Source organism: Microtus pennsylvanicus, chromosome X (assembly GCF_037038515.1).
Source record: "Microtus pennsylvanicus isolate mMicPen1 chromosome X, mMicPen1.hap1, whole genome shotgun sequence".
Lineage (NCBI taxonomy): Eukaryota > Metazoa > Chordata > Mammalia > Rodentia > Cricetidae > Microtus > Microtus pennsylvanicus.
The window spans coordinates 122,872,583-122,998,126 of NC_134601.1; the positions used below are offsets into that span (position 1 = coordinate 122,872,583).

Genomic DNA, 125,544 nt, shown 5'->3' on the forward strand with positions numbered 1-125,544 from the left:
TTCGTCTCTACATACTTTGAAGTGGGCTCTACCAACACCATTTTGCCCTTGCGCTGGAATTTCCCTTTTCATTCAGTCCTGGCACAACCTGCCCGAAGCAGAAGCAGGGAGCCTAAATCAGCCGGCAGGGTTTTGTATATAGTTCTCAGCAAATATAATAGAAAGTGTAAACGGAGCTCTGTAAACAGCCGCCCAAGATGGGCACTCACAAACCATGCAAAACAGATCAGGGGAAACAGTGCTTCATCCATAATTGTGTGTATCTCTGAAGAGGACCTAAGGGGGCTCCAGAAAAGCTGCGGCTTGGAAATATTTCGTTCTTCTAGTCAAGAACATGCCATTGTTTCAGAATTGTCTTGGGCAATTGTATTCATTTTTCTATCGCCGCAAGAACAATCACAAGAACAATCACCACATACCAGTTGGCTTAAAGCAACACAATTTTGTTTGTTTCATTTGAGAGAAAGAGAGAAAGTGTGTGTGTGTATGTGTGTGTGTGTGTGTGTGTGTGTGTGTGTGTGTGTTCAGGCATGTGGCATGGTATATGTGAAGAGGTCAGTAAACAGCTTTCAGAAGTGTGTTCTCTGCTTTCACTAAGACCATCAGAGATCCACCCCGGGTCACCCCCAGGCTTGTTCAACAAACACTCTTAACTACCGAGCCACCTTGATGGCTCATAACATACACTTTCTGTCTTGTAATTTGGCAGATCAGAAGACAGACAAGAATCTGAGTGGGGTGAAAGCAAAACACCCTAAGGAGTGCATTCCTTCTGCAGGCTCTTGATAAGAATCTCTTCCTTGTCTCTCCCAGCTTCACCTTCCCTTGTCTAGTGCTGCCAGCCTTCTGCTTCTTCTTTTCGTAGTCACATCTTCCTTTAGAACGCGGGTCAAGCCCTAGTATGCATCCATCTTGATGCTCTTGACCCAATGGGATGAGCTAGCTGTCTTGCATCCTTGTCACGGTGTCTTCCCTTCTGCAATAGACAGTATCTCTTAAAGCCATGAGCCAAAGTAAACTCTTAACATGTTTTTGTTTGGCCTTTTGTCACAGCAATGAGAAAAACAATAGAGCATCAAACATAACCAAGCTCATAGATTCTGGAGTATAGGATGTGGCTAGGTCTTATGTTACAAAGTCATTATTCTGTCTACCATATTTTCCCAGTAATTCTTTAGTATACTAAGATCCCAATATTGTAGGCTCAGGTGGATCAAGGTCTCCTCAGCCATGAACTTCACAGTGTCTCCTATCTCCAGTACCTTCTTAGCTCCAGTGCTCAGCCATAGAGAGAGGCACCCAGGACTCTCACCGTCCTCTCTCCAGTGAGCCTGGAGTCACCTCACCTTTCTTTAGTCAGATTTGCCTGCCCTCAGTAGCAGCCCATGCTCACCGGTACCTCTGTTTCCACAGTCCGAGTTCGCTGGTGAGTTTAGACACAGCAGAGTTTGGTGGAAGCTCAAAGGAGAAGAGCGTTGATACTGTATCTAGGCGAACTTGGCATCTGCTCAGGTCAGAAAACTGAAGCACAAGTGTGAATGCGGAAACCAAAACTGAAGAACATTCTAGATAGACACTACCTGAAATCCTACAAGTCAGGATTGCCATTTTTCTGACCTTAACAGTCATCTACTCTTGGTGTACACTGTTTTCAACTATGTTGTCTTTCTCTTTAGTGTGTTCCATGTTCTTCTGGCACTGCATTGTGCCTTAATGGAAGTCACCCTGCCCTTCCTCCCCCATGGCTCCTTGGTTTTAACTAGGGAAATGAATATTGGTCTATAGCTGCAACATCTTCTACAATAAAAGCCTGCAGGGCTAGCTCAGGTGGAGAAAGAACAGAGATGCCCAACACCAGCAAAATTATAAAGCAATAAATTAACTTAAAGATTTTCTCCCTGGGATCTGTCATAGGACGTGGTTTGATTTGATTTTGGTTTTGGAGTTCTTGACTGTAAAATGGGACAGTTCAACTATCTGCCACATAGGCAAAGAAAGAAGGGTCTCCTCCTAGTGATCTCCAATTGAATCCCCAAATCATCCCCAACTGAAGTACCAGTTGTTTAAGCTTTTCCTGGGGACATAAACCAACACCTATTCACTCCAGACGGAACACAAAGAGAGAACAAAGGAACAAGTCCAGCCAAGTGAGCTTGGTGAACTGATAAGATTATTATCAGCACAGGTGATAGAATACTTATAGGCTATTTACCTGTAAATGTGCAATTTACAAGTACGTGAAGGCTGTACTATACCACTGGGAAAAGATGTCTTTCTCAGCTACCTTAGCTTCCTACACATCCTTAGTGAGGAGGGGGAGGATTTATGAGCGTCCTCTTCTTCACAGTAAATCTGTCTAAGCTATCAACTAGATTAGCCCAAGTGGAGTTAGAATAAAGTACACTCCTCAATGCAATATAGTACCCTGGATTGGCACATGAATGGAAAAAAGTAGTGGTAAAATTAGGAAAAAGTCTAGAGTTTGGAGTAGTATACCAACAACTGTTTTGACAAATGAGGGTAAAGAGTTTATGGCAAAGCACTGTACTGTCCTGGCAACTTTTCCGAAAAGTAAAAATTTTTTTAGCTCTGCCTGTCTCTGCTTCTCTTCTAGCCTGGGGTTAGCTCATTCCAGAAAGCCACAGATGATCCCATATATCTACTATATCTTATTGTAGATACCATCATAGAGTATCTACTTGTAACACATCTGGAAGTGTGGACTTTTGTGAGATCCAGTGTTGCAGGCTGAGGAAATGGCTCAGTGGGTAAAAGTGATTGCTATGCAAGCGTGAGGGTCCGAGTTTGAATCCCCACCACCATCATAAAAACAAACCAGGCCTAATCGCCCCTGAGCTATAATCCCAGCACAGTGGGAACAGGAGTCTGGGGCTTAATTGCTGGCAGTTGAGCTCCAGGTTCAGCGAGAGGACTTGTTTCATAAGGCGAACACTGATAGACACACTTTTTCGGCCTCTAAACAAGCACTCTTGGGTGCACCCACATACCACACAAGCTCACATACACACATACATGGACAAAAGCAGCCAAAGTGGCATTTGAAAATGTACTGATGTCCTAGTTGCATCTAAAGTGGCAATGAAAGGGACTGTAGGGATTAAAAATGAAAACTTGTTTTTAAACTTTGTTTCTACTGAATTTATTTTCAATGGTGTTTGTCATGCAAAGATCACAAGAATCTTGGACCAGTTCCCCTGGCACTACCCAGGCCTCAACCCTGCTGAAGTCACACCCAAATTACCAGAAGCACTATATTAATGGAAAGCTTCTTAAAGCACTCCAGCAGGAGACTTGGGTTGGGCAGAGAAGGGAAGGTCTCCCTCCCCCTTTCCCTTCCCCAAGGCTATGCAGCTATTATCAGCCCGTGCTGATATTAAGGGAGGGAACTAATCTTTGTTTTCCTCTCCAGGCTTATTTGGGTTATGGGAAATGTTTCTAGTAACTGATTAAAGAGTTCCTTCCACCTCTGTTTGCCATTTCTCTGGTTCAACTTTGAACAAAAGAAACCAGCAGAAACTCCCTGAGTGAAAAACAACCTTCTGGGTCATTGATGGGTGGTCCAGAGCATCTCATTTGTCCTCCCTGAGGGTTATTCCAAGGTGAAAAAGTGTTTTGTGAACACTAAAGAAAGAATACCTCAAAAGCCAAAGATTTCCCTGGATCCATCTCTTAGCTGGTCAAACTGAATCCCTACCTATGGTACAAAGTCTCAGATTGCAATGAAACTCCTTGTAGCTCCAGTCCCCGATCCTGACAGCGCTGCTGTGACCTCCACAAAAGTTAGGAGAACTAGAAAGGCCTTCATGCACTGAGAGGTGAGGTTTTAAGGTTTTTGATTTTGTTGTTGTTGTTGTTATTATTACTTCTTTCCTCGGAGAAGAAGCTGAGTTTGCTAAAAAGACCTGGGGTATCCAATGACCTCAAGATCAGTCAGATCACCATGCGAGGACTTTACTTTTGCCTCCTGAGCTGTTCTCTGCATTTCCAGGACAAGCATCCATAAAGCTCCATGGCAGCCAAAGGTGTTTGTCACCAGCCAAAAGTTGCATGGAGACACCTACCAAGTATGCAGATTGCAACGGCACTAGAAGGGAGGCTTGCATGGGACAGCTAAGTGGGTCTACTTTCTACAAATGGGTTTTCTAAGCTGGCCTCCTCTTCTCAGGCGCTTCTTCCCTTAGGGTGACACGGGGGGCAGTGGCTGTCCGTACCCAGGAAAAGTCCTGACACGGCACCCATTATTTACTATTTTTATTGCACAGCCAAGGGTGAAGCCTTTCATTTGCAGACACGGGCTGAGTCACTCTTGCAGCTAAGATTAGCAAGCCAGAGACTCAGTTTGCAATCTGGTGGGGAAGGAAAAGCTTTCAAAAGTATTTGTACAGTAGCAAGTAGGCCTTGTCCACTTCTCTTCTCACCTCCCCAAGTTTCAGCCACAAGCGCCCAGTTTTTGCTCTAGCATATTCCATGTGGTCTTCAGTCTAGGAAATTGATTGTTCCAGCACTGGGCTTGGCTAAACTAACCCCAGCCTTCGGTCTGAGACAACTGCTTTGGCCAGGTGCCTAGCGTTGTAATTCGGGTTTGGTGCTCCATAACAAGTCTTTTATTTCTGTTGAATTCTTCCAAGGGAGGGGAAGAAGGCAATAGGGAAATGAAGAAAGAAAAGGCAAGCGTTGACACTGAGGTTTCTTTCTCCATTGGACCAAGAAGACCTGAGCAGAAGCAGTCTGCATTACAAGGGTAGTCTGCGAACCAGGAGACTCAAAAGTGCAGAAAACCCGTCCCCACCCAGACATCATGGGTGAGAATCTGCATTTTGACAGGACTCCCAGGTTTTCCATGGTGTATGTTTGTGTTGATGGGGGGGGGGGGCTCACACATTTAATCCCAGCACTCTGGAAGCAGAGGCAGGTGGATCTCTGTGAGTTCAAGACCAGTCTGGTCTACAGAACTAGTTCCAGGACAACCAGGGCTATTACACAGAGAAACCCTGTCTCGAAAAACAAAATGACAAAACAAAAATAAAAACAAAAATCAAAAAAGAAAAAGAAAAAGAAAGAAAGAGAGAGAGAAAGAAAGAAAGAAAGAAAGAAAGAAAGAAAGAAAGAAAGAAAAGAAAAGAAAAGAAAAGAAACTGGAGCCTTTTGTTCCTGAATTGGTCATCACTCAGAGCACTGAGGGCAGTGGGAACGCTTGTGGCTGATTTCTGACTACACCGTTGACTGAGTCAACTCTACACAACTCCTCTTACATCACCAGCAGACAAATGAACCCTTTCTGAAAACTCGGTTTTCCTGATGGCCTCTAGAGGCTGCTCAGAACTGCTGATGGACCATTCATTTTTCATTTATCAGAGAACCATAAAACCTTGATTGAGAAGGGAAGAAATGATAGACTTTGAAATCCAGCTGCTACAATCCTTTCCCAGGGTGGGCATGCCCAGAGCTGAGGCAAGAAGAAAGAGTACTAATCGTCAGTCAAGAGAGCTGGTTTTTATTCCTGGTGGACAGTTAGGTAGCTGAAGGATTTGAGGCTAGTCAGTTTATTGCTTTCTCTCTTGGGTACTCCATCTGTAAAAACGAAGACGAACTAGCCATAATGATGCTTAGAACCACAACCTATAAGCCAGGCATGGTGGTTTACTCAGGAGAGGGAGGCAGAAAGATCACTGCCTGGGCTATATAGTAAGACCATTTCTCTAAAAAAAAATCATAACCAAGTAAAATTTCATAACTTTCCACTCACCCATGACCCATATTTTCTCTGTATCCTATACCACTTTTACATTTCTCCAAAGTATTTATCAACATCTCTAGCATATTACATATAACACACACACACACACACACATACACACACAATGTAAAAAGAAGTTCCATGTGCACAAAGACTCTGGGTTTTAGTCTTTGTGTATCTCTAAAACTTGAAATAGTTTCGTCTGTGACAGGGGAATCAACCTTGTCCATCTCTAAAATTCCATTTGAGGACCACTGACCTTTTTTTTTATGTTCTAAATGTTCCAGAATGTTCTAAAGCCAATATTACTTTAGATTCATATTCCTTTTCTGATTCTCTAGCTGTATACAGTTCAGTTCCCCCACTTCCTCCATGAAGTCTGTCTTCCCCTGAGTGCATCCACAAAAGTGTGTATGATGCCTTTTCTTTAGATCCATTCACACTGTTGATGACAGTTCCAGTTTTTCTATAGGCATAATACTCCCTTTCCTTATCTATCATTCTCTGGGAAATAAATACTTTATCATGGGTCCAATATTTATTTTTTTAAAATATTTATTTATTTATATTATTTATTATGTATACAATATTCTGTCTGTGTGTATGTCTGCAGGCCAGAAGAGGGCACCAGACCTCATTCCAGATGGTTGTGAGCCACCATGTGGTTGCCGGGAATTGAACTCAGGACCTTTGGAAGAGCAGGCAATGCTCTTAACCACTGAGCCATCTCTCCAGCCCCTGGGTCCAATATTTAAACTGAACTTTTCTTCTACCCCCCCCTAAAATCCAAGGAAAGTATCATTCAAACAAGACATTCACAGCAGATAAGTAAAAAGTAAAAAGACAAAAAAAACTGTAGGCCTACACCATGTTGACCTTTGTAGATTCTTTATTTTTATATAATGTAAGAAAAAACTCAGAAAAATAACTTGAGTTAAATGGTTACAACTGTGGAAATTTGGGAATGTCCAAAAAAGGGAAAATTCCAGTATAATGGTGTCATGTTTTCCTCCTCAGTTCCTCCTCCTGTCTAAGTCCTTGGCACGTCCCTGGATTGTCTCTTTACACCCCCGAGCTACTTTTCTGACTTCCCTGAATCCCTGACGGATTTTTTTTCTCTTTCATTTAAAGAAATAACAAAGCCTTATCCAAACTCATCCAGATGACCCCTTGCCTGGAATGCATCTGCTAGTCAGGATTCACGGGGAAGTGACAGTAGCAACCATGCGCAATGTAGGCAGCTTGGACTCCCTTAACGTTGTAGGAGGCCCTGTGAAGCAACAGGGCTGTACCTTGCTTACTCCTGGCCTTATGCTGTCTAGCATTCCAATTCACCCAGCCCGGGAGGCTGCTTCCTAGGTGCTGTCACTGCTACAACTAGCTGGCTTTGAAAGCCTTTGGGTGATTGACAGTGCTGGGGATCAAACCTAGGATCTTGCACTTGCTAAACGTGCACTCTACCACTGAACTTCACACCCAGCCCAGTTTGTGAAAGTCTTTAAGACCCGGAGCCAATCTCTCTGCTTCCAAGGACTCAGTACCTTTAAGTAAACTGATGCATGCAGATGCAGCAACACTGGAGCTAGACGAGTTGGCCAAGGGCTTATATGTACTTACATGCCACTGCCTTCTTCCCCTCTCTCTTTCTCCCTCCACTGCCCAACCTCTCTCTTTGAGACTGGCTTTCAGATTGCTCTTGGTGACCTTGAACCCAGCCTTGAGATGGCGAGATTGCAGGCCCGTACCACCAGGCCTTGTGCTTGCTAGGCAAGTATTGTACCAACAGAGCTACATCCTCAGCCTCCCCCACACCCCACTCTGTTTTCTCCTTTGTCTTAGGTTTTTTTTTCCTGGCAGGGGAGTTTTGAGCAGCATTTTGTTCAGAATAAATGTTGCCAACAAAAAGGGAGTGCCCGCTGCTCATCCAACCTGGGGCTTTCTTTTTGTAGGCTGCTTCTACCCACTCACTGTTTCATATGAAAAGACATTTAAATTCAATCCTCACGAAGTCAGACCCGAAACGATGTGTGTTTCACTTCTCTCTATCCATTTGCTCTTCTCAAAAAATGAGGCAGGGAGTCCTATTTGCCACTATTGTGAGCATGACGAGCATGGGGAAAGCGTCTCTGGGGTGTCGGGATGAAACCACACTGACACAGCTGGCCTTTTCAGTAAAGACCTTCGGAGACGGAAAAGACCGGGAGAGGCCTGGGAAGAACCTAACCCAACTATGCCAAAAAACAAATGAGAAAAATCGAAGCCAGACAGAGTGACCTGGCCAAAGTTAACATGGGTTACTAGAAGCCAAGGGTATCTATGTACTTTGGGTGTATTTGGGCAAAGTGACAATTGTATTCCTAAACTTCAACCTAGAACTTTCTAGAAAAGTCAGAGAGTCATGAAATAAAAATGTCAGGAACTGGTAGTGGAAACCCTCCACACCATCACCGATTCTTTTTTGAGACTAGACCTCCTACGGCCCAGACTGACCATGTATTTTCTATGTAGTCAAGGATGACCTGGAACTTCTGATCCTCCTGCCTCCATCGTTCAGGTACAGCTGTTCCCCACCATGCCTAATTTGTAGAGTACATGCTATTAACCCGGTGTTTTGTGCATGCTTGTCATGCATTCTACCAACTGAGCCGCGTCCATAGCACAACTACGCTTTCTTTTCAAAGAGGATATTCCAGACGCAAGCTAGAGTTCTTGACAGTCCTTTTAAGAGGAAAATAAGATGTGATTCCCCAAACAAGTCTACAAACTACACTCAAGGGTACCTGCAATCAACATCTGGCGACCTCTTCAACTGAAGCAGTCATTCAGTTTTGGAGGTGAACTACTTGAGAAATTTTCACCATGAAAGTGAGCTTCTGGGGTCATTTATCATTTAGATGAAACTGCTTCTACAAAGGCAGGAAGAACACATAATGTCATTGGATAAAGGAGTCAGGATATTCAAAGTGAGTTTACACTCCCTACATGTGAGAACCACAGAGCAATTTGTGTGCTGAGCACAATAGATTCTTTTCCACAATGTTTAGAGTTGACTTGTTGACAAGATGACTGTAAAAACAGGATGAAATGACATTTGGAAAGAAAAACTATTGGCGAGCAAGATGGAAGTAGAAGTCTTAAAGGGGGTAAACAAGTTCAGTTTCCCTCCCCAAACACACCCTTCTGATACTGGGATATTGGGTGTCTTTGAGAAGAACAGAGTCTTTCTCTGGGAGCTACTGTCCTGGAAACCCAGTCATTTCCAAAGCCACCCTAAGCCAGTGGCTTTCAGGCTTTATCTTAAGAATTCAAAAAATGAGATTTATTGACTGCAGAGGGTGAGTTTTAAAGGAAAAAGTTTTATTCATTAGTATGTGGGAGCTTAAGAGAAAGAGAAAGCCATGCCATTTGAGTTAGTCATCGGGGTTAGCCTTATAGCAGACAAGCAACCACATGGCAGAAAAAGAGGTAGGGCTTCAGAGAAAGAGTAAGGAAGCCCGCAGTACCAGAAAAAAAAAATATACTTGGGCTCTGTGTAGTACCTAAAAGAAAGAAATAAAAGAGAAGAAAAAGGGGAAATTGGGACAGACCCAATAGAACCTCTCCAGCACCACGTCCGCCCATACACACCTCCCTATCATGATGATAATAGACTGTCAGGTCTATTATCCCTCTAAAGGTGCGTGCCTTTAATCCCAGCACTTGGGAGCAGAGGCAGGTAGATCAATCTCTACGTTTGAGGCCAGTCTGGTCTACAGAGTGAGTTCCGGAACAGCCAGCAATTCATACAGGAAAGCCTGGCCCAAAAATCAAGAATTAAAAACAAATAAATAAACAATGATAATAGACTAAACCTCTGAACTATAAGCAGCTATCCCAATTAAATGTTTTCCTTTATAAGAGTTTCCACCGTAGTCATGGTGTCTCTTCACAGCAACAGAAACCCTCATTCAGACATGGACCCGTGAGCTTTCAGCGATTTAGTCTCCCATCTTCACTTCTCATCTCGCCATACTTGCCTGGGGATAGCAGACATATGCTACCACATTCCAGCTTTACTCAAGTCTTCATTCGAGCACAGCAAACCTTGAGCCATCTAGCGCCTTGCCTCCTAGAGTGTCTTGTGGGAAGACACAAGAACTTTAGGATACCAAGAATGATCGCTCTAAAGCGAGGAGCCATAGATATGAGCAATATAAGCGCAAACTCCATAATAAGGATATATGAAAGGAAAGACTATGAAAACCGGGCTTTTCATTATTTCCTTATGGTCTTCTCTCACCACAAGTATTCAGTTAGTTACACAGTGGAGGCTTAATTAGGACAGCAAGTTTATAAAACCAAGGTCCAAAGGAAGTGAGAATCATCAAAGCCTATACAGAGAGTTCTTGCCAGTTGAAGTGAAAAGAAAATCTGAAATTTTTCTATTGCAGTATATGAATAATTCAGAGAGCGAAGCACTGCCACAGCTCTGGGGCCTCCATTTTCTAGTTCTGAAATGAGTACAGTGATGGCAGTCTTCCCCAAAGCAGAAGGACAACTTAATTGAATTAATTCTCAGATGTGGGGCAGGTTCGTTGGCCTTCTTAGTTGTGAAGGATTATAGAAATCCAAATGGTTACGAAATAGGAAGGGAGCTATGGCTGCCTGACCACCATGGGTAAAGGAAGATTTTTCGCAGCACATTGCCAGAAGGAAGGCCTTTGAAATACACAATCTTTACTGCTTCTGCCTTTATCCAGGTAGTATCAGTGGTAGCATGAAATCAGGTCACACAGGAATTTAAGCCTAACTTTCTCCTAAACAGAAGACACACGAATTCAGAACCCCAGCACTGCCAACTGTGGTAATTTGGACACAGAGAGGAATAAAAGTCACCCTCAGTGCTCAAGCTCGGCTTAAATTTAACCATCTTTAAAGTAGTGAGCTGAGGAGGGGAGTGAGCCCTTCAAAACTAGGAAGAGGAAACCCCGGAGCATGTGTACTTTATTTGGGGGAGCAAGGTCTCACTGTGTAGCCCTGTCTGGCCTGAAACTTGCTATATAGACTGAGCTGGTCTTGAACTCAGATATTCACCTCTCTCTGCTTCCGAGTGGTAGGATTAAAAGTGTGGTCTGCCATGCCTGGTTTATAAATTTCTCTTAAACGGCAGAGTCTCATGTGCCCCAGGCTGTCCTCAGACTCACTGTGCAGTCAAGGAGGATGGCCCGTCCCCTTGCTCACACCTCCTGAGTGATGCCTTTACAGGCAGGCGCCACAGTGCATGGAACCCAGAGCTTTGTGCAAGCCAGGCAAGCACTCTACTCAGTTAAAGGCCCAGCCCGTTAGGTGACATTTTTCATTCATTCCAGTTTGTCTGTAAAAAACAAACCCCTTGCAGTATGTCTATAAAGAGCCCTGCAAATGGCAGCGTGTGCATTCTTTTAAAGAACCAAATAAGTTCATTTAAATCGGTGGCATTTGAACTAAAGCCGGAAACCTCGTTGTTGGTCTGGGCATGGTTGTCTTGTTCTCTGGAGATCTTGGTTTTTATTTGCATGTGTTTCTGTCTAGCTTGTCACCGTCTCTGCTACTGCTGGTCGTGGCAGGAAGAGAAAACAACCAGATCTCTCCGTAGTTGAGAAATGGCTGAGCTGGCTCTCAGGACGGGTTCATGCTTCTAGACTACAGCGGGCTAGCCAAGCCTGTGATCACAGGAGCCACAGGGCAGCTCTTTCGATTGCCAAGTTAAAAGTTGCTTTTTCTGTTTTCATTTCTTAGCCAAAGAAGTCAAACAGGTACACCTCTTGCCCACGTAATCCTTAGGGAGGTACAAATGGGCAGGCACTTTTGATTTGTCTGGGGTAAAATACCAACAAATCCCACCAGAAGAGCACACAAGAGTAGGGAAGGTTTCACTTCCTTTCTGACCTTTAATGAGCAGAAAAAGCACAATTTGAAAATGCTATCTCTGGGGGTGTAGAGTCACTTCCTGGCTGCCTTTGTCAAGAGAGCCCCTGCTGTCTGACATGTCTTCAAATAGAATCAAGAAGCACAGTTTATTACACCTTTCATGTGAACATTTAAATAATGTGGGATTTTTATTTAAAAACCCTTTCTCCAACATTTCAGGGACTCTTGTAGCCAAAAGGATGATGTAGCCTTAGCTAAAATGTGCTTTTTCTATGATGTAGTCAAATTGCTTAAGTGATCATAGCATTCAGAAATCAAAAACTTAGCCAAAAACTGTGGTGCAAAAAAAACTGTCATCCCAGTACTTGGAGGTGGCATGAAGAAAATCAGGAGTTCAAGGCCATCTTTGGCTATATAATGAGTTTGAGGCCAGCCTGGGTTACATGAGACTCTGTCTCAAAAAACCAGTAACAAAAACAAAGAAATAGAAAACTAAATTTTCATCAGGTTCTATATGGAGTATTCTTAGCAGTAATACCATAGTTGGTACAAATGTATTACATTGGTTCTTCCTTTGAGGAGAGCTGGAGAGAGCCTTTGCCGTGGGTTCTTTGAATTGTCATAATGTCTGAGGCTAAGTAGGACAAACAGACACAGGCAGCTTCCTCCATGGGGAGGCTGCTTAGCTTGCCATTTCCACAACCACAGATTCACTTCCTAGTTATTTTCCTGACATGAGCTAAGCAACCCTTTGGTGTTCAGCCTAGAGGTTTGATCAGCAGATATTATCTTTGGACCAGATTGAACCATAATTCCAGAAAATGAATAGGTGAGCCAGTCCTTGCCTAGTGTGAACACAATGGATCCCAGGAACCTGCACAAAATCATTACTTTTGGACAGCCCAGTCTACAAAATCTAGTGCAAGTGTTCTCTTGAACCTGGCACTGTGGCACAAAGAACACTATGAACAATGAGCTAAGAGCATAAAACCACTTCAGGAGTTCTTGAGGCTTCATGGGCGAATACTCCCCAGCATCCTGCTGAAGACACGACAATTGTAACATTATAAAGCTACCCCAGTCTCTTCTATTGCCATTGATAAAAATAAGCATTTCTAAATCTCTTCATTCAGTTCTTCTATGCCCTCATGGATGGTGGTTTTCATTGTTCTACAAATAGCACTCTGCAGAATTATTTCAATATAGAAATTATTGGGAGGCATCTTATGGCAGAAATATTTTACACACATAAAATAAAGTGAACCAAAAGATAAATGCTACAAATGGAGCTGCAAAGACAGGTTAGCTGGTAGATGTACAAACACAAGGACAAGCTCAACGCCCCTACAAATGAACAGCAAAGCGAAACCCTGTGCAGGACTCTATGGTTGCAACCCCAATGCTGACAAGACAGAAACAGGTCTCCAGTGCTCTTAGGCCAGTCAGCAGAGGAAAGTGAGAGATAATTATCTCACCAAAAAAGAGGTAGCTGCTTTTAAGCAAAGGTGACTTGAGTGGTAAAGCCACCTCTCACTAAGCCTGACAACAAAAGTTGGATCCCCAGACCAGAACCTGCTTCTGGAAAGCTGTCCTCTGACCTCCAGACACGCGCATGTGCACACTCATATGAACAAACAAGCAAATAAATACATACATGTTAATGCTTTTTGGAAGGTTAATGGTGCCTGAGTAATGATACGTAACATTAATTCTTGGCCTACGCACACACACATACACTCACGTGCACTTGCTTCTACACATGCATACACACACACACACACACACACACACAGAGAGAGAGAGAGAGAGAGAGAGAGAGAGAGAGAGAGAGAGAGAGAGACCAAAGATGCAACAAACATAGCGAAGGTGGAAAAAAGAAGCCCATAGAATTCTACTCAACAAATTTGAGAAAAGTGGATAACACAAGTTATTGGTGCCCAGCTCTTCTAAGCAGAATCTACAATATGCGCTGTCAAAAATGAACCCCTGCTTACATCCATCACGTCTTGCTCTCTGATAAATTTACTGAACTGACCTCCTAGATTTTTTTAAAGACACACCTTGACTGCACTGCTGAGCTTCAACTAATAAGACATTTGTTAAATCCTGTTTTCTCACTGATGGTTAGGAACGAAGTGAGATTAATCAAAGGGAGAAAAACACAGCAGCCTAACATCAGATGGGCTGAGCACCACCGCGCAGGAAGTGTGTAGGTGAAACCAAAAGTTTGGTTCAGAGAAGCAACTGCTGTGGCTGGCTGCTGTCAATGCTGCCTTTCTGAGAACAGTTGGGCCATTTGTTGTCTCCTTGTATGTAGCAGGCACAGAAATGAGACACACTGAGAACTCACTTGATCCCAAGAAGCCATTGGTGACTCTGGTGAACTAAACAATGATTTAGCCACACTTGTGGATGGATCAAACAGTGGAATTGCATTCTTGTTCTTTTCTAGAACTAGTCAACCCACTTAGTATATTGGATTCGTTTTTCTGAAACATGAGAGAGGGTTATAGCTGTCGGTGCAACTCTGAGCAATGTATGCTTCAAGATGTTTGGGTTTTGTGGTAGAACCAATAGCCTCCTACTAAGGCCAGGGCTGCTCTGTGATTCATCTGTGTGTCTTTCATGGTGTCATAGTCCCTGCTTCAGGAGTGTGTTTTGAATGAATGAAGGTAACCTATGGTATGCCCATCTTCCCTTGAATAACTACATATAAATGAATGGCTAAACAATTAAAACTAAGGATACAAAATGAGCCCATGTAAAACCCACCCAGTTTCTGTCTCTCTATATATGTATTTCTACATGGAGAACATTTAGATGTTTAGAAGTTTCTGGATAATTGTTTCTTTCATACTACTTTCTGTCATTATCAATGATAAGGCATAAGAATATGAAAACATTATTGATAAGGATTGCAAGGTTAGGTAAGGCATGATCTACCAGCCCAGAGTCTCTTGCTTCCCACCACCCTCCAAGAACTTTGAAATTTTCAAATAAAATTTAGCAAGATCTGGATGTCACTGTCATTTTGGACAACTTGGTAATGCTGTATGTGATAGAGGAACCCAAAATGCTGTTGTCTGTTGATGCCATTACCTTGCTTCAATGAGCCCCCCCACCTCTCTCTCTCTCTCTCTCTCTCTCTCTCTCTCTCTCTCTCTCCCTCTCTCTCTCCCTCTCTCCCTCCCTCTCTCCCTCTCTCTCTCTCCCTCCCTCCCTCCCTTCCTCCCTCCCTTTCTTCCCTCCCCATCCAATGTCTCACTTCCCTTTCATAAAGCCTTAGAATTGTTATCATTTGGAATCAATATGACAGAAACTCCCCAAATCCCTTTTTAGGAATTCTGGGGAGATTTAGTCACCAGAGCTCAAGGACAGTCCCGGCTCCACAGAATTTTCCTCTCCCAGGTGCCCCAGACACCACCAACAAGCAGGAGTCACTCAGAACAGGCTTTCTCAGCAGTCAGGCGCTCTGCCCATCACCCAGCAAGAAGCCATTCTAAGGAACTAAAAAGACAATAGACAGAAGACAAATCCTTCTCTGTACCAGCATTTCTGTCAGCCCCATTGTTTTGAGAACAAGGCAACTTGGAGCTATGCATTCTCTGCATAGCAGCAAGTCTGCAACTAGGGTTCTGGAATTGTTTCTTTTATTTTCCAAAGACACAAACAAATTTAGGGTGATTTTTTTTTCTTTTGGTGGGGAGGGAGGCTTCTTGTTTGGGGTTTTTCTTGTTTCTTTTCCCCTGCGTAGAAGAAGAGCTACGGCAAGCTTTCCCCCTAGAAACTAGGTGGCTGTGAACAATCCTTCAGCGCAGAAACTGCAGGTCCTGGATCTGATATTTGTATTTCTCCACTTAACACCTCATCAAGATCTTTGCCAGGTGTTTTTACATGTCGACTTTATGGGTTTCATATTAACAGACCTTATCGGGGAGCAGGGAACAAGGGAAGGGCTGCTTGGGCAAACTGAATGTTTGTCATGGTGAAACAGTTCTGTGGGCAGCTCTAAAGGGAAAGATCTCTTGGTTAAAGAAATGGTTTGCCTTTAAGAGGAAGATAATCAAGTAACTGAGTAATGACTCAAGGACTCTTTTCCAGATCTAAATTGGACTAGTGCTTACTAATGGACTAATGCAGTATCTCATACAGTCTCTCATCTTGTGTTAAATCACTATTTGGTGAACTAACTTGAGTAAAGAATTCCCTAGACTTACTTACATTCTAAATTCCCACTCTGTTCTGGCCACTCTTGTGTGTGTATGAGAGAGAGAGAGAGAGGGAGAGAGAGAGAGAGAGAGAGAGAGAGAGAGAGAGAGAGAGAGAGAGAGAGAGAGAGAGAAAGAGGGAGGAGAGGTGGGGGGAGGGAGAGAGAGATATGGAGATGTTTTATATTATTTTTCTATTGAGGAAATAAGATACTTGTGTACATACAGATGGAAATCTAATAAATAGAAACTGACATATATTTGACATTTGCTAGTTACTAACGTTATACCTTTTACAAGCATATAGCCTTGTTTAAGGTGTCAAGGATAGATGAGTAGAAAAACGCTAGAATGACTTTCTAAGCAACAGTTTTGGAGGTCTTGTGGCATGTAAAAGTGAAGTTACTTGTATTGTTACACAGAACATGCGAGAGCTAGGACCAGCATTAACTGCATTTGCGTTTTTTTTCTTGTACAGTATAGTATCCCAAATCCCAAAGTGGTGCCCGTGACAGCTAATTTTCTGGTCAACTCGAATGGATTTGGAATCACCTAGGAGACACACCTCTGGGTGCGCTTGGGAGGGTGTATTGAGAGAGGCTTAACTGAAGAGGGAAAGGACGTATCATTCCTTGTAATGGGGTCCTGGACTGAATAGGAAAGAGAGCTAGCCTAAGCATCAGCACTCATCTCTCTGACTGTCACAATGTGACCAGTCACCTAGAGCTATTGCTACTGTACTTTCTCCACTGTGATAGACTGTACCCTCAGGCCTTGAGAAAAAAAAAAACTAATCCACCTTCAAGTTGCTTCTTGTCAAGAATTTTATCACAGCAATGAGAAAAGTAAGTAAAGCGATGCCCAAGATCTCAGTATCCTGCTGTTGTGGCATGCTTAGGTTATGATTTCAGTAGGGTGTATCTCAGAGCAAGGGTGAAGAGATTCTTGTGAACGCAATTGAGGTCCTAAATTAGCTGACTCTGAGTAATCAAATGTGGATAGCCTTTAAAAGAGGGCTTAGGTTTGTTACCTGGGCATAATGGCCTATGCCTGTTATTTCAGTACTCGGAAGGCTGAGGCAGGAGGATCATGAGTTTGAGGCCAGCATGGATTGCATTACATTAGAAGAGGACTGACCTCAAACTTGCAGATTAGAATGTAGTCTCAGATGGCCGTCTTCCTGCAGTCTTGTGGAGCTCTGAAGCAAAGATTTAGCTAAAACGTTTCTGAAACCATAATGGTTGAAAACTTTGAGATCGTATACATGCTGTTTCAGTCACTTAATCTGTGATCATTGTTATGAAGTAATATATAATTTTATATAATTGAGACTAAAAAGAACCTCAACAGATAGTTTATGAAGGAATATCTACAAAAGGGGGAAAGGAAAGACAGACATGGCCGACACCATTAGTTTCCAGGGACAATACTATTCTGCTCCCTGATCGGTCTGCCAGAAGAACTGACATGAAAAGGCCTGACAACAAGAAGCAGTTTTTTTAAAACTTACACCATCAACCATCTCATAATACAGCAATGCCAATCCTAGGATAAAAGGAAAAGAAATAAAAATATGCACCACAAAAAAATTTCAGAATTACACAAAGGAGGGTACACATGACAAAATGTTTCCTATAGGAAAAGAATGAGGTGGTATAGATGGCGATGGCTTCCCTGTTGTTGTTTTCTTCGTTGTTTGAGTCTGCAGCCCAGGCTGGCTTACCATCCCCCACTCACCGGGATCCTGCTGCCTCATCCTCTTAAGTGCTAGGATTACAGTTATAAGCCACTACACCCAGATTTTATCATATCATTTCTACGCATTCACTGAATGAAGGATTCAGGCTGGAGAGATGGCTCAGTAGTTAGGAGCACTCGGGGCTTTGGCAGAGGACTCAGGTTTGGCTCTCTGACCCCACCGGATAGCTCACAGGCATCTGTAACTCTAGAGCTGAGGTTCCAATGCACTCTTCTGACTCTGTGAGCACCAGACACACACACACACACACACAGTTCATATACTCACATGCTGGGCGAGCACAGATACACGCAAACTAAAACAGATACCTTTCAAATTAAAAGAGAGAGAAAGATGCCGGCTGGTGAGATGCATTAGGTGAAGGCACTTGCCACAAATCCTTTCTATCCCTGGGACTCACAAAGTGGAAAGAGGGAACAAATTCTCCCAAGCTGTCCTGCAACCACCACACACACACACACACACACACACACACTGAATAAATATAATTTTAAAAAAGAGAAAAGGCTGTACCCTTAAGTCAGTGGTTCTCAACCTTCCTAACGCCTTTTAATGAACTTCCTCATGTTGTGGTGACTTGCAAACATGAAAGTATTTTGTCGCTACTTCATAACTGTAATTTTCTTACTGTTACGAATTGTGATATAAATGTCTGATATGAAGAATAGCTAGCATGCAACTCCCAAAGGGGTCCTAAGCCACAGGTTGCAAGCCACTGCCTTAAGCCTTTTTACGGGACCTCCAAAATCTGTTTATTTTGATAGACTAGATATTCAAAGTTCATCATCATTGTTTTTCTTCTGATTAGAATCAAAGCTAGATGTCTGTTCCCTGGCAGGGAGTCGGCAAGGGTTCAGTGATCAAATGCTGGCCACCACTCTGCTTTCACAAAGAGATTCATGCTAATCTGCACAGGGCATATTCTGGCCGTTCAGAAAAGCAGGTTTTCAAACTTCATGTTCTGTTCTTCAAACTCCACCGACACTCAGACTTTTGACCTTTTCGTTCTTGTTGTTTGCTTGTTTTGCTTTGTTTTTAAATTTCCCTCCAAACCTTTCTTTACCCCACTCAAGTAACATGCTCTGTTAAAAATTGTGTCATGCACAAACTAAGCATATTTAGTTCCGTATTAGCTCGCTGTGGTGATTTCCGCCTATCTACTTGTTCATGTTATGCCTCTGTCTTCCTGAAAGTAGATTTGTCTAGTTCAGAAAGCAGCAACCACTGTCTGGAAATGACCAGACAGTGAATATGTTTTTGTTGTTTTGTTTTGTTGTTTGTTTTTTTCAAGACGGGATTTCTCTGTGTAGCTCTGGCTGTTCTGGAATTCACTCTGTAGACCAGGCTGACCTTGTACTCAGAGATCTGCCTGTCTCTGCCTCTGCCTCCCAATGCGCAGCTCTGACCCAATAAATACATTTTTAAAAATGCAAATAGCACTCTTACAAGAGACATTCTCTGTATCATCAAATTAATCATACACTGTTTTTCTCTTTAGAATGAAAAGTTTTGGTGGAAAAAAGTAGAAGCAAGAATGTAGTTATACATTAAATTAACAAAAAGTATTCTTATAGCAATCCAATTAAAAGATCAGGTCATATTTTCAAAGAAAAGATTAACCTGAATTTCGCTTGTGAAACTGGTTCTGTGTGCATTTTTCATTTAATACAATAAATCCAAAAATCTACAATGTACCTCATGGTACTTTTTTTCCAAAAATGTTATGTTCATTGGTACTTTACTGGCATGTATATTCTGTGTGAGGGTTTCAGAAACCCTGGAACAATAAATATAGACAGTCGTGAGCTGCCATGTGGGTGATGGGAATTGAATCTGGGACCTCTGGAAGAGCAACCAGTGTTCTTAACCACTAAGTCATCTCTCCAGCCCCACTGTAGTGATGTTTTGTTTGTATTTTAACAAATAAAGCTTGCCTGAAGATCAGAGTGCAGAGTTAAGCCACGAGAGGCCAGGCAGTGGTGACATCATTATGTTAAAAAGTGATTAAATACAGTTTCAAATGATATTAAAGATGGTAATGTTTGCATATTCTTAGACCAAAAAAAAATCTCTTTGGCAAATAGGAAATGGTAAGTAGCAACCTCATCTATAGAAAGTGGGCACTAAACATAGTAATTTAGTATAGTAGTCATACATATAGTAATGTGGGATTTTATCATTTCTAAAAGACCAACATCAAAGGAAAGATTTTCATGAGTGTTCTAGAACAAGATAGAAAAATGTTCTCATTATCGTGTGTTGTCCTAAGGGGCTGTCAGAGGGTTAATTGGGGCTTATTTCCAGCATTTTTCTGTCATTGTATCTATCATAGTGAAATATGTCGATGACTATGAAGAATTAGGGTATCCACTTGGGCGGTCTGGCAAGAATTCAGTTTAAAATAAATACGAGTTCTCTCAAGATATCTGCCATGAGGAATGTTCTTTTTAAAGCTCGTTGTTTGTTTAATTTAATAAGGAACAGATAAAAACTGAGGAGTGGGGTCTATAAAGAGAAAGCACAAATATTAAGACTGGGCAAATGGCAAAAGAAAGACAGGGAATGGACTGAGAAGCTAAGTTCAGTATTTCAAGTCTCTTGACAAAAGTCTCACTAAAAAAGGATGAACGCTCACCTGCCTACAATACCATAGTTTAACTACGACTCAAGTAGAAATCAAATCAGTTAGTATACATCCTTCATTATCTTTCAAACACAATTTTTCTATTTTTCAATGTTCTTCTATTCTTCTTTATACTAAAGTGCTATTTGATTGTGTGTTTGTGTGTGTGTGTCTGTGTGTGATTTGTACAAGTGTACGTAGATCATATATGCATTCAGTTTGAAGTGTAAAGTACTAAAAGGAATATATAAATAGGGCTGGGAAGATGGTTCTGTGCTTTGTTGGTAAACAGTTTGGTGCACAAATAGGAGGGCGTGAGTTTGATCTGCCACGCCCACATAAAGAGAAGCAGGGCAGTGGGCTGAGTGACTGGAATGCTGGTACTGGAGAGATGGCTAAGGAAGGATTCCTGGGACTTGAGAGGCAACCGACCTTGCCTAGTAGCAAGCTCCTAATTCAATGAAAGACCTTATCGCAAAACTAATGTGAAGAGCAGCTGACGAGAACAAAAGACACCGTTCTCTAGACCCCATATGTACCTGCATAAATGCACACACACAGTGGCACACACATGTGCGCGCACACAAACATATATATACATATATACACACTATTAGTGGTAACCACTGACTTCTGCTTTAAAGAAGTCTTATTAAAGAGTATTGCTTTCATTATTAAAAACTCCAATCTTTTCTATTGGAATACGCAAGTGAGTTTAATAACTCCACTATCTGTCAAGATTTGGATATTCTTGTCTAGAAAAGTCATGGAAGGACCCAGATCACCCAGAGTCTCCCATTTGCAATCAGTCTAAGAATTCAGACTTCTAGCTCCTAGTACGGTTCACAAAGAGTAAATGAGTTCAGGTGACAGCCATTAAGAAGAAACAGTATTTGCCACTGGCCCTAAAGGAGCTGCCACTTTAAGAACATCAGCTTCCTTGAATACGGAGACTTCAACAGTGAAAAGCTCACACACATGAAATTCTGTACCAGTCTAATTACTGAAAGCAATTCCAGAACTTATCCCCCAGAGGTCCTGGCATCACTACCTTAATTTACAGCAGTTCTTTACTTTTGCTCATCAAATGAAAGTTTTAATTAGAGTCAAGTTGCTCTTCATCCCAAATGCTAGTACTGCTGACGGACCTTCAACAGGACAAGTGCTTTCAATTGTTTTCCGGGACACAGTGAGTGTTTACTCACACCGATTCAGTCATTTGTTATACACAAATGCAAAGTTTCTCTAGACAAAGATGAGGCTGAGACTCTGTCTATGGAATCAAACAGAATTCACAAACTGGTGTCAAACACATAATCTTGCCTTTAGCTGCACTCAAAAGCCTGCCACATCATATTCCAAGTGGAATATAGATATTTGACTCTACGAAAAGTAGGTCTGTACCATAAAAGGATATGAAAGCTATTGAATTAGGAGACCAAATCTATGCTGTATGTACTTGGTATCTGGTTAAAGAGAGTATCTTTTGCTGTTGTTTCATTTCTTTAAATAAATTTTATTTTAGAATTCTTCTATATTTACAGTAAAGTTGCAAATATTGATTGGTTCTTCATCCATCTCTTACCCAAGCTTCCTGAATTGTTACCATCCTACAACAGTGTGGTGGGCTTGCCACGACTGAGAAACTCGCAGTGATATATGGCTATTAACAAACCTCAAGAATTTATTCCAGCTTCATCCCTGTTTCTGTGAGATTTTCCTCCTCTGCTGCAGAATTGTTATGGTACCACTCTGCCTGTCTTCTTAGTCTCCTCTGGTCTGTGGCAGGTTTTTGGTGTTGTATTTCTCTCTTTGCTCATGACCTGGTTTGTCTTCAGAAACAGCCTCTCAGTTTAGACTTGTCTAACCCTTGCCACCTCCTCCTCCATCTTCTCCTCCTTGGTATATATGTGTTCACATGAGAATGTGTGTGTGTGTGCGCGCGTACGCGCGCATTTGGGGACCAGTGATCGACATGACTGACATCAGAATGTCTTCTTCAATTGCTTTTCACTTTATTTTTTTGAGACAGCACCTCTCACTGAATCTGGAGATCACCAATTTGACTGAGCTGTCTGGCCAGCGAGTCCTAGGTGTCTCCATCTCTCCAGTGCTGAGATTCTTCTAGCTGTATGCCAGTGTGCCTGGTTCTTTGCCTGGGTGCTAGGAATTCAAACTCAGGGCTTATGCTTCCATATCATGCACCTTACCAGCTGAGCCATCTCCCATTTCTTCACTAGACTGAGGAGATAGGTGTTTGGAAGACAGGACCAGGCTTTTCCGCCCAAACATACCAAAAAGTACCTAACTTCTCCATGCTATCCCCAGTAATGGTACTTTTCATCATGCAGTTAAGGAGGTGTATCCTAAGTTTCTCTACAGTAATTGTATTATTTCCCCATTTAGTTTCCATAGTTAATTCTTTGGAGGTGAAATACTAAATCCAATACACGGAGGATGTATCAAGGGAGTGAATCACATTTTCATATGATTATTGACTAATTATATGAATATTGACAAATTTTTTATCTAGGCAATGCATTTATTAGAAAAATTGTACTGGTATTTTGTTTGCTTTTTTGCATATCTACTTCCATTTGGGGGATGACATTTTATATTGTGTCAATAGAAATGTGAAGTCCTCAGAAGGGGCGAACGGCAGTCACCATTTGATAGCACAGTATTTCATACAGAAATCAAACAGGTGCCAAACCAACCCCAATGGCACAGAAAAAGTAAAATGCAGGGAAATGATTTAGGCTGTGAAGTGTTTTGAGTGTTTATTACCTTCATTTTCCATGTAACATATCCGAGTTTTGCTTGGTTTGGGTTCTCTGTTTATTTTAAGATAAGGTCTCGCTTAGCCCAGGCTGGTCTCAACCCTCTATTGAATCTGAGAATGACCTTGAATTTCTGATCCTCCTGTCTTCAGTGTGCATAGCTTATGCACCAGGGACCGATCGTAAGGCTTTGGGTATGCTAAGCAAGCATTCTACCACCCGAGTGCCACCCCTAGCCACCATATAATGCACTTCATTGTAAGCTTATATAACTTAAGTTTTAACAATGATTTACCTTTAATTTCTTGTATTTCTAAAAGACCTTCTCAATGGTTCTTGACTCTAATGTGCTTCTTAGAAAACATCTTGCTTCACATAAAACAGTTCACAGTAGCTGTGACTAAACAATGTTTTGGAGGTTAGAAGCCCCCTTTTCCTGTAGTCTATTCTATACTGGTAGATTTATTTGAAATAAAAACACAAGAATTATTCTTATCACGAAAATTTTGAGATTTAAAAATGGCTTATAATATCAATTGTGTGAGAAGAAGAGATAGTAATATATATGAATATATATATATATATATATATGAATATATATTTGTTTCTGCATTTCTTAGACGCTAAACAAGAGTCTAATAATAATTATTTCCCAGGGAAATCAAAGGATGCCAATAAAATGAGACTTTCAGTGCTTCGCTTTTCGAGATGTTACTAAGCAAAATGCATTCTGCTCACCTCCAAGTGTCTCAATCACAGGAACAGGAGGTTTTGCACAAGAGAAAGAACGGATGCATGAAGACTTGCTTCATAAGAGTTGATCCTGAAGGCAGGGTTTAGAGGTGTTTATGGTATACGGAAATAGGGAGGTCTGAGATATAGTGGTGGTGATGCGGGGCTAGGGAAAGTGCAGTCATTGGTGATCTGCTTATATGTGGACGGAAGACGAATGTGCAGGAAATGAGACTGTGGTATGACAACAGGAGGGTATAGTTTTCAGTTCTCTGCCCACAAAAGGTTGTTTGTCAGACACTTGCCAGGGGAAATGAAACATTGGTGTTAACTGATTTGAGATATACACAAAGTAACCTCCAAGTTCTTGAAAAATAACATCAACCCTTGGTACTGTAGAGAACATACATCAGCAGTGTTAGCCAAGGCAAAGCTAGTGGGTGTACATGGCTTAACTACATGACCCCTAAACTGGGTGAAAGGAAGCGTGGAACAAAAATGGGGTAAGGCTGAAACATTCGCTGGAGTCCCCGTTGCTCTCAGAGCCATCCATCCACATGCAGTATGGGCCAATATTGTTTACGAAAGTCGAAACACTTTCAAAAGTTCAGGGCTGGGGCCTAGCCCTGAAGAGTAGAGCATATGTACCCATCCTAAAGCTTCACGATCAGGTCTCCAGCACCTGCGAGAACCAAACAAGGGCTATTTCTGGAACAGGGAGCAGAGAAGAAGGCTTCTGCTCTAGCTTGGAAAATCAATTGTGCACTCCATTTTCTGCATTATTTATTATTGCATATTGGAAACTTCCAGAACAAGTCTCATCGAAATAGTTGTTTTTTTCCTGGTTTCCATAATAAAACCATAATCAAAATGTTTTCAGACTGAGTTGGAGGGTGACGCATTGTCAAGATACGTAGCTGTGTTAGCCCAGGCCCCCGGATGTAGATAACCTAAGGAACAATTGTTGTAAGCAAACACCAGCACTTGGGCGAAGACATTTTTTTCCAGGGGAGAAAATGGAACAGGGCCAGACATCCTTGAGGCTCTCAACCTTTTTTCTTCCCTTCCTGCCCTCGGGCTGGGAAAGTGTGCTTGACCAGGAGAACAGGTGGTGTTTGCTTAAGGCTTACTGAAATGTTTGCACTTGAAGGAAGCCACGCTCACAGCTCTGAAGGAAGTTCTCGATTCTCCCAAGCAAGAGCCTTCTTCCTGTGTTTCAGTGGCAGGAACAGCCTCACTGCAGGCCGCATCTAACTGTTCTACTTCTGTTTAGAATTTTCTCACAGTGCAAAAACCCTTATCTAGCAGGAACCTGAGAGGCTCTGCTTCTCTCTACCCTTTTCACTTCAGGCCCTTGCTGTAGTCGTGTCATGCAAATTTTCTGCCAGATCACTAGCTGAATAGTATTTGTGGTTATGGAAATAAATGTTAAAGATCTAGTGTAAGCTGAATGGGATTACATATACACGTTTGCATTTTGTTTTTCATTTTGGTTCCTCTCTCCTCTCTTCTTCTTCTTCTTCTTCTTCTTCTTCTTCTTCTTCTTCTTCTTCTTCTTCTTCTTCTTCTTCTTCTTCTTCTTCTTCTTCTTCTTCTCCTTCTCCTTCTCCTTCTCCTTCTCCTTCTCCTTCTCCTTCTCCTTCTCCTTCTCCTTCTCCTTCTCTCTCTCTCTCTCTCTCTCTCTCTCTCTCTCTCTCTCTCTCTCTCTCTCCCCCCATGACAAGATCTAGCTAACTAGAATAAACTAGTCTTGAATTCACTATTTTAATTCAAGCTGGCCATAAATTTGGCAGTCATCTTCCTGCTGCCCAAGTTCTGGGATTATCAGCTTGTGCCACACTCCAAACAAAACCATGGTCTTAATCTCTGCCTAGACTGAACATCCCATTCTGCAGGGAAGCTTGTTAAACCAGAAGGCAACCAATTCCAAATAGTTTCAGGAAGTCCCCAAAACGGAGGAGATTCACTAGGTCCCTCCCTCTCAAGAGTAAACTATTGACTGAGTAAGCAGTAAGACTGCTGAGACTATCCCACCACAAAGGAGACTCCAAGCAGACCGACTGCCTGGAAGACAGACCAACTGAGTCACGTGGAACCAGCACTCTCCAGACTATTGAGCTCCCTGGAGGCTGCCCAGATTCCCAGCTCTTGTGAGCTGCTGGTGGTGGCTGTGGGCTTTGATGACAATAAAACTCATTCGTTCACCAAGTTGGACTGAGGCTAGATCTGTGCTTTTGTCTCTTGTGTGTTCTCTAACTGGGATGAGGAGATACATTTATAGCATCTCCCCAGGAAAAGTCTTGTTGCACAAAACATAAAAATCCACCTTTTAGCAGACCATCACAGAGATACTTGATTCTCACAAGAATCTTCAATAAATGCAGAATCGTCTGTTAAATTTAAAAAGAGGAACAGCCTTGAATCTCAAATCTGCTTATGGGGTTATAAATGGGGGAAATGGCAGGCTTATAATGAAGAGCTCTTGTGGCAACCACTTAAAGTGAGCAAATTAATCACCAGCAAATAGAACAATCTGATATTGCATGCCTCCTGGTGTGCCCCTTACTGTGCTTCCTACCCACAATTACCTCACTCTGGTTATATGAACACATTGGCGAGTCTAAAGTAATAGAACAACCATCAACCATTTGATTCACATTCAAAAAGCCATCAATGTATTGAAAAGCAAACAACAACTAAGGGATTATTTCAGATTAAGGAGACATAATAACTAAATTCCATACACGAATCCACACTGGATCCCAGACGAGGAGGAAGAAAAGTGTTATGAACCACAACAGAAGTGGCAAAGCTTCGTGCTGATGTCACAAGTTCCTGCTTGGATCATTGTACTGTTGTATGTGAGAGAATGTCCTGACTTAGGACACAGACTCTGATGCTGTAAAAGAATTCAAGGGAAAAAAGAGGAGAGAAAAAAAAGTGATAAAATGCTTTAGAATGCTTGTCATCAGTGATTGGGGTTGAAGGGTTTAGTGCATTCTTTTGAGTATTCTTGGAAATTTTCAATTATTTTTTAAATTTGTATGTGTATGCATGTTTTGCATGCATATATTTATATGCGCTGAGTTGTCCAGTTCCCTCAGAGGTCAGAAGAAGGGTCTAAATCCTTTGGATTGGAAGTTACAGACAGTTGTGAGTCATCATTGGGGTGTTGGGAAATAAACTCCATTCCCTGCAAGAGCAGCAAACTCTTAACCACTGAGCCATCTCTCCAGCCCCTGCAATCCTTGTGAAAGTGAATGGCACCAATTCTGGATGAAGGGAGTAAGATGAGGTTCTAAAGTCAAGACTGTAGGCCATGTAAGTAAGAATGCATATCGTGGAAAGTGAGCGCCTCTCTAGGGTTCCTGCATTTCAGAGACAAGAGCTCAGGAGTCAAAAAGTATTCGGAAATGAAAGGACTGTCTTCCATTTTCTAAGGTGAAGTCCAGCACCAAAACAATAATCTTCAGGGGTTCAGAGAGAAAAGGCAGCCAGAGAAGCTGATGGAACAAGGATGGAGAAATTAGAGGCTAACAGGCGGTGGAGAAAGGGGCTAAGAAGTAGGGTGTGGCCAGTGCTGTCAAAAGCCAACAAAAGGCCAAGCAAGGGAAGAAATCGATGTGGTTTTTGAGAGCTAAGAGGGTTGCAACTAGAGGCCATATATTGAGTATCTGTTATGTACTTATTTCTTTCAGTGTCCCCAGCAACCCCATGTGTGATAGCCACCTTTCTTCATAGATGAGAGACGTAAATCTCTTGGAAGTAGTGATGCTCACACAAATAGGATGGAAGTGGTATTATAGGAAGACCTATCATTGTACCTGTTAGTGTTTGAAAGTTTGGCTGAAGATTGGTAAATACACCTGGATTCCGGACTACAGTATTAAGGGCAGCTTTAACAGAATGTGGACAGAGTGGATTCAAATCCAGTGTGAGGTGACTGATTAGAAATCTAAGCCAGATTGGGCGTAAAAAAAAACGGAATGAGGCTTTGGAGAGGGTAAAGGCTGGGAAATGGGAGCCATGGCAAATGTGACTGTGACTCATCCTGAAAACATTTTACGCCACAGATCAGCACACTCACATACACATACGCACGTGTGCGTTCACACATACACACTCCTACTCTCTCGTGCATAAAGAATTTACAGGAATTTAATTCAATAATTCTTAGGGTTTCTAGGAGCAAAATCTGGTTAACTTGTGTTCTATCTCTCTGCAGTGATTTGTTTTGCCTTGTTTTGGTTGTTTGTTTTGTTTTATATCTTATTTTTAATGTTGATAAGAACCAACTCAATTTGATTTCCTGTAACCAGGCATGGAAGTTTCAAAGGCATACTTTGGAGTGCGGCCTGAAACTTATAGAACTGGGATCAGGGGGCTGAGGTTAAGATGGTGGTCAGCTGGCTCCAGCAGCTTTCCTTAGCTAGGCATGGGCCCCTCACATTTCTGCATCACCTGTCCTGTGACCTAAAGCACTAATTCACTCTCACCTGGGCACACCTGTGATGTAGGAAACTGCAGAAAGTCGTAACTTAACTGGCCTTGACCAAGCAAAAATTCTAGATGTACAAAGATGGCTTTGTTCTTAGGTGATGGCTTCATGGAGATGGGAAAAGATAAATTTCCCCTGTCAAAAATTCGTGTGTGTGTGTGTGTGTTTGGGAGGGGTGCCCACAGAGGCCAGAGTGGAGCATTGAATCATTTGGAGTTGGACTTTCAAGCAATCATGAACCTCTCTACATGGGCACTGGGAACCGAACCCCAACTCTATGCAAGAACAAGTGTTCTTTACTGATCAGCCACTTCTCCAGTCCCCTGGGTGCAGTTTTGGAGATGGAGTCTCATCATGTAACCCAGGCTGACCTTAAACTCCTTATCCTTCTGCGGGGCACATGGCTTCTAATATCTGCTATATTCTTTTGACCTTGAGTCTTTCCAGTCTGAAGAATGCATTCATTGAAACCCTGGCTGCAGCCCTCAATCGACTTCCCTGTTGACCACTGTCTCTCTGCTGGGAAACCTCAAGGCTTGTTTCAGAGGACAGCTCCTCAGAGCATGGAGGTGCAAAATAGTAGACGCCAATATGTTGAGTCTCTGTGACTTCATCTTGTTTCATTTTGTCTTCTTCATACTGGGTCTCTCTATATGGCACAGCTGGAATTAGAGCTCAACGCCTTCCTGCCTCCTCTACCCAGAGCTGTGCTCATTCTTGATATGTGTATGTTTCCTTACAAGTCAGTTATAACAGAGAACCCATGGAAAGGCAATGGAACTTTAGAGGAATACTCGAGGGCCACACATGGGATTTAAAGCACTTATGTTTATAAAGTCCTGGCTATCCTGGAACTTGCTCTGTAGACCAGGCTAGCCTCAAACTCACAAAGATCTGCCTGCCTCTGCCTCCCGAGTGCTGGAATTAAAGGTATGCACCACCACAACCTGACTTGAGTTCACTTTTTTTTTTTACTTTATTTATTCTAATTTAGGTTGGTTTTAATTTAGGTAAGCCTGGGCTCTTCACCATTTTCCTTTACCTGATCCTCCATCAGAAACCCTGTAACTCATTCCTGCTTTTAAGGAAACCCTATTTGGAAATGTTTATTTATGAAAGTATGCACATACTTATCTCCCAGGTGGTAGTTTTTCCATCTTTGGTGATATTTTAATCTACTCTAATAGTACAGTTGTCTTCTATGACGCCTGTGTCATTCATGTCTGTAGTCACAGGCAACCGAAAGTCTTTGATATTCCTTCTGTTCCATTCCCTTTGTCACCGCCGAATGACAGTTCCAAGCAGTTTTCCTATATTATTCCTTAAATGTTGGAGTCATTTGTCATTTAAAGCGTGTCGTGGTTTAGACATGAAATGGTCCACATAAGTTTGTGCTTGAACACTTGCTTCCCCGTTGATAATTCTGTTTTTTAAAGTTACAGAGACTTGCGGAGGTACAGTTGAGTTGGAGGAAGTGGTTCACTGAGGTCTAGCCTTTGGAAGTTAGAGTTGGATCTAGTCTGATTCCTTTGCTTCCTGATTCTGCCAAGAAATACCAAGCAGTGGCTCCACACTTCTGCCACCAAAGGCCCTCACTGTCATGCCTCCCTCACCATGATGGACAGTCTCTCTTCAAACCACGAGCCGAAGTAAACCTTTCCTCCATTAAGTCATTTTTAATAGGTGTTATGTCACATAATGGGGAAAATGGCTAATACAATATGAAGGAAAGCTCTCAGTTTTTGCCTGTTCATTCACTGGCCCACTTACTGGATCTTAATTGGCTCACAATATTAATTTCGGTTTTTTCTTCTTGTTGTTGTTTGTTTTGTTTTTCGAGACAGGGTTTCTCTGTGGCTTTGGAGCCTGTCCTGGAACTAGCTCTGTAGACCAGGCTGGTCTCGAACTCACAGAGATCCGCCTTCCTCTACCTCCCGAGTGCTGGGATTAAAGGTGTGCTCCACCACCGCCTAGCCACAAATATCACTCTTAACTAGTCACTTGAACAATCACAGTGTGATGACTTGACTCACCTCTTAAGATTTATAGTGGGTTGAATAGCACCCTCCACCAAATGTACCAAATCCCTGGAACCTGTGAGTGTTAAATTATTGGAACAGGGAGTTTGTAGATGTATTTAAGTATTTGGGCATGAGATCCTTCTGGAGGACCCAGGTGAGCCCTAAATTCAATTGAGTGCCCATATAGGAAATGGAAGAAAGCTGTGAAAAGTCAGATCCAAGTATTGAAGATGTGCAGCTATAGCTAAAGAACACCTAGAACCACCTGCAACTGAAGATGAAATGGAGCCTTCTCCCTTAGGGCCTTTGAAAGGAGCTCGGCACAGCCACACCTTGACGTCAAGTTTTTTGCCTCCAGGACTTGGAGAATAACATTTCTGTTATTGTCATTCATTTGATGTGCTGTGTTATTTATTTATTTATTTATTTATTTATTTATTTATTTATTTATTTATTTATTTATTTTGAGACTGGTGTTCTGTGGCACAAGCTGACCTTGAACCTGCTGTGTAACTGAGGATAACCTTGAACCCTGGAAGCGCCTGACTCCATCTCCAAAGTGCTGGAATTGCGTGTGAGCACCATCACACCTGGTCTATGCCGTCCTGGGGGGATCCAAACCAGAGCTTTGTGCATTCCAGGCAAGCAAGCCCTCTATCTCCAAGCCCATTTCTGATGTTTTAGGGTCTGAAGATTGTAATATTTGTTGTAGTCGAGTCAGGAGCCTAATACATGATTGAAGACTGGCTTTTGGAGTAAATATGCTGATAGACAGCAAACCCTAGAGACCCTTCAACTAGTTCTTTCTGTTCATATCGTTCTAAAATTGGCAGCAAATGGACACACAAAAAAATGTTTCTAATTTAGAGACGTTACAAGCTCACACAGCCACTAAGAAATCGCAATCAAAGTAAAATGCCTTGGCTCCTTGTGCCAGTTCACTGTAACGAGGTGATCTTAATCAGCTTCTGCGATGACAAGTATAGACTGTTCCTGCTTGCCCAGCCTTCCTTGGGCCTACATAACAGAACAGAGAGAGACAAGCTGCTTCATGAGGATTCTGAATTCACTGCTGATATCTCCCAGTTGCCTAAGTGTGGTTTTCAAACTCCTTCACCAGGTGTTCTAGCTGTTCCCAATCCAGTTCCAATTCTTTTCCTAGCCCAGCATCTTACTGAACAAAAATAGGAGCCGATGGAATAGTTGAATGTGCACACACATGACTTACACTGTATAGGACTGACCTCACTAACATAGGGTCCACGTCTTACATCAGTCCAGTACCAGGCCCAGGGTTTCTTTATGTTCCCAACAACTAGGAAAGAGTCAAGCATACCGTGGGTGCTCAAAAAATGTTTGTGAAGAAAAGAATGACTTTTTATGACCTACAAGCAAACCAGTATTTTAAATAGGAGCAAATACATAGCACCTGACATTTTACACACACACACACACACACACACACACACACACACATTAATCTTGTGAAATATTTTGTTTCTAATTTGAGAAAACACTATCATAAAGATGGTGTAGGCAAAGCTATCAGCCACTTACAGAGCTGAATGTGGTAATGAGGAAAAGCATAATTTCCTGTGCTTTGACAATACTGTGACAGGCATAGTTCCTGCTGCTTTGAATAGATTATGTACATAACTTGACCCTCTCCATTGATACTTGAAGCTGTGGAATCTTACTAAGTAAATATGACCCATCCCTCAGCCAATCAGCTACTGTACTTACAGATAGCATTGAGCACTCATGATCTTGCTACATTCTCTGAGAGTTTTCAAAAATTGAATCTCTGTCTGTCTGTCTGTCTATTTCTCTTTCTCTCTCTCTCTTTGAGAAAGAGTCTTGCTATGCAGCTTTCACTGGTCTGGAACTAGATGTATATAGACCAGGCCAGCCTAAAATTTGTGGTAACCTTCCTATCTCTGCCTCCAGAGTTCTGAGATTCCAGGCATGAACCACCTTACCTGATTTCCAGTGAGCGGGTCTGTTCCCAGCAATCTTACAGTCAAGTTTGAAACATGAGGCAAACAGGAAGGATTTAGCAATAAGTATTTCTCTGGGAAATTCAATATAGTGTGTGTGTGTGTGTGTGTGTGTGTGTGTGTGTGTGTGAGAGAGAGAGAGAGAGAGAGAGAGAGAGAGAGAGAGAGAGAGAATGTATATGTGCTGTATGGGTGTGGAAAAGGTGTCAGGTGTCCTCATTCAACTTACCCTGTGTATACCCCAGAAATTGAAATTGATACTCAAATGTCTTCTTCAGTGACTTGCTTCTCCACCACCTCAGGGTCTCTTACTGAACGTTTTTGTTTTGTTGTTTTGGCTAGACTGACTGGCCTCCAAGATATTCCTCCGTGTGTGTGTGTGTGTGTGTGTGTGTGTGTGTGTGTGTTTAGAGCACAAAAATGAAGATCAGAAGACAACTTGCCAGAGTGAGTTATTTCCCTCTACCATATGTGGCTGGGGGATGGGACACATATTGTCAGTCCCTGTGACAGGTACCTTTACCTTACCCTTGCCCACATGAATGAGTCCATCTCACCAGACTATTCATTTTTTACATATTTAAGACTGGGTCCCATGTATCTCAGGCTGACTTCAAACTCACTACATAGGTAAGGATGGCTCTGAACCTCTGACCCTCCTGCCTCAATCTCCTGAATCATGAGATTTAGAAATTCAAGGGAATGATGTCTGTACATTCTCCACTCAGATGAAAATGGCATCCTCTAATTAATGGAAAACACACAAAGAAAGGGACTATGAATGGCTTTTACTTATGACTATTATATGTCTGTGGCAAATAAAATACTCAACATATAATAGGCAACCAATGGATAATGGTAGAATAAACTACCAATCCATCACTCTGGCTTAACCTGGATTCTATGTCACTGGCTGTAAGTACAGATAAAAATCAGTTTACCAAGGGCAGTGGCAAGTTAGTCTTCAAAGAAATCTCTATAAATATATCCTTTCAAAAATATCTTAAAGGTCCAGCCATGGTAATCTTTCTAAACTCACTTCTAGAGAGGCTGGAGCAGAGAGATTCTGAGTGATGGGCCAGCCTGAGCTACATACTGAGACCCTGCCTCAATACAAAACAAAACAAAACAAAACAAAACAAAATACTGCAGAAGAGACCCTGGAGCTTCCAAGCTCAGAATGGATCAGAAAAAATAGGAAAAGATGACAAATGTCAGAGTTTCAAGGCAGATCAAACACTTAAGGGCAATTTTAACTAAGAGTGGGGAGTGTAGAAGAAAGTGTGACCACTGGAGAAATTAGTGAGGAGACATATGAACAGACAAAATGGACGATTCCAATGCTCTTTGTCTGGCAACTTAAAGGATTTAGAGTTGACATAAATAATTCATCCTATGGTAGAGAGAGGGTGGGATACAAAAGGAACAAATTTTGTACACCTATCTCTTTAAATGTACATGATATTCAGTGAGAGGAGCCTACATATATTTTGATATTTAAAATGACCTTAGGTTTCTTCCACTCTGAAAGGAGTTGATTTGTAAGAAATATAGAATTTCTTAAGCTAAATGTCATTGTTATTTTTCTCCAACCATCTAATAAGCATGATTTCCAGGCTGGTTTTCTTCTTTCTTTCTTTCTTTCTTTCTTTCTTTCTTTCTTTCTTTCTTTCTTTCTTTCTTTCGTTTGTTCGTTCTTTCTTTTTCTTTCTTCCTTCTTTCCTTCCTTCCTTCCCTTCCCTTCCCCTTCCTTCTCTCCTTCTTTCCTTCTTTCCTTCCTCCCTTCCTTCCTTCCTTCCTTCCTTCTTTCTTGAAGGGTATTTTAGTTTCTGATTATTTTCTTCAAATTAAACTTGATGTTTCCCCTTATCATAAAACAGCACACATACATATAGTAGTGTTGTCCAGAATACTAGTCTCATGTTCAAAAGTACTCCCAAGTAAGCACATTACATGAAGTCTCCAATTAAGGGGCAAAGCTCAAACTAAACAATAATGCTCTAGTGCAAAATATGTAGGCATGGAAGACGACACAATATGCACTCAATAAAAGTAGCATGCACAGCTCTAGTCACAGGATTGAGGATATCCATACCCAGATAATGTGCCTAGAGAAAGGAAAGACTATACAAACATCCAAGGGAAATATAAACTTATGAATGCAGGTCTCTGTCTTAAGTTTGCAACTGTGCTCTTTTTCACTACATGCAAATAAAATATAGATGAGTCCTCAAATGGTTTTTTCTTTCTCTTAGATTACAATGTCATCTACAAATAATTTTTAAAAACATAATATAAAAGTGAGCATGGTGGGGTGAAGGCACAAAAGGTACTTTGTTTTTCTTATTTTCATGCTAGGCTCATGAAGGTTACTATGGAAAATGAAGCATATGGTACTCTCTATACTACTGAAAAGTGGTTTAAATGTATGTGTTTGAGCTAAGAAAGACACACAGGTTTTTTTTTAATTTATTTTTTGGCTGTAACACGGTTTCCAAAATGCAATGTTCTTTCTAGTAAGCACGAAGAGCACTCATACTTTTGGAAATATTAAAAAAAGAAACAAACTTCTTTTTGTGTCTTGAGGACTTATGCTTCTCTGGGGGAAATAAACAGATTCTTCACATGCATGTATAGGCAACAAAACCGAGCTGTGACTCTGAGGGCTAAAAGAAGCCTGGTAAAGCTGAGAGGCTCTGAGCAGGTGAGACTGTCTGCCCACATGCCTTCTACTTCCGCGCTTGCTCAGTCCTTTTACACACACTCCAGAAAGCATGTCGTTCTTCTGAAAACTAACTTTAAAAGTCCATCCGCTAGAAGACTGGAATCGACATAGCTAAAATAGTTGGGAATTTAGTGAGATTTGAAAATACCTCCAATCCAGGGGTCTTTCCGTGAGCCTCTTATTTTCTCCAGTTCTGTTTTACTCATCTTGATTTATTCAAAGTTTACAGAACTGCAAAACTCTGTGACTGGTTTTTATTTTATTCTTTTATTTTACAGACAGAGGTTTTGATATATTGCCCAAACTGGCCTGAAACTTACATTGATCCTTATCTCTTATCCTCCCAAGTTCTGGGATTCTCAGCAGAAATGGCTAGGTCCAAGGTGCCTGCAGTTTCCATAAGCTCCTCATTTCTTCTGGGAGGAGTCCAATTAAAAATGCAGGTCTCAGGCTGAAATGGTCTCTCTCTCATATTAATGATAAACTTAGTGTCTCCTTCCACATCTCTGAAAATACTGGCAACCCAAAGTGCTCAGGTAGCAAAAGCACAAATTCCTATGCTGATTCTTAAGTACCTCCAGTCCTTCGGAAAGAGTCTCTCTTCAGAATAATACAGAATGCTCCACCAAAGAAAGAGTTTAAAAATAATAACAGTAGTAATAACTAGCAGCAAAAAGCCACACATGGTACCACCATCACAACAGAACAGCAATTGAGCACCCTCGTCTATGCCTATGCAACATTTTACTTTAATTCCAATATCATATGATTGGAGCAGATATTTCCGACTTGACACCCATTTTTTCCACCAAGGAGCCAGCATTCAGTCATTTCTAAATGTCTTCATTTTTATTCTTTTGAGACAGGGTCCCTTGTATCTCAGTGTGGCCTCAAACCTCCTATGTAACCGAGGGGGACTTGAACTTCTGATCCTCTTGCCTCCACCCACCATGCCAGTTTTTTCTCCAGTTCTAGGAATCAACCCCCGTGTTTCATGCATGTTAGGCAATCACTTACCAATTTAGCTATATCCCCAGCCCTAGATTTTTGTTGAATTCTACCCACTATATTTTGTCTTGGTCATTCTGGGACAGAATGGACATCTATTCTGTCACTGACCTTTCTGAAGTATTCCTCTCCCTTTCTTCTTTAAACTGAAGGACTCTGGAACTGTGCGAATTAACAAAACAAAACAAAACAAAACCGTTCATCTTGCGTTGTTCAGAAAATACACACAACAAAAACTTGCGTGGATATGGTTTCTTTCTGTGGTTTGGACATTTTCATTGAGCCTATACCCGGCCTTGTAGGTCAGTAAAGAAAAGTCAAGGCTAAAGGATTCCCCCACCCAGAACCTTTGTGCTGGCTCCTTCTGTCTCTCCATAGGAGGAACGACCTGTAGCCTGACACGTCCACCCATCCTACCCCAGACAGGCAGATGAAGGTCTGTTCACTGATGCTCTCCTCGAGTGTCTAAACCACAGGTCCGTGGTTTCATGTGCATTTCTCAAAGGAAGTGTTGAGCAAAGAAAATCAACTGGGTTTAGTAATACACAATCCCCCCTCCCTGCCCCCACTGCAAACCGGTGTTTTCATGAGCCAGTTTCAGGGGAAAAGTTCACTGTGTACATTCGCCCTGTATATTTTATCCTTGCTGAGATACTGGGAGAGCTGCTGATCTTCAATATTGCCGTCTGTCACTTAACAAACATGTACCCTTCATAAAGAACAGAGTGATCCACCAAGCAGCTCTAAGCACATTCATTTTACTTTTAGAAAATAGCTCATTTTTCTTCTTGCTACATGTTGCGGCCCAGCCGAAACAAGGGCTTTGCTTGTACCCACCAATGAAAATATGTAGCTCAGATGATGGAAGATTAGGGAAGACTCCAGAAAAGACCTGCAGGTCAGCTGATGGTTATCTGCTGCTCTCAAACTTGGCCCAGATTTCACCTGTCCTGAATTTGTCTTTTAAACCCCAACATTCCGTTTTAGGATTTCACCAAGTTCAAATCAGTCTTTCATGATAGGTGCATTTCCTTTTCTAAAGCTGATTTTAAATATCGAACTTCGATTTCAAGCCAGCCATTAGATGAGGACAAATTCAAAATTCCTTTCTAAAGCATATACTAAAATGTGGTCTTTAGTTTTACCTCAGAGGATTGCCCTAAACTGAACTTGTTTGATACTAGGTAGTCGATCGAGTTCATTTTGATACCTACAGCCAATGTGCTGAACCACCACCCTTTATTTTGAGATGATGTGCAATAAATTAAAACCCATTAAGTTTCCCAGCCCCCTTCTTCCAACAATGGAAGCTGCTCCAAATGCAGATATTTTCCTTAAATCTTTCACGTAACCCGCGAGGAACTCACAATCTCCTTCAGATGACCTCCCAATCTTTTGCTATAGATATTATCCATACCCCAGTGCGATGATGTCAACCCTCTTCATGTTTCTCACCATCTATGTCCCAGTGACCAAGAGGCCGGCATTTTTGCAAAGGTTGCAGGACCCATTCAACTAATCCCTCCAGACACCAAACAGACACGCCAGTCAGGTTTTAAAACTTTTTATTTGCATATTAAAAAAATTGTGCATTCCAATAATTAAAATCATTTGAACAAAAAAAATGGCACTCTGATTAAACTGCATTTTACATCCTGTAGGACACCTTGGACCATCTTGAATTTTACTCTATATTTCACCGCCTCCCACCCAACTTTTCCTTCGCCAACATGCAAGGTCTTTTCCCTCCCTGCCAGCCAGCCAGCCAGATGGGTGGGAGAGGCAGGGGAGGCCTTCCTGGTCAGTAGTTCTGAATCTGATGTGAAAGGGGCAGCACAGTCATTTAAACTTGATCCAACCTCTTTGCATCTTACAAAGTTAAACAGCTAAAAGAAGTAAAATAAGAAGGCAATGCTTGTGGAATGTACAGTGCATATTGGCGGCGCTCATCTCATTACGATTCGCCAGCTTGCTTCTCCTGTTCAATCGCTGAAGAAAAAAAAAAGATGGAGGCTTAGTGCACTCTACAGAAACACGATATTTTCATTTAAAAATCTCTTTTCATGTTACAAAAATTCTAGGTTACATAGGTTGCTACGATGAGGAAGTCATTAAACAGAAGTACAGTTATTCAATAAATGTATTTGCATAATATGCCTATGAAATATTCCCTTATTAAATCACTAAAGCCCAGCGTTTGTTGGCTGCAAAACAGTTTTTAATTAACCTTTGCAGGCCATATTCATCATCATCAAACTGTCGGCTCCTCCCCCGCACCACCCCCCATCCTCTCCGCTGCCCCTCCCTTTCTCCTACCCGCCCGCTCCGCTCCCGCCCAGCCTGTTCTGAAGATGGGTGGGGGCGAAGAGCTTACTTTCTTTTGAAGGCAGAGGATTTTTCTCTTGCGTTTCTGTCTTCTTCAATTTCGACTTATCGAATTTCTCGATCTCAGCCATATCGGGTTTGTCAGACATGGTTGCCGGAAGGAGCTGCAGGTAAAAAGCCAAGACCAAGGCTAAGAAAGAGCCACCCGCCCTCGCCTCTCCCAGCTCCGAAAGCACCTTCTCCAACCCCGACCAGAGGTTCCAGCTTGAAATCCTACTTCCTCCCTTCCCTTCCTCTTCCATTCCCGACTAAAGACCTTCAGCTCTTTCTACAGGGGAAAAAAAAATCTCCCTTACTGTTCCCAATGTGAAAAATCAAAGAGCGAAGGTGGCTCTCAAAGGTATTTCTGTACAATGAAATTCATTATTGCGGGATGTTAACTGCAATGTTAAAATATTAAAATCGGGTTAGAACGAAGCTACTTCCAGCTTTAGTGGGGGGAAGTCGAGTAAAAACTCTTAAAATAGAGTCAAGGTCGCAAAACGCACCTACAGTTTCTACATGGGCTTGCTCCCCAAAAAGATGCCAGGCGGCCCAGCTTTCTCCTCCGCACAAAGGCGGGAGCTGACCCGAGCAGCCGCCGACCACCGCCCTACTCGCTTCCTCTCCTCGCTCTAGCCCAACAAGAGCCGAGGCACACAAAGCTGCCTTCCCCACTTCTCGCAATTGCATCCTGATCTGCATGCAGGGCCCTTCGACCCTCTTTGCACACATTTCTCTGCAAGGACTTCCCAATTTTCAGGTTACAGCTCGGGTAGGTTAAGCCTGCCAGATAACAGCCCTCGAAGCCATCAGGCGTTCAGGAGACTACAGAGCATTAGAACAAAGGATCTATTTCTGATTAATTACAGCCTCCGAGACCAGGAAAAATACTTTAGGGGGTGAGGGTCGAGGAGAGAAAACAATTCCCCTCCAAACTGCGCAGCAAAATGCCCGGTTTTGTGATTTTTAAAAAATCATCAAGTTCCCCTTTCCCATTACTCAGCATCTGGAAGAGTTTAGCATCCCCCCAAAATCCCCAAAACAACCTGGCCTGGGAGTAGTACCCCTTGGACTCGCTTTAAGGATGAGGACGAGCAGGGAAGCGGAGGACAGAAGGAGGAAGGGGCCCTGGGGCTCACCCAAGCGAGGAGCGCGAACAAAGGGAGTCCGATCTGCTCAGAGGCTGCTGCCGATTGTCGGGAGGGGCGCAGCGCGCGCCGCTATATGCGCGCTCCTATGTAAATGAGGTGACGTCACTGTCAGTCCCGCTTAACTCCTTCGCGCCGCGTCTCCGGAAAGGCGTTCGGAGGCCTGTCGGACCCTCCCTCCCCCATCCCATCCACCAGGCCCTCGACCCACATTGATGGCGGAACTAGAAAAGGAACAAACGCCTTCAAAATGTGCCCCCCCCGACGTGTATTTTATTATAACGAACTTTTGCAACAACCGCCCAAATCTGTTCTGAAGGTTAAATTCACGATAACTAAGGTGCCTGGGTGGCACCTAAGGAGACAGGCATTCCTTTACTTCGAAACTGGCTTTGTCTGCAGCCAGCGTCCCCCAAGATAGGGTGCGGTGTCCCTCACACAAGGGCTGCTGGGGTCTGATTGCCGTGACTCAGCTTTTAGACCAGTGGACCGCACTCACCCCACCCGGCCCTCTTTGTCTTCCTCGGCTGTCTTCCCCCTTGATTTGAGAGGGCGATAAAGGATCCTTGAGTGATTTTTTTTTTAAAGAAAAGTTTCAGCATTGAAGCATCTGTATCGTGTACGATAATTTTCGTGAGCACTCAAGTCAGGTAACTAATACTTGCTCATGGTAAGGTAATTGGGAGTTTTATAGAATACACAGCCTCCTCAAAAATTAACTCAAATTCAACTTCTGCTATTGAGCGACAATAAGGAAGTTGATTTCCTTTTTCTTACTTTCATTAATTAGAAGGGATTGCTAATGAAAACCAAGGATTTCTGAAGACGACAATTCCACTCGCTCCTGCTATCTGAAGACTGAAAGAGAAGCGCGAACTCGGTTTTGAGGGGGAAGGTTTCGGCAGTTCGTGCGGATGAGACAGGTAGAGAGGTGTGGGTTTCAAAATGGCACCGGAGTCGGCGAGTACCAGGGACCTGCTTGCTACTAAAAAGTAATTACAGGTACCAAGCTTGGGTCTCCAAGAGGTGGGTGACAGGAGGAAGCCACACAAGTTCTAAAAAGGCATTGATGGGATTCTTTCTGAGACACAGAAAACTACAAAAGATTCCTTCTCCTTTTCTGTGCCCTGGGGTGGGGGTATTTCCAGAAGCCCTTTGCTAAGCATTTTTATGATAGAGGTTTTGCCTCTCTGGGAATGAGTCAAGGGTTATGAGGGAGCCTAAACTGCCTCTGCTCCAGCAGCTTGGACTTCTCCATTTCTTCATCCACTTCCCTTTTACTGGGGAGGAAGGAGATGGGGGTAGGCAGGGGAAGGTGACCCCTCTGGTTTCCCAGTTAATGCTCTGCTTGGGCTTGTGCGGCTGCCTTCTTGCCCTTTGAATGGGGGCCCTGGACCTGTTTGAGCACGCACGAGATGTCACCTCTCGGGTAACACAGCCCCTCCTGCCCCATGTTCACTTGCAGGCCTAGCCCACTGCATTGTTGAAACCCAGAAAAGATCTTACAGGGTGCATTCCCGGCCTCTTCTGCTAGCAGCTGCAGCTACCCCAGACACCAGTTCTGTGGGTTGTTTGATTCCATTTCCCCTCCCTCAGCTGTTGTCAGAATTTCTCAAACTCTCTTTCCTCTTCATGTAATCGACAAAGGAATGCCACAGCCCGACTCTTACTGCCTCCTTTGCCTTAGGAAAGGTTACAGAAGTCATCTCGCCAGAGGAGATGGGAGAGTGGCGTCTGGAAACATCTGGAGTTTCCTCCTTTGGTAACAGGCTAGCAGGCAGCTGTTGTTTGTAGCTGTTGCTGGAGAAAGAGCAGGTGGGTGGTTAGAAGGGAAGCCAAGGGCTGTGGGAACAGAGTTCACAGTAATGGGCTTGGCTGGCCCACCCGACAGGAACATCAGAAGGGAAGGGTGCTAAGGAGAAAATGAAAGGCAAACGAAAAGAATGGTATTAAAAGTGGTGTCAATCATTCTTTTCGGAACGCCTCTGAAAAGTGGACAAATGACAGTAACTAGCGGTTAGAGTTGTGGGAAGACCAAGTTCTTGGGACCAAGCTTTACAATGGCAACCACTTTATCCTGCTCTCATTTAAAATGGAAAGTTGAGAAGAAAAGAAAATAATAAACGTTTTAGTGTTTGCCATTAACAAAAACCTCAGGTGATTTGCAATTACTTCTCTTATAAAGAGACATTTATATATTTCATTGTATATTTCTACATAGCTAATACATGACTATATTACTTCTCTAACAAATTACCAATAAAAATGAGATATGTTGTTATTTTATAGCAAAATAAAAATAAGTCCAATTCTGGAGACGTAACTCAGTTGGCAGAGCACCTGCCAAGCATGCACCAAGCTGTGGGTTCAGTCTCCAGCGTGACATAACCCAGGCATAGAATGACATGCCTGAATTCTCAGCATTTGGGAGGTAGAGGAAAGAAGATCAGGGATTGCAGGTCCTCCACAGTGAGTTTGAGGCCAGCCTGGGTTGTAAAGCAGAGTGGTCCTTGAGTCTTAGAAGACGGTATTTGCTCAATAAACCAGGCTCGCACTGCTTTGGTTGCGTCCTCGGTACTTGAATTCAGTTCCCGAACCGAAAACTCCAATAACCATGTTTACATCTCAGACAGTTGAATCTACTTAGTATTAACTTCCAGATGTCAGGGATAATTGCTGCTTCAGGGAAGGAAACATTTATAAGTAGATTAGCATATGCTGGGCACAATAACCACTGAGGTGGGAGTTTTCAATTCCAATTAAAGTGACAAAGACATGGTGAGGCAAAAAAAAAAAAGATTGCTTTCAAAGGCACTGGTCACTTCAGCTGCAGGGTGCATTCTGACCTCAGGGCCCTCCAGAGAAAGGCAAGCAAAGAGCCCACCTGGCAACTGCCTTGCCTCTCTCATCTACCAGGCCATGGCACCCTGTGAGACAAGTACCAACAAGGTGGCCCCTGTCCAAGGCCATGCCCCACAGAACCAGGAAGCAGCGTGAGCAGACGCTTTGTTTTCTTTTGCTTTCCAGTGTGGGCCTGGGCCAAAACTGTGTGTATTTCCAGTGATGGAGAAACAGCCATTGAAGTCTGAGCTCATGAAAATGAGTCCTGCAATTCTGAATTTATGTAGTTTGGGGCGGAGCGCTAGTCCGAAGGAAAAAGAGGAGGAGCCTTACAACAGGGAATGCAGCGAGGCTCTCAGTTATTTGCTTGTTCAAACCCCACTCCTTTTGTCTGGTTCAGGGCCTCCTACCATCTGCCCCACCTGCCTGCAGCCCACACTCCCCTGAGGTTCCTACAATTGCCACCTTTCCTTTAAACTCTCCCTTACAGCTAACCCCCGCCTCCCTTGTACCCATGAGAATATAAATCCCCTTGCACAGCCCGGGGTTCCTTGGTAACAAGGAGAAGAAAAGACAAAGGAGGGAAAGGATCTTCAAAATCTCGTCCTAGCTCGATTTTGTAGCTCCCGGAAGCCTTTTAGAGTAGGACTCAGTTCTCATCCTTCGCAGTGGGTACCGACTTCCTCGTTTTACTACAAAAGAAACCGAGGCTCATAGAGTTTTAGCAATTTTCTCTGAATCAAACAACCAGTTTGAAGTCTATGTTCTTCCCTTGCGGCCCACTCCTGTCACGGGGTTCACTGAAAGGGATCTTTCTCCAGCGTTTTCCTCTATTCTTACCCACAGCAGCTCCACGTTGTGGCTCCAGGAAGATGGAACAAAGGGCTCCCCCTGCCAGCGTGAGAGAAATCAGTGGAGGAAAACCGGCAAGCACAGACAGAACCAAGAAGCCCCAGTGTGTGTGCAGCCCTGCTAATTTCCCTGCCCTCTCTATTGATCTGATTCAGTTTCTGTGCCTGCTTCATTCTGCAGCTTGAGTTCGCCTCTACAACATCCCCTCCAAGTGGTTATTCAGCCTCTAAATAGCCAGGGGAACCGGCACAGAAATGCAGAAGCTTTGAGTCTTGTCCAGAGCAATGAGTCGTTTGGTTTGGCAAGGAACCTGCATAGGAGGCAAGACAGTGGCAGGAAATGTTGAGAGGCAGGTAGAATAATAATAACTGGGAGCATGGCAGCAGTAATAATAATATGATATAATTATATGATAAATAGGTGTCATAAAATAATACATACATACACGATGTATAATTTATAAATATATACAAAGATCATAATGATATAATAACAATAAGAGCAGCAGAAAGAGCCAGCATTTTCTGAGTATCTACTTTCTCTTGGGAGCTCTCCCTGCAGTATTCCACAAGACCTCCTTAGAGGCCCATTATGTCCCTTACGTTGTAGATAAAGGCGTTGTAGAGAAATTAAGTAATCTACTAGCAAAACCCAATGATGTGGTTGAGATTCAATGGAGCTATCTTAGAAATGGACTCATTTATATGCTACATTTTTCTAGCATTCTAAGGTCTTCAGGCTGCCTTTGTAGACTAGCTAGGAATAAAGCTATATCCTATCTCAATAAAGCCTTCTACTTAACATACTTAAGGCTTTGGTAGAGGGCTCAGTGGTAGCTCATCATTAGGGCGTATGCGTAGCATGTACAAAACTCTGAGTTTAGTCCTCAGCACCCCAAAACAAAAACAAAAATAGCACACTTTAAAATATAAGAACTTGGGCTGGAGAGATGGCTCAGCCGTTAAGAGCACCGGTTGTTCTTCCAGAAAACCAGGTTTAAGTCTCATCAGCCTCATGTTGACTTGGAACTATCTGTAACTCCAGTCCCAGGGAATCTGACACCCCCTTCTAGATTCTGGCTTCTATGGGTACCAGACTCTGATACCCCTTTCTAGATTCTGGCTTCTGTGGGTACCAGACATATATATGGTGCCCAGACATACTTGAAATTTAAATAATTAAATTGTAGCTACTATGTAAGCTGGCAGTGGTGTCATATGCCAGTGATTCCAGCCATTGGGAATGGAGACAAGAAGATCGTACATTCAAGGCCGTGCTCAGCTATGGGTGTCAAAACTTTGCTTTGTCTTTTAGTTGTTGTTGTTGTTGTTTTTCTCATGGTGCTGTGATTCGAACCCAGGGCCTGACACATGCTAGGTAAGCACTCTACCACTAAACTTCACCCTCAGCCCTGGCAAACCTTTACTGTGAAATATATTCCCCAGGGCTCATGCGTTCAGCAGCGTGCTTTCCTTGCAAGTATGAGGACATGAGTTCAATTCCCAAAGCCCATCTGAAACACCAGGTATGGTGGTACTTACATGTAATCTCAGAACTGGGGAAGTGGAGACAGGCAGATCATGGGGGAGCACTGGCTAGCCAGGATATACTACTTCACTAGTTCCAGGCCAGTAAGAGACCCTGCTCAAAAAAAAAATCAATAAAAACATCAATCAAACACAAATAACGAGGTAGGCAGTGCAGCCAAAAGTTATCCTTTGCACACCCACAGATGCATGGACCTGCATACACATAAACACACACACACACACACACACACACACGAAATATAATTCCTGTATTACTAGCAGAAGGTGGTTAATGGCTTTAACGATGAAGAAACCAAGTGCAGGCCTTAGACAGTTGCTTCAGATTTGAAGGGAATGCTGACAAAGGAAGGCATTAGCTTCAGGGCTGGGTTTGCGGGTCTGTGGCCTGTGTGTTAGACTGGGCTCTGCACTCATCATGACCTCATGCATAGTGCTATACTGCCTCCATCTTGACATTCTTCATCATCTTCCACAGAGGTCGCACATGTTCCTTCTTCACGGAGTCTCCTACATTTTGAAGTCAATCCTACTCTTTCAGATTACAGATTCCTATGTGTCTCTAGTGCCGCTGCCTTGCTCTGTATCTAGGATGGGCCCACGTGCTCCTTTGACCCTTTTTTTTTGCCTCTAGTGACCTGGCCACAGCCTCCAGTGTTGCCCAGCTGCAGAAACATCCTGTTCTTGCTGGTGCCGTTCAACAAGTAGTGGTGATTTGCAAAAGGATGACTTAGGAAAGGCAAAGAAAACACATTTGAAAACACAAGAGGAAAAAAAATGGGCTTCTTAAACACAGTGAAGACTAACATACACTGAATTGGTCGCCACAGCTTTAGAGGTTACATGGTGTTGGTGTCCTTACTCACGTCCAGTCTGCTTGGGAGGAGTGTGGGACTCTTTAGGGCTGGCGGCACCAGTGCCACCGCTGGGGGATTCTTCATCCTTTTCACCTTTTGATTTTCTTGTCCTATTGAAGAGCAGCTTTGCTCGCCTAGGGCTGAACCACACTTGTGCATCACATACAGCACTTGTGCAGGCACGTGTACAAAACACACACACAAACATACATGAATGCACTCTCTCTCTCTCTGTCTCTCTGTCTCTCTCACACACACACACAAACATACATGAATGCGCTCTCTCTGTCTCTGTCTCTCTGTCTCTGTCTCTCTCTCTCTCTCTCTCTCTCTCTCTCTCTCTCTCTCTCTCTCTCACACACACACACACACACACACACACACACACATAGCCCACTCTGGAAAATCCTGGTCTTTTGATGTCTGTGAGAAAGGAGCTTCTCTATGTGACTTCCAGGGGTTCTTCTGGGAGGTTCTTGGGCTGCCTCACCAGGCTTTGCAATTCAGATCGTCAGCTTCCAAAGGCTTCTGGGACACCACACCTTTCACCCATTCTCTGATATTGATTGTAACAGGCTCAGCCTTTCCCCTCTAGTCAAACCTTCAGTCTAGCGTCATTACCCTTGAAGCTAGTGGCGTAAGGCAGTCATTACTTGTCCCCAGGGTTTGTAAAGTGCGCACATAAAGCTCCCTTCCTTTCTGCTGTGTTATACTTTTCCTGTCTAAGGGTGACCTGCAATTCGCAGCTTCCCTGTGCATGGACATTGACTGACATGTATGGCTAATGAGAGAGGAAACCTTTCCTAGGATCTGGATCCCCATCTCTGATTCTTTCTGATATCGGCTCTTCCTTCCCATGGGAGGTAATGATACCTTACAGTAAGTAATTCATGGTGGCATTTGGCTTTGTATCTCAAGTAGAAAGTATAAACCTGAATCTTACCCACTGTAAGGGAAACCACCAGGAAAATACCACTTGAGTGTCTATACCGTAATGTACAAATTAGAGCCTGGTCTATATAATTTGTGAAATCAACAGAAATAATAATCCCCAAATTTCACCCTAATAGGTTCAACTGCAGGTTTAAGATAAAACTTCGTCTTCAAATGGTAAACACTGAATTGCCATATGATGCCAGGAATGCTGGCATATACCTATGATCCCAGCACTCAGAAGGTAATGATAGGAGTGTGAAGGCATTCTTAATTACATACTGATTTCAAAGGGCCAGTGTGAGTTATATAGTGAAACTCTGTCTCAATAAATGAAGAGCTGGTGATATAGCTCTTTATAGTAGCAAGGCCCTGGGTTCCATTTTCATTGTCACAAAAAAGGATTCAGTATTAAACCACACTACAGCAGAGAAGAACCTTGAAGATACTGTACAATATGAAAAATAGTTAATTACAAAGACCCCATATTGTATGGTTCTATTTAAATTAAATACTCGGAGTAGATAAGGCCAGAGACAATATATGTGACAGTGGTTGCCAGGAGCTAAGGGTTGAGAAGGATGGGGAATGACCTTGTAGTTGATACAGGGCGCACGTTGGGAGTAATAAAAATGGTTTAGAACTAGGCAGAGGTGGTGATTATCCAGCATTGAAAGTCTACTTAGTAACAGCTGTGTACTTCAAAATGGTTTCCTGTTACATAATGCCACATACAAAAATGCTATGCACAAAAACTTTGCATACAACTTTCCAATGTAACAAAAAGAGTACCAAAAAGCTGGCAACCCAGAAAGGACCTTCAGAATAAAGGTTTCTTTGGCTGCCACTTCCACACAGAGAGAAATGACCATTGGATATGGAGCTGGTAAAGATCATTATGCCGCTCCCACTGGGCACTGGATGGAAATCAGTTGCATGGAAGAGATTTAGACTGTGTAGCGAGGGGAAATTGAAGAAAACACACTGGATTCTCGCTCTCGTGCACAAAAAGGCAGAAACTGCCAGGAAAATGAGAGCTAGCCCATGGAAATGGCTAGGAAGCACTTTGTGTCCAGAGAGAACTGATGCTTGTAAATCATTACATTTAGTCTGTGTGTGTGCACACAAGCACACCAGTGCATCTGTGGAGAATCAGTTATCTCCTTCCATCACTTGGGTCTCAGACTTGGCGGCCATCTTGCCCCTCTGTTGCTTGGTTTCTTTCACCTTCAGTGTCTGCGTTTTTGTTTCTGTTTTTTTTTTTAGTCTGGCTTCTGTTGGTTTGTTATTTGTTTGCAACATAAACCATGATTGCTAAAAAAAAAAATAACATTGATCACTTGATGAAGGTGTTTGTTATATGCCAAATTCCTCACCAGAAAGCTAAATGATAAATAATTTGAGAAACGCCTTTTTAATTTTATTTTTGTAAAGATTTATCTATTTTTATGTTATGAATTTGGGTGTTTTGCCTCTTTTATGTATTGTATCCCATGGGTGCCTGGTGCCTGAAGAGGTCCAAACAGGGCATCAGATCCCCTGGAACTGGAGTTAGAGATGATAGTGGGGCCACCATGTGTTTGCTGAAAACTGACTCTGGCCCCCTGCAAGAGCAACAAATGGAGGATTTTAACCCATGATTCATCTCTCCAGCCCCAAGATGTGCACTTTTAATGTCTCTATTTCCCATATGATGCTTTTTACTTCCAGCAGGATTTGTTATAACCTTCACAATGGTGATGCATTCTCCCCCACCAAGCACCAATACCAGCAAGATGGTTTGTGGGAGTGAAGGCACCTCCTTGGTAGTACCTTATGAGGCGACTCAGCTACAGTCTGACAGCGCACCAGTATTCCCAGCGAGGGAAAATCTTCAAAGGTGAAATGTGGCACAATTCACTCTGAAAATCTTAGTTTACAAAGTACACCCATGGTAACCACTCTCAGGAGCCTTTCGTTTCTAAGGGAACACTAGAGTAATAGGGCTGTCGAAGAACTTTTCAGAAGACACTAAAAGCAACAGCTGGATCAACAACCTGTTTGCTGGGCAAAAATGATCTCATTTATCTTAAAAGTAGACCATAAGGTCTGTGGATACAGCTCAGTAGTAGAGTGCTTCTCAGCATAGCATGCCACAAGGCCCTGGGCTCTTTCCGGTTACAATGCAACTATATAAAGGAGGAGGAAGAGAAGGTGGAGGAGGAAGGAGAGAAAGAGGAGGAGGAAGAAGAGGAGGGGGTGACAGGAAGAGGAGGAGGGACAGAAAGAGGAGGAAGAGGTTGGAAGATGTTCTTCCTTTGTTTTTCGTTTGTTCCCACCTTCAGTGTTTATATATTCAAAGGGTTTTCCAGTCAGCTCGCATCCGATTGGTGTGCAGAAACACCAGCTTCACCTGGGGAGACACTACTTGAAATTTTCCCTCTATTCTTCTAGGGAAAGTAGTCACAATAGTTTGGGAAATCATGGCTAAAAAGAGCTAGGACCATTTAGAAAAACTGGAGGGAGCCAGGCCTTTTGAGTTGACCCGGTGACTACTTGGGGCTAGGTGGTGGGTGGAGACAGGAAGCTTCCTGGAGTCAGTCTAGTCAGTAAGGCAGCTCCAGGTTCAGAGAGAGACCAGCCTGGAGGATTAAAGCAGAGAGGAATTGAGGAAGTGACCCTCAACCATCAACCTCTGGCTTCCATGTGCTCATGCATCCCATGCCCTCGACCCCCACAAGGATACAGGTGTGTGTGTGTGTGTCTCAAGCACACGTACCACATGTGGAGGCCCGAGGACAAGTGGTTACTTACAGGAATCGGTTCTCCCCTTCCATGATGTTAGTTCTGGGATTCCAAACTCAGGTGGTCAGGGTTTGGCACCAAGCACTTTTGCTCACTGAGTTCCCTCACTGGCTCTGGACTAGAGACTCTCAAGAACTATTAACAATTTGCTTCTGGGCAAAGGGAGTGGAGGTTCCATTTATAAAGCAACGTTTGTACCAGAAACACATAGTATTACTTTTATGCTGATTTAAAATATTTAGTTTCACATTTTACCTCTCAGGCATTTAAGAAATATTACTTTTTTTTCCAAATCAAGAAACTTTCCCCAAAACCCACCCGAAAGTAGTTGATAGGCCCGTGAAAGCAACAGAATGTGACCTGGTTCTTGGGGTGTAGTAAGAAAACACCTTTGGAAGGAAGTGAAAGGCACCGCCCAGAGGCCCAACCCAAAGACTTCCTGCTTTTTTGCAAGTAAAGAAACTTGTGTTCTTAAAGGAAAGGAAGACAGCTCTTGTCCTATCTGTGGCTCTGAACAATCCTAAAGTCAGTGAACCCTTGGGCCACTGTGCATCCGACTCCGTTCTAGAACATACCTTTGGTACCCACGATTGAAGCAATCTAGACCCCATTAACAGCATCCTGATTTCGGCAGTAGCTCCTTAGATGGCTTCCTGTAAAATGGAGCCGATCGCTACGTTTGCTGAACTGCTTCCTATTTTCAAGGAGGTGGAGAAACTGTCCCTGGGGTCACCTAGTGTGTGTGTGTGTGTGTGTGTGTGTGTGTGTGTGTCCAAATACTCTGTGAGAACTTTCTTGAAGTAGAGGCCCTGGCTACCAGGCTGCACCATTGCACAAGGGCACATTCATCGAAGTGTTTGGTTTTGTTCATTTTTCATTAGTTTGTTTCTGTTAACTCATTCGTGCCCCATGGCCCAGAAAGCCCTGGAAGGGTGTCACTAGACAGCCAGCATCTTACCTGTAAGTGAGTAAATGTGGCATATGATAAGTGATTTGTACAAGGACTTTAGGCAAACAGTGAGGCCAGAAGTAGGTCCCAAGCTCAGCAGAAGGGTTCTGGGTTTGTGGCCCCACAGGCGAGGGGCTGCGGTTTCCATGGTTTCATCATCTCTCAGCCAGCCCTCTCAGCTAGCCGTTTATGTAGAAGGAAGTTTCCACAGACTTCTTCTACGCCTGCCCCAAGTGAATGCCAATGAGGTGCTGAAGAAGGGTGCTGTAAGGGAGGGACTCACGTGGAAGGGGGAGGCTGGCAAAAGAAGTGAAGCCCCAGGGAATGGGTACTATTTCCCCTCTCTTCCTCTGAGCCATGCATTCCTGCTTCCCCGCCTTGTACAGCTGGATGGCATGGAGGATGAAAGGAAGCCCACGGGTTCCAAGCGTGAAGCACAATCTTAGCCTCGCCCTACTTGGGAACTCTGCGTGGTCTCATTCAGCAAAGCATTTCCAAGATCCCGCTATGGACCAGGCAATGTGCTAACAGGCCAACTTGCGGAACTCTGCTAGTCAATTGAACTGAGGTTAAATAACATGAAACAAAATCCATCCTTTCTTTTTCTTTTCTTTTGGTTTTTTGAGACAGGGTTTCTCTGTAGCTTTGGAGCCTGTCCTGGAACTCCCTTTGTAGACCAGGCTGGACTCAAACTCACAGAGATCCGCCTGCCTCTGCCTCCCGAGTGCTGGGATTAAAGGCGTGCGCCACCACAGCTCGGCAAAATCCATCCTTCTGTAAGTGTTCAATGAGCATTGAAAACCCTGGGGCAGTTCTCACACGCCAACACCTTGGAAAGTCTTCTGTGCTGAGAGCTGTCCTTCTTGTTGCCATGTGTTGTTGATTTGCTCGCCCTCTCCCTGTTGGGCCAGGTCTCCTCAATGCTAGGCTAAGTCTTAACAGTGGTTGGTGTCTCTAGGCAACAGCAACATCCACCCACCACCAATGATGCTTGTTGACAATGAAGCAAGTAACTGAACTGAGACTGCAGGATTTGAACCCTAAATTATGAAGGGTAGACTTGGTAGTTTAGAGAGATCTTTTTAAACAAAAGTATAGACATGGGTCTGCTGCTCTTTTTTGAGTGGCCTCAGGCTTCCCACATTCTGCCAGAGATCTTCTTGGTAATATCGGCAGCAGCATGGAAGGCCTGTGAGCCCTTCTTTCTAGGCTTCTAGGGAAGTCATGATGCTTGGACCCAAACTGACATTTATGGTGTCTTCCATCCACCTTGGAAAAAGATAAATACGATAATAATGGGATAGTTGTATATGTAGATGCTGCTGAACGTCGTTGAACGTCAATGTAGTAAACCCGGAGAACAGGATAATAGCTGATGTTTACGGTCTGCTTACTGTACTCAGGAAGCTAGTTAAAGCATCCCTTGTCTCACCTTCAGAAGCAGATTGTATGATGATGGAGATTACCCATGCTTTATGAAGGAAACTTTGCTACCTACATGCCTCAAATCCTGGACATGCTAGTAACTAGGAGCTGGGACTTGAAACCTGGCTGCTGGGTTTGTGATATTCTGCACTCTTGTCTCCTATCTAGCTTGAGAAAAGAGTCTTGGAGCTATTTGCAAAGTTAATTTTCTTTCTGATTTTGTTTTGCTTAATTGCACTGTTTGTTTCTGTCAGCATTTCCCATTGTTACTGTTATTATGTGATATAATTATATGCAAGGAACAGAAGCAGAGAACTGATTATGCCTCTGAAAATCAAAAGGGGATATTTGGGGGGAAAACCAAATTGAGAAATGTCTGAGTTTATGGCTACTAACATCTGTTCTTTTAAGGAACTTCAATTGATATTGTATGTGTGTGCGGGGGGGGGGGGTGGTGGTGGTGGGTTTTTTTTTCGTTTTTTTGTTTCTTTTTTTTTAATTTTGTGTTTATTTTCTTTCCAAAGACTTTTTATTTCCAGAAGATTGTGACTGCCATTGCCATGTGAAAGACATAACCTGTATGTCATGGATGATACCCCCAGACAGGTTTCATCTTCTCCCAGACAAAGATACAAGGTAGCAGTGTGTATGATTATGTTCCTTCCTCCCCATCCACTATCTCCAGAGCAGAGGCCGAAGCCATTTTCACTGGCTCCACTGTGTGCCCATGTGTCCTTTTCCCCATCTCTACCAGCTTCCTTCATCCACCCCTGGGAAGTTCTCCTAGGGGCCCTTGCTATAATCAGCTCTGATCCACACTGCCCCCTAGGGTTCCCTCCCTGACTTGTGTCTTGGCCACCTAGCTTCTGAATTTAGCAGTACTTCCTGCCCCCAAAAGCAGGACAAAGGACTTCTGGGGCCACTGGTTGCAGTCAGTACTATGTGATAGCACTTCTACTTCCTCTAAGTAAGCAACACTTTAGCCGGGAGAGGTTAGAGTTCCTTCCTCCTAATTCCTCCGCATGTCTCCATTTCCACAGTGCTCTCTAGTCTAGGGCTGCATTACCCTACTTTCAACTTCCCCAACATTTACCAAGCAGCCAAAGGGTATTCCTATAAAAGTCTGGAGCCAGACTGCTAAAATACATATGCTCATTCTGCCCAGGAGTGGCTTCCTAAGTGTGTCACTTACATAGTGGCTTAGCACCCAAGCTTAGGAGGGCTCTGGGCTTGGTAAAATATTAAACTGCCACTATTCTGATATTCTTTTTTAAAAAATGATAGTATGTATTAGTTGTACTATTTTCAGGAAATCCGAGGTATATAAATATTCATAAACTAAATCTATATCCTATACTATATATATAAAAAATAAACTCAAGCAGTGAACATCAAGGAAGAGGCAGCAGACAGACTGTACGAAGATGGGGAGGAACGCTGTGACACATGGTCCTCTGGACTTGACGACCAGTGCGGTCATAAACCTGCACAGCTGTGGTTAGCGGCACGGTCCTGCCACAGGTGGGGCAGACGATCTCCAGGCTCCACTTCGTGCTGAGAAACTATTGACAGTAGATAGTTGCTAGGGGATGAACACTCATTCCTTTTTAGGATATGGAGCTGGTAGGGGAGCAATTGAGGAGGATACGGGGGAAATGGGCCTAAATGGGACATTTCGTGGTATACACATGTAACATTCTTAAGAATAAAGAAAATTTCCAAACAAATACTTTGCACACATAAACATAACATCACAAAATTTGTAGAAGTAAACATAACAGAGAATCTTTTCGACTACACACTAGACTAATAGTTCTGTCTTTGTTTGTGTGTGGAGTAGTATCATTTATTTGTTTTTGACATAGGATTACTCTCTGTCGCCTAACTTAGCATGGAATTTGTGATCTCCCTGCCCCAGCCTCCCCACCCCCAAAAAACTGAGATTATAGGAATATACCATCACATGCAAGCTAGCAAATTGTTACTGAAGTCACATCCCATAAAAGAAAACATTGAAAAGTTCAGTTTCAAAATCAAATACTTCCGCTCCTGAAAAAGGCGTTGGTGAAAAAATATAAAATTATAAAATAAGGAATATTTGCAAATGTATATCTGATATAGAATTTACCCAAAATGTGATCAAAAGGACAGTGTCTAGCCATCACTAGACAAGGTGGTACATGGCTATAATTTTAGCGCTTGTGAGGCTTGGGCAGGAAGGAGTATTATGGGATAGCTACCTAAGGAGATACTCTAAGGAAAAATAATGTAGGTCCAGTAATACAAACAAATACATTTTTGAGAAGGTAATTCACAAAAAAAAATCAAAAGAGGTGTGCACACAAGCACAGCAAAGATGCTCGGTGACATCCAATGCAAATCCAGCTGCTTCTGCCATCTTGAAATCCTGGGGTTTGGGGAGAAAGAATGCTGCTAAAACAGGGTGAGTGACACTGGAGATGGTCACTAAATAAAACCTCTCATCACCCCCTTTCTGCTATTTTCTTTTATTTGACAGGGTCTTGATTTATCATTCAGGCAGGCTTCGGGCCTCCAGTTGGTGGAATTTATAGGTAGGAGCCACCACCTGGCTCCAGGAAGCAGCCGCTCTATGAGTTGATCTTGTCCCACAGCTGTCACATGACAGAAACGGCGATGTGATTCACTTTCACTTCCCATGAGAATGTGAACTTTCCCAGTGGCCCTGCCCCTTCTTAGCACGTGGGCACATCTGCTGGCCATGGATTATGTGGCAGGACTCAAAAAGCCTGCTCCCACATCTATTGTTCCTTTCCCAAACGTCTTAGTAGTAAGCTGAGCCCAAGGCTTCTCCCACTTGATAAATGAGAAGAGTAAGGAAGCAACTGGTCTAAGGGCCCGAATCCAGTTAGGAGCTTGACTGAAACCAAGATGCCTGCAGCAGTCTGTGCTTCCTGGGACTCATCCATCACCTGTTTCCTTACCAAAGAAAATGCTAACAGAGGCACAGCTGGTCTCTGAGGGGAGGGCTGCTTCTGTCAGCCAGCCATGGTTTCCGCTTCAGATCCCAGGATGCCTTGCTGTAGGGGCTGGGAAGCCCCCACGCTACCAAAAAAAAGCTGCTTTACATTGCTCTGCAGCGTTTAGGGGTTGGCACCCCATTCCTGGTGGCGAGGCACTGCCTTGCTGTTGTTAAGGACAGCTTCCAATCATCCCTTCATTTATTCCCACAGGCATACATTCCAAATCTAGTAATTTTGCTGTGATCTCGAGAAGAAGGAAGTACGGGGGTGGAGAGAGATGCAAAAAAAAAAAAGTGACAGAGGTATTCATTTTATCCTTAGGGATTAGGGGAAAGGCGGAAAGCTTTTCAGAGAGTCACAATCATAGGGGAAGTGCTAAGAGCCAGGTGTGGGAGCCAAGGAAGAGAGCAGAAGCCTGGATAGGGCAAGAAAGAGACTGGCCCTCCAGGAGAGGGCAAGGGAAACTGGCAAGCGCTACCAAACAGGGCTTCTCCTCACCCTACTATTTCTCCACAGGTTTAGCCCTCCATTAGGAAAAACCATCCGGGAATGTTTTATTTTCCTTGATAGATAGCAGAGGGGAGCAAAGAAGCTCACCCCGCTTTTGAGCGGGTGGCCACTCTGGTGTGGTCAGCTCTGTGTACCCTCAACTAGCTTTGGGCTTTCTACCACACCCTCACAACCATTCCCTCCTCTTGGAATGCTGACCACCTCTGAAGGCTCTAGCTAGTTTAACTACCCAGGGAAATCCTGGGACGCAGCAGCGAATTCAACTGTAGCCACTAGACTATCGAGGTGGAGGGGAAACGGCATTATCAGTGCGGCCAGGGGAAATGGCACTTCACCAGGCTTGCCTGGGGCACTGCTGACCGCTCCGAAAGCAAGTGTGAAGCACCAGCTGCTGTGGAAACCATGAATTCTTCCCTCTCAGCTGTGGAGGTTTAAAGGGATTAGGTGTGAACAATGGCTAGGTCCTGCAAAAGTTAAAAAAAAAAGCCACAGGACTTCCTCTTAAAGACCTGCAGGTCTTTGAAGACAATCAGACACAAATGCTCTTTCAGAAAGGGACAAAGCAAATATCAAGCTGACCTTTTGGGAACAATATAAATCGTGGCAGTTTGGGGCAGCAGCGGTGGAGGTGGGGTGGAGACAAAAAAAAAAAAAAAAAAAAAAAGACTGCCTGCTACTGTGTAGCAATCAGGCTTCTATTCTTCTCGCCCTTGCCTAAGGCTGGCTTGTTAAGGTTTGCAGTTTATTTTAAACGTGCCCGAGGTGGAAGGAATCTAAAATGGTTAGTGGGTGAGGGGATTAAATGAACCCAGGAGTCAAGACAGAATGCCTGGAACCTCTCGGGTTTCTCAGAACCAGCCCAGGACCTGGCCGCCAGGACCCGGGGGGCAGAACCGGTATCAAGAGAGTGGCTTAAAGCTACCCCGGGGTTGAGTCCCAAGAAGCCAAGGGGAGATCCATTACTGGCCAGTGAATTTTTTGCCTAATCCTTGCTTTGCAGTTCTTAGGCCTTCTGGGTGTGCTGGGACAAAGCTGTGTGTGTACTGTGTTCGGTTACGGTAGAGGCCCTGGCCTCCCAGAGAGGCCCCAGGGTCCAGGTGGGTGTTGCAGAGAACAAAGGTTCCCCACACCTAGAAAACCAGTTCTCCCAGCCTTCTAGCCACAGCAAGTGACATCACCAAGAGCCAATCGAAAATTCGCGCTTGAGTTTACTTGTTAAGGTCTGAATTGATTCCACGTAGACTGCACAGCTGACCGTGTAGAGCCAGGTTCCCAAACAGCGCTCTGTTTAAGAGCTTGCTGATTCACAGGGAATTTGGCTTTTACGCAGATTTCTTAGGCAGGTGAGGGGCCAGGTTTCAGATTCCACACTGAAGATACCACACCCTGAGCTCCGGGCTAGCCCAAAGCCGGAGCGCCAGACGGACCTGTACTGCCATCTTCTGGTGTGCTTGGTATTGATTTGTGAGAGTGGCAAGGTCTCTCTGGGAAATAAAGCCTGAATACCCTAAGTTGTTGCTCCATTTTACCATAGTCTCCGTTGGCAAAAGGACCCCTTCCAATATAATGAGGTAGCCATGAAAGGAAGACACTCTGATCTGATGGTAGTGTACCTTGATTTTCGTCCACATTTATCTGAATCTGTTCGTTTGGAGACTAGTGTCTCAGGTAGCTCAGGTTGGCTTCTACCTCACTTTGAAGGTGACCTTGAGCTTCCCACCCTCCTGCATCCACCTCCCAAGTGCTAGGATGACTGGCCGGTGCCAGCACCTCTAGTCTACTTGATGCTGGGGATGGAACGTTTGTGCATAGCCTTTGTGCATTCTAGGAAGGCCTTTACCGACTGAGCTATGACCCCAGCCCCCTTCACTTTTGTAAAGCCCTATCTAACGTCCACGGGAAGAGGCAGGTATGTGATGAACTTGAGGATGCCCTTGACGGAGTCCTGAGTCTGAGAGGTTTCCACACTTTTCACTGTAGATGCGGTCTTTACAAAGGCCTTCATGATGGTTTAGAGAGTTTTCAGTTTATGTATGGTAATCTGTGAGTACAAACGGGCTTTGCAGACTGGATGTGAAAACAGCAGCCCCTCAGGTAGATCTAGACTAGTAGACATTGCATCTGCAGAAGCATCCACATGTCATGCCCAATGCCCAATGGCTTTCTCCTTCTCTCTCCTAGTCGATGTAGCCACGTCAGTGGAAAGAGACCACGCATAGCCCCCTCTTGTAGTTTCAACATGTTTTAAGGCAAAAAGAGGCAACTCTCGTAACATGTAGCCATCAGATACAGACTTCCATGCTAAGGAGTTAGTATATGTTTTTCTTTTATATATTGCACACAAGGGAGGGCCTTACTGGCCATGAGCAGCAAGGTTGAAATGTTGTGGAACACCTTTGAATGCATAGGACAGTTCTCTCCAATCTTCAAGAAAGAAGAATGCCATCCAAGAGGTCAACAGTGCCATGGTAACAGAGTTACCCTAAAATAGCTCACCAACACCTCAAAGCCAACATGTCAATGCTTATGACTCTGGACTTGTCGACTTCTACAACTGACGATGTCTTCTGGTTCCCACATTCATATGCACACACTCGTGAACATCCAAGTGCACACACAACCAAAACATTTGTATAGAAATAGACTATTGCTACCCCATGCTCTTATTTTATTCTTTACATTTATTATTACTATTATTATTTAGTTTTATGCATATAGGTTTTCCCTACACGTATGTCTGTGGACACCTTATGTGCCTGGTGCCCACAGAGCCCAGAAAAGGGCATCAGATCCACTGGAACTGAAATTACAGATATCTGAAAGCTGCCGTATGCATACTGGTAATTGAACCCTTGGTCTCTTCAAGAGCAGCAAGTACTCTTAACCACTGAGCCATCCCTCCAGCTTCTTGTATTTAATTCTTTTAAATATTATTCCTTCCATTTATACTTACCAGGCAGTTAACAATGGCCATCTTCATCAACAGGTAGACACTTATCCATATGAATATTTGCTACATTCATATACATGTTTCACGTTATTTTTCCAATATAAATAACATCTCCAGAACATCCAACTTTAGTTGGATCCGATTTACTGTTTCAAAGGGGGAAGTTCTTTCAAGATCAGAAACAAATTGCTTCAGCTATTCCCACAGAATTCAACGACTTTGAAAGTACAGTATTCCCTAGTAAGTCACCTGATACCTTCTTCAGTTCCAGCAAAGGTTAGTCTAGTCCATGGCAGGGAGTATTAGGATTTTCTTTCAGACTGTGCTAAGTGTTGGATTTATCCAATCTATGACTAATGGTGTTAATGTTATTTGATATTAATGCTAGCCTCTTCACCCTGTACCAAAGAAGAATCTATCATGGTTACTCTTTAATTATTCTTGATTTCTGAAGTATGGTCCACATTACTGTCACCTGCCTCTTTGGAATAATGTCCTCCCTGGAAAGCTAGTATGTTCAGATCAAGTAACATATCAATGGAATATAAACAGCTCGAGTAATGTGGCCTAAGGTCTTCCCCCCCCGCCTTTTAAAAACACAAGCATGCATGGCTTAATAGTGACCATCTCCATATGCCTGGGACCATTTTCAAGGACTTACCAGGCTAAGGGGCTCTCCATTGGATCTTTAAATGAACATTTTGGAAGAGAAACCCTTGGTTTCAGTACATACCTTGTAAGCCTGCCCCATTTTTTTTTTTTAATTCACAGACAAATGTTTAGGAAAGCTGTGTAATTCCGTTTTCTGCTGCGGGAGCTCCTTTAGCCAATAGCCTTTAAGAGACCAGCCCACTTGGGCGTGGTCTCTTAAAGGCTATCTTAAAGGCTATTGGCCAAAGGAGCTCCCGCAGTAGTTCTCTTTTGGGGTTCACAGTGCAAACTAGAACTATGTGATAACCAAGTGCTTCCCTGAAGAAGAATTTTCTTTATCACACTCATTCCACATATGAATGAGACTATGGAAACTTGCCACCTTCTGCCCTGTTATTCTTGACTCTTTAGATCCCCTTCTTTCTCCACAGTCCCTCCTTCTACTTTATACATAATATACAACCCAGTAAATATGCACACACGCCATAAGTAAGAGAAAATACAGTATATTTGCCTTTCTGAGTTTTGCTTACTTTTCTTAAACTGGTTTCACTTAATTTTCTTTCTTTTTTCTCCATTCATTTTTTTCTCATAAATGAACTTACTTCATTTTTGTTTATGACTGGATGTATTGTGTATATGTATCTCCTTTTCCTCATTCATTTTTATTTGGATGGACATATAGGCTGATTCCACATTTTGGTCGTTGTGGCAGTGTACCAATAAACATGAATATTTGAGTATTTTTGGGTTATGCTCACATAAAATCCTTTGATTATATATTCTGGGGTGGTTAATGTGGATTGTATAGTAGTTCTAATTTTAAGATTTTTTGAAGGATTATTTTTCATTTACATTATTTGTAGCATGCTGTGGAATTAACTTAGGGGCAATGATTCTTTGAATAATGTCATAAGACCTGAGAACTACATGAGGAAGCCAATACTAGCCTTCAACTCTGAATCCAGACTCATTGGCATTCTACACAATTGTTTATGAGCCATCAGGCAGTCTCCACTGCACAGTAATCCATGTCTCAGCTTCCATTTCGTGACACATTCTCTCTAACTTCTCTTTGTCTGTACTGTGCATACTTAGAACCACAGCCCAATAGTCAGATAAGACTACAAGTGATTCTTGCCCAGACACTGAGCCTTGTGGAGTCAACATGATAGCACCCAAGACTGTTGATGCTCTGTATTGCCCTAGACATGATCAACCTACTTGTTACTGAGAATAAGAAGGGAGATAATGGATTGCTAAATAAGTTTTGAGGGGTTTTCAATCCCCTCTTCCTTTATCTCAATGCCAGAAACGAAGAGAGTGGTTTGTGACTTTCCTTGGTACTCATTGAAATAGTAGATAATGTTATAGCTTTAAGTTCAATAATACTGCCACTGAAGGCCTGGGCATATTGTAAAGTCAGGAGTTCTCAGAGCATCCTAATTATGTGTGTTGGAACCTTGATTTCTAAACAAGGCAGCACTGGGAGGTGGAGTCACATGGGGAAGTTTAGGTTTTAGAGGCGAGGTCTTCTAGAATGTTCTATGCAAGTGACTTCTCATTCTTGCAGGATTGAATTAGTTTTGTTGAAAACAGGTGTCCTGGTAGAAGCAGATGTCAATGTATTTATCATCACCCCAAAATTGTTAGAAAAGTTGTTTTTTTGAGACAGGGTTTTTCTGTGTAACAGCCCTTGCTGTCCTGGAACTAGCTCTGTAGAACAGGCTGGCCTTGAACTCACAGAGATGTGCCTGTCTCTGCCTCCCAAGTGCTGGGATTAAAGGCATGCACCACCATCAAGCTGTCAGGGACCAGCTACAACAAAAATACCTCTTGCCAGGGTAGAGGTGTGGGGATTTAGAAATATAGTAAAGAATATAAAGACATAAATGAAAATAATAAAACAGAAAATTATATAGGATAGTACTGGGTGGGAATTACAGTGAGTATTGAAATTCACCCGCAATTAATTTTTCCAATTGCTTAAAATACTACAATCCCAAAAGGTAGGAGTAAGACAAACGACCATGTTAACACGACACAAGGAAATGAACAGACCAGTTGAAGGTCACGGACTACATTTATAGTTAAACATTCTGTTGCTAGAACAAAACAAGTCACCAAGTCACGCTCACACCCTAGACCAAAACGTTCTGTAGGCAAACCACTCCCTGGGTGGAATCCAAAGTTATCTCCTGAAGGGAACTGGAACTGAATTGGATCCTTAGACTTTTGTTTGAGGTAGGAACAGATCTACTTCTCTATTCCTGGAGCACAAGGTCTGGCTATTAGTCACACCTGTTGTAAATAACCTTGAGAGAGCAGAACTCTTTGGTGTACAACTAGGTGGGACCTTTGTTTGAGGTAGAAACACAATAATCTTGAAGGAACTAGAAGTAAGTTCCAACTCTCTTACCTTTGGTCAACGTGGAAATAAGCTCACATTTTTGGGCCTCCACACCATGCCCAGCTAGAAAAATTTTAATAAAGAATCAGAGAAACACAGCAGCTGAATTCTTAGTGTGATCATGCTATAACAGTTAAAGAGAAGTTACCTAGCCTTGCTTTCTGTACCATTTGTGTGAGGGCATATTTAAATAGATAAGAATTGAGTAACTCACTGTCTTGCTAGGTAGTAAATTTCATAACACCTATGGTCCTTCCTGAGACTGGGTATTTGGGGGGAGGAGCTAGGAGTCTTTAGGAGTTAGACTTTAATAGTTTATGTAGTTTAATAGTTTACAGTCAGCTCTGTGTAGTTCGGGTCAAACTGCTAGAGAGTGGGATATATACATTTTACTCTTAGCCCTTTTATTTTTTGTCATTTTGTCTCTACAACTGTCCTTCATGTTTTGCCTCTTGTATACACTTCTATCTGCCCTTCTGCTTTCTCCTCTGAGTGGAGGTGGCATAAAGCTCTCACTAATTCTGGTCACTGATCTTGGACTTTCCAGCCTCTGAAACAATGAACTCAAAATTTTCTTTTATTATTATGAATTCCCCAGTCTCAAATATTCTGTGATAGTAAGAGAAGTTAAACTGAGACACACAATTGATACCAGGAACCTGGCATTGCTATAAATATGTAGATATTTATATACTGTAGATATATAGACATGTCTTTGGAAGCAGCTCACGGTAAGAAGTGTGGAATTTGGAGAAGCCTAAGCAAATTCTAGAAGGCCATAAACACAGCATTAATAGCAATTCTGATGAGCGTTCCTAGGTCAAAAGGATTAAGTGATTTCAGGATCATCTTAGAAGTTAATCAAGGCCCTCCCTCTTCCATCCAGGTCTAGGAAGGTGAGCATCCAAACAGGTTAGGCTTCTACAAAGCCAGTTCCTGAAGTAGGATCGAAACCTAGTACCATTATCCTTGGCTTCTCATCAGCCTTCATTGTCCACCATGTTCAGAGAGTCCAGTTTTATCCCATGCTTTTTCAGTCACAGTCCAGCTGGCCTTGGTGAGCTCCCAATAGATCAGCCCCACTGTCACAGGGCCCACAGGGCAGGGAATCCGGACTACTCTTCAGACTCCAGAGGGAGGGAGAATGGAGTGGGGGGAGGGGGAAAGGAGTGCAGAGAGGGGGAGGGGAGTGGGAGGAAGAGGAGGGAAATGGGAGGTGGGGAGGAAGCAGAAATTGTTTCAACAAAATAAATAAATAAAGAAAGAAAGAAAGAAAGAAAGAAAGAAAGAAAGAAAGAAAGAAAGAAAAAAAGAAGTTAATCAAGTGGTTATTGTAGCCTATGCTATTCTGCTGTTCGAACCTGAGTCCCTTAGAATCTGTGTACTCCCCTGGGAAGAATGCCTTGCTTGGTCTGCCCAATGAATGCTACAGGCAAGATGTTTCCTCTCCTTCCTCGGTGATCCAGCTTATCTCACTCAAGGGCATTAACAAACAGCCCCCATTTGGCTATATGACCTTCTACATCCTCAGCACATCTGGTGAGAGTGATGAGAAACGCTCTATGTTTAGCATTGTTTCTCTGTCCCTGCTTTGAACCCTGAGCTATCATGGAACAAAATCTAGAGAGATGCCCAGCAAAAGGCTCTTAAGCAGCATTGTCTTGAGTCCCCTGATTCTGTTGAATCTCAAACTCACTTAGATTCTTTGACACTGGTCACTGAAGACGCTGCAATAGGTTATGACCAGAATGCTGATAGAAACGTGGACAAATAAACTCCATTCGGATGAGATGGTAGGTGGGAAACAGGAAGTCTTAATTTAGAACTAGAATAACTGTTATTCTTTTTTTAAAAAATGCTGCAAGATCCCCACTGCAGTAGGCAGCAGAAATGATGTAAGTCCCAAATGGTGGCGGCGGGCCATGTGGTGGCAGACAGCGGGCCCTGGGAGCAGCCAGTCCCAGGCAGAGACAGCTGCTGGTCCCAGAGCAGTGGTAGCGGGCCATGTGGCAGCAAGCAGTGGGCCCCAGGCAGAGACAGCTGCTGGTCCCCGAGCAATGGCTGGTCCCAGGCAGGGAGACACATGGCGGGCGGGCAGAAGACAGAAACATGGATAGACACAACATGCAGGGTGAGGTTGAATATTTATTCAGGGGGTTATGGAGGAGGAAGGGTGAAGGTGGGGACAGAGAGAGAGGGAGAGAGAGAGAAGAGGAGAAAGAGACAAAGAAGGGGGGAAGCAGAGAAGTGGGGAGAGAGGTAGAAGCGAAGCTGCCTTTTCAAGAGGAAGATGGAAAAGAGAACGAGCTCAGGCCGGAAGCTGAAGATCAGCCTGCCTCAGCAGATGGGGAGGGGAATGGGTGTGGCTTGTCTCTTAAAGGGACCAAAACCATAACATTCCCAGGTCTTCCTTATAATAAAAAGCACGCACATCAAGGAAGCAGAAAAGGAAGGGCCCAAGATGGCGGCGGGCAGGTCAGAGGTAATGGGAGTGGGCGTGGCTTGTCCCTTAAAGCGACAGGAAAACACAACAATAACAGTTATTTTTATTACACAGTTGCAAATAATTTGGTTGCATTGTGTTCATGCCCTTATGTCCAGGCTTCTGGAAAGGCAGAATTTGTTTTTGTTTGTTTGTTTGTTTGTTTTTGTTTTTTTTTGCAGGGTTCTATGCTGCCCTGGCTGGACTAGAGCTCACTATGTATACCAGGCTGAGCTCAAATGTGCAGTAGCTCTCTTGCCTGTCTCTAGAGTACTGGGATTACAGACACACATCAGCACAGCCGGCCTTCAGAGGTGTATCTTAAGAAGGATGACTAGGATACGCAAGGGCCCGAAATATCCAAGCAGGAAAAGGCTGAGGAAGCTGCATTGTACCTTTAACCACTATGACAGTTAGTGCTCATATTCAACTTGACAGGGCATAGGAAACACTTAGAAGACAAACTTCTGGGCTTATCTGTGAGGGAGTTTCTCGACTGGCTTCACTGAGGAGCTAACTATGAGGGGCACCATTTCTCAGGCTGGAGTCCTGAACTGAGTCAAAAGGAGAGACAGAGCTGAATGCTACACCATTCTCCCTCTCCTGTTCTCTCTCTCTCTCTCTCTCTCTCTCTCCTTCTGACTTCAAATGCAATGCGCCCACCAGCGTCAAGATTCTGCTGATTGTCAAGCCTGACTTTCTAATGGTGACAAGTCCACCTGGAAGTGCAGGGCAATCCTTCCTCCTCTGAGCTGGTTCTTGTTGGGTGTTTAGTCACAGAGCAAAGAGAAAAGTAACTAATGCAACTGCCTACAGCAAGACAAGTGTGGGATGGACTGACCTAAGACAGAAATAGAATGACAACTATAAGATCATCAGAGTATTGAAAATGGAAAATTTGCAGCCTGTCTATAAAACAAACAAGAAACAAACTGACCCCGAGATATTCTGTTGGAGTATTGACAAGCAACCAGTGAGTAGAAAGATCAGCAGGGCGAGAAGAGAGCCAGGTGCCATGCATCAGAACAAAGACATTTCAGAGGATTTGAAGGTTGTCCCTCCCATCCCAGCAGCATTAGAGCCTTTAAGGGAAGAATAGGCTCCCTGCCCAGGGCCACCTTGGACTCTGCTCCTTGCTGTTCAGCTGTGGTACAGGTGCGTTCATGTGCAATTCAACCATCACTCGAGAGTGCACAGGCAATAAGCCTTGGCAGAGCCCACGTGGCTCTCATTCTGCAGGTGTACAGAATCCAAGCGTCATGGAGGCGTGGCAGCCCCCTTTTAGATGACAAAGGATCTAGTGGACTGCTTGTCAGATAAGGCAGGCACCTGATGCAGGACTGGAACTACCACAGGGAGCCTCCACTAGAACATTGCCTATGAGAGCCGTGGGAATACTATCTCATACTGAGAAAGCTGCAGACAGCAGGGTGCAGCTCTGACCCAAGATGGCAACTATATGAATTGAGCCTCACAAATCCACAGTGGTAGGGCTCTTTATAGCTGGAGAATCTACTTCTTTGCTCCAGTGTATCCAGAGAGTGGTACCTGGAATTAAAGTTTATCTTCGTTTTCAGAGATGATGTCAACCTTTCTGGGTGTAGACTCGCTTGGGTTCTACACCCTACTCCCTCCTCCTGGTTGTATTCTTCCGTCAGAAAAGGGGATGTCCTCTCTCTCTCTCTCTCTCTCTCTCTCTCTCTCTCTCTCTCTCCCACTATTGCCTATCAGAAGTGAATCACTTATTCTTGTTCGATAGGTCTGACGCTGGAAGGAAATTGCATCAAATCTCAGATTAGAGTTGGGACTTTTGAGCCAATGCTGGAATCATTTAAGCCTGGAACTATTGATACGGAATAAACACAATTTGCATGATCAAAAGATCATTAATATATGCTTAAATCCTAATTCCTCAGTTTAGCAATGTTGGGAGGATAGGCCTCGTGTGGGAAGAGTATGGGGTGAGTGAGAAGAGCTCTTATGAACAGACACTTGGCTTTCATAGCTTTCTCTCATGAGTGAGTTCTCACTTTTGTGAGAGTGCATTGTTATGAAGTGAAGCTGCTTCTTGTGTTTTCTCTCCTGTACTTGTTTGTGCTTGCCCTTTCACTATCAACCATGAACCAAGGCACCATGAAGCTCTTGCCACCTGCTCCAGGACTTCCCAATATCCAGAACCATAAAGCAGTAAAATGAAAATAGTTCCCAGAAAATAGAAAAATCACACCTGTGTTAAAGAGTCTGCAAGACCAAGTGACTGCACATCCCAATTATGGAATGCTAAAATGTTCAGACCTTGGGTATTTTTAGTCCCTTTTGTTATGGGTTTCTGTCTCTTTAAGAGACAAGCCACACCTATTCCCTCCCCCATCCGCTGAGGCAGGCTGATCTTCAGCTTCCTGCCTGAGCTCGCTCTCTTTTCCATCTTCCTCTCGAAGAGGCAGCTTCGCTTCTGCCTCTCTCCCCACTTCTCTGCTTCCCCCTTCTCTGTCTCTTTCTCCTTCTCCTCCTCCTCCTCCTCCTCCTCCTCCTCCTCCTCCTCCTCCTCCTCCTCCTCCTTCTTCTTCTTCTTCTTCTTCTTCTTCTTCTTCTTCTTCTTCTCTCTCTGCCCCCTTCCCCCTCCATAACCCCTTGAATAAATATTCAACCTCACTCTGCAAGTCGTGTCTATCCATGTCTCTGTCTCCTGCCTACCTGCCATGTGTCTCCCTGCCTGGGACCAGCCACTGCTTGGGGGCAGGCAGCCATCTCTGCCTGGGACTGGCTGCTCCCAAAGCCCGCTGCCTGCCACCACATGTCCTGCCACCACCTCTCGGGCCACCGCTCTGGGACCAGCAGCTGTCTCTGCCTGGGACTGGCTGCTCCCAGGGCCCGCTGTCTACTGCCACATGGCCTGCCACCACCATTTGGGACCTACAGCATTTCTGCTGCCTACTGCCGCGGGGATCTTGCAGCATTTTTTAAAAAACAACATCTTTGAAAATTACTCATTTCTCACCCCTATGTTTGACATCTTTGTGATCCTTTAAAATGTATTCTTAGCAGACCACCAGCTCCCACCAATCCAAAATCTTAGAATGGTTCTGGATAACATCATACACTTGTAGCAGAGTTTTCCCTGCTTTGCTGCAACCCACCTTTGTCTGGTACCCACCAATGTATTTGCTAAATGCCTTGGTGTATGACTTTCTTTGCCCTGAAACTAATAAAATCTAATATAGCTTTCCATATTGGAACATATCTTTCAGGGCAACTGGAGCCTGTGTTCCTGGACCATGGTTACTCGGATTTGGTTCAAGAATAGTTATTTATTAGCTTTGCAGTGAAAATTTTGCTTCTGTGTCAACAAACTACCCAGAACCTCTATTCTTTTGAAACCATCATATCTTCTGTATTCAATTATAGCAACAGAAAATTGACTAGGGCACATATCTGCCTGTGATAGAAAATACGATTTAGAAAAACTTTCCCATCTGCCAAAAATATCACTGATCATGGATGTCATGATCACATCGATTTGATATGGTCAAATACAGAAACTCACAATTTCTGTATTGACCTCATCACAAACCAGGAATATTCAGTTCACTGATCTTCAGATGACTCTTTAAGTGTTATTGCTCTGAAATTATTTTACTTTCAACATGTGTATATAAACACAAAGACATAAGTCTTATGTGATTATTTCCAATGGCAAAATATTGGAAGCGATCCAAATGTTCAGCAGTAAAAGAATGGGAAAATACATTATGGTGTATTTATTAAAGCAGATGTTATATACTTGTTGAAAAGTATGCATTTTGAGGGATAAGAGAGATGGCTCAGTGGTTCCAAGCATGTGTTGCTCTTGCAGAGTCACAGGTTCAATACCCAGCACCCACATGGTGCATATACACAATGCTGGCAAAACACTAAAATGCATGACATAAAAATAAATAATTTAAAAAAGCTTTGAAAAAGTCTCCACTTTGAGAAATATTGCAAGCAAATCCAGACCAAACCAAAAAGGAGATATGTTCTTGTTTTTTCTTTTATGGTTGAAGAAGAGATAAAGGCTTAGATGTGTACTGAAAACTAGGAGTTGTAGCAGAAACCCTTAGGAGTATACTAAATCTGTATTTCTTTTCTTCCATTATTATAACTTTGCTTAGTGTATTTCCTAGCAGACTTACTAGTTAAGTACAGTCAATTAGGTCTTCACTGATGGACAAAGACAACATGTCATGGGTGAGACTAGATATTATGACTATACCATTGTAGTTTGTCTTGATTTTTAAGCCCTTGTCACAATGTGTGGGACATTTCGAATTGAATCTAGTTGTTGTGGTAAGTTAGTACAGGCCATGCAGATGATGCTAATTTTCTAGGGCACAGCAGTATAGCAAGAGCAAGGGAACTTGGACACCCATGCAGAGTAGAGTCTTGATATTAACTCCAACTGTCTTTATTGAGTCAATCAATGCTAAGTATGATGGTTAATGTTGATCATCTACTTGACAGAATCTAGAATTGCCAAGGAGTCAGACCTCATGGGATGTTTGTAAGAGAGTTTCTGAATTAGGGTAGCTACTGGATATGCCTATGGGGGATTATCTAGACTAGGTAAATGAAGGTGAGAAGGCTCACTTTAACTGAATGACCCATACCTTAGCCTGAGATTCTGGACTGAATAAAAAGGAGAATGAGCTGAATATCAGCCTTGATTTCCCTATGCTTCCTGACTGCAGACACAAAATAAAAACTGCTTCAAGCTCCTGTCACCATGCCTCCCTAGCCACAACAGACTATATCCTCAAACTGTCAGTCAAAATGAACTCTTCCTTCTTCAAGTTGTTTTCGTTGGATACTCTGTCAGAGCAACAAGAAAAGTAACTAATATATTGGTACAGAGAAAGAAAAGCATTTATTGAATCTCTCTGCTATAACAACCTAACCTTTATGATTTCTTATAATACAGAGAGATTTCTTGGGAAGGAAAAACTGGGATGTGTAAAGATTTATGATTCATTGTGTATCTTCCATTTTAACATTTGAAAATTTAAAGCCCATTTGTAAACACTAGCATATATGCTATTAAGTTAATAATAAAAATAAGAGCAATGGTACATTTTTCATGAACAAATGTCAAGTCTGAATTTCTCATACCAGAAACTTGAATGATGAATTCACTTTCTCCCCTTTCTAAGAACACTGGCTAAGGAGAAAGTCAAACTGTTTGTCCCTTTCCTTAACTCTTGATTCTGTCAACAAATTGCTCCCAAAGAGCTGGTGTTTCATATAGATCCTTCCCGACTTCCTGCATTGCTTTCATTTCTCATCTCTGTGAGGAAAAGCCCATAAAGAAGTAACTTGTCATAAGTCACATTTTGGGGTGGCTTCTGTCACCATCCAGCCATGGCAGGTTTGTCCGTTCCAGGGTAAGGGTGTGTGTATTAGAACCATTAGGTAGAAGGAAAAGAGATAGGAAAGAAATACAGAGACACAGGATACTGTATACTTAGTATATACTGAATACTGAATCCGCATGCATTTATTTTTCATACACTTTTATACCCCAATACAGAAGTGGGGGAAGAAGGCAAAAGATTGCTTTTACATGACACAGAGGAAGACCAGAACAGTTCTTGCTTCAGTACTTGAGACATCAAGTCATTGTTTCCTGATTAAAGCATTGGATGTTTTGGGCAGGATATACAATAGATAAACTCCAGACCAAGAATCCTGTAGGCAGCCACTCTCTATGTCAAACCCCCTATTTTAAAATGAAGGAGCAGGAATAGGCTTGAATTCCCTACCCTTTGGTCAAGGTGGAGCGGATTCACCCCTATGGGCCATCTTAATGTCTAAAACACCAAGTATCTACACCCTAATCCAGGATTTGTAGCTACACCTGTTGTCAACAACTTTGAGAGAGCTGAAAGAAGCTCAAACTCTCTGACCTCAAGTCAAGGCAGAACAGGCTCACATCTGTGGGTCCCCACAGTCGTTTAAGGGAAGAAGGACTTACCGTGGTACATAGTTTGAGGCAATAACAGTCTGTCTTGATGAGAGAAGACATTGCAGTGGGAGGGATTTCAGCTGGGGCATGAGGCAGCTAGTCACCCCCTGTTAGTAGTCAGGAAACCTACCAGTAGTTAGAGAACCTGAGCTGGAACTGTGTCAGACTGTAAGCCATAATGCCCACCCACATAATTCGATGTTTATTATTTAGGCCTCATGTCCAGTCACAACACCACCAGCTGAGGACCAACAGTTTGAACACATGGGTCCGTGGGGGACATTTCCCATTCAAACATGACAGTGACATTACTGAAACAATGTCTAGTTAATTTCTTATCAAAACTATTCAGGACTACAAGAAAAGCCTTTTTCAGTCATGAAGTTAAAGCCATGAAAACAGGGATACTATAGACTGACCTGTTTGTGCTAACTTAACTTCACCTCTTGAAAGCCTAACCCCACTAGTATGGTTGCTAGGAAGGGAAGCCTTTGGAAAGTTATTAGGCAGTGAAGCCCTTGGGCTACTGTGTAAAGCGCCCCCAGTGAGCACTCTCACTGTCATGAGCATGTGAAGAAGCAGTCAGAAATACAGAAGAGAATCCTAACCACAACCCAGTCAAGCGGGGGCCTTCATCTCATATTTGAGATCTACACAACTGCTGGAAACCCGTTCCAGTCATCTGTAAGCCAGTCAATCTGTGCTGTTTTGTACCACAAGACCACAGACCAAAGCGACCAAGACAAAAGATAATCTCTGACTGCCCTCCCCACTCTTTGGTGGCTGTCAGTTTGGTAGAATAATCTTGTTTTTTAAAATATTTGTCCCTATGCCGCACTGGTTTCTATAAATGTGTCACAGTCGCAAAACAGGTCCAATGTGACAAAGTTAAATTGTCTTTGGCCAATTTGTTCTAATTTCTTTTTGCCCATATCCAATAATGTTTTGGCATACTATTTTGGTGAAGTCCTTAGAAATGCTTATTTTAGAATATTCAATCCTGTAAGGTTAAGGTTAACCAAAGCTGTACTTAACAAGGCTAATGTAAACTGTACTGAAGGCAAGATGGTGCTTTGAAGATTCTTCCTCTTTACATTTAGAGGGATTCTCTCTCTCTCTCTCTCTCTCTCTCTCTCTCTCTCTCTCTCTCTCTCTCTCTCTCTCTCTCTCTCCCTTTCCCCCACCAGAATGTAGCTGCATGTGTTAATGTATGTGGAGATAACTTTGGCGTCATTCTCCTGGGGAATCATCTACCTTGACATTTTGAGGTGGGGTCACTCACTGAGACCTAGGGCTCCCCTGATTGTGATAGGCTGGTTGGCCATCAAGCCCTCTTTCTATTCCCCCAGCCCTGAGACTATAAGCGCACACTCTACCACATCTGTTTTTTTAAACTAGTGTTATGAGGACTCCTCATGAAGCAAGCACTTTACCAAGGGAGCTATCTTCTCAGGCCCTATGTTCTTATATTTGCATAATCTCCAGTTGTTCTCATATAAATTTCATGACATGTTTCATGTTGATAAAAGACAGAGGATGCGATAAACTGACCAAAAGAAGCAAGACACATTTAGATGCAGCAAGAAGTGTCAAACTTGTTCTCTTCGCGAGAATTAATAAAAGATACCAATAGACATTTGAATTTTTTCTTCTGACACTGAAATAAGATAGAATTAATTCCTATAATAATCTTCATATGAAATCTGCATGCCTTTTGATTTTCCAGAAGATTTTTCAAAAAAGAAATCTCAAAAATAATCAATGCAGATAACTTTTATATTACAATTCTAATTTCCTACTATAGATTTATCACACATTTGTCATGTAAAATGCAGAAATTTTAATCATTCATTTTAAGTTGTACACCAAATGGGAATTAACAAACACTCCAAAAGCTTTTCATTTAAATGGATGCTTTTAAAATTGTTAAAAAAAATAAAAGGAATTTAAAAAACCTATCATTTTTCAGTTTTTAAATTTCATCTAAACCTTAAAAGTAAATATCATAGACAGCATTTGTAAAAGTTGGCGGGAATGCGTGAGAGGGTTTGGAGAGAGAAAGGAGAAGGAGGAAATGTTGTAATTATATTATAATCTCGAAAATATTTTAAAAAGTCATTGTAAAAGAAAGATTAATGCAATCACAATGTAACATAACTCTATAGCCAAGTCTATAGCATCAATTTCACCAGTATCTTAATGTCAAATGTTCTTAGGAATTGAAATGTAGGTAAAATCGGCTGCCTGCTGATTGCCCATGTGATCTAACCCTCTGACATTGATGATCTGTGACAAAGATGGCAGACTGTGTCTGAATTTCAGTCCAAGGAAATGCTTAATGACTGACTCAGACAATCGCTCATCTTGGTCAGACTATTTTCTCTTAGCTGAGGTGTTCCTAGCTCTGTTATTCTGGTTTTCAGTAGCTTTCCCCAGACCTGAGGAATTTGGTGCCTGAAGCTGGTAGTAGCTGTGGTTGACTTCGATCAAATAGAATACGGCTGCAGTGGCGGGCTATCTATTACCCGATTAACTTCCAAAAGGTTGACTCTTGTAGACCTCTGTGTCCCCTCTCATTGACTTTGATGAAGCCTTGGGAGAGAGGTCCACAGAGCAGGCAGCTGAGAGCAGTCTTTGGCTAACACACAGGAGAACTGAATCTTGAGGGCAATTGCATGGGTGTGAACTTGGGAGTGGATCCCACAGGCTAGTCTCTGAAGGAGACCCATGCATTACAGTTACTCTCATGTCCACCTTTTCCTCTTTCCCTCCCACTGTGGCTAACCTACCCTCCTCCCTACAAGGGTCTTTTTCACAGTCATTACTTCTGTGCAGACCCCTGCACAGAACCATAGTTGCTATGAGATCGTGATCGCAGTGGCTGTGTCATGCCCACAAGAGAGCATCCTCAGCCCTTCTCCACGTCTTCCAGCTCATACATTCTTTCGACCGCCTCTTCCACAAAGTTACCTGAGCCTTAGAGGGGCTGATGCAAGTCTCCTGTTTAGGGACGAGCGGGCACCTTGAGCAGCCCTGAGTTTCTGCACTCACAGAAACTCAACTTTGTCCTTGGCAAAGAGAAGCTACGTGTTTTTAGGATGGCGTGGAGTCATGACTTCCCGGTTTCAATATTGCTTAATGGATTCAGTGTAGAAATTGTCATACCGTGAATCATTTTCAGTCAAGACCACATTTTTCAGACTTTGCCAAAACAAGCTTTCTGCTTTGGGGTTGTCAGGCCACTGGAGGATAGAACTCTTACAGATTCTCCGCCGCAGCCTCAGGTACTGGGAATACTGCAACACGGGTTCCAGGAGGATGAAGATAATCACGTCCATGTTCTCATCCATTAGCCTCTGCAAAGCCAAGTAAAAAGCTGTTTTAAAGTTCCAGCTCTTGGCATATTTTTTGGTTAACACGAAGATTGTCTTCTTGCTCTGGTTTATGCTCTGCACGAGGTTATCGATGATGGCCAACCCTGGATCCCAATCCCTTTCCTCTAAGCAGAGGAGGACATTTTTGCCTTCACTCTCTTCGAGGTGGTAGCGCAGTTCATTGATGACCCAATCAGTAACAGACACATCTTTGGTGTCGTAAGAAATGTAAGCATCGTAGAAAGTTCGGGTTGTGGACAAGGACCTGTAGCCTCTTAACTTAGCTGAACACATGTGATAGATAAACCAAATATCCCAGTAAAACAGATGGTGACCCAGGGTGGCCAACATAACCGTGGCGGTGATGAGGAATGTGAGGGAAAACAGGATCACTGCAGTGGTATCTGAAAGACACGTCATGAGCTCTAGACTCATGATGCTCTTCCCCTTTTGGTCCCCAGGACTGGTGCAAATAACATCTACTAGTCTAGGAACTGTGATGTTTATGATTTCATCTATCCAGCTTCGAAAATCACCTGAGTCGCATGTGCAGTCAAAATGGTTCCCACTTAGTTCCAGAACAAACAAATTTGGTTTAGTCTTGATTTGCAGGGAGGACTTATTGATCATATTTATCTTGTTGAAACTTAGATCCAGGTGGACCAGACTACTGGCTTCAAAGAGGAAGCCAGGAGGCAGGTGAGAAAATTCATTATGGCCCAGCAGCAATGTCTTCAGGGAATATGTAAACTTAGATAGGCAATTGGTTAGAAAATACAGCTTGTTTCTCCGTAAGTCCAGTAAATGGAGCTGAGGAAAATGCTGGAGGGATGTCCAATTAAAAAAACGTAACCTGTTCCCATTGATACGCAGCTCTTCGAGGCTCTGGGGCAAGCTGAGGAATGCTTTATTGGGGATTTGTTGAAGGTTATTGTAAGATAAGTCTAGGTGTGTCAGATTCCAGAGACTTCTGAAAATGGTCAAGTAGCCGTCGTCATCATCTGTATTCCACAAAAGATCAAGGCGGTTTCCGCTGAAAACCAATTCTTTCAGAGACATGCTTTTCAGCTCTTTGTCCTCTGTGAGCGTGTAAATGCCATTGTAGCTCAGGTTTAACACACTGAGGTTCATTAGGTTCTGGATAAATCCTAGGCGGTGTGTTACCCCTGCTATACTGAAATAGTGTTCATTGTGACTCAGGTCGAGCACTTCCAGTTCTTGAAGTTCATTGAAAGCATTGTTGTCATCAAAGTCTAGTCTGTTGTGAGATAAATCCAAATATTTGAGGTGGGGCATGGCTGAGAATTCTGTGCCACTCAACACTTGATTGTTAGCATTGAAGGACAGATTTAAGCAGGCAATGTCCTGAAAAGGTTCAAATTGATTTTTCTCAATAAGGAAAATATTGTTTAAACTTAAATCCAAGGCTTTGCCATAAGCAACACACTGTGGCTTTATTAAAGGTTTGGTGCTGTGATAAAAATTCGCATGGGGATCAAACTTGGTGATGGTTGAGCCGGATTTAAGGAGATGATATGGCAAAGAGGGGTTGTTTGTGTGATCTACTATGGGTGTTATACGGTTCTCTGACAAGGAAATAACTTCCAGATGGGGAAAATTTTGGAAAATTTTAAAATCAATTTTTGTAATAAAGTTAATGCCCAAGTCAATAGTTTTTAAGTTTTGAAGACTCTGAAGGGGTGCAAAATTTTTCTGTTCAAGTTTGTAAAATACATAGCCCTTTAAGTGCAATTTTTTGAGAGAATGAAGCTTAGAGAAGTTTGAGGAAATATTAATAGATGGTAAATATTTGCTTTCTTGAAAGTTGAACGATAGATCAAGGATTTGTAAATTGGGTAATTTCGTTAAAAATTCCCCTGAAGCAATTTCTTGTAGTAAATAGTTGAATTCAAGATGGAGTTCCTTCAGATTTGTCAGATTGTCAAACCAGGTGGAAGTAATGGACTGGAGGGAAGTGCTGGAGAGGTTTAGATATTGAAGTTTGGTAAGACCTTGAAAAGCCAGGCGATGTATGGTGAGGGACAAGTTTTTTTCACAAGGCGTGCATTGAAAAGGGGCATTGTAACACCTCGGACAGTTGCCACTCAGATCTAGTAATGTTAAGTGTTCCAGTCCCTTGAAGTCTTCCTGCGTGATAGTCATAATCTTGGCATTGCTCAGGAAAAGTTTTGTTAGGGAGCTTGGCAGTTTGGGAGGCACGTGGAAAAGCCTGTTGAAAGACAAGGAGAGCACCTTCAAGTTTATAAGGTTTTGAAATGCCCCATCTTCCACGCTAAAGGTTTGATTACAAGAAAAATAGCAGTTCCAGCCCAAATAGAGTCTCTTCATGTTTCGAAGCCCCAGAGTGTTGTTTTTAGTTATCGTATTTATACTGTTTTGAATTAGGCTAAGTTCTCTCAAAGACTCAGGCAAGCCAGTCGGCATAGCAGATAATTGGTTGTCTTCAAGCAGTAACACTTTCAGCTTTTTGAGGTTGAGGAATGCTCCATCTGTAATATTCATACAATTTTTATTTTCATTTGGGTGTGCTTGATTGGCATTGTGGTTCAGATTTATTTTAGTGAGGTTTTGCAGCTCTCGAAAGGACTCGTTTGTCACATGCATGATGGAATTGTCGGACAAGTTTATTTCAGTCACATCTTGGCCTATAGTTTGGGGAACTTCTTGCAGTCGGCGATCATCGCATTCTGCAATCACAGAGTCATTTTCCTTTTTCTCATCACAGGGATAGCTTCTGGAATAATTTCCTCTGAAGAAGAACGCACCAGTTCCGGAGGAGAGCAGGCACAAGTAAGTCAGAATCCATGACTGACGGGCCATGTTTCCCTATGGAAAAAATCAAAGATGGAAGCACAGTATTAGAGCGGCAACATCTGCTGGGTGTTTCTTGGCAGAACTAAGAGTATTCCATCAAATTTATATGATCCTTGAGATGTGAAATACTTACGAATAGTTTAATACATTGCATAGAAGGAGTTTCGCAATATTTATATGTTTGTAGCTTCCAGGGGACTAAAAGTTCAAGCAGAAACTCTCTGAGATATGATGCCAGGAAGTTTTTGAAGGGGTCTTATTCAAGATGCCCCCTCCACGTTGAGTCTGAGTTAAGCATGGTTGTGGGTAACACAAAGTCTATAGCATGGCATGGCACGTATTTTTAGCAACAAACTATTTGTATAACCACTTTTTCGCATGTGTAGTGTGTGTGCACCTGTGTGGAAGCCAGATGTTGAAACAGGTTTCTTCTGCACTCTCTGCCCGTTTTGTTTACTGAGGTAAGAACTCCCATGAAAATCCAGGGCTTAGCAAATTGACTAGAGAGCCAGCTTGCCCCAGAGATCCAGCGTGTTTGTCTCTCAAGACCTGGGATTACAGGTAGGCCAGCACACTTGACCACTTCATATGTGGCTTCTCGGGGCTCAGAACATGGGTCCTCGCATGACACAGCGAGTGTGTTATCCACTGAGTTGTTTTCCCAGCCCTGCTTGACCTAAGCCTTTATAAAACTTTGTCCAGTCCCTAAGAAGAACTCAAGGCTGGCATCCATTTTTGTATTCTCTAAAATCCTTAAGTCAAAGGCATCGCCTGCTTTGCATAGTTTTTTTTTTTTTTTTTGGTTTTTTGAGACAGGGTTTCGCTGTGGCTTTGGAGCCTGTCCTGGAACTAGCTCTGTAGACCAGGCTGGTCTTGAACTCACAGAGATCCGCCTGCCTCTGCCTCTTGAGTGTCGGGATTAAAGGCGTGCGCCACCATCACCCGGCCCCTTTGCATAGTTCTTGCAGTTATTTTCTCTGCTTCTTTTGGTCTCTGTGGTGATGATGCGTATCATTTTCTCAAAGTTCTTTACACTGCTCAAAACAACAATCGCGATAAATGATTTTTCCTAACATTTTCCCTGTTAAATTTATGATTTTAGGGACTGGAGGGATGGCTCAGCGGTTAAGAGCATTGCGTGCTCTTCCAAAGGACCCGAGTTCGATTCCCAGCAATCACATTGTGGCTCACAACCATCTGGTGTCCTCTTCTAGCCTGCAGGCATATATACAAGCAGAATATTGTATCCATAATAAATAAACATTTTAAAAAATTTATGATTTCATTTCCCTCACATTAAAATATCTCACCCTACTAGAACTATTTTGGCATAAAGTGTGAGAGGTAAACTCTTATTCTTTTCTTTTTTGTTTTGTTTTTCAAAGCGAGGCTTTTTCTGTGTAGCCCTGCCTGTCCTGGAACTCACTCTATAGGCCAGGTTGACATTGAACTCAGAGACCCACCTGCCTCTGTTTCCCAAGGGCCAGGATTAAAGGTGTGCACCACCACTTGGCAATGTATTCTTTTCTAAATGGAGACCCAGTTGTCTCAGAATCACTTACTGAATCACCCGATCGATCCATGCCTTGTTATGCTCACTGTTCCACATACAACTTTCTTGTACATTTGGATCCATTTTTAGATTCTCTGATCTGTTTCATCTGTCCATTTATATGTCTCATCATATAGAATCTTCTTATGAACACAACTCAATAGAAAAAAATGGACCAAAATATATTAACATTAAAAACTAAAATGTGAGTAGACGTTTTTGTGTATTGATGTTTTGTCTGCATGTATGTCTGTACCATGTGTGCCTGGTACCCTTGGAGGCCAGAAGAGGGCACAGTCCCTTGGAACTGGAGCTACTGATGGCTGTGAGCCACCATATTGATGTGGGGAATTGAACCTGGGTGCTCTGGAAGAGTTCTGTCAACCAGTTAGTTATCTCTTCCACCCCTGGGAATACTTGTTAAGCAGAGAAAAACATATTCAGCTTTACTCAATAAGTTACACTGATCCTAGTTTGAAACCAAAGCTGTTGTGCAGCTGGACATGTAAAGCAGGAACTATCATATTTTGCTGGTAGAAATAGAAGTTAATCCCACGTCTAAGATGCACAGCAGTTTTCTACACCTTTCAAAAACTAGAAATGCAGACTTGGAATCAGAAATATCAATTCTAGAAGTAGATCCTAGGGACATAGCTCCAAATGCCAATGTCTACATAGAAAGATGTTCTAAGCAAAACTTTTAGCAATAGCACAAGTTTGGAAACAATCTAAATGTCTATAGATAGAGGTCTGGTTGTAGTGCTGTCAGAGTCCAGTGTAGCAATGGGAAATATATAAGATAATTTTTATACTCATCCATTCAACAAATATTTATTGACTGTATCTTTCATTTCAGGAACTGTTTTCAAACTCAACACTGGACTGGAAAAGAATATATGAAAATATCTACCTATCTGATGTCTATACTGAAAGGTAGAAAGGTAGATAGAACATTAGGTAGGAAGACAATAAAAATGAGAAGGGAGATGGTTATGTAGAAGGTCCTTCAGTTGGACTTGCATGACATTTTTGTTATGATTCAACTGGGGTTATACATTTGGGAAGAAAGAAATGCATATATACTTCGTAGAAGTACAGTATGTCATTCTAGTGAGACCAAGACTACATGCTATCAGCATGGCCTTCCCAGTTGATGCAGGTCTTGATCATGTCCCTGAGAGAACGTTGGTAAGGTTTCTATTACACCCTTTAATTACAGAATATAAAAACACATTAATTTGTAAAGGGGACTATGGGGAATACGTGTCATGCTAAAATTGTATCCCAGACATTTTCCTTTGCAAAGAAATAGAACTACTGAGAGGTAAGACGTCCTTGGGGAATCAAGAGAACGGGCTCCATCCACTGTGCTCCCACTTCCTCAAATTTAGATTTCCACACCAGTTTCAAACACAAGCATGTATTTCATACACAACAGAGCAATTGAACATGAAAAGCTCTACAAACCATTTGTCAGTAACAGAGGAGGAGAGTTGCTTGATGTTCCTTCAGGATGAAGGCAGTCCCACACACTTTAAAGTAACTGACTTTGAATTATGGGTCATGGAAATGAACAGAACTGAACGACTAGCCTGAAGTTTCCGACACTAGCCTTCTAAAATGCCACCGAGACAAAACCATAAGTGAAGAAGTTCCAAATAGCCAGTCTTTGAAAAGTGCAGCAGAAGGTGAGCAGTGGCCAGCAGCGAAGTTGAGGAGAAATGACTGATTGACCAAGGCTCAAGCCTTGATCGTCTACACAGGTCCTCACAGTGTTATTGTTCATTACTGTCTTAGCTACTGTCTATTGCTGTGAACAGAAACCATGGCCAACTCCCCTTACCCCCAACCCACCCCACCCCCAAGATCCCACTTTTCTCCCCGGTAATTTTGTCTACTTCCCATAGGCAAGAGGATAACTATATGTTTTTCCTTGGGTTCACCTTCTTATTTAGCTTCTTTAGGTTCACCAATTGTAGACTCCGTGACCCTTATTTATGGCTAGAAACCAATTATGAGTGAGTAGATCCCATGTTCATCTTTTTGGGTCTGGGTTACCTCACTCAGGATAGTGTTTTCTATTTCCATCCACTTGCATGCAAAATTCGAGAAGTCATTGTTTTTTACCGCAGCGTAGTACTCTACTGTGTATATATTCCACACTTTCTTCATCCATTCTTCCATTGAAGGACATCTAGGTTGTTTCCAGGATCTGGCTATTACAAATAATACTGCTATGAACATAGTTGAACAAATGCTTTTGTCATATGATCAGGCATCTCTTGGATATATTCCCAAGAGTGGTATTGCTGGGTCCAGGGGTAGGTTGATCCCGAATTTCCTGAGAAACCGAAACACTGATTTCCAAAGTGGTTGCACAAGATTGCATTCCCACCAGCAATGGATGAGTGTACCCCTTCCTCCACAGACTCTCCAGCAAAGGCTATCATTGGTGTTTTTGATTTTAGCCATTCTGACAGGTGTAAGATGATATCTCAAAGTTGTTTTGATTTGCATTTCCCTGATTGCTAAGGAGGTTGAGCATGACCTTAAGTGTCTTTTAGCCATTTGAACTTCTTCTGTTGAGAATTCTCTGTTCAGTTCAGTGCCCCATTTTTTAATTGAGACCCACACTGGAGCACTGGACTGAGCTCCCAAGGTCCCAATGAGGAGCAGAAGGAGGGAGAAGATGAGCAAGGAAGTCAGGACCACTAGGGGTGCTTCCACCCACTGAGACAGTGGAGCTGATCTATTGGGAGCTCACCAAGGCCAGCTGGACTATGACTGAAAAAGCATGGGATAAAACCGGACTCTCTGAGCATGGCGAACAATGAGGGCTGATGAGACGCAAAGGACAATGGCACGGGGTTTTGATCCTACTTCATGTTCTGGCTTTGTGGGAGCCTAGCCAGTTTGGATGTTCACCTTCCTAGACATGGACTGAGGCGGGAGGACCTTGGACTTTCCACAGGGCAGGGAACCCTGACTGCTCTTTGGACTGGAGAGGGAGGGGGAGAGGAGTGGAGGGAGGAGGAAAAGGGTGGGAGGAGGGGGAGGGAAATGGGAGGCTGGGAGGAGGGGGAAACTTTTTTTCCCTTTTCTCAATTAAAGAAAAAAAAAAGAAACCATGGCCAAGGCACCTTATACACCAAAGGCATTTAGCTGGAAGCTTGCTTGCAGTTTCAGAGGGTTGGTCCATGATTACCATAGTGGGGAATGTGGAGGCAGGTAGGCTGGAAATAAGCATTGGCAATTGTGGCGGTTTGAATGAGAATAGCCCCCACAGCCTCATAAATGTGAGTTTGCTTCCCAGTTGATAGACTCTCTTTGAAGGATTAGGAGATGTGGACTTCTTAGTGGAGGTGTGTCACTAGGATTGGACTTTGCGGTTTCAACAGCCCAGCAACATATGGACCAAAATATATTTGCTTTTACCTATTCCTCTTCTTTCTGTCTCCCTTCACCAATTCTCCCCTCCCCTCCTTCCCTCCTTCCATTCTCTTCTCTCTCCTCTTCTTCCTCCCCCTTCCTCTCTTCTCTCCTTTCCTCCTCTTCCTTAATCCTTTCTTGTCTCCTCTTCTCCTCACCCCCACTCCCTTTCCCCTATCGACATGTTGGACATGGAGTGCAGGGCCCTGTGTGTGCTGGGACAGGTGCTGTACCACAAATTCATGTTTGCTGGAGTATAATCAGTGAAACATGTATGAAATGATAACTATGAGAATAAAATAGAGAAGCAGCAATTTTTGAGTGAAATACCCAAATGTAATATTGAAAATAAAATATATAGAGACAGACACATACAGAGATGGGGGAATTCCATGGAGCAGTTTGCACCATAGAATCCTGGGAAGGTTTGGGAGCTGGGAAGCAAAGGCATCTCAGGGGAGGCAGGGCAGTGGATTGGTTGAGAGTCTGAATAAGAAGTTAAATTGGGTACTAGAAAGAGGGCCCAGTAGTTAAGACTGCTTGCCAGAGGACTAGGGTTAAATACCCAGCACCCACATGGCAGCTTATAGCTGTTCCTAACTCCAGTTCCAGGGGATCCAACACCCTCCTCTGGCTTTCATAGACACTGAAAGGAAGTGATGGACAGACATACAAGCAAGCAACACCCGCCCCCGACACACATACAACTTTATGTATATTCGATTGTCCTTTTGCCACCCCTTACCAAGACTCAAAGTCTGGACTGGTGAAATCCAGGAACCTTAGACACACGTCAAAGTCAGAATGAGCTACCAGAGAGAGAGAGAGAGAGAGAGAGAGAGAGAGAGAGAGAGAGAGAGAGAGAGAGAGATAAAGAATGCTCTGCCAGTAGAGCACAGGACACCATACTCATCCCAGGCTTAGCTCTGGGAACCCTGGCATCTGTCTCATTAGTGAACATCCTCATCATCACCCCAGGTGGGAAGCTGCACGGACTTGCTTTGGGCGAGTAGGGCCTGGATCAAGGTGAGGCTAGGGAGACACATGCCATAGCTGTAAAATGATAGGGGACTTGAAAACAAAACATGACCAATGAAAATCCATGATGGAGAAAAAAATATCTTTAATAAGAGCAAGGCCTCATTGGCCCCCCTCAAACTAGCTCCAGTTCCAAGACAACTTTCTGCACAGAACAGATACGGATTGAGGGCTGAGGCTTGCTAGGATTTTTAGTTTCTTTTGGTTTTGAGATAACTTTTTACTCGGTAGCTCAGACTGGCTTTGAACTCATGATCCTCCTTAGTTTCCCGAATGCCAGGATTACACTTGCATGCCATTGCACCTGGCCGGATTTGTAGTTTCGGTTTTTAAGATTTGTTTTAAGTTATATACATTTGTGTGTTGTGGGGGGACAGTACGTGGATGCGAGGGTAGGTGCCCTGGAGGCCAGGACAGAACATCGGTTCTTGTAGACCTAGAGTTACAGGTAGCTTTGAGCGACCTCACGAGGGCGCTGGGAACTGAAACGCTAGATCTTTTACAAGAGCAATGCATCCTTTTAACTGCTGGGCAGTTTTTCCAGTCCCTGGTTTGTTTTTAATGATAGGACAAAGAGATGATTTATTTCGAATACCGAGCTTACTGGTGTCCTGTTCTTTCTTAGGGTTCTCTTCAGAGCCCCCACAAAGGATTGAAGTCTGCCTAGCATGAGGATTTGGACTGTGGTAAATCAGTGTAAGCGTGTATTTCTGCTGTTTGAGCGCTCACGTTCGCGACACTTGGTTATACACGAAAGCGGGAGTGCTAACATCCCGCGATTCAGTGGACCCCATCACCAGGACAATCGATCCAAAAAGCTCTCTGTACAGTCATGCCCTTGAGCTGCCAGCCTAAAATCCCGGAGGAGGAGAAGGAAACTGCAGGGCTCACGTGTGTAGCCTTGGTCAACCGGAGAAAACCGAAACTCATTAATTTAAGAAAGCCCATGAATCATAAACACCATCCAAAAAAGTAACAACAGAAAGAAAACAGCTTAACATCCCCTCTGGCTACCAAAAAGCAGCTGCCACTGTTCTGGAAGTGATTTCATAGCTTCTTTTTTTTTCTATTTTCTGTGCACAGAGCTGTACACTGGTTGATTCCATGGTACATAGCCTTCAGTTCTCTTGAAGGCATCAAGCAACCCAAGGAACTCTGCCTCAGTCACCTCGCACAGATCTTTCTTTTCATGCTGTGCACTGATGGATACCTACTGAGCCCTTTGGAAACACTGCTATAATGAAAAGAGCAGTTCAAAAAGTACCCCATATGGATCATGGGCAGGCTGGGAGCCGCCCTGTGCCCGCTGGTCCAGTGGTCTTTAGACAGGAAAACTCTAGGTCCACGGGGAACCACAGCACCTCTGGGTGAGACCCAAGGAAAGACCACACAACCCACAGTGCAGGCCTGGCAGCAGCATGTAGAGTTAGTTATACCCTTTTTGCATTCATCTTGCACAGGAAACTCCTTCCTTTACCCTCTGCGAGGATCCCTTCATGACAAGTTGGACTCAGAGGCAAGGGAATCATGAGGTCCAGATCCACCCGAGTTACCTAGTAAGATCCTGTCTCAAAATATAAAAAATAAAAACCAAACCACACCGACGAACAAAAACACAAGAAGGATTTGATAGTGTAGCTTAGCAGATGAGTGCTCACCTAGCATGCCAATGGCCTTGAGTTCTCCCCCCTTAGCCATCCAAGAAAAACAAGTTTGATTTTCCTTTAACATGCTGTAATTTGCCTCAGACCAGATGTACCCCTTTCTGGAAATGGTCCTGATTAGGCCTGATAGCTCCAAAGGGCCCCAAAATCCTATTCGTCATTATATACAACAAATTGACTCACTTAACTATTCTGGCACCACGTGGGTGGAACTCAAGTAGAGCTGAAAATTTGCTAGCCTGAAGTTCTGCCTTACTTTGAATGGTTTCAGATTAATGCTTACTTGATAATGTTGATCACTGATTAGTTATGCCACTAACTAATTAAGGAATAGATATTCAGGAGCTTAAGAGATTGTTCAGGGGTTAAGAACACCTACTGCTCTTGTAGAGAACCCTGATTCAGTACCCATATTGTGACCCAGAACAACCTGTAACTTCAGTTCCAGGGGATGGATCTGACACCGTACTCGAGGGCACCAGTCATGCATGCAGTGAGTTTGCATACATGCAGGCAAGCACTTATATACATAAAATAAGAAACAAATATTTTTAAAGGAAATAGATACTTAAATATGATTTATCATCTTAGTTGAAGTTAGTAGCAGATTCTTTATTTTGTCTGGTGGATTCATGCATTGCTTTGGAGAACAAGAGAAAACATGGTGCCAATCAAAAGCACTTGATGCTGAGGAGATGGATTCTGTGGTCAGCACACTTAAGGGTATGTTCAAAGTATGCCTTTAGGATTGTGGAGGGGTTTGCCATCAGAGGAGTACAGTGCACATATCTGTTTATTTTATCCTCATAAAAAACCAACTCTGTTTCCCAGACTTGGAACCTAATGCTTTGAGAGGTTAATTTGTCCAAGGTTGCTCCAATAGTAGGCAGCCAAACTGAAACAGAGCACAGATATGCTCAGATGGTTTCATGAGTTAGGGCTGGAACCTAAGGAACAAATTGACAATGACCTGGCTACAAGTGATAAACAAAAACATCTTAACTAGGGTCTGGAGTAGTTAAGAGGCTTATTGCTTTTCCAGAAGACCTGGATTCTGTTCCCAGCACATATTTCTTTAGTAATTTTGGACACCTATTGGCACCAGGCACACGCATGGTACAATACTCCCATGCAAGCAGAGCACTCAAGTAAATAAAAATTAACAACTCTCAAAAATAATAAACTATCATATGTTTCACAGCTCTGAGACGCAAACACTGGGGGCAGATACTTTACTTTGCCTTTCTGTGCCGATTCGGCCACCACAGAGAACATGCCTGACAGTCTGGATCTTCTGAATTTCAATAGGATGGCACTAAAGCTACTGAGATTAGACATAGGTACCAATGAGCAGCTCTCTTGTCACCCGAAAAGGATGCACGACTTGCATTTGCTAAGGCCCACACAGAACCACAGGCTTTGTGTTAACATACTCCTTTCTTTATTTCTCCGAATAATTGTACGTTTGAGTCCATAGTTTAAAAACAGTTAAATCTGTAAATAGTAAAAAAAAATAGTAAAAATTTGGCTGGGTATATAGCTCTACTGATAAAAATGTTGCTTTGAAAGCACAAAGAACTGAGTTTGATCTCCAGAACCACATTAAAAAGAAAGGGGATGGGAAAGGAAAGAAGGAAGGAAAAAGAAAAGAATAGAAAAAGAAATGAAAACCTAGGTATAGTGGCTGGAAAGCAGAGATAGGTATATCAATGGGCCTCATTGATCACCTGACATAGCCTATTTGGCAAGTTACAGCCAAGCAAGGAACCCCTGTTTCAAACATTACAATGGACAGAGTCTAAGGATTACACACATACACATTTGTTTCTGAGCACACAGGAGCATCCATACACACACACACACACACACACATGAACATGTAAAAATATCAAAATTTTCAACTGTATTTAATATCCCAGTTGAACTTAGGCATTTCTTCATAATGGTGATGTTCAGAATAGACCCGGTGGGTATCATAAAGATGTACCTGGAGATATTATCTAACTATTTATGGGTAATGCCTTCTTCTGCCATGACATTCTCTCGGAGTCTGGGCTTCCCACAAGCCTGCCTTCCCTCCAATCAATTCTGCTGGTTTTAGGATTATCACATGGAAAGATAAGGAACAGTGATTGAAAAAAAAAGGAACTCCATGTTGGTCAACATAATTATATCATAAGAAAGTAGAATACAGAAAGAAGAGTGGGAGAATCAAAGTAAGCTTGTAAAACTACCCACCTTATTCCCTTTGGTAACAGGTGGGAGTCAAGGACCTCTTGGTGTGAGTTAGAATCATGGAGAGAATCTTGGGGGTCAGCACACTCAGGCTGAGATCTAGATACAATACTAGTATCTTGGGTTATGTCTCGGCACTCACCTACCATCACATGAATCCATGACCTCTGCTTGTCAGAGAAGTAAGTAGACCTTAAGTCATGATGGCTAGTAAACAAGTTTCTGGACCTTCTGGAATCTTCCCTCCCATTCCCAAGAAAATACTGTGTTCATTAACGAAGAGACCAAACCCTTCATGTGTCATCGAGAACATGGTGTTTAACTGTAGCTACACATTGGAGACACAAAGGGATTTCAAAAGCTACCATGCCTAGTTAGAAATAACCCCCCCTTTCCTCATTAGGTTCTCTCCATGATTCTAATTTATACCCAAAGTTCTTGGCTTCCACCTGTCATCGATGGGAATGAAGTGGGTAGTTTTGCAAGCTTACGCTACACCTGTGTTGACCATCACAGCAATTTACCAAATAAAAACTGGACAACTTGAATTGCAATGTCACATGTTCTGTTGATCTACTGGGACCAATCCCCCATAGTCCTGCAGTCATTTGAATGCATCATAAGATTTTGGTGCAGAATAAGCTGATATTCAAGATCCATAATAGACCTTAAGTGAGCATAAAAATTAATATCCAGTAAGTTAAATAGACATCAAATTATTTTTAAAAGGCACACCAAGGACTTAAATGAGCACTAAATGGCTGGGGGAAAACATATATGGTCAATTTTGGATGAAATTATTTTCCAGTCAGACTTCCCAATTGCTCTTCAAACGTCCCTGAAATTTCTATTAAATGCATCATTCAGAAAGACATGTAGTGTCTTTGATTTTCAACCTGATACTTTCTGACATTGATAAAAACAGATCACGTACTGTATCTAGACCATGTAGAGCAGCAGCAGAAGAGGTAGTGAGAGGTGTGTGTTAAGGCTGCAAATAGGAAAAGCAACTGTTGCTACTGAAACTCAACCTTTCAGTCATCAAGTTCGGTCATCACTAGGATGCAGAAACTGATCCTGTCTGTAACGCAGGAGTTATTGCTTCATGGGTTGCGACCCTTTTGGGGTCACCTAAGACCATGGGGAAACACAGATATTTACATTATGATTCTTCTTAACAGTAGCAACATTACAGTTAAGAAGCAGCAACAAAAATAATTTATGATGGGGGGGGTCACCACAACATGAGGAACTGTATTAAATGGTCAAAGCACTTGGAAGCTTGAGACCATCGCTATCAAGGGAAGGAACTTATCATGTTCTACAGCCATAAGAAGATAAAAACGTTTGTCTCCTCCACCATCATCTCTAACCCTGTTGTTCCAGGGGAAAAGAGGCTCCTTAGCAGGGCCAGAAAAACAACAGAGCAGCTCAAATCCTATCTTGGAAGGGTCTTGCTTTCCTGTTTAAAATGATATGATTATCATCGCATTCGACTTTCCAAGTTTACTCTCTAATTAGTTTATACTAACATCCACGCCAGCTCATCAGACTAGTGAGCCTCCCAGCATACAATTTGTGCTGCTAGATTTCCTTTGACTTCTGCTATCGCTTTGCTCAGTTAGTATTTTCTTTGTTCACATCAGTGGCCACCAACCCAGACTTCTGGATGAGCAAACATGTTTTGCTTGAGATCATTGAGCCAAGATAAGGCCCAGCTTACCTCTTTCTGGCTGAGATTCCTTCCAGGGATTCTTCCAAGAGCTGACAGTAGCAATGCAGCGTGGCTCCCTGTGTACAGTAGATGTGCAGAGAGCAGGCATTGGCTAACTTCTGAAATTTGTTCTCTTTAGCATCAGCAGAACCAAGCCTGAGATTTGCAGAAGTTTATATGGGAAGACAGGAACTTGTGATTTCTTAACTGTTACCAAATCACTTATTGGCCGCACTTCAAAATTTCGAAACTTAAATGAGAGGAAAAGTCATTTATAAAATTATTTTCATGTAACCCCACACAGCATATTTTTATGAGCTGATATCTACTTATGTTTATGGCTATCTTAGGGTTTTGTTGATCAGGATTAGGGGAAACGGGTGATAAAACAGAGAGAAAATACCATTTTAATAGAAAAAAGATGTAGTATAGTTTTTTAAAAGTGAACACTTTTACCATAAATGTGTATCGACTTTGGAATATCTGAAACACATCTTTAGTTATTTAACTCATAAATGCTTCTGCTTTCTTCCACACATTTGTAAGGCTGCCAGGGGAATGCCCGCGAAACCATACTTGGGATCCTTCTACTTCATGTAGCACCTGGCATGCACTGTACGCTCAATAAAAGTTCATTCAAAACATAAAGGAAGTGTTCAGTGAGTGAATGAATCGGTGAGTAGACAATGAGCATTCTAGAGGCTGGGAATTTTTCCTACTCTGATTTGAATGGATAAAATTAGACTTGTAGCTTCCAGAGCCAGGGCTTCCTCAGGTTTTCCCTAGAAAAGTGTCCACAAGACCACAATCAAGAAGGGTGGAGCCAAATCCAACCCAGAAGGAAAAATGAAATTTTGCCCAGGAACATTTGGCAATTTGCCATGCTGAATAAGACCACTAGCTTCAATTTTTAATTATAAAAATATTATCACCCTCAGAAAATGATTCTATTTTTTTCTCATCACTAAACAGATAGTTTAGTGCCCTCAGCTGTTATTCAGTTTTGAATTTTATAAATGAAATAACCATGGGAGATTGTTTTCCTCTCACTATATGAGGACATACAGGATAATCAGAAATTTGCCTCTTGTCCTGTAAAGCTGACTCTTTACAGAAAGAACTTGCTGGCCTCTGGAGAAAAAAGTAAGTCTGAGTGAGATGTTTTTTCCTACAGCATCCTCTCTCACCAAGTAAAAGGAAACCACACTGTAGTGACATTCATTTATGTGGACACAGAAGGCTTGGTTATGAAGGAAAACCTTGCAAAAGTTACAGAATGACTTGGGTGATCGTTCCTAGATTGACTGACCTCTGAGGATCAGTCCCTGAGGAATTAAAGATCTGGCCATGACCGGGGAGAGCTTTCCAGGACCCAGGACAACAGGGAACATAGACAGCTCAGGCATTTGTGACATGACCAGACATTTTTTTTAAAGAATGTAAATGTTTATTTTAGCTCACAGCCTAAGAAATTATACAGTCCATCACCACAGGGAAGGCATGGACTTAGGACCAGTAAAACCTCAGAAATCAAAGCTTCATTTGGATACCTCTCACTTTCTTGATTTCGCCTGAAACATTGTTCAGAGGTTACAGCAAAGGATGATGGTGCACACTTGTAATCTGAGCACTTGGAAAGTAGAGGCAGAAGAATGAGCACACATTTGAAAACAGTTTGATCTCTGTAGTGGGTTCCAGGTAAATGAAGCCCTCACAGTGAGATCCTATTTCCAAAAACCAACATGCTAAACAATAGCAGCCCCAACAGAAAAACAGTAGGGTGGCTGAGCAGGGCATCTTGGACTAGATAGAAGATGTGCCTCTTGTGGTCTGTGTTCAAAGTTTCGAAAATACCAATTAATTATAAAACAATTAATTGGAATCTTATAAAACATGATTATGTGCACGTGCATGCGCACACACACACTTTATGTGCCAGGAAAATGAATAAAGTCTTCTGTTATTGTTCCCAATCAATGATGAAAATGAGAAGAGAATCGACATGAGGGCAGGTAGGACCCTGAAAAGAACTTCCATCTAACACACAGAGGGGTCACCTGACCCTGCCCTCTGGTTGAGCCCAAGAGTGAGCATTGGTAACTGCTGAAAATTCTCTGCATTCCTTGACTGCCCTGGCCTGGCCTGCAAGGTATAAAGCTATTGGGGACCTTGTAAACACATCTTTCCCTTGTCTTTACCAAGCCACTTAAGCCTTGACTCATTCCCAGTCTCAGTGGTCGTTTTCCAGTTGTACACTCATCCCTCGCTTCAACTCTTAGCTCACAGTGTTCATCTCTACAACTTCTCAGTGCTCATTAGGAACTGATGGGCTTTCTGGAAAACCAAGTTAGCCAAAGGCACTCTTCTATGTGAGGCGATAGAGTTCCAAATCAGAGAACAGAGCTAGGTAAGTGGAAGGATGGCTAAATGATAGGCGTACTTGACCATATGGATGAGAAGTAGGATAACCTTTGTAAGGACATACATTAGTGCATTTGCCTGTGATGGAGGAGCCTGTCTCCTTCCAATTAGTATAGCTGCACAGACACAGAGAAGGCAAGATCCCCACAATCCTCTAAGTTTTTTTGAGTCCTAGAGCTAAAAACTAATTATCTGAAAAAGCTGAAAACTTCCTCCCAGTTCTCATTATTTCCTTTATTTCCTTAAGTCAGACTCTTCCAAATACTGACCTGTGATCCCACGAGTAACCACAGCCTTTAAGAGCTAAAAAAAGGGTCCTCAAAACTTCTGAGTAAAGGAACTGAAACTAAAGGGCAAGGGTTTAATAGTGGGAAAGTAGGTATTAGGACTCTCGCCACTCACGCACTGCTCTGGTGTGTTTCAAAGTCTCTCTTCATGAATGCCCCAAATGAAAAGCTGGCTGGCATCAAGTGTTCTGTCACTGTTTTGAGGAAAGGCTATTTATGAGTTTTCCATTTCTTCCAACCACTGTCCTGTCCTTACTTCCTGGCTCCTTTATAAAAGTCTCATCATAATCACCCAGTTTGTCTGCGTTCATATACAAAAATTTTAAGATTTAACATTTAATATATTTGTGTGTGTGTGTGTGTTTGTGCGCTCGCACATGCACCATGGCTTACATGTTGAAGTTAGAGGATAGCTTTTATAGGTTGTTTGTTTCCTTCTACAGTGTGGATTCCAGGGTTCAAACTCCTGTCGTTAGGCTTGGCAGCAAGTACCTTTACTCACTGAGACATCTTGATGGCTCTATAGATAGATACTTTATTTTTTACTTTTGTCTGTACAATGTGTATGTGTGCATGCATGTTTGTGTGTGTCTGAATAAGATCATATTCATACCACCATTCATATATGCAAGTTAGATGACAACCTTGAGTGTTGGTCCTCATTTTCCACTTTTGTCTGGTACAGAGTTTCTTTGACTTTAGTCTAGCTAGCACATGAGCTTCTGGAGATTTTCCTATCTCCACCTTTGATCTCCTTGCAAGAAGTCTGAGATTACAGATACTTAGGCCACTGTGTCATGCTTTTACATAGGTTCTAGTGGTTTCAACTCAGGTTCTCATGTTACCGTGGCAAGTGCTTTTACCCACTGAACGGTATCTCCAGCCCTCATTACCACCATCCAGTTCCTTTCTCTAGTGATGGGCTAGATATTTTTATGCTCTTCCAGGTCCACTAAAGAAAACTGAGACATGTAGAAGTATTCCCAACCTAAATGTATTTGCCAATCAGAGAAGCATTAGAGGGTGTCTATGTACGATAATACCACCCTCTCTCCAAGTATGCCCTCCACCATAACATCTGCAATACCACAAATAGACCGTCAGGCAGTTATTCTGTGAGTAAGGTGGGAAACTCAGTAGATTCAACGAAAAGAAAGCAGTTTCTAAATGTAGAAGCTATATGGAAACTATACAGAAAGGAATAGTGGATCATTCCATAGACAGGATGAATTGGGTCTGCTCTGGAGCAAGTGGGCTGCAAAGAAAAATAAAACAGGGAAAGATGCTGCTGTGTGTCTCAACAAAGGGGAGGGCCAATGATTAGAAGTGCGGTATCAGTGTGTACTTAGAACCCCTGGTAAGTTGTGAGACTCACAGTAAGAAGAAATGGTTACTTGACAGCCCATTTGAGTCTGAGAAATGGTAGTATCTGGAATTTTCTCACCACCACAGAGTGGAAGCAGAGAAGGCCCAAGATTCCTCCTCTGGTTTGTGTTAAGCCCCAGAATATCATGGCGTAGGCAGATGCAGAGAAAGAGTGAAAGGTTTCTGGAAGATTCAATTTCATGTCAAGTCAGGTCAGGGGACCTGTGGATGCCAGCAAGGGCTGAGGGCCACAGCAAACAGGTGGCTTGACGAAGCAAGACTTTTCTGTAGCTTGTTGTTGTGTCTGAAATCACACGGAAATTCTTTATAGCTTATTACATTTTAATGACCAGCCTTCATTATCAATGAGTAAAGGGAGGAGGAAATAATGTCTTTCTAGAGTTGAGAGGCAACAACCACAAGTAGAGCCCAGGGGACTCAGTGGCCACAGGCCAGTGCCAAGGCTCCAGCAGTAGGAGACCATGTGACCTGCAGTTCTGAGGGACCTTTTTGCCTGAACTTGATCCTATTAGCCAGACTGTTCCCCTGAGACTCTACTCGTTAGGTGCTTGTAAGCCATGCCTCCTCTTCCTCTCACTGCCCCCTGATGGAGGCATTCCTTTTGGTTATATGGCCCTGAGTCCTCACAGTAATTTCCTGTACCAAAGGCACAAAATATTTCACAGGGGATTTTTGATGTGCCACTAAGCTCTAGATGACAAGGACAAGAGGTGTTGAGTATGGACCAAGATGTGCAACTTTTGCTTTTTGCCTTCTCCATCAGAAGATACATTTGGGGGTCAACATTGTTGCAGATTGTTTGCAGAAGGTTGCTCACAGATGGGAAGTGCTGGCTTCAGGGACAGGAACACATTCATGAACACTTGCATATGAAACTGAGCACTGAGTGGAAGAGTCTTCACCAGAGAAAAGAAGCCCTTCTGGTCAGCTGACTCCTGCCAGCTGCTCCTTTGGGTTATGATACTGTTGAAGTTCTTCTGGGTACACTCACAGACACACCAGCCACAACAAATCAGAAAAGAAGGGATGGGGAGAAAAGAATACTTGCAGCTTGGCTCATGGGAAAGTCTGGGTCCTGAGAACTTGTCATTTCACAGCGTCTTCTAATGATTAGCCTTGCTAGTACTGGAAGATGGTTGAGACTTTTAATTGTTTTGCAAGTCTATTTTATTTAATTACTTAGTGAAAAAATCCACTACCCAAAAGAAAGAAAGAAAGAATGAATGAATGAATGAATGAATGAAAAGAAAAGGAGATAAAAAAATGTCCTAACCAGAATAAAATCCCAATGGCTAGGACTTGGGAAATACTCTAAAATATAGGTGATTACATCCCAAAGTATGGAACAAACATCTATGATTTCATGCAGAAATATATATATATATATATATATATATATATATATATATATATATATATATATATATGATTAAATGTAGGGTCGAGAGAAAAGACACCTTCTGCATTTTAAAGAATTACAAAAAGTTCATGGAGATTCCTGTCCCATCCCACCAACTGCCTACTGCTTACATGGGCTGCAATTCATTTTCAAAGAGTGCATCATGGAAGTGAGGGTGTTATTACACAGTCGGGAATTCTAAGCCAGGCATGTGACCAACAGTGCCATGTCCAGCTGGCAGAAGATGCTTCTGAGAGGTATGGTATGGTGATTTGAATGAGAATGACCCTCATAATCTCATAGATTTGAGTTCTAGGTTCTTAGTTGGTGAAACTTAAGCCTTAGGTGTGGCCTTGTTGGAGAAGGTTTATCACTATGGTTGAGCTTTGAGGTTTCAAAAGCCCACTCTAGACCTAGTCTCTATCTGACTTATGGTTGTTGTCTTAACATGTAAGCTCTTATTTTCTGCTTCAGTGCCATATAAGCCTGCCTGCTGCCACATTTCCCACATTTCCCATGAAGATCAGACTCACCCTCTGAAACCACGAGCAAGTCCCTAATTAAACACTTTCTTTTCATAGTGGCCATGGTCATGGTGACTCTTCACTATAGTAGGACAGTAACTAAGATATGGGTTGATTGATATTTCATCTCTCTGTGGGTGTCTCATCTCAAAATCATCATGGCCCCAGTTTAATCATGAGACAATCATTAGACAAAATCAAACTGAGGGACATTCTACAGAACACTTTACCAGTACTCCTCAAAATCAAGGACATCAAAAATAAGGAAAATCTGAGCAACTGTCATAGGAACCCAGGGAGATGGAATGAGCACAATAATGTATCTAGGACATTATAAACTGCCATTGATGGAAGGTTGCTTGTTTGTTTCCTGACTTCCCAGACACGAAATAACCACTCAGAAACTGTGTTAATTACAACAATGCTTGACCTATTAGCTCACACTTTTTATTGGCTAGCTCTTATATCTTGTTGCGGGATATCCTCCCGCTCATCCAACTTATAGCTGCTGAGATACCAGCCCATTGGGGCGTGGTCTCTCTCCCTTTAAAAAAGCGGCCACTTCCCTCTCCTCTCTCTCTTCACTTCCTGCTCCGCTGGCGACTAGACTCCTTTCCTGGTTGCATAGAGGGCTGTTGCCTGGGACAGTGATCTGTAAGTTTTTTCCCCTTTAAATAAATACCACCCTATTAATCATAATCCCAAATTGGTGTGGCATTGTTTGTAACTTAGACCTTCAATATCTTAAATTAACCTATTTCTATTTCTATATTATTTTATATTTTAACACGAGGTTCATGGCCTACCGGCAAGGTTCCAACTGACAGCTCCCAGCTTTCTCCACTGGCAACTACATGGTGTCTTACTGACTTTGCCTACTTTCTCCCAGCATTCAGTTTAGTTTTCCTGCCTAGCTCTATTCTGCCCTATCACAGGTCAAAGCAGCTTCTTTATTCATTAACCAATAAAAAGAACATATATACAGAAGGACTTCTCACAACATTTCCCCTTTTCTGTTCAAATAAAAAGGAAGGTTTTAACTTTATCATAGTAAAATTGCATATAACAAAATAGGTATCAAGCAAGAATTATAGTTACAATGTTTATATCTACTTTATCTTTTATCATAACTAAGGAAAACTATATATATATATATATATATATATATATATATATATATATATATATATCTTTTCTTCAACTCCATCAAAGACCCCAGAAGGATATAATATTACCTAAGTTAACAGGAAGTGCATCGTAAGCAACTTCCAAAATTCTAGAGACATCTTGCTGCCTGGACAGTCACCCAAAGTTCTTCTGTAACCATCTTCAGCTTATAGGTCCATAGCATCTGACAGACTTTTCCATGGAACAGGAAATTTAAAGATCTCTTATGCCTTGTGTTGGCAAAGTTCATCAGTTTCTTTTTGTGTGTGTGTGTCCTGCAAAATGTATGGCAGACTATTTCACGAAGTAGGAACCCCAAAGGACCTGTACTGGTAGTTTATCCGTCACTATCTTCTGTGTCCTGTTGAACGTCTGATAGACTCTTTCATGAAGCCAGAACCCTGAAGGACTATTTCACCTTTAGGCAAGTTCAGCAGTCATTTTTCTGTGGGTCCTGCATGTCCAGTTCATACAGCATAACATCAAGCAGTCCAGGCATGAGCAATTTCTTGCACAAATGACTATCAAACTCTATAAGGAGCCTCTTTGATGCCCATTAACCTCTTGAAGTAGATTGGTGCTGCCAAGAGCAGATGTGTCTCATTGTCATAAAAAGTCTTAAGTTCTTAAAATATATTAAATGCCATATTCCATAGGTCTTTGAAAGATTTGAAGATTATCTAACTGAAATATATCTCTATATATCTAGAAAACCTAACTAACAGGACTACAAGCTTGACTATTATATATGACTATCTATTAACCTATATTTCTTAAATATACATTGCATTTTCAAATGAGCTGCACAAACACAATGGCTTAATCAAGAGCAGAAATATACATAAACAAAATTGACCTAAAATCTGTATCAATAGACCAAGATCCATACCAACGCAGAGTATTCATATCTATAGCATACTGCAATCTGAATAAAATGTGATGAAATCAATGAAAATATTTCAATATCAGTTCATTAATTGCGACTAATTTCTCATAGTAATGCAAAATACTAACAGTAAGAAAAAACTGATAGCAACATTTCTGAAAGCCTAAAATTATTCTAAAGTCACACAAGTATTTACTTCTTAAGAAAAAGATAGATGAGGCCTGAAATATGACTCAGTGGTTGAGAATTCTTACTGTTTCCTGAAGACCTAAGTTCAATATCTACTACCTACATTAAGTGACTCACAGCTGCCTATAACTTTAACTCCAGGGCATGTGATATCTCTAACCTGCAAGGGAACCCACACTTACTTTTCCATACTCGCCACATAAACATAATTAAAACTAAAATAAATCTTTAAAAGGTACCAATATAATAGATGGACAAGCCCACCTGTGCCTGTATGTTAGGCAGGCAGAAGACACCCACAGAGCAGCCTGGGTCCTCACAGTCTGGACTGCCTGAAGCATCCACAGGCCAGCCCAGCACCACAAGTCACCAGGTAGTTAGTATCAATATGGTGAATAAGTATATGGTGGTAAATTCTGAGAGATAGAGCAGCTTAATGGTTCATGTGCTACTGTAAAAGGCAGTTATGAAGAAGGGAGGACTGAGAAATGGGCTGATGTGATTGGCCTGCTTGCCATCCAGGACCAGGGTGATGTCTGGGCCTGGGCTGCTGCCTACAGTCATATCTGGGTCTGCAACAGCCAGGGTCTCTATTGATGTCCATGATCCATGTTTCCACCAAGGCCACGGGGATACTCGGGGTGTGGACCACTGCCTGTGGCCATTGTGGTATCCATGGGCTATGCCACCATCAGGGCCATGTTGGTCTGGGTAAGCTGTGCTGCCACCCAGGGAACATGATGGCATTCAACCTGAGTTGTTGCCAGGGGGCCATGTCTGGGTCCACTCTCCTGCAGCAACAAGGACTGTATTGATGTTCAGGGCTTCGGTTACCACTGTAGGCCATGCAGATGACTGGGTTCTTGTCAAACACCTGAGTCCATGTTGGTCTCCAAGGGGCATTCTTCTGTTGGGGCCATGATCATCTGGATGGCCTTTGCTGACACCCAGGGCACTGGTAACATCTGAGCTTGGGCTTCATCAAGGGACCATTTCTCGGTCCATGGTCCTAACACAGTCAGGGTTTGTAATGTCTGTGGCCTGTGGTGCCACCAAAGGTCACACAGATGCCTGGAGTCTAGGCCGCATTCTGTGGCCATGTTGGTGTTTGAGGGCCATCCTGCCACAGGGGCCATGGTGTCTTCTGGGCCCAGGCTGCTGCTGAGAGCCATGTCTGGGTCTGTGGGTCTATCATAGCCAGGGTCTGTGCTGATGTCCATGGCTACTGATAACACTGAGAGCAATGCCAATGCCAAGGGTCTGGGCTGCTACCTGGGACTATGTTGGTATATGAGGGCCACACTGCTCTGGGACCATGCAGATCTGAATAGCTTGCAATGCCATCTGTGGCCATGGTGACATCTGAGCCTGGACTGCAGCCTGAGACTATGTCTTGGTCTGTGGACCTATCACAGTTGGGGTCTGTGATGTACATGGTTCAGGGTGCCACCAAAGGTCACATGGATGCCCAGGGTCTAGGCCACATCCAGAGGCCATGTTGGTATCTGAGGGTTGTGCTGCCACTGGGGTCATGGTGTTGTCTGGGCCAGGGTTGCTTCATTGGGCCATGTCTGGTTCCATGGCCCTATAGTAGTCAAGGTCTGTTTTGATGTTCATGGTTCCTGATACCATCAAAGGCAATGTCAATGATGTGTGTTTGGGCCACCACCTGTGGCCATGTTTCTGTCTGAGGGTTTCCCCACTAATAAATTTAGGCCAGTCCGAATAGCCTGTGTAGCCATATGGGTCTGGGCTCAGGCTGCTGCCAAGGGCCATGTCTGGGTCTGTGGTCCCAAGAGCAACCAGGATCTGGGCTGATGTCCATGACTTGTGCTACCACAGGGCGTCATAGGAACCAAACATGGTAAAATCCAAGGGCCGTGCTGAGCCAGCTCTGTCCCTCACGGGGCCTGGGAGAGCTCGCCCTGACCTTCACTGGACACTCATGCCCCCATGGGAGAGCTAACCCCAGTACTCAGGAGACATGGCCTCACTCCCCATCATGGGTGTGGGAGAGCTAGCCCTACCCCTCAACTCAGGGTGTGGTCCCAACGACCCAGACTGAGCAGCTCAACTTCCACCCAGACCCACATCCTGGACCTTGGGTGGGTGCCACCCCACCCTAATAGCTGCCCCATCTTTGACCTGATGGAGTGCACATGTAGCCTAGTTCTACTAAACAATAACCACAGAATCCCATGACTCAGGGATATCTGAGAGGAGTTTCGATGAGGGCCCAGCTCAGTGATGATGGTGTACCAGAAACCAGAAACTTTGAAACAGACCAATGACTCATTGCAGTGAACATTTTGAGGTGGGGCCTATTGGACAAAAGGGGTATACTGCGTGACATGCCAGAGCTCCCCATGCCACTAGGATAAATGAAGAGGGGTTGGAAAAATAGAGGAGCAAGGTGGGTTTTTAATTCTTTTGGTTGTTGTGTTTTGCTTTTAATTAATTTGAAGGAGCATACTGCAGGGGTGAGGGGCAGATATGGAGGGACTGGGAGGTGAGCGGGATTGATTGCATGATGTGAAATTTCTAAAGAATCAATAAAGAATTGTGTTCTTAAAAAGAATACACTCACAGAAATCAAAATAAGATAAAACAGATGATTTTGCAAACTGAGACTGAGAAATGTAGCCACTATGAATGTGTGTATGTATAATGCAAGCATATGTATAATAAAATGTGAATTTCCTTGCTTACAACAAATAACAGCAACAAAAAACATCGTGTGAGCTAGGCACAGAGGTGCATGCCTGCAATCATGAACTTGGAAGGAGGATCCAAGTTCAAGTTCATCCTTGGCTACATGGTGAGGCTATGGTCAACCTGGGTGACATGAAACCCTGTTTCAAAAAACAAAGCAAAGCAAACCAAAAAGGATCAATACAAAGAGGGGACAGATTTTCCCAGAATCACCAAGGTCGAAAGTGTGAGTACTGGTGGCATGTGGAGAAAGCAATGGTCATAAAGGAGAGAAGCCTTTCCATTCTTGCCATGGGCTCTGGCATGTAATAATAACTCCATGGAAAGAAACTTTTCATTTATTTTCATATATTTTTTTAAAAAATTATGTATTTATTTATTAAAGACTTCTGCCTCCTCCCCGCCACCGCCTCCCATTTCCCTCCCCCAATCAAGTTCCCCTCCCTCATCATCCCGAAGAGCAATCAGGGTTCCCTGCCCAGTGGGAAGTCCAAGGACCACCCACCTCCATCCAGGTCTGGTAAGGTGAGCATCCAAACTGCCTAGGCTCCCCCAAAGCCAGTACGTGCAGTAGGATCAAAAACCCATTGCCATTGTTCTTGAGTTCTCAGTAGTCCTCATTGTCCGCTATGTTCAGCGAGTCCGGTTTTATCCCATGCTTTTCATACATTTATCTTATTTTTTATGTGTTTTAGTGTTTTGACTACAGTACATGTATGTGTACCACACATGTGCCTGGTGCCCTCAAAGGTCAGATCCCCTGGATCTGGAGTTGTAGATGGCTTTAAAATACTATGTGGGTTCTGGAAACTAAATCTAGGGCCTCTGCAAGAGCAACAAGTGCTCTTTACCACAGAACCATTTATCCAGCCCCAAAATGAGGGCCTGGCCCTTACTAGGCAGGTGCTCTATGACTGAGATAAATCCTCAACCCCACAAAATGCACTTTGAAAAATTTAGTGTCTCAGGTAGACCCATATAGCTTCAAACTCACTGTGTGGCTAAGGATGTCCTCTTGACCTTCTGCTTCTCTTGTTTTCTTCTCCCAAGTTCAGTAATATAGGCATGGACCACCACTCCTGGCTTATGTGGTGCTGGAGATCAAACCCAACATTTTTATGTATGATAAGCAAGTGTTCTACCAACTGAGCTATAGTTCCAGCCCTGAAAATTTATTGATGAATCAAAGCTTTGGGAGCAGAACTGTCGAAACAGCCAGCCAGAGAAACCCGGGGAAGAAGACAAACCAAGACTGAGCACTGTGATGTGGCTGTGTTTTGCGAATGCTTCATGATGCCACAACTTGTTTGGACCTGCCCTACTCCTGGCTTAATAGAGCCTCCTGTTTTAGGGTCCCAAAGGTCTAGCCATCCTCTACTTTCTCCTTTCAAACTCTTAGCACTCACTGATCAAACAGTGAAAATCACTTTTATTTCTCCATGAAGGCAAGTGCTGTGCATTTGACCCATTATATGCAGCCCTGCTGGCTCAGTAGATGCTTCTAGAATAGAGAGGGAAAAAAGAGAAATTAAAAAGGAGAAGCTGTTATGGATAGCTATGGCTATTTCCATTTTTTACAGGAAGAAACTTGTAAAGAAAAGTTGGGTTACCCTGGCTTCTGAGTTTGTGCTTTTAACCATCATATAATAAGGCAATAATGCCAAGGAGTACAAGAAACTGCAGAAGTCATCTAACTGACAAAGAGAATTTCACCCATGACAGTCAAGAGAGCAGTCTTGACAGTATGAAGGTAGAAAATCAAGTCTGGTTGTAGGTTAAACAAGGGCATAACATGACAGACGATGTGGGATGTCCTTCTGTATGTTGCTTTTATTGGATAACGAATAAAGCTGTTTCAGCCAATGGCTCAGCAGAGTGAAGTCAGGCAAAAAATCCAAACAGAGATATAAAGAGGAAGAAGGCAGAGTCAAGAAGATGCCATGTAGCTGCTGAAAAAGAAAGACGCCACCGGAACCTTTCAGGTAAGCCACAATACACAGATTAATAGATGGGTTAATTTAAGATATAAGAGCTATGTAGGAATACACCTAAGCTATTGACTGAAACAGCGTTACTCATTATCCAATCAAAGCAACACATATACAATAGGACATCCCACATCAGGTGGTAGATGTGGTAGCTCTTTCTAGTCACCACCAAACTATGTGGTACCTTCTAAGGTGCTATCCAGATTACTACTGTTGCAATGCACACACTGCCAAATGAATGGACTTGTGAGCTGGTCCTCAACTTTCTCTGCCATGGAGAGCTAATGTCTTCCCAACCATTCTTCGCAGTACTCCAGAATCTCAGTTCTTGTGGCCACCCATGTTCCATGCTCCTCTAAGTTTTGGCCTTATCTTTATTTCTTATGCTGGAGGTTTCCACTTGACCCTAACTTTGTAAATGACAAGGACTCACATTCTGTGATCCCATGAGTGTCTCGGGCCATGAGCATTTAGGACACAGTCTGTCACAGTGCCGTCCATGTCACTGTCTTTTTCTAGTGAATATGGACTCTTTGAATTCTATCTCCAAGTGCCTGTAGATCACTCATTGGTCCCAGGTAGAGATTAATGGCGTCCACTGTGCCAGGCACCCACCCACCTGTGACTCTTCCCTTTCACACCTCACATGTTTCTTTTCTTGTTATTAGAATCTCATTTTCAGAATGAGACAAGCAGGCTTGATGAGAACCAGTAATTTGCCTATGAGTAGCTGCTAAGCTGGGACTTGAACTGAAATCTCTCTTGGACTTCTCATTGCGTGCTCTAGATTCTCTTTTGTGGGTCCACCTAACATTCTGGAGCATATCGTAAAACATTTTGGAGGCCTAGGGAGATAATGGCTCAAAAAAGTAAGTGTAAGCACAAAGACCTGAGATTGACCCCTGGGGCCCATTTAAATAACTGGCCATGGTAGTATGTACCTGTAATATCCTGGGTCCCTGGGACTCGCTGGCCAACCGTCCTAACTTAATCAGCGAGCTCCAGGCCAATGAGAGACCCTGTCTCCAATTACAAAGCAGTTGGTTCTGAGAAGCAAAATCTGAGCCTGACCTCTAGAATCCACACACAGATATGCACAGTTACAGGTGTGTGTGTGTGTGTGTGTGTGTCTGAGTGTGCATGCACATGTTTGCACAAACACACACACCTACTTTATTTTATTTTGAGATAAGGGCTCTTTGCAGGTCAGGCTGGCTTCAAACTCACTTTATAGTCCTGACTAGCCTTAAATGTTCAATCCTCATTCCTCGGCTTCCTGAGTGCTGGGATCATAGGCATATGTGTACCACCATGTCCAGCAAGACTGTAAAACTTCTGAGACCAAAGAATATTGCATGTATCCAAGTCAGTCTTACACAATCGTCAGTTAGTAAAATGAACTGGAGATACAGAGGATGGCAGTGGTAGAATTTATATTATATGTATTTGATTATATTATTATCTAATATACTTATAATATAATCATATACATATAATTATATCATTATGCATCTATATTATAACATCATTCTCATGTGGTGCCAAGCATTTAAACACAAGAATGGATGTTTGCTCTTCAGATTTTTTCCTATGTGTATATTGTCATATAACTGTATACAAAATTCTTTTGGGAAAATGGATCACAGGGGTCAGAGATGTGGCTTAGTAGGTAAAGGCACTTGCCACCAAGCCTAACAGCTTGAGTTAGATCCCTAGAATACACACTACAGAAGCAGAGAACTGGCTGCCTCTCCACACACAGCAAAAATAAAGAAGCGTTTTAAAATGTGCTATTTTCTAACATTTTTGAATGTTTAACAGTTCTGTTTTAGATAAAGATTTGTTTTCTATATTTTTAAATTTAATTAATTTATTTAGGAGTTTTGGGTGGGTTGTTTTGTTTTGAAACAAGATGTCTGTCTAGAGCCTAGGCTGGCTTCAGACTCATAATCCTTCTGTTTTAACCTCTTGAGTGCTGGGATAATAATCTGATTTTAAAAAATAGTTAATTAAGAATGATACATTGATATGGGTGTAGCTTTTTATTTCATGCATTGCTTCTTGACCAGCATCAGTGTGTCATCTCCATTTTGAAATGGCACACCACGTTAGAAGGAAGCTAATTGGGAAACAAGGATGTTCCTCCGAAGAGGGGACGGCAACCCTGAGGAAAAGACTGATTCCCCAACAGATGAAGCAAAGGCAGAGAGTCAGTTTCCAAGTGAGGAGATCAGAATGACCCCTGTGGTATGAATGCGGGAAAGGCTGACTCTTCTCAAGGGTTGGGAAGGAAGCCAGACAGGAGGGTGGGAAGGAAGTGGGGGGGGGTGGAGAGGGTGGAAACATCTGGTTTCTGTCAGACGCTGGGGAAGACGGTGACAGAAGACATTTTGCTGTAGGGTGGGGGTGGGGGGGGGTATTTGAGGAAGTGCTTGTGTACTCTGGGAAAGACTGCCTGGCTGGAAAGGCCAGTATCAGAAGCTGAAGAGGCATGGGAAGATCCTGGGGCTGGTGAATGATTTCAAACACACTAAGAGAGTCTGGTTAGAGACCCCGGACATGGTGTGGACGTGGTATGAAAACGGCGATTTGTGATGGGGACGTTTCTCTCAGTTTTCATTCTCTTCAAGCTTTTCCTTTGTTTAAGACCTCATAGGTTCCAGGACCCCCGCTTCCCTTCTTTCGACATGTTTTTCTTTCCTCTTTAAGTCTAGTTCTCCTTTTCAAGTTAATAATTCTTTTCAACTTTATAATTCCGGAAGTGCTGCAACATACCCTGGTCAGAAATGACTGGAAAACCCTGCCAACTGAGAAAGAACTAATAATCATTCTGCCACCAGATGGCGCTCCCCACTCAATATTTGGGACATCTTAACCAGCTGCAGCTCTGTCTTCTCTGGCCGCTTCGATCAAGATCATCTGGGTAGGGCTTTTTTTTTTTAATTATTTAAAATATAGACAATAAAAGTCACATTCAGAGATATTAGTCCATGGACACGACAGCAGGACCTAGGAATGTGCCCACGGAGGATTTCTCCACCAGGGAACTCTAAGAACCACTAGACAAAGTAAACTAAAGCATCCTCTGGCCAGTGGCTCTCAACCGTCCTAGTGCTGTGACCCTTTAGTACAGTTCCTCACACGGGTGGGTCGCCGCCCACAGGTTGAGAACGATTGGTCTAGCCCCAGTTCATTAGAGGTGCAAATACCTGGGTTCCATCTTTAGATTCCTTCCACCGCAAACAGAAATCTGAATTTTAACAGGTGATGCTTTTATTCTAGCGTGGAGGGTCAAAACCAGGGCCTTGAGCTTTTCCATTGAGTGCCATCCTTAGGCCTCCTGGCTGATTCTGATGACTGTTTACGTTTGAAACCTTCTGCAAAAAAACTTTCTCCTCTTTGCCTGCTGATAGGAGTCCACCTCACACTTGGAAATCCAAAGCAGAAAGTCGTTTGAGCCAACTAAATGGGAGCTTGCATAGTGCACGGGATGCAGACGTGCTTTGTTGGTTTCTTTTTTTTAGCTGTCTGGGTAATTCAAGGTGCAGACAAATTTAAGAATTACTGTAAGCCCGGTGGTGGTGCACGCCTTTAATCCCAGCATTTGGGAGACAGAGGCAGGTGATCTCTGTGAGTTCGAGGCCAGCCTGGTCTATAGAGTGAGTTCCAGGACAGCCAGGGCTATACAGAGAAAGGCTCCCTCGAAAATAAAAAAAGAAAAAAAGGATTACTGCAAAAAAGAAAAAAATGGGGAAATTATGGCTGAGGTTTACTGGGATTCTCACAATAAAGAAATACCCCTTGCTTGAATGTTGCAGCTTTATCTACAGCCTAAAACTCCCTGTGGCTGTAATCTTTGTTATTGGTGGGACAAAGTTCTCTGCCACTTGTGTGCCTACCTGGGTTTAAAAAAGATTGAAAAGCACAAATGGAGATCAACACAGGTCAGCTGCATTCCCACTGTTGTATGGAACAGTAGATGAAATAATGAATTCAGACTGGATATACCAGAAACTGGAGCGATGGTGCACATACATACATACATACAAGCAAAACACCCACACACTTAAAATAAAATACACATTTAGAATGCACAATAAGCTATAATGACCACCCTCCTCTCCCCCGCCGCCCTTCTATGAAACAGGATCTTGCTTGGTATGGAACTTGTGATCCTCTAGCCTTTGTTTGCCAAATGCTAGAATTACAAGGCTTTGTGGCACTATGTCAGGCTCAGTATTCTATTTTCATGAATGCCAAAGAGTTGTTAGGGGCAAATTCATGTACTTTCAGGGTGTGTGTGTCCATTTGCTTTCTTCTAAATTTTTTTTCTGGTGGGGGGAAGGATGATGAACATGCCCAGTGGTATTTATGTCTATTGCCTTTATAATGCAGCTAATCATGCCCCAAAGTGTTCTTGTCTTCCATCTTTTAACCTTTTGAATGTGTACTCTATGGTTTTATTTCTCCATATCTTTTTATTTTATTGAGCTCTACATTTTCTCTGTTCCCCTCCTTTCCTCTCACCCCACTTCTGCCCTCCCTCAAGGTCCCCATGCTCTCAATTTATTCAGGAGATCTTATCTTTTTCTACTTCCCAAGTAGATTAGATCCATAAATGTCTCTCTTAGGGTTCTCATTGTTGTCTAGGTTCTCTGGGATTGTGAATTATAAGCTGGTTTTCTTTGCTTTATGTCTAAAAGCCACTTATGAGTGAGTACATATGATATTTGTCTTTCTGGGTCTGGGTTACCTCACTCAATATGATGTTTTCTAGATCCATCCGTTTGCCTGCAAATTTTAAGATGTCATTATTTTTTTCTGCTGTGTAGTACTCTATTGTGTAAATGGACCACATTTTCCTTATCCATTCTTTGGTAGAGGAGCATTTAGGTTGTTTCCAGGTTCTGGCTATGACAAACAAACCTGCTATGAACATAGTTGAGGACATTTCCTTGTGGGATGATTGAGCATCCTTTGGATATATACCCAAAAGTGGTATTGCTATCTCTTGAGGAAGGTTGTTTCCTAATTTTTGAGAAATCGCCACACTGACATCGAAAGGGGCTGTACCAGCTTGCATTCCCACCAGCAATGCAGAAGTGTTCCCTTTACCCAACAACCTCTCTAGCATAAGTTGTTATCAGTGTTTTTGATTTTGGCCATTCTCACAGGTGTAAGATGGAATCTCAGAGTTGTTTTGATTTGCATTTCTCTGATGACTAAGGATGTTGAACATTTCCTTAAGTGTCTTTCAGTCATTTAAGATTCCTCTGTTGAGAGTTCTCTTTTTAGGTCTGTACCCCATTTTTATTGGATTATTTATTCTTTTGATAACCAATTCCTTGAGTTCTGTGTATATTTTGGAGATCAGCCCTCTGTCCCATGTGGGGTTGGTGAAGATCTTTTCCCATTTTGTCAGCTGTCGTTTTGTCTTATTGACCGTGTCCTTTGCTTTACAGAAACTTTTCAGTTTCAGGAGGTCCCATTTATTAATTGTTTTTTCTCAGTGTGTGTGCTGCTGGGATTATAGTTAGGAAGTGGTCTCCTGTGCCAATGCTTTCAAGTGTACTTCCCACTTCTCTTCTATGTATTTCTTTCTATCTTAAGCCAAGCCCACCCACTAATACACCTACCCTCATTCATTCTTCAACTATGACCTTAAATTGAGCATGCTTGGCAATGCACATCTTAAACTGAGCATGTCCAGGAAGGTGCTGGCCACCGTGTGCTTTTTTTTTTAATATTTATTTATTATGTATACAATATTCTGTCTGTGTGTATGCCTGCAGGCCAGAAGAGGGCACCAGACCCCATTACAGATGGTTGTGAGTCACCATGTGGTTGCTGGGAATTGAACTCAGGACCTTTAGAAGAGTAAGCAATGCTCTTAACCTCTGAGCCATCTCTCCAGCCCCCCACCGTGTGCTTTCTTATATGAATATTATATGCTCCCTGAATAAAATCCTGGTGCTTCCATTATCAGGGAATGATGCCAGTACTCTCTTCCCCTTTCTCCACTCTTTTATCTTCTTCTTTTGCTTATTGACTTTGCACTCACCGGGAGGAGATGCCACTGTGGCGGTCATAATTTCAACTGTGTTCGCATTTTTTGTAGGCATTTATTGTCAAAATAAAAGTATCAACTAATGAGTATCTTTGAGACTTTAATAAAATTATAAAAAAATACATCTAGCCAGCATCTCAAACACAGAAATGCAATCCGAGTTCTGATGTCTGAGTTCGTAAATCACACATTTCCCTTTTTACAGAGCCAACATGTTCAGCCGTATGTGAGCCTTTTAAATCTGCGGAGAGCGGCACATTTAAGGCACTCACATGTAGCAAACCCATTGGGTAAGGGCAGCTTCTTTCCTCCCCTAAACTAAACAGATTTTCAAAATTGCCCATTAGTTGAGTTTTCCAACATCTAATGTGTTTCGGAATCACCTGGGAAATTCAGGCTCGTGTGAAACTTGAGGCAGATTGTGACTTTAGGTTTGGGAATCTGTTTCTAAATTCTGATGCTGTTCTCCGAGGACTATATTAAATCCCAAGGAACCCACTAACACCCAGTCTCAGTTTCCACACCTCCTACTCATTCTCCAGCTGGACTTTAATTTCCCCTTTCTATGAAGAGACCTTATTTTGGGTCACCAGTAGCTTCCATTTGTCTAGATAAAATGAACATGCTACCGCTCACATCTTCATTGTCAGTGTCTGCCTGTGTGTATCCCTTACTCTCTTAGCTTCTGTTCTCCTGGGATTCCTCCAGCCTCCAATCCCTCCTCTTTAGCCTCCTTTCTAGGCTCATCCACAAAGCATGGAAGATGAGAACAATTCAGAGCTCAGTTTTTCTCATTCCCTCCTTACCCTGTGCCTATCCAGTTATTGGCAGATGTCAGAAGTTTTGGTGTATTCCCGAGGTAACGTTTGATATTGTCTGAGTTGTCAAAATTTGGGGAGGGAGGGATACTGCTAGATATCATGTAATGCACAAAAATGTCTTATCCCACCACAACAACTTGGTTGTAAATGTATTAGGAAATGTGATTCAGAGGGAGTTTTCTCTTTATTTCAACACCAATGCCCATGAGGAAGGATGGGTACTTCTCCCTGATTGTCCCCTCCTCCGTATTATGCTTCTCATAAGAGGTGGAGTGTCTTGTTCGGTGGGTGACAATAGGGAAATGGTCCTCTCAACTTTTTCTCAACAATCCCCTGGCTGCAACTCTCCTGGGGCAGCCTTCCCAGAAGGAGAGTGCCTTGTCTCTGCTTCTGCTGCCCTAAATAAGCCTGAGAATCTGGAGCCTTCGCTCTGCATGGAAGGCTTGCATTTCTCCTTTTCCACGCATGACTGAGTTGTGGGTCATCTCAATTGAGTGGGCAGATTGGAGATTCACAAGATGACATTTCCAAGTGGTCTTTCAAATTTAAAGAATACTAACTTTTTTTTTCTGGTCAAGGCAAAACTTCATTCTTTTTTTAAAATTGACTTTTATTGAGCTCTACATTTTTCTCTGCTCCCCTCCTTGCCTCTCCCCTCCCCTTCAATCCTCCCTCAAGGTCCCCATGCTTCCAATTTACTCAGGAGGTCTTGTCTTTTTCTACTACCCATGTAGATTAGATCCATGTATGTCTCTCTTAGGGTCCTCTTTGTTGTCTAGGTTCTCTGGGATTGTGATTTGTGGGCTGTGAGCAGGAACACTTGGTTCTACTTTAACTCTGGGGGGGGGGGGGTATCTGGCTTTTCCTCATTGGCTGACGTCTGACCTCACAGTCCTATTGGATAGGAAAGTCTGGGGAGCATTAATGCACAGAAAATGTAGGAGGGAGGGGAAAGGGGTCACCACTCCCAGGTGGGGGAAAAGGGTCACTGCTCCAGGAATCTAGGAATCTTGGAATGCAGCAGGCTGCCTTTGTGTAAACAAAAGTTTTACTGGCGCAGTGAGGGCGGGGTGGGAATTGAAAATTTGCATTATAGTCTTTTTTTTAAAATCTTTTTTTATTGAGAAAATGAGAAAAAAAAAACAAGTTTCCACCTCCTCCCAGCCTCCCATTTCCATCCCCCTCCTCCCACCCTTCTCCCCCTCCTCCCACCCTTCTCCCCCTCCCACCACTCCTTTCCCCCTCCCTCTCCAGTCCAAAGAGCAGTCAGGGTTCCCTGCCCTGTGGTAAGTCCTAGGTCCTCCCCCCTCCGGCCATATCTAGGAAGGTGAACATCCAAACTGGCTAGGCTCCCACAAAGCCAGCACATTACGTAGGATCAAAACCCCTTGCCATTGTCCTTGGCGTCTCATCAGCTCACATTGTTCGCCATGTTCAGAGAGTCCAGTTTTATCCCATGCTTTTTCAGTCACAGTCCAGCTGGCCTTGGTGAGCTCCCAATAGATCAGCTCCACTGTCTCAGTGGGTGGGTGCACCCCTCGTGGTCCCGACTTCTTTGCTCATGTTCTCCCTCCTTTTGCTCCTCATTTGGGACCTTGGGAGCTCAGTCCAGTGCTCCAGTGTGGGTCTCTGTCTCTATCTCCATCCATCACCAGATGAAGGTTCTATGATGATATGCAAGATATTCGTCAGTATTGCTATAGGATACGGTCATTTCAGGTTCCCTATCCCCAGCTGCCCAAGGAATTAACTGGGGACCTCGGCTTGGGCACCTGGGAGCCCCTCTAGGTTCAAGTCTCTTGCCAACCCTAAGGTGGCTCCCTTAACTAAGAATTGTGCTTCCGTGCTCCCCTATCCAACCTTCCTTTATCCCAATCCTCCTTTTTCCCCAAGTTCCCCCCTTCCTCCCCTTCTCCCTTTTCTCTCCCCATCTCCCCTTACCCCCATCCCACCCCACCCCCAAGATCTCAATTTTCTCCCCGGCAACTTTGTCTACTTTCCATAGCCAAGAGGATAACTATATGTTTTTCCTTTGGTTCACCTTCTTACTTAGCTTCTTTAGGATCACCAATTGTAGACTCCGTGACCCTTATTTATGGCTAGAAACCAATTATGAGTGAGTACATCCCATATTCATCTTTTTGGGTCTGGGTTACCTCACTCAGGATAGTGTTTTCTATTTCCATCCATTTGCACGCAAAATTCGAGAAGTCATTGTTTTTTACCGCAGCATAGTACTCTAATGTGTAGATATTCCATACTTTCTTCATCCATTCTTCCATTGAAGGGCATCTAGGTTGTTTCCAGGTTCTGGCTATTACAAATAATACTGCTATGAACATAGTTGAACAAATGCTCTTGTCATATGATAGGGCATCTCTTGGGTATATTCCCAGGAGTGGTATTGCTGGGTCCAGGGATAGGTTGATCCCGAATTTCCTGAGAAACCGAAACACTGATTTCCAAAGTGGTTGCACAAGATTGCATTCCCACCAGCAATGGATGAGGGTACCCCTTCCTCCACAGCCTCTCCAGCAAAGGCTATCATTGGAGTTTTTTATTTTAGTCATTCTGATAGGTGTAAGATGATATCTCAAAGTTGTTTTGATTTGCATTTCCCTCATCACTAAGGAGGTTGAGCATGACCTTAAGTGTCTTTTGGCCATTTGAACTTCCTCTGCTGAGAATTCTCTGTTCAGTTCAGTGCCCCATTTTTTAATTGGGTTAATTAGCATTTTAAAGTCTAGTTTCCTGAGTTCTCTATATATTTTGGAGATCAGACCTTTGTCTGTTGCGGGGTTGGTGAAGATCTTCTCCCAGTCAGTAGGTTGCCTTTTTGTCTTGGTGACAGTGTCCTTTGCTTTACAGAAGCTTCTCAGTTTTAGTAGGTCCCATTTATTCAATGTTGCCCTTAATGTCTGAGCTGTTGGGGTTACACATAGGAAGTGATCTCCTGTGCCCATCTGATGTAGGGTACTTCCCACTTTCTCTTCTATCAGGTTCAGTGTGTTCTGACTGATAGTGAGGTCTTTAATCCATTTGGACTTGAGTTTTGTGCATGGTGATAGATATGGGTCTATATTCATTCTTCTATATGTTGACATCCAGTTATGCCAGCACCATTTGTTGAAGATGCTTTCTTTCTTCCATTGTATACTTTTGGCTATGAACTGAGGTGTTCATAGGTTTGTGGGTTAAAATTCACGTCTTCTATACGATTCCATTGGTCGACTTCTCTGTTTTTATGCCAGTACCACACTGTTTTCATCACTGTAGCTCTGTAATAGAGTTTGAAGTCAGGGATGGTAATGCCTCCAGAAGTTCCTTTATTGTATAGGATTGTTTTGGCTATCCTGGGTTTTTGTTTTTCCATATAAAGTTGATTATTGTCCTCTCAAGATCTGTGAAGAATTTTGATGGGACATTGATGGGGATTGCATTGAATCTATAAATTGCCTTTGGTAGAATTGCCATTTTTACTATGTTGATCCTCCCAATCCAAGAGCAAGGGAGGTCCTTCCATTTTCTGGTATACTCCTCAGTTTCTTTCTTCAATGCCTTAAAGTTCTTGTCAAATAAATCTTTCACTTCCTTGGTTAGAGTTACCCCAAGATATTTTATGCTGTTTGTGGCTATCGTGAAAGGTGAAGCTTCTCTGATTTCCCTCTCTGCTTCCATATCCTTTGTGTATAAGAGGGCGACTGATTTTTTGGAGTTGATCTTGTATCCTGCCACATTACTAAAGGTGTTTATCAGCTGTAAAAGTTCTTTGGTGGAGTTTTGGGGGTTGCTTATGTACACTATCATATCATCTGCAAATAACGAAAGTTTCACTTCTTCCTTTCCAATTCGAATCCCCTTGATCCCCTTATGTTGTCTTATTGCTATTGCTAGAACTTCAAGCACTATATTGAAGAGGTATGGCAAGAGTGGACAGCCTTGTCGTGTTCCTGAGTTTAATGTGATGGCTTTGAGTTTCTCTCCATTTAATTTGATGTTAGCTGTCGGCTTGCTGTATATAGCTTTTATTATATTTAGGTATGACCCTTGTATCCCTAATCTCTCCAATACTTTTATCATAAAGGGATGTTGAATTTTGTCAAATGCTTTTTCAGCGTCTAATGAGATGATCATATGTTTTTTTTCTTTCAGGTTATTTATATGATGGATTACATTGATAGATTTTCGTATGTTGAACCAACCCTGCATCCCTGGGATGGACCCTACTTGATCATAATGGATAATTTTTCGGATGTGTTCTTGGATTCGGTTTGCCAGTATTTTGTTGAGGATTTTTGCATCGATGTTCATGAGTGAGATTGGTCTATAATTCTCTTTCTTGGTTGAGTCTTTGTGTGGTTTGGGTATCAGAGTAACTGTAGCTTCATAAAAGGAATTTGGCAGTGCCTCTTCTGTTTCTATATTGTGAAATACATTAAGGAGTATAGGTATTAGCTCTTCTTGGAAGTTCTGGTAGAATTCCGCATTGAAGCCATCTGGTCCTGGGCTTTTTTGGTAGGGAGGTTTTTGATAACCTCTTCTAATTCTTCGCGACTAACAGGTCTATTTAGCTTGTTCACCTGGTCCTGATTTAACTTTGGTATATGATATTTATCTAAAAAAGTATCCATTTCCTTTACATTTTCCAGTTTTGTGGCATATAGGCTTTTGTAGTAAGATCTAATGATTCTCTGAATTTCCTCTGTGTCTGTGGTTATGTCCCCCTTTTTATTTCTGATCTTATTAATTTGCAAATTCTCTCTCTGCCGTTTGATTAGTTTGGATAGGGGTTTGTCAATCTTGTTGATTTTCTCCAGGAACCAGCTTTTTGTTTCATTGATTCTTTGTATTGTTTTCTGTGTTTCTATTTTGTTGATTTCAGCCCTCAGTTTGATTATTTCCAGTCTTCTACTCCTCCTAGGTGAGTCTGCTTCTTTTTTTTCTAGAGCTTTCAGGTGGGCTGTTAAGTCTCCAATGTGAGCTTTCTCTGTTTTCTTTAAGTGGGCACTTAGTGCTATGAACTTTCCTCTTAGGACTGCTTTCATAGTGTCCCATAAGTTTGAGTATGTTGTTTCTTTATTTTCATTGAATTCCAGGAAGACTTTAATTTCTTTCTTTATTTCTTCCTTAATCCAGGTATGGTTCAGTAGTTGACTGTTCAGTTTCCATGAGTTTGTAGGCTTTCCGGGGGTAGCATTGTTGTTGAATACTAACTTTAATCCATGGTGATCTGATACGACACAGGTGGTTACTAATATTTTTTTGTAACTGTGGATGTTTGCTTTGTTACAGACTATGTGGTCGATTTTCGAGAAGGTTCCATGAGCTGCAGAGAAGAAGGTATATTCTTTCCTTTTTGGGTGGAATGTTCTATAGATGTCTGTTAAGTCCATTTGCTTCATTACCTCCATTAATTCTCTTATTTCTCTGTTAGGTTTCTGTCTGATTGACCTGTCCATTGGTGAGAGAGGAGTGTTGAAGTCTCCTACTATTAGTGTGTGCGGTTTGATGGCTGCCTTGAATTTTAGCAATGTTTCTTTTATGTACGTGGGTGCTTTTATATTAGGGGCATAGATGTTCAGGATTGAGGCTTCATCCTGATGAACTGTTCCTGTTATGAGTATAAAATGCCCCTCTCCATCTCTTCTGATTGATTTAAGTTTGAAGTCAACTTTGTTAGAGATTAGTATGTCCATACCTGCTTGTTTCTTAGGTCCATTTGCTTGATAGGCCTTTTCCCAGCCCTTTACTCTGAGTAGGTGCCTGTCTTTGTGGTTGAGGTGTGTTTCTTGTAAACAGCAGGATGTTGGATCCTGTTTTCGTATCCAATCTCTTAGCCTGTGCCTTTTTATAGGTGAGTTGAGTCCATTGACATTAAATGATATTAATGACCAGTGGTTGTTAACTCTGGTCATTTTTTTTTAGTCGTAGAGTTTGTGTGTTTCCCTTCTTTGATTTGTGTTGGTGAAGGGTCTCTAGATGTCTGAGTTATTGTGGTCATTGTTGGACTCCTTGGTTAGTAATTTTCCTTCAATTACTTTCTGTAAGGCTGGATTTGTGGCTGCATATTGTTTAAATTTGTTTTTATCCTGGAAAATTTTATTTTCTCCATTTATAGTGAACGAAAGCTTGGCTGGGTATAGTAATCTGGGCTTGCATCCATGCTCTCTCAGTTTCTGCAGTACATCTATCCAGGACCTTCTGGCTTTCATGGTTTCCATGGAGAAGTCAGGTGTAAGTCTGATAGGTTTACCTTTATAAGTAATTTGGCATTTTTCCTTTGCAGCTCTTAATATTCTTTCTTTATTCTGTATGCTTTGTGTTTTGATAATTATATGGCGAGGGGATGTTTTTTTTTTTTTTGATCTAGCCTATTCGGTGTTCTGTATGCTTCTTGCACCTTCATAGGTATATCTTTCTTTAGGTTGGGAAAGTTTTCTTCTATAATTTTATTAATTATATTTTCTGGACCATTGAGCTGCACTTCTTCTTTTTTCTTCTACTCCTATTATTCTTAGGTTTGGTCTTTTTATTGTGTCCCATATTTCCTGAATGTTTTGTGATGAGAGTTTGTTGGACTTGCTGTTTTCTTTGATCAGTGTGTTTATTTTCACTATGGTATCTTCAGAATCTGAGAGTCTTTCTTCTATCTCTTGTATTCTGCTGGTTATGCTTGTTTCTGTAGTCTCTATTCATTTACCTAGATGTTCCATGTCCAGCCGGCCCTCTGTTTGTGTTTTCTTCTTTGCCTCCATTTCAGTTTTCAAGTCTTGAACTGTTTCCATTATCTGTTTGATTGTTTTCCCTTGGTTTTCTAGGGTATCAGTCACTGATTTATTCAATTCTTCAAACTTTCTGTTATATTTCTCATCCATTTCTATAAGGGCGTTTTTTACATGCTGTTTAAGGGCGTCAATCACTTTAATGAAGTCAATCTTTTCTACTTCTTCTTGATTAAGGTATCCATGTCCTCCCGTTGTGAGGTCGCTGGTTTCTGGTGGCTTCATGTTGCTGTTCAGCTTGTTGGGTGAATTCTTGCCTTGGCGTCTGCCCATCTCTTCTTCCAAATGTTCCCTTATGGATCTTCTTTTACCGGATCAGGTCTCCTTGCCTACCCAACGCTGGCTCTCCCCAATGTTGGCTCTCCTGGCGCCGGGAGATCAGGCCTCCATGCTGGTTGTGCAGCTCGCAAACAAAGCGCCTACCCTGCTTGGTGCAGGCAGGCCATAGAAACAAAGGAACTCCAGCCCGCTTGGGTGCCCCGAGGACTCGGACCCAGTGTCCAGACAGGCTGGGCTGGGCGATGCCACGCGCCGAAAGAGGGCGGTGGGGCCGAAGTGGGGAGGGCTCTGGACGGAAGCTGGGTGGGCCAGGAAGAAAGAGGCAGCACCCAGGGAGTAGAGGCCCTGCAGAGAACCCAAGAAGGACAGGGGGCCAAGGAACCCCCGAGCTCCCCGTCCCAGGCTGGCGCCGGGGGCCAGAAACTCACCCCAACGCTGGGTCTCCTGGCGCCGAGAGATCAGGTCTCCATGCTGCTTGCATTATAGTCTTACAAGGTGAGGAAGATAAGTACATAGTCCTAAAGACAAGTTTTGTAGTATTTGATAGAAAGGACTCATATTTAATTTCTTACAAGTCCTTCTTCTTATTTTCTCTTCAAACCGATTAAGAAGTCAGGCCTCCTTTTTGTCTTGTCTTGGAGCAAGAAAAATTCAATAGTGAGAACCTCAATAAATGAGTCAGGCCTCTACTCCAAATAATTAATTATTCTATCGCGTTGGGATGGTTTTAGGTGAACACAGCTTCTGGGGGTGGTTTCTCGGACAGGAGATTGATTGACCTGGACTCATTGGAATGTTAGCTCTGTACCCAGACTAGAGCTCCTATTCTCGTGATCAAGAAGAGCTTTCAAAGAATACTCTTTACTTGTCCCCAGCATGAAGTGTTCATCTGGAGGGAGGTGTGAGTAAGCAGCTCCCTCAAATTCTAACAATGTAGAAAACCTCAATCTGCTAAGCACAATTCTAAAGAACCAAATAAGCTTCATTGAGATTAAACTTGGCACAAGCATGGATGCCAGCACCACCTCAAAGGATGCAAAGCTTGCTTATCACCTTCTTGGATGAAATTGCTTCGTATTTTTGTGCATACAAATCTTGACACGATGCCCCTCAACACTGCATTTTAGATGAAGCTGAGAGAAAAGGCTACATCTAGAAGAACGTAAGCACACATATAACAGTGAAAGAGACTACTTATATCCAGAATCAGAGAAAATATTAGGAAATGGGAGAGCAAAAGAAGAATAAGACAGTCAGTTCTCATTTTTTTAGTATATGTTTCTTGCTTAATATTTCATTTCTCATTCTTTTTTTTTCATTTCTCATTCTTAAGAGTAAGGAATCTTCAATGTGTTTTTGTAAACCAACATTTGGCACTACTTCACACTTTTATATTCTCCTCCTCCTCTTCCTCCTTCCACTCCTCTTCCTCCTCCTCTCCCCTCCCCCTTATTTTTGTCACAGGAACCAGGAGAACTAAAGAAATCTGGGACCTTGGATCAAGAAAAAGGGACTTTCTTCAGATAAGCTTTCAGCAGGAAGTGGTTGGTTTTATGGTAGATGGAAGGTTATGGAAAATGAAAAAAAATGTATTTAAGAAAAAAGTTTGCAGAGATAATCTCTGGGTATCTGGCAGAACTAAAAGCAAGACTGATCAAAACATGCTTAAGAATATATTTTGAGAACTGGGCAGTGGTGTTGCATGCCTTTAATCCTAGCACTCTGGAGGCAGAAGAAGGCAGATCTCCAAATTTGAGGCCAATCTGGTCTACAGAGTGAGTTCCAGGACAGCCAGGGCTATACTTAGAAATCTAAAAACCAAAAGCAAAGCAACGGAAAATAACATATGTATTGAGCCAAGTGTGGTGGCACATACATTTAAACCCAGTACTTGGGAGGCAAAGGAAAGCAGATTTCTGAGTTCAAGGACAGCCTGGTCTACATATTTCCAGGCTAGTCAGGGCTATACAGTGAGACTGTGTCTTAAAAACAAAACAGCAAAGTAGAAGACAATATATATCAAATAGAAGAGCTAAGTGATTCATGTCTTTTAAAGTTAGAATTTAGGGACTGGAGAGATGACTCAGCAATTAAAAATAATAATTTCTGCTCTTGCAAAGGACCTGGGTTTTGATACTGTAGCTCTAGTTTCAGGGAATCTAATGTCATCTATATACATACAAGCAAAACTCCCATACACATAAAATAAAAGCAAAATCGTAAAAAATATAAATTTAGAGTTTATATAATGTATCAATATACTATATTACATTTTGTTTACAGTACAAATTTTTAGTAAAAATCTTCCCAGGCACAGTTTCCTAAAAGAAAACAAACTTTAAAAATTCACCTTAGTCCTTCTTCCTCGGCGCTACCTGCGAGGTGGCTGCCATCTCCTTTGTGGCATCATGGCTGCCCTCCGGCCTCTGGTGAAGCCCAAGATCGTCAAAAAGAGGACCAAAAAGTTCATCCGGCACCAGTCAGACCGATATGTCAAGATTAAGCGAAACTGGCGGAAACCCAGAGGTATTGACAACAGGGTGCGGAGAAGATTCAAGGGCCAGATCCTGATGCCCAACATTGGTTATGGGAGCAACAAGAAAACCAAGCACATGCTGCCTAGCGGCTTCCGGAAGTTTCTAGTCCACAACGTCAAGGAGCTGGAGGTGCTGCTGATGTGCAACAAGTCTTACTGTGCTGAGATTGCTCACAATGTTTCCTCCAAGAACCGAAAAGCCATCGTGGAAAGAGCAGCGCAGCTGGCCATCAGAGTCACCAATCCCAACGCCAGGCTGCGCAGCGAAGAGAATGAGTAAATGGCTTGCGTGCACGTTTTATTTGTGTTTAAATAAAACCACAAAAACTGCAAAAAAAAATTCACCTTATGAAGAATATGGTATTTACCTCTTGAGGTGACTAATTTGATCATAAACCCAAAGCAAAATAATAAAATTAATCATTAATACTTAACAAAGTATTTGGTAGATAATCAAACCCTGGTCTGAATATTTTAATAGGCTATCTCATTTTGCCCCACAACTAACACATGTACAAGGTGGGTGAACCTTATCAATATTTATAATATCTGAACAGTAGGCATATACATATAAGCATACATGAGCAGACATATATGCAGAAGTACATTGTGTGTGTGTGTGTGTGTGTGTGTGTGTGTGTGTTAGCAAGTGTGCATAGCATCATCTTTGACTCGATTACCTTTCTGGAAAGTTATCAACCTATTCAGCATTATTTTTTTATAAACTGACAGTCAAGCAATGGGCATGGATGGCTAATTCTCAAACTATAAAATCAAAGCAAGTTTGAAATGCACCTTTTGTAGACGGTGGATAACTAGTTGTGGGAGAAGAAGGATATTGGTTAGGACAGAAAGATGAGAGATACAAAGTGGATGAAGAGAGAGATGTTAGGAATATTTCCTAATGCGAGCTCTCTGCCAATGCAAAAATCCCAATCAAGCCAAATCACAACAAGGTGAATTAAAGGAGGTCCAGGTTTAATGGGATTTCTCTGCTCTTGGGTGGCCCCTAAGGGGAACCAGGAAGCTGCCAACATGACCACCTGGGGGAAAGAGGGAAGACCAGGAAGGGACTCTCCAGGGAGCAGTTTAAACAGACTAGGGGAGTGGTCAAGGTTTGGCAGGCTGCCTTGTCCCTCCACCAGGGGAGGGATCAAGGTTTGGCAGGCTGCCTTGTCCCTCCTCAGAGGGAGGGGCCAAGGCTTGGCTGGCCTCCCTGATACTCCTCCAGGGAGGGGTCAAGGTTTGGTGGGCACAGGGGTGGGGCCTCCAAAGATGGAGGCCAGAGACTGGGACATATCTTCCAGACTGTTTGTATAAGGGGTGACAGGAAGCTGAGGTGATATTGTGACTAACATTTAGGCTCTCTTTAGAAAGACTCAAGTCTGGCTACTTCCTGTGGGCATGAAATGATGTGGGGAAGGGGAGAGCTGTTGGTGGGTCCATGGTCAGCGAGAGGTGTGGCTGGAAAGGCATCCTGTGTACTGTCATCCTGGAGGTGCCAGGCATCTGTTCCTTGGGGGAGGTGAGAAGGCAGGTGTCATGTGAGGTCCTGTCCATTGATGTTCGAGAGACCTAGAAGTTAGCTAAGGATATCTCAACCCAGTAAAGGTACTGGGCAAGCTGGTATCACTAAGAAAGAATGATAGAAAGCTAAGGATATCTCAACCCAGTAAAGGTACTGGGCAAGCTGGTATCACTAAGAAAGAATGATAGAAAACTTGTCCTACAAGAATGTAGGACAGTGGCAAAGTTTTAATTAGGGAGGAACAGGCCCCCTCTACCCCCATAACTGAAATTGGTGAGGGGAACGTAAGGCCCGAGTGAGATGTTAGAACAGAATAGGTAGCTCCCATGTCCAAAATAAAAGTAATGAACTTAGGTGCTACCTGCAGCTTTACCCTAGGCTCAGATAGGGATACAGGATACACCAAGTCTGGGCAGTGTCAATCCTCTGCAGGGCTGAGAAGTTCAAAGGCTGACACAGTTTCACTTGCCCATGTTGGTAAGGCCAGACCTCCATGGTGTGGCATAGAGGACAAGACTGCATGGGGGCATTGTGGTTTCCAGTGTCCAGGTTGCTGGCAGAAAGGACTTGGCCTCTTAGGAGGTTTATTGTAATATCATGTCATGTGGCCATTTTGGCCACACTTGGAACAGCTTGCCTGTGAGGTTGACTTAGGCTGGGCTCCATCAGGGTAGAGCCTTGTGGTTGGCTTCCCTTGTCCTCCTTCCTGTAGCCTTCGGGCAGTTGCTAAGGCCTGAGCTTGAATGGCTGGATTTTTAAAATTAACTACTTTTTTTTTCTGAAGCCATTCCCATACTCTGAATGAGGCAACGAACTATAATGTTTCACCTCTGTAATGAAACTCCTTACTATAAGCAGAAGGATTAGTAGAAAAGGAACCTAGGCACTTTTCTATCTGAGAGAGATCTGGAAGAGAAAAGGGAACATGGACTTTCATAATGCCAGCGACTCCCACCACCTCCCGGAGATGGCAGAGAAGGGCGGAGCTGTGGTGGGATCTGGTATGGGAGGAGACTGGGGAGGGTTGGAAGGGGCTAGCCCAGTGTATAGAGGGGGTACAAAGGGTGGGGAGATGTGGTAGAAGTGGGAGGGGAAGGTGGGAATGGTGGAAGTTGACCTTGAACTTCTGGATTAGAAAGGAGGGCGTGGGCAAGGACAGGGAAAGAGAGGGATGTGGAGAATGTTGCTCCACAGGAGGGGGTGGGTAGTGTGGGTTTGAGGGAGTGGGTGAGGGGCCAGTGCCTCTGGCTGCATGGTCCAGCTAGAATTGTGGAGGTCCTGGGAATTTGAAGGCGTCGCAGTCCTAGCGACCAAGACTGGTGCTGCAAGACACTGGCTACTGAGGGAAGGGCAAGAGCGCAGAGCCCCAAAAACATGGACATATGTAAGCTCTGCCCATTTGTCCCTATGGTGACAAAAATTTTCTAGGTCCCAGAGGATGGTAAGCTTTAAGAGGCATCCCAGGGGCAGCAGCAGATCTGCCTCTGAACTGCAAGTGCCCATTTTAAAGTCTATGCCCAACTGCATGGCCTAAGTCTATTACAGCGTGTCTGCCAAAGTAGCTCTTAGGCCTAAGCGGGGTCGTGAAAATTGAATGCTAAGCATCCCTAAAACAAATAAAATTCACCTCAGGTAGGCCCGGCCTAGCTGCTGAGACTCTTGGAGTGGGCTGCATCTTAAACAAGAGTCTGATAATCGACAAAAGTAAATATGAATAGGTCCCCCAAAACCCTATAGCATATACAAGAAAAAGGGACTCACCAAGACACAGCTGCTATAGTCTGGGAGCAGGTTTTAGCCTGGCATGGACAGCTCAGATTGTGGACTATGGTGCTTTCGACGTGTGGCAAGGCCATCCTATCTTGGTGGGACCTCCAAATATTAGGAATATTTCCTAATGCGAGCTCTCCGCCGATGCAAAAATCCCAGTCAAGCCAAATCACAACAAGCCGAACTAAAGGAGGTCCAGGTTTAACGGGATTTCTGTGCTCTCAGGTGCCCCTGTGGGATCTGGGAAGCTGCCAACATGACTACTCAGGGAAAAGAGGGAAGACCATGAAGGGACTTACAAGAGAGGTGAAGAAGGGGTGTGTATTCTCTTATTACTCAAATAGGGGCTACATTTTATGAAAACAGGAGAATATATTGCAGTGTAAAGAAACATGCTCATCTACTTACCTCATCTGCATAGATTTACCCAGGTCATATATAACTAGCCTCATCTTGAGACATTAAGGAAAAAGCAATGGGCATAAAGGCTTGTGATGGTTTATATTGATTCTCAACTTGTCAGCATCTAGAATCATTTAGGAGCCTTATTTCTTGGCATATTTATGAAGAAATTTCTAGATTGGGATAACTGAAGTGGATGAACCACCCTAATAGTGGACATCATGTGGGTTCTTTAAAAAAAGTTATTTGCGCACCAACATTCATCAAGCTCTCATTCTTGATTATAGATACCATGTGACCAGCTGCCTTCCAGCTCCAGTTTGCATGGTCTCTCCACCACTATGGACTGCTCTCTGGATCTCCTGGCCAAAAGAAACCCTCCCTTCTTTCCTTCCTTCCTTCCTTCCTTCCTTCCTTCCTTCCTTCCTTCCTTCCTTCCTTTCTTCCTTTCTTCCCTCCTTCCTTCCTTTTGTTGGGTATTTTGTTACAGAAATAAAAAAGTAACAAATACAGTGGTGGAAGCAGATTTGATACTCTGTGCTCTTATTTTTATGTGGCCCTTCTACTAGTAAACAATGCTTAACACACACCTGACATGTTGCTGCATAAATACATGGGGTATGTAAAAATGATAGCCACAAATATATTTAAAGAAGGTGATTATACATTTTTCTCCTTTTTTCTTATTTTTCTTTTCTTTTTTTCAAAAGTAAACAAACCATACCAATTTTACATACCAATCCCAGTTCTCCCTCCCTCCCCTGCCATTCCTTCCACCTATTCACACAGCATGCCCATCCACTCCTCAGAGAGGGTAAGGCACATTACTTTGGGGAAGGTCCAAGGCCTGCCTTACTATATCTAGGCTGAGAAAGCTATCCATCCACAGAAAATGGGTTCCCAATAAGACAGTACAAGCAGTAGAGATAAATCCTGGTGCCACTGCAGTCTGCCTGAGACATACAACTATACAGCTGTCACGCACATTCAGAGGCTTCTCCAGCCAGCCAGCAGGCAAGTTTCCTGCAGGTAGGCTGCTGCAATACCACCATCCCATCAATCCCACTCTGCCCCCAAACTCTCCTACTCCCTGTCCCCTGCAACCTCAAAGGAACTCTGAAACACAGGCTACAAATTCACGAAGAGGATGAAAAGACCAGATACCATTACTCTCTAGGCCCTCCATACGAGGGCAAAACTCTGGGCCCCTCCCACACCTGCCTCAGCTCCTCTACCCATCCAGCAGGCAAACTTCCTGTAGGTAGGCTGCTCCAAAACCCCTATCTTGTATTTGGTTTTATATGTTTCTTTCCACTTTGGAGACCCAGCTAAGGAACTCAGAAATAGGAGATCAGCACCCAGGAGGTATGTCATACTCCACTAGATGGCACTCTCTGTCATACATATGAAACTGCAGTTGGCACCTAGGTATTCAGGAAGATATTAGGAGAATTATAGTAAACCTATCTCACCCTCTCAGCCCCGTCACACACAATTTAAGTAGCAGTTTCATTGTCCAGGCTGAGATTCTATTAGTTCAAATTTGTCCCAATACTCTTGTTCAATTTTTTCATATCTTAGCTCTGAGCAGAACTGCCACCTCTAGAGAAAGTATTTCTCCACCCCCCAAATAGGGCCTAGTGGGGAGCTCTCTTTGTGTGTTTAAGTACAGCTCTAGTCACTGTGAGTGGAAGAATCAAGGGTCATACACAGAAGAGAAGGAGCTTCTGTGCACCCTGGCCTCTCAAGCTTTATTTATTAAAGAGATCCACTTATGAGCAGCTGCTAGGAGCTCCTGAGGAAGATGTGCTTCCTAAGTTTCTCTCTGGGCCAGCTTCCTCACCAATGTTTGGGATAGTTGCTGAAGTGCACATTCCTGGGCCCCAGTGACCAGAATTTCTGGTCTGGTCTGGCCTGGAATGCACCTTGTTTCCAAGCTCTTTGGGATGATCTAGTCCCAGATGACTTGAGGACAACTGAATAGTCACGCTGGATCGAGATAATTCTGTTTTGGGTGGGTCTGGGGCTTCCTTGATAACCTTCAGCAGTCACCTTCATCTCTCCGAAGGGTCACTCGTCAGTCCTCAGCTCACCTGCTATCTTCAAGATGAAACCATTAACCCCAATCTCATAGCCTGAAACCATGATTTAATGGAATAAACGAAGCTCCTAGTTTGCATTTGCTGCTTAATAAACGTAACTTCTTTCTTTATCTCCCACCCCACCATTAGAAAACAGTGTGAGGGTGCCAGTGATTTCATCTTGTAGCCTTCTTCCAAAGATCCTAATTGCTTTCTCTTTGCCTGCCAATCCGTTTTATGGTCCAGCTCTCATGAACAGGAACAAAAATAGAGGGTATTTTAAAACCCATTTTCCAAGAAGCAGGCATGTCAACACACACTTGTAATCCCAGAATTTAACAGGCCGAGGAAGAAGAATTACTGCAAACTTGAAGCCGGCCTGGGCTACATAGAAATACCTTAGCCCAGAAAAACTGAAACAAAACCTAAAGGCCCAAACCTCTAGCCCAAGCAAAATGCATTCTCTTCTTTCATTAGTTAGCTTAACCTGGAATGTTGCTCTTCTCAAAGATTCTGTCGTGATCTGTCAACAGGCAAGAACAACAATGTGTTAAAAACAGTCCCTTGTAGGTTATGTTACCCAGGAATCGCAGCCATGATGCCTCAATCTAAAGGAAACTACACTGTGGGAAATGCAGGCCTAAGAATAAGACATATGAGCTTTAACCTGTCTTATTTAATTAGTATCACCGGGTAACTGTCTTAGTTACTGTTTTATTGTTGTGAAGAGACACAGTGACCAAGAATGAAGAAAAGAGAACATTTCACCAGAGTTTGCTTGCAGGTCAGTGGGGCAGTAGCTGACTAGAAAGTTGGAAGCAGAGAACAAGAGACTAGGCCTGGCATGGAGTTTTCAAACCTTAAAACCCAACCCCCAGTGCACCACCTCCTCCAACAAAACCATACCCCCTACTCCTTCCCAAACACTCTAGCACTTAAACACAAACATTGAAATCTATGAGTCCATATGGCAATTCTCATTCAAAACATCACAGAACCTGTTCCCTGGATGGTGGGTATCCATCTGGACCTTGTCAGAAGATATTGTTCACTGTGACCACAGGAGAACAACCAAGTTCCAATTTGTTACAGAGCTCAGGGATCTTTGGACCAGAGTGGCCTTCCTGAATAATGGGCCACAGATATGGGCTAATGTAGCTGTCAATATCTTTTTTCTGCCACAAGATGTCAACTCTTACAGTTTGTTGCTACATAAATCCCTGGAAAGTTCATTCCACTGAGTGATATCATGTGCCAGTGTTTGGCCAACAGAAACAAGACAGTGGCCTTGTTAGGCATCTCTGCATAGTCTTAGGCTTGAGAGTTGTGTCCAGCTGGAAGGACATTAACAGTTATTTTCTTTCTGCGGAGGCTGCTGCCTGCCTCCCACTGCCAGCTGCTGGGTTTGAGGACTGTCTTCTACAAAGCCACCAGGACTTCCTCTTTCCCTGCAGACTCTATTAGATGATTTCTGGAGAGTATTCATTTTGAAACACTGTGACTCAAACCTCTTCAGTCATTTTAAGTCTAGGGTTTTTTTCCCCAAAAGTTTAAATTAATGTAAATCATCAAGAAGGGACAGGGATGAGCATGCAAAGGAATGCAGTTACTGAAATGCCATAAAATGTATCAGAAATGAACTATTATCTGAAATTCAATTAATCTTCCAGGTGGAGTACCTGGTTGTATCTAATTAAGTTGGAAGTTGAGATAAGAAGAAGGAATCTGAGTCAGGTGTGGTTGTTCATGTCTTTGGAGGCAGAGATAGGCAGATTTCTATGAGTTTGAGACCAGTCTGGAAGACAGAGAGCTAGTTCTAGGAGAGCCAGAGCTACACAAAGAAACCACATCTCAAAAAACAAACAGCAACAAAGAAGGAAAGAAAGGAAAGAGGAAAGACTCTGTATTTGGACGTGACAGAGCACGATATCACTAAGCCAATTAGAGACAATCATGCTCACTCAAGTAGGGAAGGGAAACAGGTTTTAACCCCACAGTCACACATAGGTAAATGGCCACTGAAGAGTCCACCTACAACCCTGGCTACATTCTTCTTTCTCAGGAATTCCTAGAGGTTTTTCATGGGCTTCTAGAATCAAAATGAAACCAAGAGGAATGGAGAAATAAAAGAAGAACAGAGAGAAAGGAAGGAAGGAAGGAAGGAAGGAAGGAAGGAAGGAAGGAAGGAAGGAAGGAAGAAGTCTACTAGTGGGAGAGAGGATGAAATACCAAGTGAATGTACGTTATTGACATGTACATGGCCATGTCAAGAACTCCAATGCCTCAGACCCTTAGGAATGACAAGGTCTTTCCCGAATGGAAGTATGGATGGATATGAATGGCATGTGCAAAAAGTATGAAGCAAAGCTTCTTCCTCCTGAATGACTGCAGCCTGAGATCACCCCTTACCCTATAGAAGCTCCCTACTGGGGTTAGCTAACCCACCTCCTCCTCCTTTGATCAGTTTCTCTGCTGCTGGTGTGTCTCCATCAGGATGCGTAGCCCACCAAATCCCAGCTTTTTTGTATGTGTGTCTGTTATGTCCCAGTTAGGTTAATATGAAAGCCTTGCAGGCCAGGGCAGAAATTAGGGTGTGAAACTGTCCTGTTGTATGTAATGGCGTAAGCGAATGCAGACAGATTGTAAATATATATATATATATATATATATATATATATATATATATATATATATATATACATATATATAGCTTTAATGTAGAAATAGACTCACAGAACCACCGTTCCCGCGGAGACCAGGAAAGCAGAAGCAAA

General features: G+C 42.9%; 3 protein-coding genes and 2 long non-coding RNA genes across 6 annotated transcripts; 3 read left to right on the forward strand and 2 right to left on the reverse strand.

Moving 5' to 3' along the window:
- Positions 1-37,546: 37,546 nt before the first annotated feature.
- Tmsb4x (thymosin beta 4 X-linked) lies at positions 37,547-39,613 on the reverse strand. Its single transcript, XM_075958954.1, has 3 exons — positions 39,505-39,613; positions 38,373-38,487; positions 37,547-37,987 (listed from the first exon to the last, which is right to left on the reverse strand). Exons 2-3 carry the CDS (start codon positions 38,470-38,472, stop codon positions 37,953-37,955), a joined length of 135 nt encoding a protein of 44 aa, XP_075815069.1. The 5' UTR covers positions 38,473-38,487; positions 39,505-39,613; the 3' UTR covers positions 37,547-37,952.
- Positions 39,614-39,679: 66 nt separating this feature from the next.
- LOC142841827 (uncharacterized) lies at positions 39,680-48,746 on the forward strand. Of its 2 annotated transcripts, none has more exons than XR_012909103.1 (3): positions 39,680-40,183; positions 40,304-41,328; positions 43,201-48,746. It is a non-coding gene; the product is annotated as an uncharacterized LOC142841827 (long non-coding RNA). The 2 variants fall into 2 exon arrangements; XR_012909102.1 differs by having other exon boundaries at positions 39,680-40,163.
- A 3,474-nt stretch (positions 48,747-52,220) lies between these two features.
- On the forward strand, positions 52,221-121,152 carry LOC142841828 (uncharacterized). The gene is made up of 3 exons (XR_012909104.1): positions 52,221-52,337; positions 75,825-75,889; positions 120,977-121,152. It is a non-coding gene; the product is annotated as an uncharacterized LOC142841828 (long non-coding RNA).
- Positions 68,687-87,671, reverse strand: Tlr8 (toll like receptor 8). The gene is made up of 2 exons (XM_075958953.1): positions 87,555-87,671; positions 68,687-75,925 (listed from the first exon to the last, which is right to left on the reverse strand). The coding sequence occupies exon 2, from the start codon at positions 75,917-75,919 to the stop codon at positions 72,830-72,832; it is 3,090 nt and encodes a 1,029-aa protein (XP_075815068.1). The 5' UTR covers positions 75,920-75,925; positions 87,555-87,671; the 3' UTR covers positions 68,687-72,829.
- Positions 116,840-117,323, forward strand: LOC142840566 (large ribosomal subunit protein eL32). Its single transcript, XM_075957052.1, has one exon. It carries the CDS (start codon positions 116,862-116,864, stop codon positions 117,267-117,269), a length of 408 nt encoding a protein of 135 aa, XP_075813167.1. The 5' UTR covers positions 116,840-116,861; the 3' UTR covers positions 117,270-117,323.
- Positions 121,153-125,544: the final 4,392 nt, after the last annotated feature.

Bases quoted from the DNA above. Each gene is read 5' to 3' on its own strand.
- LOC142840566 (XM_075957052.1), top strand. From the start codon at position 116,862: ATGGCTGCCCTCCGGCCTCTGGTGAAGCCCAAGATCGTCAAAAAGAGG.
- Tmsb4x (XM_075958954.1), bottom strand. From the start codon at position 38,472: ATGTCTGACAAACCCGATATGGCTGAGATCGAGAAATTCGATAAGTCG. The intron at 37,988-38,372 runs GTAAGCTCTTCG...TTTTTTCTTCAG, and splicing joins TCCTCTGCCTTCAAAAGAAA to CGATTGAACAGGAGAAGCAA.
- Tlr8 (XM_075958953.1), bottom strand. From the start codon at position 75,919: ATGGCCCGTCAGTCATGGATTCTGACTTACTTGTGCCTGCTCTCCTCC.